The sequence below is a fragment of the Tetrao urogallus genome (assembly GCF_951394365.1).
Source record: "Tetrao urogallus genome assembly, chromosome: 3".
NCBI classification, from domain to species: Eukaryota; Metazoa; Chordata; class Aves; order Galliformes; family Phasianidae; genus Tetrao; species Tetrao urogallus.
This window is the reverse complement of record NC_136815.1, coordinates 27722531-27866709: the sequence shown is the minus strand read 5'-3', so window position 1 is coordinate 27866709 and position 144179 is coordinate 27722531. Positions and strand designations below refer to the sequence as shown.

At 42.9% G+C, this 144179-nt stretch overlaps 2 protein-coding genes across 3 annotated transcripts; both read right to left on the bottom strand.

The window, feature by feature from the left end:
* Positions 1-25771: 25771 nt before the first annotated feature.
* LOC306945146 (uncharacterized protein) lies at positions 25772-99566 on the bottom strand (the record flags this gene model as incomplete). Its single annotated transcript, XM_079533851.1, is given in 5 exon segments — positions 25772-26022; positions 85713-85894; positions 98886-99080; positions 99082-99320; positions 99485-99566. Coding segments are annotated over 5 exon segments (852 nt in total). The 3' UTR covers positions 25772-25868.
* A 1015-nt stretch (positions 99567-100581) lies between these two features.
* LOC306944962 (tumor protein D52-like) lies at positions 100582-115534 on the bottom strand (the record flags this gene model as incomplete). 2 transcript variants are annotated; one of them, XM_079533640.1, is made up of 8 exons in its annotated part: positions 100582-100698; positions 101682-101730; positions 103000-103041; positions 107221-107247; positions 108271-108372; positions 109148-109296; positions 110792-110907; positions 115399-115534. In XM_079533640.1, the coding sequence occupies 8 exons, from the start codon at positions 115520-115522 to the stop codon at positions 100582-100584; spliced, it is 726 nt and encodes a 241-aa protein (XP_079389766.1). The 2 variants fall into 2 exon arrangements, with proteins under 2 accessions (XP_079389766.1, XP_079389765.1); XM_079533639.1 differs by lacking the exons at positions 103000-103041; positions 107221-107247 and having other exon boundaries at positions 115399-115522.
* Positions 115535-144179: the final 28645 nt, after the last annotated feature.

Here is a 144179-nt window from a genome sequence, read left to right as displayed (position 1 = left end):
TGATTTTGGGTAGCCAAAAGTTGGACACAGTGATCCTTGTGGGCCCCTTCCAATCTCGGATACTCTGTGATTCTGTGATGCCACGGGAGCTGAGGCTGATTGGGCAGACCAGGAGTCACAGCTTGAGGCAGCTCTGGCTTTGGAGTCAGTCTTGGGAAAAAAAAGATCCTCCTGGAAGGTAAGAGTTAACACTGAGAGCATGTTTGTGATTCTGGAAACTGAAAACACGTTATGAATAGTCAGAAAAGCTAAATACACAAAGACAGAGGAGATCCATGAAGAGAAAGAAATTAATTGTAGCGAAGTGGAGACAGGCATGAGAGCAGTAAGTTCAATGTTGCTGAGTAAAGATGTAAGAGATTAGGATGAGCAATAAGCAGAAGGCCTCCCAGCTATAAACAGGCTGGGAAATGAGGATGCTGGGAAAGCTGTACAAATAAGCAGAAGGGACTTAAAAAGATATTTGGAGGAGCAAAAATAAACCCTGAGTGCAGCCTGACAGAGTGCTTTTCAGCAGCCCCGTGACGTGGCACTGGCACTTAGGGAAGGGCCAGGAGCATGCTCCTCATGGCCCAGCTGGATGATGAGCAGGATGTAGCCCAGCATCCATGTAGAGCAGGCTGAGCTCTGAGCTCTGCAGGTGCTGCAGGTTCTGCAGGAGGTCACGTGAGCTCTGAAGGACTGCATTTGGCTAAAAGGGGATATCACAGGAGAGAGGTGTTTCATAAGCAGTCAGGTTTTGATTTCATCTGAATGAAAGACCAATAGTGGAATAACGAGAATAATAACGATACAAAGATTAAATCAGATTTACTCTCTATTTTATTAAGATTTGGAAATGATATTCTGACTGAGTAGAAGTGCAGGTTAATAGGACACAATCTAGGGTATGAAACTTTTATCTGTCAGCTAACAGTGTTCCGCAGACAACTTTTCAGTCCCCTCAGACATGACATTTTCTGCATTTACATAAAAAAACACAAAGCAGAAAATGCTATGATAATTTTAATCTTCTTCTAGCTTGAATTGCTGTAGAGAAAAAAAGAGAAATTTGCTTTTTCATTATTTCCTTTCGGAAGAAGATCAGATACCACATGGTCTTAAAGACCTGAATTAAGAGAGATAACAAAGTCCTCTTTCCCAAAGAGCTTACACTGTGGAGATGGGAAAAACAGTGGCTTTGTGTGCAGAGGGGATAAATGGTCTTTTCATTTCCAGAAATGCTTTATTTTCATATGAGTCATAGCTGGTTTAAGTCCTTCTAAACGGCTCACATTTCGGCACAGGCACGGAAAGCCTCTGTCAGAAGTCCAGTTCCTTCAAGTCATTCTAAGGACGTGCATGAACTAGGGAAACTTGCAGCCCTTCCACTGCCACAGTCTGTGTGCCAGTGTCACAGTGCTGGAGACATCGCAGCCATGCCACCACAGCTTTTAACATTTGCACATGAGCCTTGCTTGCATCGCACTGAAGGGACACAGCTTTCCAATGTCAGCAGGGACACAAAACCCCAGCCAGGGAGGGGGAGATTATCTGGTGCTAGCAGCAGGTTTTGGGGTAGTTTACTTTTGTCATGTTGTGTTTTCATCTAGAACACATCCCTGGGGATGGAGAGGGTGGCTCCTTTTGGGGAAGTCCTTTGTGCTAGCATTTAAACAGGATCTGTTCAGGATACTCACACTTAATTCATACCGTTCCACGTTTTCAGAGTCTTTTTCAGTCCTTTTACCTAAGCCTGAAAACTTTCAATTGTTTCCTCAACATTTCAAGATCGGAATCAGCTCGTGTCTCTGGGTGGAGATATCCTCTGGGCCACGGTATTGTTGCCCTGTCCCCCTGTGCTTGCTGGGACACCCAGCAGGCCTCCCAGAGCTGCACAAGTGCTGCCAGAGCCGCCACGGGTGTACGTGGACAACTGCATCCTGAGGGATTTGGGGGCATGAAAGAAAGCTAAAGCAATGGGAGGCTTTGTAGCCTTCTTGGCTTGTTTTCCACCAGTCAAAAACACTTCCTCATCCATCCCTCTGAGGGAGGTGTGAGAAAGACAGGGGAAAAGCCTCTAAGAGCTCCAAAATCTGCCACAGCTCTTGCTAAAGGGTTTCTGGATCATTTCACGTGTTTCTCTCATCACTAGGAGCCGCACCTGAGAAACAGAGAAGTCCACAAACAAAATCTCATCTGACTGTTTTCTCTGCACTTATCAGAGTTGCTCTGTGTTATTTTGGGAAGAAATGGGAATTTTCAACCAGAGGCTTTGGATTATGAAAATAATTTCCTTACCTGCTAGAAAAGCTTTGCACCTCCTCTTTGGCCTGTGTGGCTTCTGCCAGGGCTGAATAAGAGTCATTAAAACTCCCAGCACTTTTTGCTACTAACTGGATCTGATGTGGAAGCAATGCCATCCCTGAGGATCTTATTGAACCTGACGAAAAAATGAACATTACAGTCAGTACGATAGTTCTGCTTTGCCTGTTTTATATTAAGATCAGCTTTGTCCCACCTGTTCACCTTCCAGCACACTTTGAATGCATCTAATGACAGATTTCCACCACTGGAGCTATCAGGAGAGGCCATCCTGCCCTTCTTCCTTTGTAGCCACCAGTCTATGGCTTGATTTGTTCCTGACACATTGGTCATACATCTGTCACATCCATATCTTCTGATACAAGTCCATCTTTACAATTTCTTTTAAAGGAAGAAATTTCCCTTTTAAAGGAAATTTTGAAAAAGATTTTCAGTGCAGTTGGATCAGCTCTACTCTGGAAATTTAGCAGTTTCAAGCAGTCTCAGCTGCAACCTATAAAAACTGTAGTCCTTCTCTCAGGAATATGCTGGATTTCCTAAAGCAGGAACACCACTGTGGCTCTTGTTTAACTCCACTGACTGGATATAATTTCCTTCCAAGGATATGTATCCTTCACCGAGAAAAAGGCACAACCCTTTTCCCAAGAACAATGTGTTCTTCACACGTACACATTTATATTGCCTCAGTCTGCATGTGGGCACAGCTGTAAGAAAGCCCTGGAGGGAGAGGAAGAGCCGGGAGGCAAGGGAAGGCAAGACTAAAAGGATTCATCCTCCTGTAGCATCACCTTATCTGACTCCAATATCATCTGTCTTACCTGCCCAAGCAGCAATGTGTCTCTCCACCTCTACACGCTCACTGTGAATCAGGAAAGAGAGCATCAGCCAACCATGGAGCAGTGCTTGGCACTGGGGAAGGATGCTGTTGGGGAGAATTTCAGTCTTGTAGAAGTATCACGGGCTATCTTAAATAGCAGCTTGAAGCATGGTGCCTTGTTGAAAGGAAAAAGGTGATGAATGTCCTATCAGGTCGCATCTTGCTCCTCACCTCTGCCCTCATCTGGCATACCAACCCTCTCCCATCCCTTAGAAGTTTCTTATGGTCCAAAGGCCAGAAAACATTATTGAAGGGAAAGAAATCCCCAAAGTCCTGCAGGCTCGCATGGAAAAGCTGTGTGTGGGCTTCAGGTCCTTCTGGGCTATTGTACCTGCGGTGATGGTGATGGTGGCCATGCTGCTGGGTTTCCTGAGTGTGGTCACTGTGCGAGCCAGGGTGCTCTGGTGGGAACAGCAGGGCTGGTGCAAATGCCAAAGCTGAAGCCAAGAAGGGTGACAGGTAGTAAAACAATCAGCAAAGCCACTAGGAGCACAGTTCTGCCCTGTCATGTCAAGAGGTGAGAACAGAAGTTGTTCTGGTACCAGAGGCTGGGAGAAGAGAAAGGCAGCTAGGTGCAAAGAGAGTCAGCCACATCAAGAGCCAGGAAGGACAAAGACTCTCCGGCTGAGCCAAGAGGAATGCTGGCTTTCTCCCAGTTCCTGGGCTCAGCCTAAAGGGAACCCTTTCCAGACTATGCAAGCTGATGTACTGATCAAGCTCGTTTCCATCCATGCATAATTGGAAAGAAATTTCAAAAAGACGTGGTTAAATTTGATGTAAACCAGAGTTGTGTTTTCCTCAAACCTTCCACAAAGCCCTTCAATTCTAACCCAAACTTAACACTTCTATCTCTCCTGAGATTTACTTGATGTCTTGTGATAACAGGTGTTTTCCCACAAGCCCCAGCTCCTGAATGGAAATAATTACATTCCCACTGGGTGGAAAATATTGGTGATAGGTAGATGTTTGGAGTAGATGAGCTTAGAGGTCCTTTCCAATCTTGGTGATTCTTTGATTCTATGATCCTATGAATCTCAGCTTTCATAAAAAAGTAAATTTCTGTATCTCAGGGTCATGAAAGCAAGCTCAAAATTGTGAATCAAGCAAGTCATCCTGGCTTAGAAAACAGAAGACAGAAAGAAGTCTGCACTAATTACTGTGTCCACAGCTCAGTATCATTCAAGGTTCAGGACGTCTGGAGCCATCAGTGTGGTTCCTCAGGACGTCTGGAGCCATCAGTGTGGTTCCTGAAGGACCATGATTCCATTCTTGGGTGAACTGCCTCATGCCAGCAAGAACTGCAAAATTGTATAAACTCTTGGTTGGTGGTTGTTGGACACCTTCATTTTATTGCATTTTGATGTGTGTAGAGGCTGAAACTATTTCATCAGTGTAGATCAGATGACCCCCAGAAGTCCCTTCCAACCTAACCCATTCTCTAGGCACTTGCACAGACACAGAGACACATACCCAAGTCAGATGTCAGGGTTGCTGGTGTAGATAAATCCATTGTTTCATCAATGCAAAACTTGAATTTGTCAGCCCCCCAGTGCAGATTCTGTTCACTTGCAGTGAGGCTGCAATAATAAGATTCAAAGATTTTCAGCTTTCTGCTCACAATAATGGGAAGAAATGTTTCACAGGAAAAAAAAATGACAAGTGGTTACACATTGCTTCCTGACTTTTATAAACACTGAACTCTTCCAAGTACAAAAAACGAGGTACAAAGAAAAAACCTCAATCTTCACCCTAAAGAGGCAGGAAGAACAGGACCTACATCTTTTGCTTGGCATCTCCGTCATTTGTTTTACAAACAGATTTCATTTCGGTGCACATTTAAACTGTTATATTTTATTTCTCAAAACACAAATACCTTATTTTCAGTACAGAAAGAACTGATTGTTCCCAGTCACGATCATTGGCCCTTCTGCTGGTGAAGGACAGTGTTTTCAGAGCAAGCACATCGCTGGCTTTGCTGCCCTTATGCAGCGAAACGCAAAGTAGGTGCTGCATTCCTGCATCGCTACTGTTTTCTCCTGGACTGAAGGCAGCTGCTACAGGAAAGAAGCAGAAACAGAGAGTTTGAATTGATCCAAAGGGCAAAATGTTTCGTGACCTTTGAAACAACACTGCAGAAATGCACCCGTACGCCTGTAACAGGCACAGCATCATTAACGAGGTTTGCATCGAACGGATCGGTCCGAAAGTTCGTTTGGAGAATGTGCTGCGTGAGAGGCTTTTAAAAACTCGCATGCACACCCTGCTAAGCAAAATATATTCTGAGCCTTTTCCCTTAACACTTCTTATTTTCCAACTAAGATAATTGAATGACTCAGTGAACATGGCTGGCATTAAAATCTTGGGGGAGGGAAAGGCAGAGGTAGCGAGCTCTAAATCCTCTGCCAAATCCCCTTTTCATAATTTATAGTCTGTCACCAGTTTATCACAGAGAGCTGCCCCTCTTTTTCTCACTCTGCAGGCTCCTTTCCCAGTGGACAGTCCATGCCAGCTGTCTCGGCAGCAGGAACGTCCTTTTTTTCCCAAGCCTCGACCTGTGGGAAAATCTTCATTGGCCAGTAATTGATTCCACCCTGCCAGCTCCATTACTTTAGCCTACAGTCAAACTGCCAGCAATCTGGAGACAGGCAGCCGCAGCCCTCCCTGCTCCCACCATTGAAGCCCGCTCCTACCCGCGCCGTTAGCTACCGGGCTGCGAGCTGATGTGTCAGCCCGCCCTGCAATTAGCACTAATCTGAAAATTGGCCTTTGCGAGCAAAGCCAAGCACCTGACAGCTAATTGTTTATGTCAGATTGATGTGCATTTAATATGGAAAGGTTATTTATCAAAGGGTACTTTTTTCTGTTTGTCTTGGTTCAGAGCGGGGAGAATTGCCACAGGCGCTTACAGCCCACAGCCCAATAAAGATCTTATACTTCATTTAACTTAAGGAGCCTTCTAAATACCCTTTTTAAACTCGCAGGGTAGTGCGGCGCAGTACTCATCTATTCACATTGTTTATAAAGAAACTGCAGTTATTGTTTTCAGTCTCTTTTTTGGGAATCAAAATATTGAGGGGTGAAGAGAGGTTGATGGCAGAACAGCAGCTGCCCGTCAGCCCTGGAATTAAAAATGAATTGAGATTTGACTCATCCCCAAACTCTTTCTTTACACCGGGTCACTTTGTATTTACAGTATTACCTACGCTTTCCCTTGCTGCGAGCATCATAGAAAAGACGCAGGGGAAACCATTGCTTCCAGTGATTGTAATGCAGGTTTTGCCACTCTTTGCAACTGAGCTGGGATTTCAGTGGTGATTTTGCAGAGACAGAAGGACCATCTCATTTGGCTCCTGACCCTGCGATCGGATGGCAGAAGGCAGAGGCTTGTGTGTGCAGATAAGCAGAAAACCCACTGATGACGATGAATTTGGCTAGCGTTGGTCCAGGGCGAAACAGGGTCACTTGCTATCAGAAGCCTTATCTCAGAGTTTTCCAAGAGCAAATGCAATCATGAGACTGAGAAACAGGGAGCCTGCTGCAATTGGAAGCATCTTGCTGATGTTGCACAGGTCTCCATTTAGCAGTGCTGCGAATGGCTTAAGGAAGCAGACCCAGGAGGTATTTAAATGGGAGACATTTATTTGGGTTGGACATTTCACATTGTGTGAAAGTCCCACTATAAACAATGTGTTTTTGCAATTTCTCTGAGGAAATGAATGCATCCTGCAGAGTCCATGAGGTCAGCAAAGACACTGGTGGTACGCAGCAGAGCTGCAGTAAGAAAGAATGCCAATGGAAAAGACAGTCTCCAGTATGGAAAACAAGTATGAAAAGTAGTAAATCAGATAGGATACAAACACAACAACTGTTTCATACAAATCATATTCTGACAGGGAAAAGCACCAGTGCACTCTGTATGAAGCAATTGTTCCCATTCATTCCACAGGTGGAAGAAAGCTTTCTCCGTGTATATCAAGTGTATCTCCTTTGTAAATGAAGCTGGTCAAAGGTTTCACGAAGTCTCTGTCCTCTAAATACTGTGTTTCAAAACACAAAAATATGTGATTTTTTATTCCTCCATTAACTTTGCAAAAGTTTTAGTCCAACTGCACAGTATTTTTGCACAGAAGAGATATTTCAAAAAAAAAAAAAAAATTAATTCAAATCTCATAATTGACTGAGCTTGCCTAAATAATAACATCTGTGCATTAATTAAATATTAAGTGCTGCAACCACACAGGTCAAGGGAGCTGATTGTGCCCCCATTCTCTGCTCTCATGAGATCTCACCCGGAGTACTGCATCCTGTTCTGAATCTCCCAACACAAGGACATGAAGCTGTTGGAGCAGGTCCTGAGGCACGAATATGATCAGAGGGCTGGAGCACCTCCCTTGTGACGACAGGATGGGAGAGCTGGGGCCCTTCAGCCTGCAGAAGAAAAGGCTTTGAGGAGACCATATAAGCGGCCAAGTCTGCTGCACGCCTGTGCATCCCAGTGGTGCCCATAAGGGTAGCTGATGGGCAAAATATTCAGCAACACACAGGGTGCTACTTTGCCAGGCCCACCAGAAATCATGGCACTTGCTCTGATGCATCCTGGGCACACTACTTTTTTTAGGTGCAAACTGCAGGTGTTTTAGGAAGAGGAGCACCGGGCAGAGCAGAGACAGTGTGAGGCATGCCAGCACTGAGAAGCATGGTCAGCCTGTGCCCCTATGCTCATGGCTTTGTGTCCCAGGCACCACACTGTGCAGTGTGACAGGCCATCAGCAACACCTCTGCGTGCCCCATGGGTGTCCAGCACGGCACGTCTTCCCACTGCAAGAGCACCAGGCCTGCGCATGGAACTCCACTCTTGGCAGCTTTGCAGGGAGCATTTACACAAGCAAACGCTTTGTTTTAAATATGTGCTCGGCCCCCCTGGGTTGGTCTTTGACTGGGATTTAGAGATGTGTTGGAAAGTTTTGGCAGCGCTGGTTTCAACTTGGCCAGCGAGGAGATGCTGAAAGCTGCATTACTGCAGCCACACTGGAGTTTTGAAATGTGTTAATTAAGACATTCTGTTACCAGCCCTTTCCTTCCTACACAAGACAAAACCCACCAGTTTTTAAACACATCTGAAATGATTCGTATGGTTTAATGCTTTCCTGAATATGGATCAATTTTAACACTTTTTATAACACTCGTATCCCAGCCAAGACAAAGCCAGTGACTTCAGCCTGATGCAAGCCGTTTAAGGCCCTCCATGGAACAGGTCTCAGAGCAGATGGGAGTTCAAGAAGTCATCTCCCATGCTCCCCTTCTTGGAGCAGGGGAGCAGAGGGGCGGATGTTGATTTGTGGTAATGAAGGCTTCACAAATTCCCTTGGGTAATCTGTCCTACTCATTCAGTTTCCTCACTGATAGAAATCATTTTTGAAGTCTAATACATCTCTTCCTTACTTCAGTTCAAACCATTACTGGTTTTCCCATCTTCCATAGACATGGAGGTTGCTGTTCCCAGCAGCTGATGTGTAGGTATTTGATGCCCTCCCTGTTCTCATTAGTCCAAACACCATCACGGGTATTTCAGTATTTCCTCAGAAATGCACTGCATGCTCCTGGGCACCATTTTCTTTTGCTTTCTGGTCTGGCTCACATCCTTTTTCAATGTACTGCACCCAAGACTGGCACTGGCACTGCAGGAGGCCACAGCAGTGTGAGCAAGGTGGGAGGTTGAGCCCTGCCAGGCTGTTCTCCTGTTACACGTCCCAGTAGGACACTGGCTTTTTCTGTCATAATGTGACAATACTGAATTGTTACCCACTGCCATGCTTGTTCTGCAGAACTGCCCTTGATCACATCACCGGGAGGGAGAGCTGCTGGGATCAGGTGCTTCCCCACAAACCCTGTGTAGCACTGGGGATTTAGGCCAAATTCCTTCAAACCATCTGCTTCCAAGGGGCAGCCTCTTGTCTCTCCACATGGTCTTACATCCTGGGGACCTCCCTCTGTCCCACAAAAATGAATTCTCACCCAGCCCAATCCCAACCTCTCTGCAGAACCCTTCTGGTACTCTCCAGGCCGGCACTGCAGGATACGTTTGGTGCAAAAGACACAGATTGCATGAGACAGGCGTCCCTGACCCCATGGACGGAGGGACTGTTTGGGAAGAGATAACTTAGTGAGACCAACACAGGATCTCTCCATTAATGGCAGGTCTTGGAGAACACAGAATTGTAGAATCACAGAATCATTTGCATGGGAAGGGACACTCAAAGGCCATCTAGTCTGACTCTCCTGCAATGAACAGGGACACACACAGCTTGATCAGGTGTTCAGAACTCCATCCAGCCTGACCTTCAATGTCTCCAAGGATGTTATACTGGAAATGACAAAAAAATGGAATCGTAGAATGGTTTGGGTTGGAAAGGACCTTTAAGACTTGAGAACTGAGGTGCACAAGCAAGGACAGATGCTGGAGGCTGATAGCATTCCCTTCTCCTTTGTACAAGGAAGCTGAGAGCTCTGCTCTCTGCTCTCCCCAACATCAGTCATCACCTTGGGGCAGCCGCAGGTGAGCATCTTCCAAATGCCTCCATCACAAAACCCAAAATATTGCTCTGGTGTCCTGTGTCCTTCTCATCTGAAATTTACACAAATAAAGACTTTGGATATCCTGCTATGTGCAGGGTCACCAACCAGCAGACCAGGCTGCCCAGAGCCACATCCAGCCTGGCCTTGAATGCCTCCAGGGATGGGGCATCCACAACCTCCTTGGGCAACCTGTTCCAGTGCGTCACCACCCTCTGTGTGAGAAACTTCCTCCAAAGAGGAGGAATTCCCATGCATCATCCATCCATCCTCACGCATCCTGGCCTGCATACAACAGCTGCTAGTTCAGCCAGTGTTCCAGGAAAAAGAAGGGGGGTGGGGAAGAGAGAATTTTCCATTATATAAATTTTCTCTTACTTAGGTATTAATATCACTAGATAATACGTATCCCTGTAATCTAGAACAAGGGTTTACATCTTAGGATGTAAAAGCCCATCTCTATCAGATTGGAACACGCATGCCTTGTTTAGTTTGTATCTTGGGTTACTGCAAAAAGAAGAAAAAATATATGACCATTGCATCAGCTGAAACAAGGAAAGGATCTAAGCATGTCCAACCAAAACAATGACCTGATGCAAGACTCAAGTTTATCAGGTAATGCTCAAGGGAATGTTTTAAATAAGGAAGAAAGAGTGGAAGTTAAAAAAAAAAATAAAAAATCATCATTGTATTATTATTCAGTAATGTTCCTCTACTAGCATTAGCAGCTTATCTTGCCATCAAAGCACTTTTAGATAACAGGCTCAGTTTTATGTTGAGTACAGGCTGTACCAAGTCACTAAAACCCCACTATTGTTAAAGATTATGTAAAATGGTCAATCAAAGTGTCACTCCTTCCCGCCCAGCCCCCAGGCTGTTATGCTGCACAGTTCCTTATAAAAGCTGAGCACAAAGAGGGATGCTGGGAGCAAGGTGTTGAACTGTAGAAAATGGCACGATGCAGAGCTGGTCGGAATGAGCTACTTTCCAGAGCCTGTGCTGAGTGGCTGCCTAAGGGAAGGAGGCAAAATATCCCATTTAATCTTGCTCAACGATTTGCCCCCATAGGCAGCAGGGCACCTGCAGAGCTGCTGAGGACCTCCCTGATCCCGGGGCCATCCAGCAGCTCCCAGCACTGCACAGGAGGAGATGCAATGCTGGAATGGGCTTGAGCCAGGTGTTTTCATGCAGCTCCTCTGGACCACAGAAATCATGCAGACCCCAAGGAGCATCAGGAGTTTAGGGATGACGTTCTTTAGCAGTGCGGGCAAAGCAATTACCTCAGCCAGGGAAATACCAGGAGACTTCAGCACGGCTTTGACTGAGGAAAAAATTGTTCTCCCAGAGCCATGATGCCACATTCAGTATGTTGCAGTCTTTAGCTTTTGGTTTAAAAAGGTGTACATTCTACTTCATAAGCCAGCAGAAGCAAAGTGAACTTTCAGGCATACCTCTGTCCCTAGGTCAGACACAGGTAGGCACCAGCCAGCATGCAGTGCTCCTGGAGTGGCTGCAGAGGACTGGTGGGGTTGGGTGGATGCTGAGGACTGAGCCCAGCATTAGCCAGCTGCTGGTTGATGCACACACACATTGGATGTGGACACCTCATCTGAGAGCAGACCTCCATTTGGGGTCAGTGATAGCAACAAGAACAGCTGTACAGAGTCAGACTGGCATCTGTAGAGGCTCTGAGCCTGCCCCTTGCTGGCTGCCCCTGCTCCTTGTTCTAGACTAACCAATCCCCACTACACAGCAATGCCACAGACCTCTGACACACCTGCCCTTGACCTCTTTTTCTCAGCAACCAGTGGGCACAAACTGCTGCACCTCACTGCTCACATGGCTGGGAAAACTGAATGGGCAGGAGAGCAACATATGTACGTGCAGGGTTTGCATGAGCTTTTCACATGGATTTCCTTAACACTTGCACATTTCGAGACAGAGGAATAGAGTTATAGAATCACAGAACTGTAAAGTTTGAAAAAGACCAGTAGGACCATCCTAGCCAGTGCAACTGCTGACCCATCCCCACCATGCCCACATGTCCCTCAGTGCCACATCCTCATGTTTGTCAAACACCTTCAGGGCACTGACATCACCACCTCCCTGGGCACTCTGTTCCAGTGCATTGCCACTCTTCCTGAGAGGAATTTTTTCCTAATATTCATTCTGAACCTCCTCTGGTGCAATTAAAGGCCATCAAGGCAATCAATCAAGCGTACTGGAAGGAAAGCTTTTCAGAAATTTTCACCTAGATTCAACCACATACTCCAAGTACATGAATAGACAGGGAGGGGAGATAGGAAAGAAGATTTGTGCTGCTCACAATTTGTGCTGGAGAGTAAATAAGAGTAGGAACAAGGAAAATGATTCCTGCTTCTCAGATGTCCAAGAGGTGTCCAAGTCTAAATACCACTTGTAGCTATAGGAGCAGAAAACATCCAGCACATCTTGCTTTCCTCTGATACACATGGGGTCCTGGCAGTAATAGATGTAAAAGAAACGTGTGTAGCATTGCACCAGGATACATGTTCCCTTCTGTGCAGCAGCATGCACACACAGGCATAGCTGTATCATGTGTTAGCAAGTAACAGAGAAGTTTAGCAAACATACCAGAAATAGCTCACATACTCAGAGATGCCAAAGAGGCTCACTGCACCGTTTCCAGAGGGTTGTATTTACTTTTCCTCAGCCATTCTAAGGGCAGGTGCTCATTTGAGTTTGCAGCCTGCAGTAGCCACCACTGAATAGAAGATGACTTTAAAAATCATCGTTTGTCTGTCACTGCATCCAACACCACCCCTCTCTACAGAGATCCCCCTTGTGCCCAGCTCTGGTGAGGAGCTTCCCTCAGCCCCAATTTGCTTCCTCCTCTTCCTTCTCCTCCTCCTTCCCCCATGGACTTTATCTGTTTGGCAGAGAAATCTGAAGGTTTTACAGAGGGTACCTGGGCAATTGTGCACGATGACCCAGCCAAGGGTAGGGATGTTAAACTGGAAATGACAAAAAAATGGAATCGTAGAATGGTTTGGGTTGGAAAGGACCTTTAAGATCTCCTAGCTTCAATCCCCTGCTATAGGCAGGAATACCTCCCACTAGACCAGGTTGCTCAAAACCCCATCCAGTCTGACCTTGAATGCTTCCAGCTAAGGGGCACCCACAACCTTGCTGGGCAACCCGTTCCAGTTTGGCTTCGTTGCTTAGCCTCCTGGCAAATAAATCTGTGAGGTGAGAGGAGGTGTGAGACCAGAAGAGGTGTGGAATACTTGTCTGTAATTGTTTAAACCTGGACTAAGGAGAGATGCTGGGACTGCAGAGACAGGGAGGAGACCCCAGAGGACAGCCAGCGCTGGTGGCCCTCATCCCTGCAGCGTGCCCTGTGCTGGGGAACCCCTTCCTCCACAAACATGTGGTGCCTATCTTCAGACCCTGCCTACAAAACCCCTCCCGCTCCAATGACCCCAAGGCGTGTGGCCTCTGCTGGGTTTTCAGGGAGGAACAGCATATGGGAGTCACTCCATTCAGCCTTGCAGTTCAATTAAACAATAAAATAAAGCCCTATTCCCCACACAGGGCAGAGGGGAGGGGAACAGCCTCCGGTAGCTGCCTAATCACTCACAGAGCGACAACCCCACTCCTGTCAGCACAAACCAGCAATTACAATTAATGGGCTGTGGCAATCGGACGCCGGCACTAGCGGAGACGGCCGGTCCCACCATTTGCATGCAGTAAATTATTCAGGCTGTCAGCTGCTAGGGCGGCACCGGTCTGAGCCGCGGTTACCGGTTAACCGGTGCTGTGGTTAAACGCCCGCCACATGGCTCATTTGAGGAGCATCCAACCGGTCTAGTACCACTACTCATCAGCCCTGTGCCGGGATGGCCGGTCACAGCTGCGCCAACCGCATGAAGTGACAGCGCCCGCTGTGCTCACAGCTCATCTGTGCTATCCTTTGAGCAAAAAAGCCCCAGGAAAACCTGCAAAACCCACTAGCATCTCATAAAGGTAAAATTCATGGAATCACAGAATGGCCTAGGTTGAAAAGGACCACAATGATCATGTAGTTTCAACACCCCTGCTATAAGCAGGTCGCCAACCACCAGACCAGGCTGCCCAGAGCCACATCCAGCCTGGCCTTGAATGCTTTCAGAGATGGGGCATCCACAACCTCCTCGGTCCAAGAGGCTGTGCACTTGAGAGAGAGGAAAAGTGGGATGCTGGTGAGCAAACCCAAAGTCTTGCTGCACATGGTCACTGCTACCTTCACATGTGGTCATGAGCAGATGCTTCACCATAGGAAAATGCACATTCTGATCAGAAATCATATTCCTATACTAACGATGTAGCATCACATTGTAGACTCAGGGTTTGTCAACTAAATCAGAACTTCAAAGAGCCAAAAGCAGGGCTCCACAAGCTTCTTCATATAGTTTTGTGTCTTTCTGCAGAATGCGGATGGATGTGAATAAATATCTGGGACAGCTTTGTGTTCCCCTGGTCTTGTGATGAGTGGAGGTCAGTGCCCATAGCTTGGGGAAGGCTGATCTCATGGGCACCAGCTGTGTCCCAACCCACTCATGCCCCTCAGCAGCATTTGCTGCCTCATGCTGCACCTTGCCACAGAGACAATAAGACAGCAATGCTTATACTCTTCAACCCAACAGTTCCTCAGGCTCAAGCAGGCACAAATATCAGTCCTGAAGAACATGTGATGATACAATGGACACCATAAGCTCCCCAAAGGTGAGAATGCAGCAGGTCCCTGGATGAGTGACGACAGACTGGTTTGGGTGAAGGCGATGTGCAGAGCCAAAACCCCATCTGTCCATCTGCAAGAGACATATTTTAATGTTCCCACCCACATACAAAACGTAATTATTTCATAATAGTCCCTGAGGATGAGGATGCAGAAAAGAGAGCAGAGAGCTGTGAACTCTCCCAAGCTAAGATACTGTGTTTCTGAAGCACAGCACAAAGAGCAGTAAATGTGAGGCAGAAGGAAGAGAGCAATTTGAAAAGTGCTGGGAAAAAAATACCATGAGCTATGCACACATTCATCCAGTTCTTCATTCCTATTTCCCTAGGAGGAGAGGGGAGAGTGATGGCTCTGACACAAGCAAAAATAGGCAGTGTGTTTTCCTGGTCTCAATGACCAAGCTGTTTCTTCACTAGCACCTCAGTGTGGACAACTGCAGCAAAGCCCATTCTTTTTAATTCAAATCAGACTTGCTTTACACTGAAGTCAACATATTTTCATTGGTACACAGCCTGAGGGTGAATGTATTTCATGTCAGGATCTTCAAATGGTTTAGAGCTGTCCCATGTGGCTCAATATGGCTCTCCCAGCAACACGATGGACTGCAGCACTGGCAGCTTTCTTGTGAGTACTCGGGACTTTCAAATACTAAGGGTTTTAGTAGAAAGGAAAAATCTGACTTAGAAATATAAGAAGTGACATGCATATGAAATAGTGGCAAACACAGCTCCATCCTCAGACATGGAGAGTTTGACATGAAAAATAAGGAGAAATAAAAGGGGAATGGCAAAAACAGCAAAACTCAAGCTTAAGGGTAGTTTGTCACTTTGCTTAGGAGTTACCTGCCTCTGAACATACAGGCAGATGAAGGTGCCTGTGTCAGTCCAATTTCCTCAGCACTGAGATCACACCTATTTGAAAACGTCTGGGTATATCTCATTCGGGCTGCCTGTATTTAGGACAAGCAATTAAGAGAGTGTGATTGTCAGCAGGTCAAGCTATTTCGGATCTACAAAGACTTAAAATCCATTCAGCTGCTCAAATGCATGCACTGAATAGTCCCATCACGACCAAAGGGCCATGTAGCAGCATGGAAATTCAGACAGCGCTATGGGTTTTCGCACATCAGAGCCATATTTTTATCCTCATTGAGTCCCAAAGTACTTATGCATATATACACTAGCAGTAAAACAACAGAGTGATCCTTTATGACAGTATGACCATAATCCAACCTGACAAATGCAATTGTCAGCATCCCTTAAAGTAAATTATAACTATGCCCCCTTGGCTAAATCCTGAGCTCTTTCAAATAACAAAACAAACTGCTCTCTCCCAAGAATTGTGTTCTCTGCATTGTATTTTCTGACATGCTTTCCCACCACCAACCTTTCATCCTGTTGAACTAATTTCCATTGTGAGCCACAGAAGGCAGGGAGGATAACGCCTTTCATCGGCGGGTGAAGCATGGGGCTGCCCTGAGGACAAGCAGTAGAGAGACACATCTTTGCTGGGCCCAGCAGTGAAGTCCTGTCTCAAGGAGACCAAATGGAATAATTTGTATGTACAACTGTGCGTTTCAGTGCATAACACGCAATGGCAGCTGGGGCTGACAGCTAGGTAAGGTGTTCCCCAGCTGCCCCTCTGCAGAGCTCATCAGCAGAGCATCACGGTGCTTCGGTGTATCTCTTTCCAGCCTGGTGCCTCACTGCAACCAGCAAATGAGGCACCTCCAGAATAAGGTCAGAGGCTTTGCAACCGGCCTTCTGAGAGGAGGGACTCAACTAAGCTCTGGATCTTACTGTGTTGGAAGGAGACACAGAGAGGTGCTGCCAGAGGCACTGCTGCGGCTCTGCCAGCTGCACACTTTCCTCTGTCTGTGTAAATGGAAGAAATATACCTTTTACATCCTATCATCTGCACACAATAACCATGCATGTTTGTACTATATACTGTGCACTATATATCTGGGTTGCACAAGGGACCATGCTCTTGTCCCATCCACTTTTGTGCACCTCAAACCCAATCTTGCTGCAGGAAGATCACATGGCCTTTCAAATCCACTTCAAAAAGGTGAAATGATAATGAAATTTCTTTCTCCTGAACACTTTGCATGTAGGCCTGGCTTTGCCCTTAGCTGGGGTGGGAGGGCAGTGATGCTGTCAGGGACGTGTGCATGCTTTATCACAGGGACACTTCCCATGCCTCCTATCTTACATGCACAGTGCAACACTGCACCTGCAGGGAAGGAGAATGAAGAGTGAGTTAAGCAGGTTTGTTTCCTGTGTTTTCACTTTGTTATCTGTATTTTCTTTACCATCAACTTTTGAGTTCCGCCTGTAAAACTCCAACCTTTGCTTCCTTTCTGATTTTAGGGCCAGTCACAGAAATGTGCAAAGCTGTACTGACGTGATTTTAATTTGCAGAAAATTAAGTTTCAGGCCTGAGCCAAGGCTGCCCATATCACAGCTCAGATGAATAGGATATAGTTCAAGGAAAATCAGTCTAGGAATTAGTGGTGTCAATTCATCTGGTGAATCATTCTTTCTATGCCAGAGCTGGATCTCTACCCCAGCTTCCGAATGATGATATCACGGGAAGATGAAGACTGAGGGCCCTGCTCCCACTTACTCTGTGCTCCATCAAAAGAAGGGCTGAACCTGCCAAGTCCTGACCTCGGGGCTGCACTCTGCCCCTGTACCCGATGGCCTCACCCATCGTCGTCTTAGATATAATCCTCTCCTGCACACGTGCTTCACGTGCAAGCTTTCAGCAGCAGCACAAAGATTCAGAAGACTAACAGGTTTATCAAGTCATGCACAAGTCCCTGCTGTAAATGTCTGCCACTCCTACTGCTGCAAGCGGCACAGCAAGAGGGTTCGGCAGCATGCCCAGCCCTGAGTACAGCTTGCTTCCAGGGCATATGGCAGGAGCAACGAGTGCATCCTGCTGGGTGTCTCCTTGTGTCCTCACCCAGCTGCTAATAGCACACAGAGGCAAAGAAAGAATCAGCTTAAAGCCCTTCTCCTTGGCCCAAGATAATCAGAGAGTGATGGTGTGTTCAGCCACTGCTGCCACCAACCTTTGGAGGTCCCAGAGGACAGCATCCCAGTACTGAGCTGAAGACCTACAGCACTTCATTATGTGATCTAAACAGAGTTTGAGAAGGAGACCTCAAAGATGCAGGCTACAGCTGGATGAAAGTAATTAAGACCAAGGTTGAACTGCTTGGGAGGACTCAGCCACCAGTCCAGTCACAGAAGCATAGAATCACAGAATGACTTGAGTTGGAAAGGACCTCAACCTCCCTGCCACAGGCAGGGCTGCCAGCCGCTAGGTCCTTGATCAGGCTGCCAGGGCCCCATCCAGCCTGGTTTTAAGCACCTCCAGGGACAAGACATCCGTAGCCTCTCTGGGCAGCCTGTGCCAGCACCACACCACTCTCTCTGTAAAGAACTTCCCCCCTTTCCCACAGGAGCCACCTCGGTGACCTGGCATCAGCAGCGCCTGACACAAGAGGCCATGCAGGAGTGCCTGTCTGCTGCTTCCAGAGCAGCCAAGCAGGAAGGAAGCAGGCAGGGCATCGAGCTCTGAGACAAGTTTGTAACACGTGTAAGCAGCAGCACTCAGCTTGCCAGGTGCAGCCAAAGGAGGAAAAGTGCCAGGAAAGCGATGGGGGCTTGCATGGATGCAGGAGCGATCATGCATGTGATACCCAGCGATACACCTTCACACACAGAAATCAAGGATCTAGACAAAATGGAAGATTCAAGCTTTCCTCTTTTTTTTTTTTTCCTCCTTTATTTTTTAATAAAGATTTCCATTCAGCCATTTACAATGGTTGAAACCATTTATAAGAAAACTTAAAAAAAAAAAAAAAAAAAAAAAAGGCTCTGGGAAGTTATTGGTGTGAACTTTCAGAGCTCTAAATTAAGGCCAGCCCAATTTTCCAATTAGGCAGCTTGATAGGCAAGATGACAAGTGCCGAGCAGCAGGGCAGGCTCTGAAGCGCGTTTTTATGGCCATTTCTCATGAGTACAGCAGCCTTTCTATACCCAACAGCTGAGGAGTGCACTTTCCCATGCCGTCAGGGGTGAGGAGGTTACGACTTCAGCATTGTGCCGGTTGTTTTTCACACAAGAACCCAGCGCGCTGCCGCTCGCTTGAAAGAGGCCAGCGGCCATGAAAGAGGGGCTCCCGGCCTCCCCGGCCTCCCGGCCTTCCGTGCCTGCCGCTCCAGCTTGCTTTAACCCACCGCTCTGCTGGGTGACCGGCGGGGCTAATTGGGAACAGAGACCTTTTTCAGAGCTGTTTAGGCTGTGAATGAAGCTCCAGCTCCCCGGAGGTGCAGCACACAGAGGGCCGCAGCCTGAGGTGCAAAGGGCGGGCAGGGAGGGCTTGGGGCCGTGCTGCTCTTTCACAGCTCCTGCTCTTGCCTCCTGGCTGCTCGCCTGGCCAAGGGAATGTTCAGCCCTCACCGTGCCCCACGATGGGCCTCAGGCAGCATGGCCCTGCCCGGCTGTCCCTGGACACCGGGATGAACACAGCAGAGGGGCCAGTCAGGACAAAGTGAAGCCATAGAATCGTGGAATCACAGAATCACAGAATGGCCTGGGCTGAAAAGAACCACAATGATCACTCAGTTCCAACCCCCTGCTGTGTGCAGGGTTGCCAACCAGCAGACCAGGCTGCCCAGAGCCACATCCAGCCTGGCCTTGAATGCCTCCAGGGATGGGGCATCCACAACCTCCTTGGGCAACCTGTTCCAGTGCTTCACCACCCTCTGGGTGAAAAACTTCCTCCTAATATTCAACGTAAACCTCCCCTGTGATAGTTGCAAATAATTCCCCCTTGTCCTATCACCAATGAGCCCCTCAGCCACAGGCAGCGGCATCTAACTTGCCACACAATGACATCACACACCAACACCTGCTAGGCATTTCTGTGACTCTCAGCAAACACACCAGGCCCAATTAAATGTCTTTTTGGAGGTCACTTGAAGGAATTTAACTGCTAGGTCAATGCTGGCTTGCAACAAGTCATGGGAACTCATGCAGGGGCTTTGGTGGAGACGCAGGCAACTGGTGAAGGCAAGAGGTAGCGGGAAGCAACAGGAGAGGACACCTGAAATATGAGCCCTTGGGCTGCTGTCGCTCTATCAAAACATCTCTGCAGCACAGCTGTGCCGGCTGCCAGAAGGTAGTGGCAAAACACTGACACAACTGCACTTTGACACAGCGCGACTAAATCAAACTCCAAGTTGATGCACACCCTCACCACAGCATACGGGAGTCCAAATATGAGGAAATCTGTTTGGCTGAACCTGTTCTCAGCTTGCACATATATGTAACAGGATTAAACCTGGAGGAACAGTAACTGTAGTGAAAGAGGAGGACAGCAGTAGCCATATTTGCACTGTCACTGCAGGACAAGTGAAGGCCATGATGAACAAAGAGCAAGTCAGCCTCCAGCATACACAGGAGGTACCAATTTCCACTTTAGCAGCCAGAAAACCCTGATTCCCTGCAGCCCTTTAGCAACCAAACCCCAAAGAGACAACCATACCTATCCAGCTCAGGAGCTGAACATCTCCACATCAGCAAAAATAGAAGCTCTAATTTTTAAAAACTTCGACAAAGAAAAAGCAGCAGTGTTCAGAAAGAGTGGCAACAGAAATAGAATGCCAACTTATCACAGGATGACTGAGATTGGCAGGGACCTTTGGAGGTCATCTGGGGGAACCTCCTGTGTTCCAGTTTGTGCCCACTGCCCCTTGTCCTGGCGTGGACACCACCGAATTGAGCCTGGCCCCATATTCTTTGCAACCTGCTCAGGGATTTATGGATATTGATGAGATCCTCCTGAGCCTCCTGTTTTCCAGGTTGAGCTGCCCCAGCTCTCTCAGCCTCTCCTCGTAGGAGATGCTTCAGTCCATTCATCATCTTAGTGGTCCTTTGCTGGACTCTCTCTCTCCAGCGTGTCCATGTCTCTCCTGGGGAGCGCAGAACTGGACACTGCTCTTCAGGCTCATCAGTGCTGAAGAGATGAAAAGATCATCTCCCTCAGTCTGCTTTCAATACTTGGCCTAATGCAGCACAAGGGTGCCATCAGCCTTCTCAGCAGCAAAGGGCACACTGCTCACGTTCAACATAGCATCCATCAGAGCCCCAAGGTCCTTTTCCATAAAGCTGTTTTCCAGCCAGTTGGCCTACACCATGTACAGGTGCACAGGTTCTTTTGGGCCCTTTCTGAAGACAGGAGTGACATTTTCTTTCCTCCAGTCCTCAGGAACTTCAGGTTGTCACAGTTATTCAAATGTGTTCAACACAATGTCCACATACTCATCTGCAAGGTAGGTCAGGCTGCATCCTGAACTTTATTCTCTGATGTCCCTGGTTGTACGTTTTGGTAATTGGCACATTAAATGTTGGCCTTCAATTTCAGTTAGTACTATATCTTATTTGTATTCAGTTGAATCATTATGAAGAAAAGATGATTGCTCCTCTGCCTGGTAACAAAAGTCTTAGGGCCTTTAATTCTATTTTCTATGCTGCTGCACAGGGACCTTGAGACAGCACAAGTTCCTGTGTGTGCCATGTCTTAAACCATGTCTAAGGCTGAGGAGAAAAGCAAAATGCCAACCACCAACAGTATCAAATGAGATTTACAATATTAGCTGAGCTCTGTAACAAAAAATTATTTCTTACACTTAAAAAAAAAAAAAAAAATCCACAACAAATTTGCTTTGTAAATCAAACCCTTAACATTTCTCATTTGGCATCTTAACACCTTATCACTGTATCCCACCAGCAAAAGTCATTTCTTCTAACTTCTAAGCAAGCAAAAAGATGTCCAAAGTAATTTAAGTATCTTGCCATTTTCAGAAGTTTGCCCAAAGTTGCCAGGCCGCTATAGCAACTACCCAATAGGCTGAGGATGGCTTGGATCCACTTGCCCATAGGAAAGCAGCTCTCAGCTGCATGTCTCACCCAGTGTAGCAAATGGGCTGAAATGCCAATAAATGGGCAATTTCCTCATCAGAGCTGCAGCACAGTGCACAAGCCTACTTCATTCTGATCAAACAGGACACAAGCCAGGAGGAAACAAGAACACTTGGGAGTATTTAAGGACTTACTGATGTTAGTCTAATGCAGTCACGGGAGGGATAATATTTGTTTTGGGTTATGGCCAGATGACAATGTAATGGTCTCATCTGGGTAGTCTAGACCCTTCATACGTGATAAACACTTCCCCAGAATGCATAATTTACTAAAAAGCACATGTAAAGTACATGCTTGCACCCAGCAGAAATGCTCTCCAGACAGAGCACAGACTGGAAAGCTTTCCTAGCACAAGGGAATAATGATGCCAGAGAAAAAGTTGAACAATGATTTGCCTCAGTTAGAAATGGGACAGTGAGAAATGAGGAGGAGCCCCAGCTTTACAAAATGCTCCAAAGAAAACGTAAAGTATTCTTCAGAAACAAGTTCAGTGGCAAAACTTTGGTGGGAAGATGCTAATTTGCTCTCAGTAGCAGGCCTGATTTTTTCAGCATTTCTCTTTTTCCCCATCTCATCACCTTAAGGCCTCAAATATGAAAGGGCAGACAGGCCCCAGGGATTTACCAGGTCCTGTCATGGCACATCAGTCATCAAAAGAGCATTTCACTATTTTCATTTTTCTTCCAAATCTACACCATGAGAAAGCTATTCTGTTTTCCAAGTGCATGCAAGCTGTTTTGATGTTTAATTCCTAAAATAAAAGGAAAAAAAAAAATCAGAAAAAAATTACTATGTCCTCCCAAATAACACAGTGTTTCTTCAGCTAAAATCCAGACTGGCTGTGGTTCCGTTTTTATGGAAGCTAATACTGCTCATACATACATCTGTAAGAGCAATGCAAGTGTTCAGGTGTCGTACATCCGTGGAACAAGAAGTGAACGTGGAGTAGAGAGAAGTTCATGGGCACTTCAGTTCATGGGCAGGCCTAGAAAGTGACCTCATGGCAAAATGCATGGCAACATCTGGAGCTGCGTACCAGTGAAGCTTGGTACCCAACGCAGCTGCTTGCTGCTGAGCCACACTGCACACCAATGTCCGTATGAATGTAGGGCAGCGGGTGGGGTGGGACCTGGAGGCTGAGGAGGCGGCCATCTCTCCTCTGCTGAGGATGAGTCCCATGCTGTTCTCTCATCAGTTAGTACTGCATCGGAGCGTAACTTTTCCACTGCACCAAGGATGAATTACAACTACTTGAAGTGGATCTATCATGGTTATCCACATTTGTCATTTTAGAGATGTGGGTGTGACACAAAGCGGTACTTGATGGGAGTGGAATGGAGGACAGATTATCACTTTACTGTGGGGTCTGTGTTGCTACCCAAGAATTTTCCAAGGAGAAACAAACCTTGAACACTTCCAAAAGTCAAGACTCTTCCAGGAAAGAAGCCTCTGAAAAACACATCAAAGAGCTAACATCAAATGTCTTCTCAGCTGCAGAATCCAAAAGATGAATTTTAGTAGCTATCTTTCAACCCATCTGATCGGTGCTTCAGAATAAGTCAAAATGAAAAAACGTAAAAGAAACACAAAATGCTCTGTAGAGAAATTCCTGATTTTGCAGTCCTATGAACCTAGTCAGATGGGATAAGACCTTCACTTATGCTGGCCTAAGAATTCTCAGCAAATGGTGCACTTCTACTTACAACTAAGTGCACGTCCTTATGTCCCACTGTCTCACTACATTGCATCAGCAGCATTCATGCTGATAACACGCTTAGTAAACTTGAGAAGAGTATTCTAAGCAGTGCTGGGACCCAGGCACGATGTCACAGCACCTGGTGGGATAGCTCTTGCCCTTCCTTTCTGTTGGTAGAAATGAGTTTTCTCAAGTATGAAATAATGTCCTCCAAATAAAACTGATACACGCAAAAGGTCTATGCAAAGCCATTCAGGAATCCGTAACATGTGGATAAGGAGACGGCTGTGCATTGTTCTGTGGGAACGGGTTGTATGAATACTTGTGTGCGTTCAGAAGCAGAAAAAGTAAAAAAGGTGCAAAAAGATGGTGGGAAAAGAGGGAACACCTGGGGCTAGGTGGGCAACTAGCAGAAAAGGGGGCTGCATCTGATGTCATTCCGCGGGGATGGCACTACAGGTATCTGATTGCGTTGTCCATCTCTGCTCTGCTACGAGAGTTGAGTAAAAGCTGAGAATATCATGGCTGTTCTGTCATGACCAACATTGGTGACACCTTAGTTTGCACTAAGGACACGCAGCCTATGCATGTTCTTGGTGTGTGTAGGTATTCCAGAACAAAACAAACAGCCCACAACAAAGACGTTTCAGGATTCCCTACTCTATCATTGAAATTCTTTATGTGGGAGCTGTACAAAACCAAGGCAGTGTGTAATGGGCATAGGCTACCCCAAGCAGAGGCTCATGTAAAAAGCCTCATTTTCTCATTTTGAAAAAGCAAATTATACATTTAGCAACCACTACAGTGTTTAAACATCATCCTTTTTGATACCCTGTTGTAAAGCCAGCTTTAACTTCATAGGATGTCCCCAGAAAGTGAACACATGTATCTCCTAAATTTCCTTGTTGAAAGTTGATCAAGTACGTAAGGGTGTTACTGGAAAGGATTTCTCTTTGCTATTTTAAATCCTTTCTGGCTCCTTAAAAAGGCCTTCTTTCCCTACTTCAGTGGTATCTGGAGGCTAACACCCAACCACAGAATCATAGAATATACAATGATTCATGTTCAAACTCCCCTCTGTAGGTTCATTGAGATGAGTGAGCAAATTAAGGCAACAAAAGCAGCTCGTACTGCTTGCTTCCTCTTTTACTTGGACCCCTGCTTATTTCAGAAATACAACTTCAGTTTGCAAAACTATAAAAATGACCTGTAAAAACAAATCCATCCCCTTCAGAACTATCACGCATTTTCCATGTGATTCCTCACAGTAATTTGAGCAAATAAATACCTTATATTACAGCATTCTTCTTGACAGATCATGCATGAGAAGTGCTTTAGAGACTTTCAGTAGCCTGCACTTAAAACTCTTTTCTCATTACAAATAGGCACAGGTAGGAACGGAATTTTGTTTCTTCTGTAAAATTTTTCTTCTGGGTAGAGGAATCAGGAAGAATCAAACTACTTGGCAACTGAGGCTGTGGAACTAGATACAAAAAGCTTTGCTTTCCCTTCTCCATTCATATGCTATTAAATGAAAGAAGAAACGAAAACAACCTTTAAAGAAAATACAATGCTTTTGGAAAAGATTTCTAAACAGATTACAGCCTTTGTGTCCTGAATCTTCTTGGACCACGAGAACAATTCTGGAGTTTGGGAGGCAAAGCTGACCACCAGGCCAGCTACAATTTAACTGAATGACTCCCAGCCTCTGCTTTCTGATGCCATCTCATCCAAGTTTCCCTCAGATCTCGACAATGAAAGACGTACCTTTCATTGCAGTTGCAGCAGCACACTGCTGGCTCTCTGCTATTCTGCTTGTTTGGGGACCCTTTCTCTTTCCTGATGTGACTGAAATAAAATTCAGTGGTTATGTTGTAAAACTGACCTGACCTCAGCACATCTGCTAGGATCTACACGCATCTATACACATCTATACAGATTGCAAATGACTGTGCAGAATTCAGACCTAAGTACACCAGAAATCAAAAATGGTCTGATACCAAAACCATAGCATGCTTCTTTCTTTGTGCATTCAAATTCTCATTATATTTACCTTAAATATACTTGCAGAAATCTAAGGCATTCGGCCTACTATGTTGAAACGTTGTTTGGCCTTTTTATTTTTTTTAGTTTACATTAACAACCAGAGAAAATTTACTAACATGCCTTGGAAATGAGAAAACAAATGAGCAATGAGAAAACAAATTAAAGCAATGAATAACCTCTATTCCTTAATGCAAATGGAGATAAAATAACGATGTAATATAACAAAGACAAAGACTAATATCTGCAGTAAATATCCTATACTGTAACTTGGAAATGAGGAACCCTTAACACTGTTCTGCACGAAGCACCAGGAAGGAGCTCAGCAACAGGAAGCACGATGCCTCAGATCAACATCCATTTGGGATGAGAAGACTAACATTCAACTAATATTACCTGAAGAGATTTAGTTAATGTTCCACATTTAAATGCAAAGGCAAATAGCTAGAAAGATGAGTGAATAAAAAATGAGCAAGAATCGGGTACAATGTGCTCATTGTCTTTTATTGATCTCACTATTTACATAACCAACCGGAAAGAAACTTTTTGTTCCTCTCCCAAGGGTACATTTCATTTGTATAATTTGCTCTAAAGCACAAAGTAGATTTATTTACATGAAGTTTACTCCTTTTGCTTTGTTTGCTTGCTTTCCACGAGCCCTAAAAGCACCGCGTCAGCTTCCAACAAAGTCGTATCAGTCGTTGCACCCAGGAACCGAGATGTGAGTTCAAGATCCAGCAGTCTCAGGCGCACTCGGGATCCTCTCTGATACTTGCTGCAAAGAAAAGGGAGAAGATGAAAAAGCTAAATTTTGTTAAGTAAGGGTCTTTATCTCCTTACAGCTGCTCTCCTGCCCGCAGACTGAAGTAGCAGCCCCATAGCAAACACTATGTTGTAATGGAACTGAAGTCCGAAATGCATCAGCACTAAAAGACTGAATTTCTGGTGTAAAGATAAACTAAACACGGAGTTTCTCAAAAACATCGGTGTTTAGTTGTATGTCTCTTTTCCTTTCATGCATACAGTCTTTGTCAAGGCTCACCTGCCACTGAAACTGTTTTCACCAAGAGGAAAGACAAATAGTAGATGGAAAAGCTTTATATACTCAGTGATTGAAAAATTAAGTTGATACACAATAATAACTCTGTGCAGGAATCTGCTGGGACTTACTTGGTAACATTGCAGAGTCTCTATTCCTCGACGTAATCCTGCCCAAGGAAGAGAAGACACTACCAAATCCGACTGAAGAGCAGTTATTGTAGAGGAAATTGTGTTTTCTATCAGGTATTTCACTTTACTATCTGGTATCATGCATACAATTATCTGCAGGGCAACACATCATTGAAGGGGAGGACAAGTCATCATTAGGTCAGTGGTGACACTGCTATTATCAGCTAATTTTTCTAACTTTGGACCTCAGGCAAGAAAATTTCTCGTCACAGTCTCTCTTCTAAAGCTGAACCCCACAACTATTGCCCTGCCTACACAGTTGTGTTTTCTTTTTCTTTTTTTTCTCTTTTTGTTTGCCCTTTAAGTCACGGAATTATAGAATGCACTGTGTTGGAAGGGACCCACAAGGATCACAGAGTCCAACTGCTGGCTCCACACAGCACCACTCAAAAATCAAACCCTATATATGAGAGCAGTGTCCAAACGCTCCCTGAACTCCGGCACTCAATGCCGTGCCCACTGCCCTGTGCAGCCCGTTCCATGCCCACCACCCCCCGGTGCAGCCCCTGTCCCTGACCGCCACCCTCCCTCCCCTGACGCAGCTCCATGCCGTTCCCTGGGGCCCTGTCGCTGTCACACAGAGCAGAGCTCAGCGCTGCCCCTGCATTCCACCCAACACACTTGAAACACCACCTACTTTCTTAAAAAAACCCATAAAATTGAAGACATTTATTTGCCCAAAATGTGAGTAAAAACTGCCATGGTGAAGATATGGCACAGCTACCAAAGCCAGAGAACGTTTTATGAGGGGTTTGATCAATTCTATCCCTTTGTCTGTTTCCATTTCAAAAGAGAACAGTTTCACAAGTGATTGTAATAATCCATGAAAGCTAACGTGACATTTAAGAATCATAATACAGAGGCAAATCAAAAAAAGACAATGCGTAAGACCCATAAGGATGGAAAGTACCTGCCAGGATTTGCTGGGCTCATTTAAAAGAGAATGTTCCCCAAAGACGTCAGGATGTTTTGCGATAAGGTGGAGGAAGAGAAAAGATTCTCAATACTTCCTGCAGCCAATGTCCAAAGAGCCTTAAATGAAGATAACTGCTGGCTAGTGATTTGTACTATTTGGAAAAATGGGCAAAATCTGTAGAAAATTCTCTAGTATTAATCCAAACTCTACCTTTGACAGCTGCTGGCTAGATGGGGTGCCTTAACATCCAACTGTCAGGCTACCCTGGTCCCTAATACTATCTTTGGCACAGATAACCACACCTGTCTGCCTTCATCACTGAGTGTGAGTAGTGGATGAAGCATGAGAGAAGGCAAACAGCCTAGAAATGAAGGAGACTGTATGTAAAGACAATACGAGATTCACTGAAAAGTAGATGGTACATGAAATTATTAAAGCTTGAGTGACACTACATAGAGGGCCATGAACTACAGCATTCTGAGCTGTTTTTGGAAGATAAGGATATGCTTCCAACCAACTGAAACAATACTAGAAGTAGTGGGCTTGTGACAAATGTTAAGAGACCAGTAATCCCTCTGCCTTTTGCCTTCTCCCTTCTACAGGGAAAGCAGCTCACCAACAGTGTAAAGTAGATGCAGCTGTGAAACTGTTCAGAGTCCAACACTTTTCTAAGCAATATTGAACTGAATGAGGCTTAGAATGGAATTGGACATCCTCACTATATTTGGCAGTGCAAAGCAAGGAAGATACTGAGTTACGTATCTCTAACTGGAATACAAAATATTACTTTCATCATTCAACAGCTCCTTTTGGTCTGTTTGCTAGTCTATAGGAGTGCTTCACGGAAGATGGAATTATTTTATTCTTATCAAAACTTTAAAAGTGCTATTCAGAAACAGAAAAGCCAATGAAGGAAAGCTGTGCAGAAACTGTGCTTCTCAGAATTCATAAATAAATTAGATTTAATAAAACATATTAAGCACAACACCCCCATTTTAGTATTACAAAAATTTTGTTGTACAGTTTATACAGGACTCTCCTCAAGTTTTCAGACATGACTTCTGCATATATCTGTAAGGAAAATCCAAGCAACTCTACTTTTGTAAAAAACACTACAATCCAGATAACTTTAATCATGCTAAACTCATCTATTAAAGAACATTTTCCAGTCACAGCACATCTGATTACAGAGATCCTGAAGAACATCACTTTAAGAAGCTGACACAGTTGCCAATTTGTGTGAATATAAACATTTAGGTTTATGACAGATGTCCCCTAGAGCTAAAGCGCTTTAGAATAAACAAGAAGCTGTAGATAAATAGAAGAGTGATACAACTTGCAGTGGTGGTCTATCCACCACATTTAGGACAAGATGAAATGATAGGCTGCTCTATGCTAAGTAATCATATTCTATCCACGAAGGTATTTATCCTAAAACAGATAAAACTAGGCTACATTTAAAGCAGATGCTTTAAGCAGGACCCAGAAACAACAGCAGGCATTTCATTATTTTCAGAAACTGCATCCTAGTAGACACAGAACACCAACGTAAAAGGAAAGAAGCTGTCTACTCCATTCTGCAAAAGGACTTGCTTTGTTCTTGAGTAACAGTGCTGGCATTCAAGACCATCCTATCTCATGACCATGGGCAGGAACCACTGACCATCGCCCAATCCCCACGTGTGGAGCTTGTCAAGGATGCACATGTTTTTCCTCTACTACTTCACAGAGGCAGGTGAAAGCATTAAATTCACTTTGAAGCAAAGAAAATTTGCTTGCATATATATGTATATGCAGGGTATGGTAATATGCTAAAAAATTCTTTTTCAAGTAGTCAAATCTTTCTCTACTTCCATATGTCTTTTTTATAAAACAGTCATCAGAAGAGAATGACGGAACTCAATTCATGGAGATAAAGCACATGGGACAGGTATTTCATTCGGACCCTTATATCCTACAACACTTCTACACGTAACATGCATCCACATGAGAAAGCATTTCTTTTCTCTGCTTCCTCCTAAATGGCACTGTCCCAGAGCACAGCTGTTCTCTGACTCCCCTCGCTATCAATCATACTTTATCAACTCCTAACCACCTAGGAGCAGCTTCTTTTTAAAAACAATACCCAATTTTCTTGCACAGACATACTCCAAAATATAAACAGACACTGAGAGCTGAAAGCCAACCTATTCTTTTCCACTAATAACCCTTTCCTCACAAGAGCTATCATCTTTAACTCTTTGAGAACAGCTTTTGAGTCAGTTGTGGCTGGAGATACTCCAGCTAGCACCCAGCCTGAGGTAGGAATTCACCATGGCTGGTACCAAGCCACGATCCCGACCCAGGCCAGCAGTGGTAGTGATGTGGGCACCCATTTGAAATACTCACCAGAAACCTTCACCTGAAATTAAGCCATGGATCAAAGCGTTCCAAAAAGCTTTCTGTAGTTTGAACAAGTACACGCAGGCTTCTCTCCATCTGTTCTGGAGTGGGCAAAATGCTGGGAATAAAGGCACACCTCTCCTCAAGTGTTCATTTACAGAATATGACTTAAGTTGGAGGTCACTCAAATAATTGTTTCAGTGCTTTTTCTTTAGACTGTCATGGAGAAGAAATTTGAGAACCGAGTAGAAAAATCTTCTTTGAACAATAAGTCTATGCAACCATACATCACTGGCGTATTAAATATGTAGGAGCGGTGACAAAATGCACAGTGGAGCTTTGACAGCACTGCTTACACTCCTTAAAGACACTTTAAAAGCAAATTAAAAAATAAACATTTATGGCCTTTTATTCCACTGAAAGTAGCGTGTTTTTTTTTTTCCTCTGACAGTGCAGAAGTAGCACAGTGTGTGTTTTCAAACCCAGGCAACATGGCAGCTTCCTTGTGACTAACTACAGCTCTTTTATGGCCACCTGGCCCTTACCCTAATCCTTTCCTCTTTCCACTGAAGCTTTACATCTCTTAAAATGTTAATAAATTAAAGGAAACATCCCCCAAGCCCCAGGACTCTTCAGTCAAGACTTTCAGCTTATAATTTTCACAAACTAAGTCATTTTAATATGTCCCCTTAAAACGTATTTATAAACTACCATGACAAGAAATAAAAAGATGTATCTTTACACTGTGAGATTGAAGGGGGAGGGTATGGCATGGCTTATTTCAGCTCTTGCTAACTTTCAAGAAGCCTGGGGAAGGAAATGTTATTTTTTAATATCAAAGTCATTTCTAGCTACAGCAAAGGAGTTAACTTAGAAAGCAATGAGCATGTGAAAATAAGGAGACTGTAACTGAAAAATGTTTTTTATCATAATTATACCGTTTGCTACCAGGAAAATGGGAGAGCAGCTTTGCAGGTATGCAGTTTCACGTTGAGGAAGCATCCTCATTACTAAACAGCATCAAGAATTTTATTCACACACTAAATTATAGGTGCAAACATTAAAGTGTTTTGTTGAACTATCCAATATTTAATATTGTGTGTGATCTCAAATTAGCAAGCAGTCCTTTTTCCATTAAAACTACTCAAGTTATTATTTTAAAGTTCAAAGCAACAAACGTTTTGTTCTGGAGAAAGGTGCTTCACAAAGAATACAGTTACAGCAATGACTGAACCCACGGGGTCTTCCCTACTATTTCTCATTTTAAAAATTCACTCACAGGTATCCTCTGTTCCATGTCATGAAAATGCAGGGCTGCAATTTTGAAACACAAACAGAGGATTTTAGCTTACATTCCTTCTATTTTACTGCTGTTTTTCAATTTCCATCGCTTTCTTTTGGAACGGTAAGTGGAATTCAAAGCTAAATGAAATATTTAGGGTGTACTACAACCATTTTTGCCCACCATCCATTCTTCCACATCACCCACCCCACTTCATAAGCCTGCCTGTCTGAAGGGAACAGGAAAACAGCTATTAAACCTGCCCTATACTGAAGGCATTGATTTTTGTTTGTTTTTAACATTTCTTAATATTTTTGTTTGTTTTTAACATTTCCTGATACATTCTAGCTTTCCAAAAGTGAAATCAAAAGAATTACCTTCCTTGTAAAATGTATTTTAAAATGCACTTCATATCACGTCAGAGATGAATGCCACAACCTTTTCTCTATGGCAAGTGAGGCAAGTTTTGACAAAAGAAACTTGCAAAAGGTGGCTGCTGTCATCTGAGAATGTGTATCATGTACAGTTATGGTTTCATGAAATAATTTATGCCATGTTTCTTTGTCAGTCTGTAACATGAAATGAATCTTTTAACTTGAGAGGAAACATCACTCCGAAAGAATAGAACTAAAGAAATCTGAGTCTTTCACTCAGATGGTTACATTTTTTCTCCTGTTTAAACTATGTAATGAACTATTTTGATTTTTAAAAAAAAAATCATAACTTATAAAACGCTAAAAAATAAAGATTATTGTACGCTTTGGTGTAATAAATATACTAAGTTAGACTACAAAATATTAAAAAGCATAGCTCTTCATGCTTCTAGGCACCAGAAGTTCAGCAAACTGCTTAGAAGATGAAAGAAGGAATCCAGGAAAAAGATTCCATGAAGCATGCTTTAGCAGGCACTCTTCTGTTCATCTTTCTGCAACTGATCCCCATCACAGTTTCTGTCCCTTTCCTCCCCCATGCTGGACTACTCTTCATATTCTAAGTCTTCAGCCCTCCAAATCACAACCAGTTTCCACAAGTCTGATTTTTGTTCTCTCCATCTGTGCAATCTTGATCTTTCTCTTTTCCTACACTCACTCACTGTTTCCCTAACCACGTCCTCATCTGATCCTGTCTCCCTAGGATCCCTGACCAAGTGTTCTTCTGTCCTGAGAAGAACTATGAGGCATTTTCTCCGGTCCTCTCTTACTTTGCATCCTCTTCTTCTTTTTCTTACAATGCTTCTCAGTTTTCTCAGCCAATTCCAGTCCCATTGCACCAGCAATCCCGAAAGGTCTCTCATAAGGGATTAAAAACAGTGGGTTTTGATGAACCAGACAGACACTGTTTTTTGAAAATTCAAATCAGGCTGTTTTTCCCCCTCTTTCTGGGTAATGACACAAGCTATGGGAACAATGGCACTGCATTTAAAAACTTGCTCAACCTTTGCTCAACCCTCAAGGTTTGTACAGCATGGAGAAGCTGACACACAGGAAAAACATCGGCAAGCCAGGGTAAATCTTGTACTGTCAGCAGGTTTTTGCAGACACATCTTCTAATGCTGCTCCCATCTGAGCTGATAGTAACTCCCACACCCTTTCTTTGTCTTTAAAGTCCACTGTCGCTATAAACCAGACCGACTTTCTCCTGGGAGAAGCCTGATGCAAAAGATGGGTGAAGAAGTTAGAATGGCCTACTGGTGGCAGAGCGCTCACATAGAAAATGGAGTTGCTGAACAGTTGAAAGAGATACCTGAATCTCCAGTTGCATGTGAATCCAACTTTATAGATGGGAGAGGGGCTAAAGAAGGGGGAAGTTTGGGCACTAACGATTTTGAGGCCTCTATGAAGGGAAAATACTCAGAGAAATACTGGGAGGTGGGAGTGGTGTCTGGAGGAGGTGCAAGCTGAGGAACACAACTTTGGAGAATGAGAGCGATGTCTTCGGAGAATACTGGGTTAGTAAGAACTGCTGTGTCTGAGAGAAAGCAGAGAGGAATGGATGGAGCTACCACTTGGTTCTCCTTCCTCAAGCAGCTATGGCCACATGCTGAGGACTGCTCTTTGCCAAAGGACTGCTGGAAAGTACCAGCCTCTTTCGTGAAGCTCCCTATTCCCATGTCTTGCCCAGCTCTCTCTTTGGCTGTCGGGACCTACATAATAGCACCATCCATAACAACTACCCTCTGGCTTGCTCAGTCCCTTTTACCGTGACTTACACACTTACACAACAGCTGGTCTGTAAGAGGCAGACTGCACAGACGTACCCGAGTCACTCAAAAAAGAAGGAACAGAAGATTTTAGCTATGAATATCTGACAGCATTAACGTTGTGGTAAAAGTCTGAGAAAGCTGACAATAGGAAAATGGGATCATGAAGGGAGAAAGTACTGCTCTAACAACAGACTATAAGCCTCACAATTTTCACTGCACACGAATTATCCTGAAGCATCACGGAGTGTGCAGGTCTTGAATGCATACCTGCATTTAAATACAAGAGAACACTACTCACATTTAAACACACTAAGTAACACTTTCTAAAGTTTCAATTACTTGTTAGTGTCCCTTTAATCCGAATGTCTCAAGAACAATCTCGGCTACTTAGATTATGAATAAACAATACAAATACAGAACAGATTTTCTGATGAAAAAGAGGTCATGATGCTCCTGTAAAAGGGACATTTTCAGATTCTGTCAGGAACATTTCTTTGCATGCTAACACTTGCATTATTCATTCAAATGCTTTCACAGTTAATAAAAGCCTATTCAGAGACAACATGAAAATCTTACTGGGGAGTGGCACCTTATAAATACGAATGCTTTGACACTGTCAGTTCAATTTTCAAGAACTGGCAAGGAAGAGTGCGAAGCATGGGGTAAAAATACTTATAAAAACCAGCAGAATGCCATGCAGCTGTCTCAGAAAACCCAGTATTTGATGGCTTCTCTTTCTGCTGAAAACAACTACTATAAGAGAAATAGAGACGGAGAGGGGCAGTTTTGCAAAAGGTATGTTTCAGATTTAAAAAAAAAATGTATTTCACAAAGCACAGTACAAGCAAACATAAAAATATCTGTGAAGAGCACTGTGGGTCCAAACAGGACTATTATGATGCTGGCAAGAGTGAGCACTGACTGCTAGGGCAGCTTCTAGAAATACTAAAAGGAGGAAAAACTTTAAGAAACAGTGGGAAACAAGGTATGGCTAGACATAATTAAAACATTAGAAATAACAAAGATCATCATAAAGCTATGATGTCTGAGGCTAAGGACATACAGATCACACCACTGAGTGTAACTATCAAAGGAAACTAAGAAGGTACAGCAGATAGTTAGTTTTGAAGGCAATAAAGAAGTGGACAGCTGGATATGTCAAAAGAAATATCAAGAGACATGGAGGGACAATTGGAAGTTGCAAACTGGAAGCACACAAGGAGAAACTTCCAGGAAAGAAACTGTCACTAGGTCCACCACCAAGATGTGCACTGGGTTCCTGAAACAGAAAGGAGCAGAACAATGCTAAGGGGAAGAAAAAAATATCTTCCCTCTCTACCTGATCTATGTGATCTCAAAGAATATGACTTGGTAAAAACCAGTCAGGAGTATGTACTTCCAGCTGTTTAAGGCATTACTGGATGCTATCCTCTGGGAAGCTTAGGGACAAAGGAATGGAGCAGAGCATTTATCATGGTCTCTTATGACTTCATTATCTCAAAATTGGAAAAATATGGATTTGAAGGGTGGACTACTCAGTGAATAAGCTAGGGGGTTGTGGTCAATGGCTCTATGCTCAGGTGGAGGCTGGTTGATGAGCAGTGTCCCCCAGGGGTCCATGCTGGGACAGGTGCTCTTCAAAATCAGTGACACAGACAATGGCATCAAGTGCACCCTTAGCAGGTTTGCTGATGACATCAAGCTGAGCAGTGCAGTTGATACAAGAGAAGGAATGGATGCCATCCAGATGGACTTGGACACGCTTGAAAAATGGGGCAATGTGAACCTAATGAGTTCAATAAGGCCAAGTGCAAGGTGCTTCGTCAGGGCAATCCCAGATACAAGTACAGACTGGGAGAAGAATTCATTGAGAGCAGACCTGCAAATAAGGCCTTGGGGGTCCTGACGGATGAAAAGTTGAACATAAGCCAGCAGTGTGCTCTTTCAGCCCAGAAGCCAACTGTATCCTGGACTGCATCAAAAGAGGGGTGGTCAGGAAGGCGAGGGAGGTGATTGTCTCTCTCTGCCTTGTGAGCTCCCACCTGGAACAATGCATTCAGGCTGGGGGCTCCCAGTATGAGAAAGACACAAAGGTGTTGGAGCAAGTCCAGAGGAGGCCCCAAGAAAGGCTAAGGGGACTGGGCTTGTTCATCCTGACTCTGGGGAGACTTCATTGCAGCCTTTCAGTGTTTAAAAGGAGCTTATAAACAAGATGTAGACTGACTTTTACACGTTCTGATAGTGACAGGACAAGGAAGTTTTAAACTAAGAGGAGAGATTCAGATGAGATATTAGGAAGTTATTTTTTACTGAGAGGGTGGTGAGGCACAGGAACAGGCTGCTCAGAGAACCTATGGATGTCCCTCCTTGGAGGCATTCAAGACCAGGTTAGATGGGGCCCTGGGCAGCCTGATCTAGCAGTTAGCAACCCTGTCCATGGAGGAGGGGGGGGCTAGAACTTGATGGTCTTTAGTGTCACTTCAACCAACACCGATTTATGATTCTATGACTCTACGATATTTTGATACTATGATACTTTATGTGTCTTCTGATCAACAAAGAAACACTGATAAATTCTCATTAAGGCGATATACAAAGACAAACCGAGAAAACAAGTAACTAATGAGGTTTTGGGTTTTTGTTGTTTTTGTTTTTTAATAGCCGTGAAACAATTAAAGCTCCATAGGAAAAAAATGAATCATTTCATCTTTTTCAACAGTGAAGAATCCAAAGATAGATAGTTAAAAATATCTGGGTAAAAAGGAAAAAATAGCTTCTGTTGTTAGAGGAACAAATTGAGAAGCAAAATTAGTACAGGTCTTTGCAGAGTCAGATAACCTTATCCGCCATAGCCCTGTCTCCAAACTCTCTTGGGAAGCAGCTTCCTCAAGGATTTTGAACAGTTCTGAAGTGGAGACAAATGTAATTTTCTCCATCCACCTCATCCGTGTGATCTTTCAACTGGAGCTGCGTAAGCCTACATTTCAAACCAAAACGTATTTACTGTATTTAGAACTGCCAGCCAGAACAGAAAAAGTCATGACAAATCTGTGCATATTTCAGCAACTCCCAAAGAACGGGGTTCTCTGACAGGCTGTAGCGAAAGAAACGATTTGAAATATTTCCTTTTCTATGAAAACTAAGGCAAACACTTAATGTTATTTGTTTCTTATTTTAAGACATTTTCTCAGAACTGTTGTATGGAAGACCCTGAATAGATGTCCTAAAAACAGTTTCAGAGAAGGCACATATAGTTTCAGCTCTTTGTACAATTAAACAATTAAGACCTGAAAGTACATCAGCTATACCTGCAGAGTCAGACCGTTTTTGTCAGTTCATCAAATTAGGCTGTTAAAACAACTACTCAATGCACCAGCATTGCTGCACATGCTTGGGACAAACTCGTGACCATCCAAACCATGCCAACCATACCTTGTGAGCCTGCTTGCCAAGGAGAGAGTGTTATTAGCCAGGCTTGGCTCAAACAATTCACTGCCCACAAAGCTACTTTAATGTACTGTCTCTACTGGGAAAAAAAAACACAGTAATCCAACAATACATTACGATACTTTCCCATCACTGCAGCAGTTCCCACCACAGGCAACACTTTGTCTCCAACAAAGAAGCCTCACATTCTGCGTCTGCAAAAAAACCTATCCATACTGTAGGGATGCCAAGAGGAACATCTGTGTGCTCAGAACTACACAAAACTGGCTTTTTGTGTGCGTGTGCCCGTGTGAAAGAGCCGGGGGTGGGAGCGCGCAGACAATAGCTCGTGTGACTGCCTGGTAAGGAAATGCTCTTTCATTCCCTTCCTCCCTCCTTTAATTTATTTTTTAATCTGAACAAGGGAGTCAAACAGCCACTGCAGCTATCAACTACTTCTCCAAGCCTAAGGAAAAGGGTTAAGTTTTTCCCACATTACTGGTTTTAGCTTGGGCTTACTTTCACCATAAAGGATTTCTTTACATGCTAAGCATATAATCTGAGGATTCTGGGTCTAATTTTCCATTTAGCACTAATTATTACAGCTGTACTTATTAAATGCTCAAGTACAGACAGTAAAATGTCTCCCACAGTATCTCTGTCTCCCGTAACATCCTTGTAGGTAAGCTTAGGAAGGAGTCTGGGATAAATGAGTGGAAAGTGAGGTGGACTGAGAACTGGCTGACTGGCAAAACTCAAAGGGCACAGGTCTGGTAGGAGGCCTGTAACTAGCAGGCCAGGGGGTGGTACCAGATCCAGTCTTGTTCAACACCTTCATCAATGACATGGATAGAGGGATAGAGTCCACCCTCAGAAAGTTTGCTAAGGATATGAAGCTGGGAGGAATGTCTGATATTCAGCAACACCTGATCAGGCTGGAGAGTTGGGCAGAGAGGAAGTTAATGAGGTACAAGGGCACGTGCATAGTCCTACATCTGGGGAAGAATAACCACATGCATCAGTACAAGTTAGGGGATGACCTACTGGAGAGGAGCTCTTCAGAGGACCTGGGTGTCCTGGTGGACATCAGGTTGGCCATGAGCAGCAGTGTGCCCTTGTGACCAAGAGGGCCAGTGATATGCTGCAGTGCAATAAAAACAGACCAGTAGGCTGAGGGAGGTGATCCTGCCCCTCTACTCTGCCCTGGTGAGGGTGTGTCTGGAGTACTGTGTCAAGTCCTAGGCTCCTCAGTTCAAAATAGGGAAATTCTAAGGAGTCCAGCAGAGAGCCACAAAGATGACTAGGGCCTGGAGCATCTCCCTTATGAGGAAAAGCTGAGAGACCTGGGACTGCTCAGCCTGGAGAAGACTGAGGGAGGATCCTTGCCAATGCTTATGAATATCTAATAGGTGGGGGTCAAGTGGATGGGGCCAGGCTCTACAGTGGTGCCCATTAACAGAACAAGGGGCAATGGGCACAAAATGGAACACACAAGGTTCCACACAAACTTGAAGAAAAACTTCTTTACTGTGAGGGTGAGAGAGCACGGGAAACAAGCTGCTCAGAGAGGTTATGGAGTCTCCTCTGGAGACAGCCAAAACTCACCTGAATGCTTTCCTGTGCTTTTATTGTAGGGAACCTGCTTTAGCAGAGGAGCTGAACTAGAAGAACTCCAGACTTCCAATCCATACATTTCTGTGATTCAGTAATATGGATGCCTTTGATGGCTTTGATCATGAATATAAACAGTGAAATTTAGAAAGAAGAAATAATGAAAGACAACAAAACATATAAATAGTGTTGCCTTTCTGAATGGCGAGGATCAGTCATTTGGGAGCAGTGCTAGAGAATGTGAGCTAGGAAACGACTCTATCAAGAAATTAAAAGTAGTAAAGCAATGAAAAGCCCAGTGCAAAAACCAACGCTTACAAGAGAGCATCTCTATTTTGTTTCAGTACAGATCTACTTCACCAGCCATTTAAATAACCCAACAATTATTTGCTGATGGACGGAAATATACTGTTTTGTTCCTCATTTAAAAGCATCCCCCAGTGGTGTGGACTTTTGAAGCAGTGACATTTAAAGATGTTCAAATTCCAGGCTACATATGAAAACGAGAAGGAACTCAAAGTTTCTCTGGAGCTACGGTTACTAATGCCATATCCTCCTCTGCTTCCTGCCTGTGTGGCGCAATCCCAGAGCTCAACAGATATCAGTAACTCTGCCTGTTTCATGCCTCACCTTTAATGCCAGCATTGTCTCCGAAACCGGGAGCAAGTGGCCCAGGGAATCAATTAGCAGTGACTTATCTGTTTCCCTAAATATTTGTAACTCTTTAACCAAGGGTCTGAAATTACATCTCTCCCTTTGGGGAAAACGGAGACAGGAGATGTAAATCTGGAGCGGTGCTCAGCCTTTCAGTCAGCCCCCAAAGTGGCTCACCTGGCAGGGAACGTGCTCAGGCCTGAAACCAGTGCATGTGTGATGGGGGCCCAGTGACAGTGTGGAACCACGCAGGTGTTCCCTGTGCACAGTCTCCAGCAGATGTGAGATTCTGTGGGTTGGAAAAAAACGCGTATCTCCATTGCAAACACCTTGTAAAAGAGGTGAGTGCAAAGAAGGAAGTGCAAACTAAGGGCTTGTTTAGATAAACACAATTGACTGTGTGAATGCCCCATCCATGTTGTGGATGCCTCATGCCTGGTTGCATTCAAGGCCAGGCTGGATGTGGCTCTGGGCAGCCTGGTCTGGTGGTTGGTGACCCTGCACATAGCAGGGGGGTTGGAACTCCATGATCATTGTGGTCCTTTTCAACCCAGGCCATTCTATGATTCTGTGATAAAGCCAGAGCATTTACTTATTCCCACTACTGTGCAAAAGAAAAATGTTTGACCTCTTCCATGCATGAATACGTATTGCCAGAGAAAAATACAAATAATTTAGTACGATCTCTGCAGATATACAGTGGATTTTAATTCCCACTTTGCAGTTTTGAGAGAAACTAATTGATTAAAATAGTCACGAGAACAAGGTAAAAGTGGTTGAAGTTAGTCAAATATGAGGAATACACACCCTTTCTAGGGAATTTCCCACTTTTTCTCATTGTTATTGCCATACCTCCAACTCAATTTGAGAGTGTGACTGTGCTGGGTTTTGAGCAAGTATGCACATAAAAACACCAAATCCTACAGTATTTCCCCCTAGCAGCCCCCCCGGCCCATATCCTGACCTACTGGAGTGGAAAAATACCCTGCTAAATGCTGTCTCATTTCTCTCTCTGTACATTTTGCAGCCAGTCCTTGATAATACACAACAAATATTCAAACCTTGTATCACTATCTTAATTCATTGCTGCAGTTCCTCTGTAGTGCCCTCAATTCCTGACTGTAAGCCCTATTGCCAAGCTGTCTGCTATCTAAGGAAGTGAAAATCCACATCTTTGTATGCAGCAGTTCTGCAAGGTCTGCACTTGGTCCATCAGAAATTATTTTCACTGCATCTCTGAAAGCTTTCCCCAGATCATGTACGAAATCACAGGAATAGACTTAAAGCCTCTCACTAATTTCTCTTTTCTCTATCAAACATCCACACTTCTCAAAGACGTCGAAAAGACACTACAATAGTTTCACTTGCTTTTCTAAAAAAAGAAAACGTTCTGCAGCAAACAGAAACGGAATGCTTCATTTCGTATTTTCACCTTAAGTTTACAACAAACGAGTTTTGTCTTTCAATCAGTTTTGAAGCTTTTCAGGAATAGAGAGCTAGAAAAATCCTGCTAGCGAATTACTGCAGATTTAGAGCAGAGGCACACATGAACAGAGCAGAATATTGGAAATATTTGCAAAGAGGCTCAAGCACGTTCACCCGTTACCCTTCCACACACTGCTCTAGGTCACACAACCCTTTGTTTTCCAATCTAATCTTTCAGTCTCTTTCTTTATCCAACTTGCCCTGAAAACCTGCTTATCACCCCGGCACTCCCAGGTGTTGCTCTGCAGAGAGCTGCCGTGGAGGCTGCGCACTGGCTTTGCAGTGGGGCATTACCCAACCGCACCGAAGGAGAGTTGCGTACACTTGTAGTCTGATTTTTGTTCTGCTCTGGAAGAAATGGGGATCTTGAAGCCTATGAAGCCTGGACTGCCTCAGTGTACTTATCCAGCATAAATCCGAGCTGCCAGATCTGACCCTTCTCCCAGCTGCTCCTGAGGCCATCCCCATGACACTACAAGCTCTCTGACTGTCAAGCGGGTCAGGGAACTGGATCCCTGTGAAAACTAACCACAGCAAAAAAATAAGGTCAGTTTCCTTCTGCACCAGCTCCTGACAGCTCTGAATGCAGCTGCACAAGGGAGGTGGCAGTGCCAGCAGCTGAGGATGATGCCAGCAGCATCCTACCTGCTTCTGCTCACAACTGGAGACAGCGCCATAAAAGGGCTGGAGACTCCTCTGCCTCCCTTTCCGCTACTGAAGAAAACCAAGAAGAATCAGATGGAGAATAGGGGAAAGGACAACACGCTGTGCTGGTCTATTGTATTAGCAGGATTCTTTAAAGCAAATGAAATCAATAGAGAATTCACAATTTAGAAGCCTAGAATAAAAAGGATACCTGAAATGTTAGAAACCAGCCTTGCAGTAAAGATGGCTTTTGGTTTAAATGCCAACTTTTTCCTCAAGATTCAGTAATATTAACAAAACAAAGAATTGTTTTGTCTCAATCGATGTTCAAATGAACTTGGTCATTGAAAATGGAGCTGCTTATCACTTTGACCTATCCAAGAATTCAGAGCTTGTGCTTGTATTTGCTAGCAAAAGTAGCAGAGATCTCAAGATTGCTGCTGTACCTTTTACTTCTTAATCTCTTCTTTCTTGTCCAAGAATTTCAGCTCCTACTATTGCTTACATTCTCCTGGAATATGGTAAGACACAATTAATCACGATAACAAAATCCTATCTAACTTGTGAGTAAAACTAATTGTGGTACAGTATTTCTTTTCTATCATCTTATAAGGTGCCTTGCAACTTTCCCACAGTATCGAGTTCCCAGTATAAGCACACACACACAGAGTGCCTAGGTGACAACTCATTCCAACCTAAACCACTTTTTCAAACAAACTTCTCCAAACAATGTATTATCTACATTTTAAGTGGGGGGTGAAACTCTACCACTCTCTCCATAAAAAGGACAGGGAGGCTCATTGTGCTCAACAAAAGATTTAAGGGAAGTATTGACCGTACCAGCAGTCTGCAATACTCTAGGGTGGAAAGAATCGCGCTAGAAATTTTCTCACACTGAGAAAAGAAAAAAACTACCCATAAGCGATTTTGTCTATTAACGAGCCAAACCTATTGCAATACTTTAGTAACTCCAAATAAAAGCATCTACATACTCATTTTAATTGTGCCTGCAGTAAAAAAGCTTCTGAGGCTCATGGTGTTAGTTCTAACAAGAAGGAATAACCATGCACAGACAAAAATAGGCATTCAGTCAGCTATCCGTATTCAAAGAGGTCAAATTAATTTTCACTTATGCTTGGGAATAAACTCAGATTACCCAGGTGATAATACACCCACGTAAACCAGAGCATGCTTTAGCAGCAGGAAAGCAGGAACAGGCTGATATTGTTACAGGATAGATGTTCAGTATCTGCCCAGCAGTTTAGCACCTGTAGATCCTGAATGTTGTCAATCCAAAGGCTTCTTTAAGCCCACTGGACTCATACCCCTGTGCATTCTGCCTTACACACCTCCCACATTTCTCCACTCTACCACTGCCCATACCTGGGGAGTTAAACCAAGCATCAGAAGAAACCCAGGCAAAAGTGGGTTGCTTGAGTGAAAGCTATTTAACCTCAGTACTGATGGATGTGTACAACTAACACATAAAGAAAGTTATTTCGGTTCAAAAGCCAGTACTTATTCTGCTCCTTATTCTGCTCAGTAAGTCTTCAATGGACATACATATATATTTTAATTAATGTTCCTTGCACAACATATGATCAATTTGTTTAGCTTTTCACCTACAGGAAGAACAGTTACATTGTTTAAATAACTGGTCAAGACAAATCACCCCGGTAATACAATGTGACAAAACACTTAGGTGTAATTAACTAAGCCTTACAGTTTCACTTTTTTGCTCAGTAATCATTTTAATACGTGAAAAGTCAAGCTGTTTATTTAGCTTACAGGAGTTTATCAACATACCATATTTACCAGTAACACAGCAAAAAATTGCAAGAATGATGGCTTTGCTTTATTGACTACACTGTCAGACAGCAGTTCAGCTAGAACTACACTTAGTGCTAGATATTTGGAAATCCTTAGCAGGGGACTCAGACTGTCTGTGCCTTGGGCTTGCTCAAATAAGAGCAACGTTTGAAGACAACAGAATCACAGAATCACAGAATCACAGAATCACAGAATCACAGAATCACAGAATCACAGAATCACAGAATCACAGAATCACAGGGGCTGGAACGCACCTCAAGAGATCAAGTCCAACCCCACTGCTAAAGGAGGTTCCCTACAATAGGTCGCACAGGTAGGCATCCAGATGGGTCTTGAATATCTCCATAGAAGGCGACTCTACAACCTCTCTGGGCAACTACAAAGCTGTTAACTTGTATATTCATTTTGCAATGAACAAACTCTTTTCCTCAAAGCATGTACGAGGGAATCAAGAAATTAGGAGGAGAGAAGCAGAGAAGACACATCATGAGGTTATTTGTTGTCAGAGCAAGAGCATGGTGAGCCAGAAAATGTGAATTTTCTCAAGCTACAGCTTAGAAAGCTTGTTACTAAGTTGTTTTGGAGATAAGATGATTTGATTGATCGCCTCAGATTTTTCCAGTGATTACCTAGCAAATGGAAAGGAATGAGAGCCAAGAAAACACAAATGAAGCTGAGGGAAAAGAATCAATTCTGGGTTATATCAATATTTCACTCAAATGCTTCCCATCTTGCTCCTAATTATTTCATAGTCATTTACAAAAGAAGTTGAGCAGATTATTTTGAAATTGAGCTAATGAACACTTCTCAGCTATCTGGGTCACTTAGAAGGAAACACAAATTCTTGGGAAAAAAGATGGTATGTTATATCCTGTAAATACTATTTACCCTGTACAACCATTTGTTTGGGGAATTTTGAGTGATTACTGGCACCTATTCTACTGGAAAGCTGGATTTTCTGCTTTCTTTAAAGCGTCTCAAAATGAAGGAGATCTCCAGTCCCATCTTTCACACTAAAGAAGGTCACCCCAGACAAATATTTACCTACCTTGTTTTTAAGAAACTTCGATGAAGGAAAGGGTGTTTTAAACAGCCCCAAGGTAAGCCCTCTCAGAGTTTCACCATCGTAACAGTTGAGTTTGTTTACTTAACATCTAAGATAATTGTCTAAGCAAATTGCCTAAACCAAGCCAACTTTTTTTTCTTCTTCCTCCAATGAAGATCAACAGATATGATGAACCTTCTATGTACTGGAAACATCTCAAATACACACATTAAATACTGCTGTCTTGAAATCTTTTTGATAAATACAAATATCTTAGATATCAACACTTCCTTTAATATTTGGTTAATTCTGATATTTATGACATGAAGGAAAGCTGCACGAAAGCTAAGGTGGCAAAAACAAACTTTCAAAAGCAAAAGATGAAATTTAAGGTTCTCCAACATTGCCAATTCCGTTCCTTTGAAATACCCAGGAGTTGGACCTAACATTGTTGGTTTTACTGCTACAGCAACCATATCACTGAGCAGAAAACAAACCAACTTTTCTCAATCCCAGTTCAGTTTCTAATCCCCTTCTTCCCCTGAGGAAAGCAGCAATATTACTAGCTGGTACTCCTGGCTCCAGCAGAAACCACCCTGTGCAAACTCTGTTATCCAACACAGAAATTGTATTTGTTTCCCTCAGAATAAGATTGATGACTGACACATTGATAAAGAGACTGTGAAATGCAGATCATTCTTATTCAGTCTAGGAGAAATAAAACAAAAAAAAAGTCTAGAAATCACTATTTCTTCCTGACTTGCTATCCATCCTCCTGCCCCGGGCTGTAGGACAAGCATTTCTGCTCAGCTCGCATTCGGTCTGGGAGAACCACTGCAGAGACCAAGGGGCACTGAAAGTACTGGGCATTCTTGGGGATGAGCAGTGCTAAGAAAAGCTGATGCATTTAAAGATCCTGGCATGAAGGACCCAACAAATCCCCGTGTGTGTCCAATCACCATTTCAGCCCAGCCTAAGGGGCTTATCAAGGATTGGTATCAGACACCTCCTTAACTTTTCAGATTTCAAGGTTTTGCCCTGAAGCAGGGCAGGATAACAACTCCCCCAACAAAACTCAAGGCCTTGTATTTCTGGGAACATTTGAAATATTTCTACAGTACAGAAAGTAGAACAAATAAATAGCAGAGTCAAGAAAAAACGATGATGGATAATTCAATTCCAAGCATTCAGAATCTGACGGAACTTTGACAGACCAGAAACAGCGGGTAGAACATAAAGCATAAGGCAGGCTAACTTGGGCAACATCACCATCAATTCTGCCTACATGATACACACAGATGTATTTATTTAATAATTGCTTGCTAATAATGAACTTCACTGAAGAATCGCTTTGCTATGGGAACAACTGCCTCACATCAAAAGAACCTAATTTGTACATCAAAGTAGAAATTATGTTCAATCATAATGCCAGATGATGTTTCTTTGAATTGCCACCTAAAAAGAGCCTAGGACAAACTTAACTTTTGGCCTGAAGACTTTTGAAAGGAGAATAAATCTTCATTACAGTCAAAGAAATGAAAGAACGCACTTTCACTCCGCATATTACAAATACCATCAGAAAGAGGGGAAACTAATTTTAACCATGCAGTGTGAGGAGGTGGGCGTGAAAAAGACAACTCCTTCTTATACATACTCCAAAGCTTCTCAGCAAGATCAAAGGAAGGCATGCCACATTTTCCAAGAGGTGTTTGCTTACATTCCTGAAGCAGCTTATGGTGCACGGGCCTCCTGGGCTCACAGAGAGACGCACTTCCATCAACAGTGGGATTCTGTCAGGCTCTCCTGTGTACTCCTCAAATATCTTCTCTATTCCACAAGCCTTATGTTGACACTTGTGGTAAACTCAAGATGTCCACATTATTGTACCACTGAAGTCTGATCTGCCTGCTCAAAACGGAATACTGACTTCTTGCTCGCCTTTTCTCTGCTGCTTTCCTCTTTCAAGAACAACTTTGGTGTTTCTCTGATGAATTCTTCTACTTCATTCAGCACTGGCCACGAGTTCTAGTGGTGGGCCCTGTGTAATTTACTGACGATGACATGGCTTTATGTCACACACAGCACTTCCAGGCTTTCCCTTAATCCCCATTCTTCTTCCGAGCATTTCTTTTTGTGCAACTTCAGAATTTGACAGGATAAAGTTCCATACGGACAAGACCTTCCAAAAATTATGTCCTAGTAGTGACCAGAGCAAATACAGAAGAATGCACAAACCATAATGCAAGCTTTCATTCTTTTTCTGTAAATAAAGGCAGAAGAGAAAGCTCCAAGATCAAATCCATTTAGGTCATTAAAGCCTGCAGACCTGTATTTAACAAACAGCCAAGCTACAAGCACAGGTGGCAATGACGTACTTTCCATTTTATCTTTACATGTATGCAAACTCCAAAAGAAGTTAAACCTTTCGTGAACAGATTCGAATTGTAAAGTGAAAAAATAATGTTATAAGACCTTAAATTCACTAGAAATCTTCAATTCAACTGGTTAAAATTAAGCAACAAAACCATTTCTGCTTATAAAAAAAATCAAGTCACACAGTCACTTTATCAACAATGCAAACTCATAAAGTGCAGAGGTAGAGAACTTCAATGTACTCAATTACTTCCATTAATTGTTTATACTTCCTAATGAAATCAAACAGTTTTGCAGCCTGAAACAATTTAGCTGAAAGATGAAAAAGCAGGCTGTACCCTCCTTGCTTCGAAGTCCCTCTGCTCTTATTAGCTGCTGCTCATAGGAAACACCCTTCCTCCAGCTGTAAGGACAGTTGAGCAGCTGCCTTCACAACCAATGCCAACTTCACATATTCATACATAAAAGCAGCTGCCTGCCTGCCCATACAGCTGAAGGAGAAGTGCTGGAGGCACAAGCCAGTGTCTAATGCTGGCACTAATTGCAAAGGCAGCTGCTTGATTCATACAGCTGCAGGAAGAGAGCTGGGTATCAAAGTGAGAGGAGAAATGTAGGATGGAATGGCTGAAGCTATGTAATCCTAATTCCCAGAATTTATAAGAGATGCTTGCATCCTTAATCTGTGATCCTTGGCTGCACATTTGTGAACTGAGGATAAATATGCCTATCCTAAAAAATGAATTCATTTGTGACTGTGAAGCATATCAGGATAACGATATCATACTGATACCAAGAAGAAACAGGGAATTCTATCTTCGCAAACTATCCAAAGAACAGGAAAATATAATGAGCAATTAGGGGGATAAATGTTACGGCATAGCTGTTCATTACAAAAATACCATTCATTCTATGCACTGAACAGCATTAATGACTTAATAAATTCAAGATGAAAATAGAGCATGGAGCATAAGCACTTTCAACTTCTGAGTGCTAGGTAGATTTTGAAAACAGTTGTAACAAATGACAGGGATCTTTCCTGTGGTTCCACAGGATCCAATCCTGTGGTTGATTTCAGGAACATGTGCACGAGAAAGGAGTGCACATATACACAGCATGTACATAGCAGAGAAACGTACCTTCGTTTCTCTTTTGTGGCTCAGAGGACATTATGTAGTAGTCTATACTTCCCTGCAGGCAGTTCTTCATTTCCGTTTTGGAAAAAGCCACCTCCACAGATACTCTGCAGCTGATGACAAACACTGAACAAGCTACATCCTCTTAAACTGGTAAAGAAATTGCACAAAATTCATAACACCAGGGGCTTTCATATCCCATTCATTGCTGAAAGGGCAACTACAAGGCCAAGGGAACAGACAGAACTCTACAGCTGGAAGTGATGAATAAATGGTAAAAGATGCACAGAACTAAAAGAGTTGGAGATATCTCAGAATCACAGGAGCTTCATTGGAGAGGACTTCAAGAAAGGGACAAAGCACAAGACAAAGCATTGTCTTGTGCAAATTCAGGGGCAAATTCAGGGGCAAAAGGAGCGAGGAGCTTTGTGAAGCTCTTCCAGCACAGTGCCACCTGGTAACTTTGGGTGTCATTTCCAGAGTGAGTCCAGAGGGCTCCTCCCAGCTACGTGAGGCAGGGACTCAAACGTGGGAATCTCCAGTGCATGTGGGAGCCAGCACCACACTGGTAGGTCCTCATGCAGTTGGGCACTTCTACGTCAGGATCACAGCGTGCTCTTCAATGCAACACTGTGATCCACTATTCTCCATCCAGCACACCTCAACTCAGGGTGAGATGTCCCACCTTCCTGCCATTTTGCCTTACCTTCTGAACAAGTATCCGAGGAAAAAAGAACAACCTCTGCCACTCAGAAATCAACGTCTCCTTTCTCAACTTGTCGTATACAATTATTGGCTATGAAATGACATAAATGCAATTTAATACCTCTGCTATAGCTGCTGGGAGAGTTTAGTAATAGATAGCACTCATACACTGACTCATCAGAAACAATGCTTTTCACAATCCCCCTTAAGAAAGATTGATCTGATACACAATGGAAACCATCTACCTTGAAGCCTTCAGAAATGTTCTATATCTTCCTGTATTATTCCTTATAGCACTATTAAGAAAAAGTAAATTGAGTAAAAAGCGTAATAGAAAAAGTCTGTGTTTTTAGTCAAGCACACTGCTAAAGGCAAGCAGAAGGATAATATAAAGAGCATGAAATCTGACATTTTTATAGATTTCTTACATTTGTTTTAAAATGTCTCTAGGGTTTTGGTGATGTTTAAAGATCAAATATTAAAAATGCTTTAATAAGAGAGTGACTTGGGAAACTCTGTGTCCCAGACTTGGTCATCTTTTCAACATTCTTTCTCAACTTCACTATGAAGTCATCATAAGCAAGCAAGCCCTGTAGGGTGGGCTGCAGACAACCTTGGTGGCACAAGTCTTAAACAGAAAAATACCACCAAACAATTGCAGTCAAACAATGGACAATAAATATTGTGAATTTAGCAAAGTCTATAGCTTTTAAAACCATGCAATTCTCACCACCTTTATCCAAAATATAGAAAACCATCTGTTTTCTGGACCATATACAACATTGCTACCTTAGCATTCAGCAATGCTTTTTATATAGGCAAAGAGACAGTGAACACATGACTGAGGCATGACAAGGTAACCACATTTATACAAATGCTGTTTGTACTAACTTACCAGAATTTATTCTCACAAATCTCAAGTAAGCAAAACACAAATTTAAATACTAATGAAAATGTCAAGCATTAAGGTCATGAGAAGAACCCTGACCACATCATTACTGCACAGCTCTGCAAAACCAAACAAGCAGAGAGGATGCTGCAGTGGCTCAATGTCACTCTTATCTGACTGCAGGAAACCAGGCCTGGAAACCTTAGGAACACTTCACCACTTGGTGAGGTGCTGTAACACGTGGCCCAGAGAAGTTGCGGATGCTCCATTCCTGGAGGTGCTCAAGGCCAGGTTGGATGGGGCAGTGGGCAACCTGACTCAGTGCCTGATTTAGCAGTAGGCAACCCTGCTCATGGCAGGAGGGTTGGAACTACATGATCTTGAGGTCCCTTCCAACTCGAGCTATTCAGTAATTCTGTAATGTTAAAGAATACCAAGATGGACCCCTGGGGGGACACCACTTGCCACCAGTATGATCTTCGAGGTCCCTTCCAACCTGGGCCATTCTGTGATTCTGTAATGTTGAGAAAAGTTTCATTAATATATATAACATTCCTCTTGAGGGTTTCCAACTCAGAAACAGAATTTACTCAACTCTGAGTTTACACAGAGTTTACTGCAACTTATGCACAGAAATATGTCTTACTGATGGCTATCCACACAAACTCAGGTATGTACGTTTAACAGACTGTTTTCCTCATAATGTTATCAACTCTTCATGTGCAAGGAAAGGCACTGTGTCACATGAATGCAACAAACAGGCAAGAAGAGAAGCCTATAAACTCATTTTTGATGAAAGAGTAACTGATTTTAAAACAGCAGGATGGAAGAAGGAGAGATGAAGACCAACCTGCATGTGGACAAAGGACTTCACAGCCTTGGAGTCTGCCCTGCCCTGTGCTTATTATAATTAAGTGGATTGATGGAAGGAAGAAGATGGGACTGAAGTCCTTATAAGCAACTCCTCCTCTCTTACTGAATACATGCCTCAGTGACAGAAATAAGCAGGGCAGGTCAGATGCAGATAATTTTGTACTCTTCAGTGCACTTCTCCATATTTTTGTCAAATACTTGAAATCAAAGCCTGTCCTCAAAATTAATGGTTTTTGCTGGGTTTCGGTAATGTGGATCTATGAAGAAAGTGACATTTCCAACATAACAAAAGGTGAAAAAGTAAATAAAGGCATTTATGTGATGCTTGGAATGGAAGCACCAAGGCAATATATACATTAAAAGAAGAAGAACATTTAAAAATAGTCCCAAATATATTTTGCTTTTAAAAGACTATTTTGTTTCTATAGCTCCCAGGAAAGCTCTGGAGTCACTGTCCCTGGAGGTGTTCAAGAAATGTAGAGCTGTGGCACTGAGGGACATGGTTAGTGGACATAGTGGTGATGGGCTGAAGTTGGGCCAGATGGCCTTAGTGGTCTTTTACAACCTAAATTATACAATTCTGTGAAACGCTATGAAAGTCTATAATGTCACTAAGGACAAAATGTGAAAAAATACAGATCTTGATCAGTCAGAACTATTTTAAACAAAATATAGAGTACAGCTCACTGTAGGAATTACGCATACCATGAAGAGGTTGCAATCAAAATGGTATAAAAAAGCCCACAAACATTGTTGTGAAGGACAGCCAGAAAAAGAAAGGTAGAAAAAACATCAGAGAGACAAGGATATAAACACCAAGACAATGCGTGCACAGCCAGGGCTGCAGGGCATACGCCTGAAGGGTTCCTATAACTGTGCACAGTATCACACACTCCTATACTGCTCCTGCACACTCTATACCGATGTGACCTAAATACCCACCAACCCTAGCAGCAGGCCAGTCAGCACTCCTCAGCCTCCTCGTCTGGCCTCCTGCTGGGAAATGCTTTTGGCAAGGAGCAGCAGGGTCTGCAAGAAGCCACACGTAACCACGCATGGGACGCAGTCCCTGCAACCCACCCACCCAGCCCTGCTCCCACCACACACCAACAGCCCTGTGTTTAAGTGGGTGAAAAGGTTTTTATGCTTCAAACGCAGTTTGTTTTCTTCCAGCAAGCTCGCAAACAAAGGAGGGGATGTCTATACATTTTGTGCAGCTTTCAAAGCCATTCAGAAAGTAAAGGGGTTTTCAGGAACTATTTCAGGGCGCAGCGAGTCACGATGTTCAGTGAGATGCTGCCAATCCCAGAGGAAGAGAGGGGAGAGCTAATGCCTTTATCTGCAATGCAGTCGCCGGACTTGGCGGGGCGAGCAGTGGGACGGGGCAGGCTGCCCTCCCGCGCACAACGGCACTTGTGTCTCTGAGGCTCCTTGAGCTCCTACCAGTCCTGTTCTGCTGCAGGGAACAAGGGCGCGTTTGTTCGCTTAAGCATACTTCTTCATTAAAGAAGAAATTTTGATTTGGGTGGCTGTCTCAGAAATGATTATAGGAAACAAAAGCATCTCTTTAGTTTGGGATTACTACCTAGGAAAACTTTAAATTATTCTTCCATATGCCCAAACCACGCACAATGGGATAGCACCACATGCACCGCCTGGAGTACCATTCGAAACGTCAAAATTAAACCGCAGACTTGAGTTAGCTGAGATTTAAAAAAAAGACAAGAAGTACTAAAACAGGCAAGCACGAGATCAGAATCAGTGCGCATCATCACATGTAAGAAATTATTCATATTTCGGATGCCACCCTTCACTGCCCCCCTAATGCACCTTCTCCAATTCCAACATATGTCTGCGTCTCTGCCTGAGATAATTTCTGATAGCGGGCGAACTAATTAAACATTCCTCAGAAGCCACGGAGCTGAAGTCAGCACGCAGTGACTCAGTGCTGCAGCTGTCAAGAGAAGGTTCCCATCCTAATCCCACCCTGACCTCAGAGCTGAGCATGAGAACCTGTCAGAAAGGTGCTCTCACAGCACAGACAGCGAGCAGCAGCTGCGAGTGCTCAGCAGGCTGCAGACACAATTTTTTTTTTCCTTTAGCTCTTTTTGTCCTTTTTCTTTCCTAAACTGTCACTCGGTGCTTATGCAGCACAATGCTCACGCCTGCACATCCTTGCTCTTGTTGAGTGGGAGCTGCCAATAGCTCTTCACCAGCCCTACAGCTGCTCAGATGAAAGAATCACAGAATGACTCGGGTTGGAAGGGACCTTAAGGATCATAATGTTCCAACCCCCCTGCCACATGCAGGGCCACCAACCTCCCCATTTAATACCAGACCAGGCTGCCCAGGGCCCCATCCAACCTGGCCTTGAACACCTCCAGGGATGGATGGGGCATCCACAATCTCTCTGGGCAGCCTGTTCCAGCACCTCACCACTCTCATAGTAAAGATTTCCCTGACATCCAACCTAAATCTCCCCTCCCTCAATTTAAAACCATTTCCCCTTGTCCTGCTGTTATCTACCCTTTCTAAGAGTTGATTCCCCTCCTGTTTGTAGGCTCCTTTAGGTACTGAAAGGCTGCAATGCGGTCACACTGCAGCCTTCTCTTCTCCAGGCCGAACAAGCCCCCAGCTTCCTCAGCCTGTCTTCATAAGGGAAAGCAATGTGTGCCTCCACTCCGAGCCCAGGCAGAATGCTTACATCCTCCTTGCATAAAGCCTAAAAATCAAGGGCAGTATTTAAAGATATTTCCAAACCCAATTATATGTAGGTATTTGACACTGTTCATTCTTTTATTTAATTAACAAAATCATTAAGCTTCTTTTTCTTGAAAACGAAATCAGCAAAGTACACCAGTAATGAAAGAAAGCAGGAAAACACTTATTTACTTGTGCTAAATGAGCCATTAGAACAGAACTGTAGAAGAACTGAAGAAGCCATGTGTAACAGAGTGACTGGGACATTTTTTTTTTAGATATTCTAACTGCAATGTAATGCATACCTAAATATAATAGTAACTCATAGCAGAAGTGATCCATCAGAGTGGGAAATCCTGAAACTTGCCTTTGCATTTGGCATTCATTCAGACAAACCAATCCCAGCACTTCAGGTAGGCATGGCTTGTCCACAGCTTTCTAGATATACTGAAGGACAGCAATATTCTGCCTGCAGACCAACAGTGGCTGTGGTTTATCACCCTATGGTCACCACACTGGTTCCCAGTGAGCTCCTTGCGGCATCTGAGACAAGCCTGATTTTCTAAGAGAGGAACAACAAGGAACACAAATGTGATCACTGTTCGTGGAAGGCTAATTCTGAGGGAAAAAGATATGTTTTAGGGTTGTTTTTTTTTGCTTGAGTTACTGAATTTAAAGAATTGCTCAGCATACAAAACTGCTTTCTCAGCCTTGCTTATCACCCAGAGCAGGACCTAGCACCACACTCTACAAAGACCTATCCTCAGCACATGTACCCTAAAACTGCCTTTCATAACATGATCCCACCTTCTGCCACCAATTAAACAAGTTGTCGAGTTTCCATCTGTTCAATACTTGCATATGCAAGAAAATACATAATCCTAAGGAGATTTCAGTCCAACTTTGCTGATTTGACCCAGATTTTTCCCTGATTTTGTACAAATGAGGCACTTCCCAATTGGAAGAGCTGGTATTTATTTCAGTGAAGAAAAAAGTCTTCATTACAGGTACAAAAGTCACATCTGCACTAAGGTCTCACACAACATTTAAAAGAATACACACTGATACCTAGGACTATTTAAAAAAAAAAAAAAAGGCTTGACTGATACATAACCACATCTTCAATAAATTAGACAGTAGGATTACAGACTTCTGAGTCATTTTCAGACACACAGCTTTCTTATGTTTGTCAAAGGTACTATTGTTTAGCTGACAGAAAGGTTAGATTCACTCTAAGGGGTGGGAATTGAGGATAACACGTGAATTCCACCTTTTCTCTCCCACCCAGGAACAGCCTTTTCCATCTCATTTCTGGGACTGCATCCAACCAGCCAAAGACTCAAGTTCCATCTTTCAGAGTAATAGGAGAGAGGTAGGCTTCAGGCTCTTGGACAACACTGTCATCTTTTTCTCTGGCCATCAGGCTACTCTTGGGGAAACAACAGCCACATAACTTTTTGATCAGCACACTAACTTAGAAAGCATGGCACTGTACTGCACAATCTTTGTCCCTTGGACAAAACTTGCATATGCAAAAGATCTAGGGAGCAAATTTAAATCATCTAAAGGTATTTTTGCAGCTGAAACATATGGAGTTATTTACTCACAAACAAAATCTAAGGCTTGCAGACACAGACTGCTTCCTGAGGCTGCTCCGTACACATGACTAGAGATCCTCCTCAAGCAAGCACACTGAGGCACTCTTTAATTTCCAGTACTAGCTGTGTTGCTTTAGCCAGGGCTTCCTCTATGAAGCAAACTTCACAAATGAGATATGAGATATGAATTTAAATCTGTAAAAAAACAATTTTATATGAAATATTACCCCTAGGAAAAGGAAACAGAGACAAAGGAAGAATTGCATGTGACAGATGTTAGTCATGCCTCTTACTGTATTGCTACAATGCACATAAGTATGCGGTGATGGGTGCAAGAGATGGGATCTAACAGGAAAAAATTCCACTGTCCCTAACTTATAGGAGCAAACAGAAAACTTTGCTTTTAATATTCAGATTGCAGTTTGGATCATCATGCCATCTTACTTAGCCAATATTCAGAATGACTCAAACCTCAGCCGAATAGGTTTGTGAACTGTATGAAGCTGAGCTTGAATACAGTGACCATACAACTTGAGGCTCTGCTATGAACAGAACATAAAATATTGACCATAACTCTGTGTAAAAAGTTTTTGGCTTGGGAACAAGAGCACGCACAGATGAGCTCTGTTAAATGAAGAATTATTCTTGCCATAAATGAGAATTCCGAGTTAAACATGCAGACTATTTGTTTCCAATCAGAGATCTTTAACAGCCCATTATTAACTAAATTACAAGATGCTTTTTTCTTTATGTACCAAAATGTTGTCTCTATTTTGTTTCTTCTTATCCTAGAAATTACTTGATTTATTGACATGAATACCATGAAAAATACTTAATTAATTAACTTTATATTTTTTTATTATAATTAATAACTTTAATACTTTTGCCAGTACATGCTACTTAGTTCACTCTAGAATTTATAATTAATACTTTCTTCTGGGATTAAATTTAGTTACGAAACAAACTTCAGTGAAATCAGAGGTTCTACTTCAAGCTTCAGAAAGAAAAAATACTATAATGAGAGATACTTTGTTAGGGAAATAATGGTAGACTGATAATGTTGTATGTGCTGCCAACCAGCCCAGGTGTCTGTCTTTGGTAAGAGGCCACATCACTGCTCAGATAAATGCAACCATTTGTCAGTTTGTAGCTGACACGTGTCAATTCCAATTCCCATAAAAACAAAAGTATTCTTACCTGTTTCTTACCAGAAATTGCTCTATCAGCTGCAGAGTGCAAAAAGTTGAAATAAAGTACTCAGGCAGATGTTAGCCACACCGTTAGATTGCATGTTACATGCACTAACTGCCCATTTGTTCAGTCAGAAACCTTTGAGTATATTTAATATTTTAAGGGGAGAACAAGCGACTTTTCTGGGAACAGGCTTTGGAGAGGCGTGCTTACTTTGCATGCTTTTCTTTACAGAGTTTAACCTTCCAAAACCTGACTTTCTATTCACTGTACTGACTGGCTAATTACATTTTTGTCTCTCTTCCTTGAAAACAACAGTGACTTTTTATTTCGTGTTCACACAGAGGCAGAGTAGTGTTCTTGTTCTCCATCTGCTGGCACTGCAGCAGCAGCTGACGATGATTTCCACAATGCTCACAGTGCTGATAAGGCAGCAAGAAGAACAAGGAAATAGACATAAAGGTTTTATCCTACAGCCATTACTATTAATATTTGATGAAGTTGTGTCTGTAATGAAGTGAAAGCAGACATAATAGAACCAGAAATAATCCCAAAACTAATCAGACAGAAAATACGAAGGTGATGACCTGAGCTTTACAACAGCAATGAATTTGCTGGTTTAATCATACTTTTTCTGAGTAAATTTACTTCAGAATGGAAATCTGTTAGCAATGCTATTGATTTTTATTTATTACATCATTACTTTGAGCACTTTTGAATTATATCATTGATATCACATTACTGATCTCATAACTTATATTGTGTCATATCCTGTGGTCCTTCTATTTGACCCAAGCTTTAATTTAACTTCAAATTAGTCCCCCACACAGACTAGAGTGGGTTTCTAACAAAACGTACAGGAAGATTAAATTAGTTTTAAAATCAAATCCCAAATTAAAAGTTATAGATGTGTTCTGCACCCTTGCATGTCCAGCACTTGAAAGAGCTGCTTCACTTGTTAGTGATCTAGAATGTGCAGCATGACTAAACTTCCAGTGGAGTCAAAAGGCCAAATCCTAAGAAAGAGTTCCTCCAGCTTCCCCTCACTGTACTCTGTCACACAGTTATTGCTCAAACTCTGGAAAAGGATAACCTAGTTGGCAAGAAAAAAAATTGCTTTTAAAGAACAGTAATAGTGATTGCCACCATCCTTCAAATTCTTCATGTATCTCATTCCACACTCACTGGATTTAACCCAAATCTTGATTTCCTTTCCCCCTTCCTGAGGTTCTGCATACAAGAGGAGAGAGACACAGATGTTTCAGATGGTGCACTGACATCCCCTCCAGCCTCTCTTCACAGCAAGAAAGCTAAGAGAGATAATCTAACTGGATCACATGGCTTGTTGCGAGGATGAAAGGCACAACATTATAGACCTCTGGCTGGGACAAAGCTGGGACTAAGTGTCTTTACAGAGTGCCATGAAAATGAGCTCTTCAGCATTTGTTATGAACAGCAGCACAGGAGTATTTCAGGCTCAACATCCTTGCATAACCTTGCAACACTCACTTGCTGGAGATCATGGTGTGGTCATTATCCCTCTCTAGCTAGATGTGGCCACTGTACAACTGCCTGATGGCTGCCTAATGGCTGCCTCTCCTGTGCCAAGCAGGCCACTCACCCTGTTGTGATAGGAGCCACCGCCAACGATCTGCCCACTGTGACAAGGACACTGCATTGCCAGCATGGTGCCAGGAGCTGGTGGCTGCCTGCAGTGACATGGCCATGGCATCACCAGGGCTAAAGCGTCACTGTGACAGAGCTATTATCTCTCACCATTTGAGCAAGAAGAAATGCTTACATAATGAAATAAGTAAATAGGGAAGAAAAGTAGGTAACTGTAGCAGCAATTTAAAGAATGGCAGCTTAAAAAAGGTTAAACGAAATTTAAAAGAAGCAAGTCCTATTCACTTCCCAACTGTTAAGCCTTGTGTTGCTGCGTGATGCTGAGAAATGTGGCTTGAATGCTAAGTTCTGGAAGAAAAATGCTTCTTGTGCTGGCTGTAGGTAAAATTTCACACTAGGGTATTAAAGATGTGCATAAGGATGTCTCAGCATGAATGGTCCCTGTATGAATGGCTGTCCTCCTCCTGCTACCTGGATCCCAGTCACCAACCAGAAGGACTGAGAATGGTAGTTAAGCTTCTACCCCTTGTAGGACTTAAGACAAAACTGTTAGTCTGCCTGTTTCAGTGTACAACACCACACATCAATTTCTCTCTTCATTTTCACAATACTACATCTGCCTGGTGATTTCCTAATGTAACCTGGCTACCTACTTGAGAAGTTCATTGAGCTAGGCACACTAGCACCTACCTTCTGCCCTCAGAGACATCAGAGGGAAACATTTTTATTTAAAGCTACCCTTCTACATAAACTTCAGTATATGCAAACCAGGAAATCCCATCACTTGCCTGAAAGTAAAATGTACTCAACATAAAGGAAAACACAGATGCTCTTGATGGAAACTCTCTGTTGTACAGACAAGTATGAAAAGTTTTTAAAAACCATTAGTTTAAAAAATATGACCCAAAAAATAAGTCTGAATCTAAACTGAAGATAATTCAGCAAAGTTACTCCTTCCTCTTTCCAGGAATGCAATCTTGCTTTAATTTGGTTGAAGATTTTTCATCTAGTTTTTGCCTGTATAGCCTCTTTCACTTGAGGTAATAATAAACTAAGCAGTGACTGAAAATTGTGTGCCTAATGAATGTATAAACAGGAAGGGGAATGACTGCTTACGAGGGTGGACAGTGATAGGACGAGGGGAAATGATTTTAATGGTTTTTACCATTCATGTATTTATATGTACTAAAATGCAAGCAACTATCTCAGCTCTTTGTTTTAACATAATTTAATCAAAACGAATATTCCACAATAAAAATGCATTTTCTGTCACCAGATAGCTGTAGGAAAGAGCTTTTCCAGAGCCAATCCTTTTATGCTGAGGGCAGTCCTCAATAACAATCACTGAAAATGCACTGCAGTATGGTGACTGACTTTCATCTGACATAAGAAGAGGTCATGCTAAGTATAGGTATCTCACAGAACTAAAACCACACTTGCTGAACAGCCTGAAAGGCCACAGAAGTTTCTTTAGACCAGTGATTGATCTGCAGGAACCACAGGACATCACAGGTACTCTAAGGCGATGGTAGCAACTGTAGCCTATAAAGATGAAGGCAGGCCATGGCAGCACTCCCAGCCCAGCACATTTTATGATGCCCAAGGCATCTTGGTTGGTCTCATCTGCTGGCCTGCAAAACCCTCTCTGGTTTCTAAGGGGACTGGAAATGGACAGGAATAACAGAAAGAAGGGAGCTCCATGAATCATCAGCAGACAAAGGGTGTGGAAGAAAAAGCCAACATGGTCCAAAAAGTCCACGGTTTCTTATGAGAAGGCCACTAAGAAGGCAGAAAACACTGACATCAAGCTTATGACACATAAGCTTCTCTCCTGTCCACAAAGCCTGTTAAACAACCCCTCATTTATTTTTTGTTTTAAAGAACGTGAAACTCATTTAACAGAATTTTTAATAGATCCACAGAGGCTGTTCCTTATCTTACAAGTTTTTGTAAGATATAATAATAAGGAAATGATTTAATTTCCTAAAACAAAAACAAATTCCAGTTATCACGTGCTAAGTGGTGAAATGGAAATAGTTTTAAATGGTTTTAAGTTGAGGGAAGGAAGATTTAGGTTGGACATCAGGGGGAAGTTCTTTACTATGAGAGTGGTGAGGTGCTGGAACAGGCTGCCCAGAGAGCTTGTGGATGCCCTGTCCTTGGAGCTGTTCAAGGCCAGATTGGATGGGGCCCTGGGCAGCCTGGTCTAGTACTAAATGTGGAGGTTGGTGGCCCTGCATGTGGCAGGGCGATTGGAGATTCATGATCCTTGAGGTCCCTTCCAACCCTGGCCATTTTGTGATCCTGTGATTCTGTGAAATGACATCATAGAATCACAGAATCATAGAATCACAGAATGGCCTGGGTTGAAAAGGATCACAATGATCATCCAGTTTCAACCCCTGCTGTGTGCAGGGTCATCAACCACCAGACCGGGCTGCCCAGAGCCACATCCAGCCTGGCCTTGAATGCCTCCAGGGATGGGGCATCCACAGCCTCCTTGGGCAACCTGTTCCAGTGTGTCACTACTCTCTGTGTGAAAAACTTCCTCCTAATATCTAATCTAAATTTCCCCCGTCTCAGTTTAAAACCATTCCCCCTTGTCCTATCACTATCCACCCTCGTAAACAGTCATTCCCCCTCCTATTTATATGCTCCCTTCAAGTACTGGAATGACAAAATTAGGTCTCCCCGGAGCCTTCACTTCTCCAAGCTAAACAAGTCCAATTCCCTCAACCTTTCCTCAGAGGTGCTCCAGCCCTCTGATCATCTTACTGGTCCTTCTCTGGACCCGCTCCAAGAGCTCCACATCCTTCCTGTACTGGGGGCCTGGATGCAGTACTGCAGATGGGGTCTCTCAAGAGCTGAGTAGAGGGGGACAACCACCTGCTGGCCACCCCTTTTTTCATGCAGCTCAGAACACAGTTGGCCTTCCGGGCTGCAAGCACACACTGCTGGCTCATGTCCAGCTTCTCATCCATCAAGACCCCCAAGTCCTTCTCCGCAGGGCTGCTCTCAAGGAGATCTTCCCCCAGCTTGTATAAATACCTGGGATTGCCCCGACCCAAGCATAGCACCCTTCACTTGCCCTTATTGAACCTCATTAGGCTTTCATGGCCCCACTTCTCCAGCCTGTCCAGGTCCCTCTGGATGGCTTCCCTTCCTTCCAATGTATCGACTGCACCGCTCAGCTTGGTGTCATCCGCAAGCCTGCTGAGCGTGCACTCGATGCCATCATCTATGTCATTGACGAAGATGTTGAAGAGCACCGGTCCCAAGACCGACCCCTGAGGAACACCACTTGTGACCAGCCTCCACCTGACACAGAACCACTGATCACAACCCTTTGGCTGCAACCAGCCACCAAGTTCCTAATCCATCAAACAGTCCACCCTTCAAATCCACACCTCTCCAATTTAGAGAGAATTATGTGGTGAGGGTCCATGTCAAAGGCTTGCAGAAGTCCAGGCAGATGACATCCACTGCCCTCCCCCATCCACCAAAGCCGTCACTCCATCATAGAAGGCCACCAGATTGGTCAGGCAAGATCTGCCCTTGGTGAAGCCATTTGGCTGTCTTGAATCACCTCTTTATCTTATATGTGCCTTAACATAGCTTCTAGGAGGATCTGCTCCATGATCTTCCCAGGCAGGTTCACTGGCCTGTCATTTCCCAAGTCTTCCTTTCTCCCTTTCTTAAAAATGGGAGTAATGTTTCCCTTTTTCCAATCACCAGACAGCCATGATTTTTCAAATATGATGAGAGCGGCTCGACAACCACATCAGCCATCTTTCAGAGCCCTAGGATGGATATCATCTGGCCCCATGGACTTATACACATTCAATTTCATGAGGAAGACTTGGACTCGTTCCACCATTACAGTGGGACAGAAACCACACCACACACCCTCACCTAAAGGCTCATGGTCCTGGCAGACATGGGAAGCCTGACCACACGTGAAGACTGAGGCACAGCACTCATTGAGAACCTCAGCTTTTTCTATGGCTGAGGAAGCCAGCTCCACACTACCTTCCATCAGAGGGGGAACACTCTCCTTGGCCTGTCTCTTCTTGCCTATGTACCCGTAGAATCCCTTCTTGCTATCCTTCACATCCCTTGCCAAGTTCAGCTTCATCTGCGCCTTGGCTTTCCTAATCCTATCTCTACACACACAGACCACAGCTCTCACAGGATACACAACCTGCTTCCATTTTCTGTACATTTCCCCCTTTTCTCTCAGTTTAAGCTGCAGGTCCTTGCACAGCCTTCCTCCCCTGCTTGATTTCTTCTGCTTTAGAATGGAGAGCTGTTGGATGGAGAGAAGGGTGTCCTTAAAGAGCTGTCAGCTTTGTTCTGTGCCCATGCCCTTAAGGACAGTTTCCATGGGGATCCCACTCAGCAGTTCCTTGAGCAGACAGAGGTTTTCTCTCCTAAAGCACAGGGTCCCAGCTTTGCTTTTTGCCAGGCCTGCATTCTTCAAGATCACAAACTCCACCAAGGCATGGTCACTACAGCCCAGGCTGCCTCCAATCTTAACCTCTCTAATGCTCTCCTCTGCATTAGTGAGCACAGATCCAGTAAGGCTTCACCTCGGGTTGGTCCATCTACTGCCTGGACCAGGAAGTTGTCCTTGACAGACTCCAGGAATCTCCTGGATTGTCTGCCACCCACCATACAGCTATCCCAGCAGATATCCAGTGGTTGAAATCCTGCATCAGGACAAGAGCCCACGAGAGTGACACCTCCTGCAGCTGAAGCAAGAAGGTCTCATCAACAGCCTCCTCCTGATCAGGTGGCCTGTAGCAGACCCCAACCACTAGATGCCCTTTGCTGGACCGATCCTTCATTTTTACCCACAAGCTCTCGACCTGATCGTGGCTGCTCCTCAGACACAGCTCTTTGCAATCTATCCACTTCCTAACACAGAGGGCAACTCTGCCACCCCTTCTATCCTGTCTATCCCTTCTGAAAAGTCTGTAGTCCTCAATCAGGGTATTCCAATCATGGGATTCATCCCACCATGTTTCCATGATAGCAATTAGGTCATACTTTCCCAACTGTGCCACAGTTTCTAACTCTTCCTGTTTATTTCCCATGCTGCACGCACTGGTACAGAGGCATTTCAGCTTAGCTACTGGCCTCATTGCCAGTAGCCCACCCTGGTACCTCCAGGACAAGTCTAGGGTTTTCCCTTACCACCTCCCAAGGTGACAGAGTTCCCACACTCTTCTCTGTCACTTAGTACATCCCCTTCCCCCATCATATCTAGTTTAAAGCCCTGCTAACCAGCCCAGCCAGCTTGCTCCCAAGAATATTGTAGCTCCAGAACTTCACTGTAACCAATGACTGCCTGGCTGAGTTTCTGCTCTATTTAAAAATGAATTAGACTAAATATAGATGGATTTGTTTGTCCTTTCAAACTTCGGCCCTTGTAATTTCGTTTTCCTTGCTTCAGTATCCGATTTTAAAGAGAAAATACCCTGAACAGGGAGGAATTTGCTTTCTTTGTGCACAGAAGCCTGCAGCAAAAGTGCTATATAAAATACCACACAATTATACAACAATACCAAAGATCAAGTGTTGTATTTTCTACCTTTGAATTCACTTCCCCTTAACTGAAGGGGAAGTCACCCGAATATAATACTGCTACACAAAGCATAGATCTGTGTGAGGGCCAAATTTGCCAACCTTTATATGCTACGAAGCCTCACTGAAGTTAAAATGGCACTACACCATTTACATCACAGTACAAAGATAGTGTCCGTAAGAGTTTCAAGTACTTGAGTTTGGTCTAAAATGGCGCCACGCTCATTCACACCTCTAGACATACACGTTCACTTTGTATTGAGCCACATATAACACATTACACACACAGGAACCACCACGCTTGGTCTCTGGTTATAAAATACAAAAGCGCATTGCAGAAAATATGCCGGCTCTTTCCCCACAACACGTGCTGATCCTGAACACCCACACTGCACACGAAGGTATGAGGAGTTGGTGGTAGATGCGTTTCTCACTCACCATTAACTTTTACAAACCCATATCACTACTGCTCCACAAAACAAGAAATATGAAGAAGTGCAACATTCATTACAATTTCATAGTTTAACTGATTTGTAGTTGGCAACAGTTTGGCTGTCACTCTCCTCTGTTCAGCTAAACTGGAAATAAAATATTGTGCAGGCACTGTAAGTGCTATGGGAACAGGCCTTGTTTTGCTCTACAGTGTGAACTTTCTCTGATGGAACGTTCCACTGGGTTCCCATGAAACAATGCATAACCCCAGGTAAAGAGACAAACTCGTGAGCAGGAGATATAAGACATATACAACAGGAAATAATCTTTATAGGGTCATTACCAACTTCCAAGAGTTTTCACCAGAGCACACCACAGACGGTAATTCACATCTGACTTTTTAAGACTTCCCTTCATACAACCAGAACCTACTTGAATAGTGCAGAACAGGCCCACGGGGCACCCGCCAGACTGGCAGAGGCAAGGCATTTCTCTGCAGTTCCTCCATGGGGAATTGCACAGTTGAAAACCTGAGAAACACTCCAGTGAGATGTGACTGGAGCAGGTGACTGTTGGCAGGGATTAAATGACAGTTCAGCACCTAACTAATTAGATGGGCTTCTATTGCTGTGACTTGCAGCAACTACTGACACAGTCTACCACGTTAGAGTCCCTGAGGTGATGATGCTCCATGTAGAGACTCAAAGATACACACAAGCATGTTTTTTATTCAATCTTGTTATTTATTATTAAACATTAACTAGTAAGGATTATTTTTAGCTCTAAGGCTCAGTAGAGTCAGACTACAATGTGCAATATAAAATGCTGTCATACCTCAAGAGGAGATGATGTTCAGGCTTTCAGACTGGTACAGGCACTGAATTTCCACTGAAATTCAGTGAGAGGTGAAAGAACTTCATTACTGTTTGCAACTTTGGAAACTCTCTCAACATATTTTTCCTCTTTTCAAATAGAAGCATGAGGCAAGTCAACCCACACTGACATAGACCCCAAGGTACAGTCTTACAATATCTGTTTGCTAAAAAAAGGTGAAATATGTGCCTTACTGTGCATTCTACAGACATACCAACTTGAGGAGTTGTACATGTCCTGCTGCCTCTCTGAGTATGTGCCTATACATGCTCAGTGTTATTGGCTCACTCCTATCACAAGTCTCCATCTCTGTACTTCTCAATGTAAGATTCAGCAAGCAAGTTCAGAAAGTATACACAGTTTTATTGTTTGGTTTTTAAATTACAAGTTTGGTGTTTATTTAACCAGTATCATCCAGCTGCCCATCTTTTGACAATATATGCTTACCTGGACCAGCTGACACTTTATTTTTCCCTCCAATTGTTGTTGTTAGACTATAAGTAGACTACAATCTTGGGAAACCAGTATGAATTAATAATTCCTATAAATAAATCATCAATATTCTTTTAAAAATGCAGTAATTGCCAATCTTAAAAGTATCATCACAGTATTTTAAAACCTTCTCAAACTCCTCAGTTCTCCCATTTTCACACAAATATTCTTCTCAGTTTGCAAGAAGAGATTTGCTCTGCGGTTTTAACTAGCTCCTCCTTTAACTGCAGGCTGCTATGTACAGCAAACTGCTGAAAAGCTTTTACTGACAGGTATCTCCCCTGCTCTCCGCAACCCTGCATCCCTTCTTTCTAAAGATACAATGGCAAAGCTGGGTGGGAAAGTGCTGGTCGGTTTTGTTTCAGGTCTGGACAGCATCTTGCTTTCCCACAACAGGTAGACACAAGCACAGAGTGCTCCTGAATGCATGAGACCTTGCCAGAGGCTCCAGCTACCAGTGACTGCCGCTGTCTCAGGCACAAGCATTTTCTACTGCCTGTGGCTCTTTGCCAAGCCTTAATTAAGACACTTCAGCGTGTCATTGTTAACCCTCTAGTGCACCTACTTCTTCTCTAGAAGAAAAGACGACGTAAACATCTTCCTAGAAACAGCAGTGGAGCTTTCACAATGCCAATACTGTGAGGGCTCCAAACTTCCACACTTTCACACTGACAGTTCTATAAGTGAAGAGGAATTAACCAGATAGTTGGCAGCATTGTTTTTAATTTAGCATTTCTAAAATTGAATGGGCAAATGAGCATTCCTTCTGCGTAAGTTTGGTATGCAGAGTTTATTCTCTTTCTAAGAGTATCAAATCGTCAAAAAGTTGTAATTTCTTTAACAAAATAAAGAAAGAATAGACTGCTGGCACTTAACCCCCAAGTAGTAATTTGCTGCATTTCTGAACGCCGTACAACAGCAATCTTTTCATTACAGAATTGAGTGGTATTTCTGTATTACCAGAGATGAAATGTAAAAACGGTATTTGCTATCTATCAGTATCATCTATTGGTTGCATGCAAAGAACAACAACCTCCAGCTGAATGGGGGGAAGCTGTGACAATAGCCAGAGGGAGTTAAAGGAAGCTCGTGTCAAGGCTGACTTACACCGATTGTAATCTACATTTTCACGTTCCAAAAGCCTGTTTAGCCACTGCATCCTGCCTATATACAGAAACCTTCCCTAATGAAAAGCAGTGCAAATCACAATGTGTTCATTCTAATAACTGGGAAAAAATAGCTTAACTTGAATGTGAGAAATGTCTGCATGCAGTAAAACCAATACTGACAAGCAAACTGTTTGAATGTTTTTAGACTTATTAAAACATAGAAAAGTTAGTTAACTAGCCAACTACCCCTCATTTTACCCCTCATTCATTAGTATCACAAGACATCTGAAGCTGGCTTTAATCACTTTGGATTTTACACAGTCCAAATGAGGTAATTTATAATCCAACTCCACTTCTTTGCTCTTACTATGCATTAGCTCCCAGGTTAAGAAAAACAAACCATACTCATCTGATCAAAGTTTCCCTTTTTTGAAGTAAATTCTCTGCCTTAGACAGTATGTTAACAACAAAAATGCCTGATCCTCCCCCTATCCGTTTTTCTGTAAATCAGACATCTGAGCTCTTCAATTCAACATATCCAGAACTGGACGCATTACATCAATGTGCTCAAAGCTTTTCTCATCATTACATTACATTGCTAGTTTCATAAACTAAAACAAATAAGCTACCCAGTGGATTCATCTGCGCTTTGAGTTCACAGCACCACCAATCATTTTCTATAGGCTGTACAAAGACAACTCTTAGAAAGACCACTGACAACACACTGGCCTTAATCTATCGGTATTTCCATTCTTGCTACCAGACCTTTACCGCTGTGATCCACAGGAGCTATGTACTGGAAAAGGGCTGTCCCACACCGTACGCTATTTGCAGAACTCACAAGGAATGACCTCTAATATATTTTTAGAATGGTTATTTCAGTTTCCATGAAGTTATTCTGAACTCACAGGTGCGATGTGTGTGCCAAGGAACTGCTGTTTTTACACACAGGTTACAATATCCTGGGGCCCTTTGTAGAAACAAGCCAACTAATTTATGTTAGAAACATTTTTTTTCCCCCTTTTTTCCTGCTTTGATTCACACTTTATTTTCTTTCTAAGAAAGACATATAAACCATGCCCATTTAGTTTCTGGCTACGTACACATCATATATAAATGGTACATACATATGCATCATATTTTGGGTTGACTTTAACAGAAGGTATACTAGTCTCAGAAAGAATATCATTCATTTTCACTTCCAGTGTGCAAAGAAAGATACTGATAGACAGTCTGCTATGTAGCATTATGATTGAAAGCTCACACAGGCAAACTCAAAGTAAAATTAAAAAAAGATATGTTAAAATTTCATTTTTATCTATTCCACTATACTAACAACTTGAAAAAAAAACGAGCAGAATTCTTCATACAAGGCACATTAAATTTTTATTGGCTTTTCATTTGATACATGCTACTGCCATGAAATGCAAAGGAAAAGCTGCCAAGTGGTGATCAGAGAAATGTTGTTTCCCATTTAACAGTAAATACTTCAAGCATTATCATCTCCAAGAAAAAAAGAATCGTAACTAACTCCAACTGAAATTCGTTACGCCTATTTGTCTGTTTTTAATTTTGTAAGCTACCACTGCTCCAAGAAAATGAATTAGATCAATGAAGTTACCAAGGATTATTCATCTGGGGAAAACTTAAAGAGCCCATACTGAGGTTGTTGTCTAAGATAAGGGGCCAGGAGGTTACATTAGCACACTGCATGTAATCAGGAAACCTGTTCGTTTCTGATTCTCAACCAAGCAATCAGTCTTTAGCAAGTATGCGAGAAGTCTGCACTCTCTGCTGTCTAGAACTGTAAGAAGTCTGTCTATAATGCCTTGTTTGTTGAAGCAGGAAACTACACTACCATGATTACTTACATATTACTGCCTCAGTGCTCCAAACCATTGAGCACAGTTATTTCTACTCTCCTTTTTCAACCCTCCTTTCACTATATGAACCTTTCAAAGGTATAAGAATCCCACTGTGATTAACATGAATTTGTTGATGAGTCCAAGGAAACATCTGAAAACAAGAAATTGTCTTCACCTCTTTGAAAAACACAGTTTGTAACTCAGAATACCTGAGATGTCACAGGATGCACGTGCCATCCAAATTTGAGTACCAAAGTTAAAACTGCTGAAATTCTGCATAAAAGGCAAATGAGGGAAACATACAAACAAACCAAAATTAACCACAAAGCTTTTACCCTTTCTTGGGAATTTTCAAATGCTTCTTGGCATTTTACATTTCGAGTGAAACAGGTGGGTTTTTTTAGACATGAAGTATTTTAAAGAGTGGAAGACATTTACGTACTTAGGACTAATCCTCAGTATCATATATGTCCTCTACAGAGTTGAGGAGAACACTGTTTTAGACACACTGAGTCCATTAAATAAATATTCTTTGGTCTCTCCTCACAGGAGGAAAAAAAAAAAAACAAAAAAACAACAGTAGATGCTGAAAAAGAAAGGCTCTATTTTGAATATTTTCTTTCTTTAACTAAAGAAATGGGTGAGTGGTTCAGGAGACAGCTACAAAGATGGGGAAAAACAACTTACTGTCTAGTATTTTTACAACATTATAAACCTATGTGAAAACAGATAAATAAAAACAAGAAAAAAAGAGAATATAAGTAGACCAGATACATCATAGAAAGGTCTACAGGGAAGCTTATGCCTTTCTACAGGAATGAACTGCCTCAGAGTATTGTAATGGTGATGATTCAAGAGTAACCAGCAATATCTCTTGCTTGTAGATGGATTTGCTCTTTCCTTATTCTAAGATGCAAAGGCTAATCTATTTTGGATGCATTTTGGCTTTTTCACCATTGCTTCTTCCCTGTGAATGAAGAGCCAGTCTGCCACTCAGGACCAGCAAACTCACCTTTGCAGGAGCAAGTTTCACACTTTGAGTGATTGCAGACCTCCTACAGAGATGAAGGACTATATACTTTTGCCATAGTGCTGAATTGAAGTATCTGCTCTCCCTGTTGCATTACACTCCAGGTTGCAACAGCTCTTCTAAATAATTAGATGCTAAGGACCAGCACTAGGACACAAATGCAAACAGAAGCAAACCAGTGATTCCTGCAAGAGATGGCTGGAAATGGGGGCTTATTGACTGCCCTGCTGTCAGGGCACTGCAGCTCGCAGCTCTGTTGTGTCACGGAGGTCACCTATATGGAGAGCATTTCCCACCCCCATATTTTCTGCAGTGGTTGTCATCTATCCTACCACAGAAAGTGGCATGGTGTTCTTATAATTATGTATGTTGTGCTGGGAGCTTTTCCTTTTCTTCCAGCAGAAGAGGACAGGGGGAGGAAAGGATGTGTCAGACCAATTTACATGCAAATCCTGCGCCTCCGCTCCAAAGCACTTTAAAAGCACAGTTGTCCAAAAATAATATATGGCCAGCAATGTTTTATTGCCTTTGTACACTTTTGAGATGTTGGCTAGTGATGATAAAAGTTTGTTAACTGCAAATCCTGGCAGCATGGCCTCTAATGACCACAGCTATTGTGAGCAACTTGATAAGAAGAAATCAGTTAGTTACTGTGAGTGACGTTTGCAGAGATGTACTACACAGGCATTCTGAAGGACATGACTACAGAAGCATTTTACACTCTTCTGGTGTGAAACAACTAGATAATAGCTGCATGGGGAGCCCAGCCATGCTACGTGGACAACCACAGGTGGAAGGCAGCAGAAACATACTAGCAACTGTGAGTGGCCTTCTGTCGGCCTGCATGAGTAAATATCCACCTTGCTGCTCTGCCACTCTTGTTAAACCACCCCGTTTCCAGGTAATACCGAAGCTCAGCACTGGGAGCACACAGCACATTGCTCCAAGGCAGCACCCCAATGCCAGCAGCTGCAGCCGTGACTGGGGAAGCACCTGAGCCAACAACACGGCGGCCCAGTGGGGCGGGAGGTGCAAGCTGCCAAACAACAGCTCACCCAGCACCATGGCTGTACGGCACCGCGGTGAGGCCTCCCACCGCCCCGCTGCACTTCAACTCCTTGACAAACAAAATCACAGCACCACTGTTGTATATGCTACTCTGTATTAACTATCTACAGCAGAGAAAAAGCAACTCTTTTTTTTTTTTTTAAGCGTTTTAAGTTAAACAAATCCTTGAACTTCCATGAATGGAACACCAAGAACTTTGCTCATTCTGGCATCAACAGCCAAGAAGACAGTGCAAGTTTTCTTTCTACTGTTCTTTCAACTTCATTTTTAAGCTCGTAATACTGTAATCTTGTTAGCATCCAATAAGAATAAATAGTTAGTCACAGAAGAAAGGCCTAAAATATTAAAAACATGATGTCTTTAAAGCTGGGAAAAAAAATCAAATGCCATACACTGAAATTTTCATTATGTGTGAGCTAGTCAAAAGGATTTTTTGGAGTCTGAAGCCATGACTTTCACTCTTGGCAAACGAGTTTGAGTGAGTAACCTGAAAGATATGTGAAGACAATCACTGTATTTTAAAATATTCTATTTTAAAAGCGCACAGGAACTTATACATTTTATATTGATGTGTGGCTTTATTTAAATAAAGCAGACATGACTGCTTTGAACACTAGCTGTGAGACATATGGCTGCACTTGAGTATACAGGCACTGAGTATGTAAAGCAGGCAAATGTTTGTACAAGTGTCAAAGTACGCCGTGATCCTACTGAGAACCTGACTGATCACAATCCTGAATGGCCCATTTTTAGTTCAAGGAGAAGAATCCTCACCTTTCAACTACTATCAGGGTTACTGCATGCCCCAGCACAGATGAACTCATAGATCTAAAGCCTGATAAACAGGAATATTTAGCACCATTCTTACAACGAACTCAAAACTCTAAGCAAAGACAGACCTTCAAATCCAAATTTGGCCTATGGTGCGAGAAGATAAAAAAATGGAGAAATAACCTGCTGCATTGATTCTTTTAAAAGAGTGATTCCAAATGTTTTTTTTCTTTAGCTTAAATGACAGCAATGCATGTTAAATGTACACTAACCTACTCCAGTCTTACATTAGTCCTTCCCAGTGGCTTACCATAACCCACAGGTTTAGCTAAATGCACCACTGATAATTGACATGCACATCAGACCAAAGCCTAGCACAGTCTTAATACATCTTGCAGAAGCAAAGGAATATTTCAAGAACCTTCATCTTATAGCAATGTGTAATTCAAGTAAGGGAAAGACTGAAAAGGGGATATTGTGCGTTCTGCTACACATCACTGCTGCTTTGTGTCCCCACAACGCTGGCAGCCACGGGCAGGCGATGCACTGCCAAGCAGAGGCTCACCACTTGTTTGCAGAGCTCTGTCTGGAGGAAGCAGGCAGCGTTTCATTCCCATCTCCAGCAGACCTTTCAAGGCAGCTGCCAAGAACAGTCTCGAAAGGCTTCAGAGAGAGAGCAAACTCCAGTATTTATTCACTGAAGAGACTGGTGTGGTGCTGGGCACTCTGAAGAGGAGTGAGAGGGAGTAAGTACTACCCTATTCAAAGGGTTAAAATGTTCTCACGGAATTTCAAATGTACAAAGTCATAGGAAAATGTCCATGAATTCAAAGTGAAGGACAGATTAGCAATCAACATATAATTACCCTTCAGATCATGATCTCTACACAAATATTTGACACAAATGAGTACAAATTACAAATAAATTAAACTTGTATGCCGTATTTCCATATGATATATGGAAAAGTCCTAAATGTTTGGTTGGGATTTAGTGCTGTAGAGGGTTACATTTTAAATGCTTAAATTTTTAAAACAAATACTCCATTAGTTCCAGAGGGTTTCAGAACTGTTAAACAAGCACACCGTATGCTTCGATACAGCCATGCTCCATGTAGATCCATACCAGCTGTGAAACTGGTTCATGAGATCCCATTATCTTTGGAAGAGCCCACGAGCTAATATGAAAAAAAAGACTAGAACAAGAGGTTTCAGAGAAAACTAATAAGCAATCCTTCCTTCCTTCTTATAAAATCATTAATAGAAGTAAAATTGCTTAAGCTCTTTTTCACTTAAACTACCACTGTGAAGTCACCAACACTGATAAGTGAGATACAAGCTTCATTGTATGGTTACTTCTCTACCTTTAGAGTCGTACTTCAGTTTCTCAGTTCAGTGGCTATGTGCTCATGCACTGTGACCACATTATGTGCACTTCCCTGTGTCATCGGCGGGTGCCAAGTCCCAAAGCAGTTCAGTAAAAAAAAATCTCCACTATTTTTTCAGAACAATTCCTTCAGGATTTGGAGGACTTGGGAGGTGGGGCATTTTCACTAACCCATGCAGGGTAGCTGGATATGCAGTTCTTAAGATAAAAATAACAAATAGTTGTGAAATGCTAAAAAAAGGAAAACACAAAATTTGCATCCTGACAACTAGCACAAAAGTGAGAGGTGAAAAGCTTTGTTTTGCTAGAAAAAGAGTCCCATGATTGACTATCACCATACTTGATATGTCAGTGTTAACAAAGCACAGAAACTTGCAGCACTGCTTGGCTGCTGCCATTCCCAAATTGCTGACACAGCCCCAGCAGCAATGACCACACAGACTCCACAATCTATTAGGGCAAGTTTTAACAGCTACTGAGTACTCTCAGAATAGCAGTACTCCTTTCTTTTTAATAAATGAGTCTTTATGTATTCCGCATTTCCTCCAGCACAGCAGCAATACCTGCTAAAGATTTTTAATTTAATTTTGACTATTTGGGAAACACAGGCAAGGAAAAACAACAGCAGGGGCTGTGCTGTCAGCAGCTCTTTACACAGTATGGATAATTGCTTACAACGAGGTGTTGCTGCAGTGCTTCTATTATCTCTGCTTAATCCACGAGAACATTTGATACAAAAATTATATTCAATTTCTATTCCCGTTCTAGTCCCACACAAATGCATGTAAAAATAAAGGCAGCAACAACTGTGTTACTTTGTTAGCATATTAGTGAGCAGAAAAGGAAAGAAAATGACTCTCAAGTAACGAGCATGTAATAGAATTCCTTTTTTATCTATAAATAACATTTTTTTATTCAGATCTGCAGAACTGTCTAATATTAGCAAAGAAGCTGAATCCCCTACACAGGTTGGAAACACTCAGCATTGCAAGATTTACCCCTCCTACTGGAATTTACCTGCCTTTGTGCTCATGTTGGGTAACGGCAGGTGAATAGGCTGACAAGGTGTTACAGAAAGTGACAGTGGAAGAAAAGCACCTTTCAGGCATTCAGTGTGTAGGAGTAACTGACAGAGTTAATTTTATCAGTCTTTCTGGCTTATTCCAAATGGCAGTCAACACCCACAGCTCTCACTGCTGAAACAGCCCCCTCCGTACAGCTGGCTGCAAATACAAATGCACGACTGAAGCATCAGTGGCACGCTTGCTCATAGACAGACAGATTTCTATCAAGTTGTTATCTTAGAACTGCAGAACAGTTCATGTTGGAAGATATCTCTGAAAATAGTCTGGCCCAATCCCTGCTCAACCAGACCATGCTGCCCAGGACCATGTCCAGGTGTTTTCTGGAGATCTCCAAGGAGACTCCTAAACCTCTCTGGGTAACCAGCGCTCTAGCAGCCACAGCACAGAACTGATCCCTGTGTTCAGAGTCAGTGTGTGCCAGTGTGTGCCCACGGTCTGTGCCTCTTGTCCTGGCGCTGAACACCACTGAACAAAGCCTGGCCCCATCCTCTCAGTACCCTGCTTTCCAGTATTGATGGACACTCATGAGATTCCTGAGCCTTCTCTTCTCCATGCTGAGCAGTGCCGGCTCACTCAGCCTCACCTCATGTTAGAGGTGCTCCAAGCTCTTCATCATTTTCACAGCCTTTCTCTGTACTCCCTCCCTCCAGTAGCTCCTTGAAAAACACAGTACGAAGCCAAAAAACCTAAAGAATTCAAAAAGAAACTGGAATAAAATCAGAAACAAAATAACAAAAAAGCCCAACTTTAATATTATGATCTGTGGGAGGCTTGACTCATGGTTTTTGAACGTGACGCTGATCTATCACCTTCAGAACACTCCCCTGGCTGTGTTAATCCCCTTCTCAGACTCTCTGACTGTATCTATTCTAGAGGGATGAATAATGACCGCTCCTCGGCTTAGTGTTATATGATAGCATTAATTTTCCTGAGTAGGATTTACATTACATGAAGACTTATAATTCGCATTTGGTCCTAGAAGTAATTAATTCAATTTCTCAACCTATAAACTAAATAGCTTGTGTCTCTGGGCAAGCCTACACCTCTCCATGGGTTGCAATGCAGAGATCACGAGCCAGATGAGGTAAAGATGGCTGCCAAAATGCAAGGAAAGGCCACAGAAGCACAGTGCTGCAGCTGAGCCTGCTGTGCTAACAGGAGGGCTTAGAGCACAAGCACATACACCCTAATACAGCAGGTAGGCTGCTTCTGTAAGCTGGGTTGTTATTCCTTCTCTCCTTCACCTGCACTACAGGAATGAAGACACTGATCAGGATTTAAGCCAGGAACACATGAACATTGATCTGTTGTGTGCTGAGTAAAGCACAGCTCTCTGTGCCCCAGGAGTACACAGCACCCACCAGCACTGCCAGAGTCCCTCATGCTGGGGAGGATGGGGTTTTCAGCAGGAACCACAACCTCCTGCATCTGGAGCAGTTGAGATTCCTACAGCCTTACCAGGCTACTGAGGAAATTAATTGTACCTCACTCAAAGTATTTCAGGAAGAGACTCACTCCCCTAATGCAAGGTTATCTAATAGCACTGAAAGACAATAATTTCCAAATAGGTTCCATAAAGAGATTTAAGCCACTTATTCTCATAGATTTCAGAATGAAATACTAGAAACAATTTTAATTCTTCTGCCAAATGATGAGTTTGTAATTCTAGTTTCTATAGTTTCTGACATCCGATACGTGAATTAGGGCAAAAGAGAGAGTTAACCCACCTCACGTTCTACAGACAACACTCAGGCGTTCCAAAGCAGAAGTCCATTTCCCAAGCTTTATTTTCTATCGTGTGTGTGTGTGTGCACGTCCACATATGAGAAAATGTGTGGCTTAATGAGTATTTACAGCTTTGACACAGCCAGAAAAGCCCCAGGCCTCCTATGAACTGCTTTGTTCTCCCAAGACATTTTATACAGCATATTCCATCTCCCATTTATCACGGTGCCCTGGGAAGACAGAACTGGCACGTTTTCACCAGTGAATGCTGGAGCTTTTTTGGGTTTGGGTTTTGGGGCTTTTTGTTTGCCTGTTTGCTTGCTTTGTTTTCAGTTTGTTCCTCCAGAGACCATCAAATCTCATAACTCTCTGCTACTTCAAACTAATGTAAGAATTACTGTCAGAAAACAAAGACAGAAAGTGATTTGCAAGACAGCTTGTGGAAGTAATCCTGGGTCCACGCTGAACTGCTCTTTTCGTAAGCAACACCTGTCTCATGCTATTATTACATTAACCAAAGCCAAAAGTATCTATCTGTGATGAAAAATCTGCAGTCCAAAAAGAAGTTTACAGACAGCGGGCTCCAGGAACTCTGGCAGCAGTCTTGTGTATTACAGAACCACACAAAGCCAGCACCTCAATTTGGGGTTGACTACAACCACCAAAGAAGGATCTGCAGTGGGTGGCAAGAACAGTCACAATTGTAAAGTAACCAAGCAAATAATAAGCTGTGTCCATAGGGGACAGAAATGCTATAATTTCAGAATTGCACGCTGCCATAAATAAGTGCGAGGTTATTTACTGAAGCACACAGACTAGGTTTGCAATCACATGGCTATTCTGTGAGCATGCTTTTGAAAAGAAAGCTGAAATTGTTCGACAGCAGACACAGCGGCACCGCACGCATTGTTTGGGCGAGTAGCAACGGTGCATTGCTATACGGTAGCTCTGCAGAAAAGGGAGTTCGTGCCACCTCCTCGAGTTTAGCTGCCTTAAGTATAAACAATAAGGCTTCCTTTTCAAGTTGAAGTATTGGTATGTGGGAACAGGACAACAAGATCAGTCCTGCTTACCATTTCTCCCTGGAATTTGGGCAGAGTTTGTGACCGAGGGCTGGCAAGAGTGCCAAAAGCTAATTTTGCTGATGAGTAGTGCCAACCACCTCGGTCCTCAGAGGATTTCAACATGGCATTTTGGTACTTTTAATCACAGCAAGAGACTGGTTTTCACAGAGTGGAGACTGGCTGTCTGATGATGTTTTTTGTAAAAGATACAACTTGGAAAAGTTTCAGGAAAGCATGTGTGAACTTCATTTTATACTTCAGCAAGTTTGACCGGGTCATGATTATTCAACAAGTCAAGAATAAGCTGGTCTACGTTCATCCCTTAAAATGCAGAGGAATTTGGGCCTCCAGTAAGTGCGTGCTTACTTGGATGGGTAGGACAACTTTCAAGCTGAAGAGGCTGAGGGGCGAGCAGGCAAGTCTGAAGAATGCTCTAATTACAGGGAGGTAATTGGTACTGCAAATTTATCAGCGACACGGCTCTGATGGACTGATGAACTTAAACCACTTAAAATTATAGAAGCACAAAAGAGATCACTGTTACACAAGGTTACCGAATTGTCCCACACTGTTTACTTATGTCACAACACATATTTGTTGTTCTGGTTTGGGTTGTCTTGCTTTTGTTTTGTTTTTCTTTTTAAATAGACAAAAATACTTAAAACGAAAAAGAAAACAACAAAAAAAGATTTGATGATGAAAGTACAGAGAAAACTCTAACTCAGCCAGCTCTTGCTGATTACTTAAGATGATGTTAACATCTACGTTAGCAAATTATGCAATTTCTGCTGCAGTTATTTATCAAGGGGAAAAAATGGATATCTCATAATTCCCTACAGCATGATTGGTACATACTCCTACAATACAGGCACTTTTAAGACATGCTAGCTGCTTAAAATCACACAGTAAATCTACAAACTCTACCAATTTATTTGGAAAACTCACTGATTAAGAAATGAGCGGTAATATGTAAACTAAAAAAGTTTACTAGCTTCTATAACACTGAACAGATATAATAATATTAAAATAATTATAAATGTGGTTGCACTGTATATTTTAATATATTAGAAATCATAATTGGGAAAAAAAAAAGAATACAGAACAGCACAAATAAAAGCAAGATCATGTGAGCAAGGCAATGACATTGAATGGTTAAGGAAGGAAGAGCAACAATTCATTCCATGTAACAGAGTGGCTGCACCTTTACTTCATTTTGTTATCATTCTTCTACAGAGATGAACAAGAGCTACGCTCTTAAAAATCTGCATGGTCATCTGGAACGTGGCTTCTTTTTGACATCCCTGTCACCACGGCAGAAATGCACCATCCAGCACCTCACTGTGCTCACACACACTGTCTGATCTCCATAAACATTTCACAAGTGTCAGTGGGTGCAAATTTTTCTGCATGGAGGAATTCGATGCCACACCTTTGCTTTACGCACACTTCCATGTCAGCCACCATTGTGTCACAGTGCCCCTCTGCTGCCATCTGTCACACGGCAACAACATGGAAAGGAACGTCAGTGGGAAGGTTCAACCTCTGCTGCCATCCCACCAACATCCACCTCTGATGGCATGCAGTAATAATGAAAAAAAATCCCAACGCTACATTTCTATGGGCTTTCAGCCCTTGCTTTTTGGCATCTGCAGGAATTCAGTAATGGTACCTGCAAATCCATCACTCGTATTGTAACTCTCATACAGCTTGTTAGCAATTTCCTTCTTTCCCCTCGAGAATTACACACCATGCATAGATGCTATTTTGCTGGCAACAGACACTAAAAAGGAAATAGAATCCCATAAAAACAAACGTGTAAAGCTAAAATCAGCACTGTTGCAGCAAAAAATGTTTCCTTTATACATCACATCATTACTTTCTTGTTTAAAGCAGTAGTAGTAGCTCCACCAGTATTAGGAGTTTGATACGAAAGCTGTAGGATGTTCTGGGCTACCAGAGCATTGCGACTTTCCTGGGTTTCTTTCACTGACTCCAATCACACTCTGCCTTCCTCTTCCTCCAGAGCACACCTCTGGGCATCACCTTCACTCACCTTCTTAGATAGCTATCTAAGCAAGGGTTTCACTGGACACTTCCCAACTCACATTTTTCTTCCTGTTCCCCATTTCTTTTTCTGGGATATTTTCAGCTTCTCTCTGCCCTATCCACCGAGCACCGTTATGAACATGAACTTATGATTCCCAACAAGTTTAGTCCTCCTCTCATGTTGAAGGCTACCTCGTCTCCTCTCTGCCCCCACTGCAAAGGTCTGAAGTAGAACCTTTCTCCTTTCATCTTTCCTTAGGATTTGTGCCTCTCAGACAGAAAACAGGGAAGTCTAACAGCAGTGCTTTAAAGAAGAAACATGCTTCATCATGCATGTTCTGTGAGGTGGGAACCTCATCACAAGGGGCACAGAAAAGGCTCAGGCATCCAATGCTTTATTTTGTCGAGGTTTTCAGGCAAAGGTCTGCTCTCAAGCCTCTCCGCCATGTGCAGAATGTGGAGGAGCAAAATATCATTTGCAGTAGAGGAGGAGAGAGCTAGAAATCATTAAAACCAATTAAATTCAGACAAGTCTGTGGAACTAGCAGGGACACATCCAAGGGAGCTGGTTAATATCAGTGCAAAGCCTTCTATCCAGATGGCAATGATGACTGAGCGAAAGCCTTCTCATCACTGGAAAAAGGTAACTAGCTGTTCCTTCTACTGCTGTTACCTGTGAGAGGTTTCCACGGTATGCTTCCAGATATGCCCCGCTGGAGAACAGTTTTTCAGTGGCAGATGTTGCTTAGTTTGCAGGTGTCACAAACAGCACAACAAAGAGCCAACTGATGAACGTTAGCGACCTCTGCTCTTGTACACGGAACACGGGGACAGCAGTCAAGTGCTGGAGGATCCTGACGACTCCCCCTGTGCTCGTCCTGCCTAACTGGCCCAAAAGACAAAACCTGCTTGACAGCATCAGCAAGTGTAAAAACTGTAAAGCATTTCATGTGCACAGCACTATCAGAATTAAAATGAACACAAAGTAAAAGACTGTGGCACTTAAAAAGGACAAGCATCATCAAAATGCTTTATTTAATGTTTAACACAGTAATCCAGACAACTGAAACAAACCTTTATTTTTCTAAAAATCTCTCTGCTTCTCGGCCTAAATGCATGCTGGCTTATTTTTATAAGGAAACCAATGAATCGAGCAGCTAGCACTGATCAGAAGCAATTTTTTTAATTAAAAAAAAAAAAAAAAAAGCCACAAAAAAAAAAAAAAAAGCCATAAAGCATCACATGGATTACTGGAATTATGTCCACAGGAGTATCTACGGAAGAGCCACTGATGTCATCTGTCCGGACTTCAGTAAGGCCTTTGACAAAGTACCCCACAACATCCTTCTGTCTACATTGGAAATGTACAGATTTGGTGGGCGGAGCATTCAATGAACAAAGAACAGGCTGCAGGATCGAGTCCACAGAGTGGGGCAGGTCAATGGCTCAATGTCTGGATGGAGATCAGTGATGAGAGGTGTCCCATACGGGTCACTGCTGGGAATGATACTCTTCCAGTATCTTCATCAATGACATTGACAGAGGTTGAGTGCACCCTCAGCAAATTTGCTGATGACACCAAGCTGTGGGGTGCAGTCAACACATCAGAGAGATGGGATGCCATCCAGAGGGACCTAGACAGGCTTGAGCAGTGGGCCCAGGAGAACCTCATGAGGTTCAACAAATCCGAGTGCAAGATCTCACACCTGGGTCAAAGCAACCCTCACTACCAATACAAGCTGGAGGATGAAAGGATTGAGCACAGCCCTGCTGAAAAAGGCCTGGCGGTACCGGTGGATGTTAGCCAGCAGTGTGCTCTCACAGCCCAGAAAGCCAACCATATCTCAGGCTGCATCAAAAAAAGTGTGGCCAGCACGTCCTGCCCCTCTACTCTGAACTGAAGGCCTCACCTGGAGTACTACATCCAGATGTGGAGTCCTCAGTATAGGAGAGATGTGGACCTGTTGGAGTGAGTCTAGAGGAGGGCCACAAAAATTAACCAAGGGATGGAACACCTCTCCTACAAGGACAGACTGAGAGAGCTGGGGCTGTTCAGCCTGAAAAAAGAGAAGGTTGCAAAGTGACCTGATAGGAGCCTTTCAGTATCTCAGGGGACCTACAGGAAAGAAGGGGACAGACTCTCTAGCAGAGTCTGCGGCGAGAGAACAAGGGGAAATGGCTTCAAACTCAAAGAGGGGAGATTTAAGTTGGACTTAAGGAAAATGTCCTTTATAGTGAGGGTGGTGAGGCACTGGAATGCCTAGCGACATGGTTGATGCCCTGTCCCTGGAGACCTTGAAGGCAAGGTGGATCAAACCCTGAGCAACGTATTTTAGCTGTGCATGTCCCTGTTCATTGCAAGGAAGTTGGACCAGATGACCTTTAAAGGTCCCTTCCAACTCCAAGGATTTTACAATTCTATGATCTATTAGAAACTTAAATATGAAAAGGCTTAGCCCTGGCAGTGGTCTGGTCTTTTTGATTTTTAAAGAAAAGAGTTGGAGAGGTTATGTGTTCACCACTATTGCTCTAAACCTTGCCAGAGCCAACCTGGACCACAATACACTCAACAGCAAGGGAAACGAGGCTTCAGCAAGCAAAGGGTGAAATCTGCCATACAGCAGCACCTTTCCTTGTGCAGTTAGCTGTCAAACACTGACTGTGAGGCAGACTGCTTTGTGCTCTGCTGTAGGAAAGATTGTTGGTTCTGGCTGGAAGAAGCACTACTTGCTCGAGAAGCGCATTCCCATGGAATGACTTTGGAGTAGGTGACTCCAAACTCACCCCTAGCTCAACACACAGTAACTGCTAATACACCATCTCAAACTGGAACTAAATCTAATGCTGTCATACTGAAATCCTTCCACCTTTCTCATGGACTTTTTTGGGGACACTGGTATTTTTTTTTCATTTTGTGAGATTATTTAATGTGTCACCTATCACAATAAACTTCAACTTAAAACAGCCTTAATAAATTAATTCGCTAGAAAACAGTCAGCATTGTTCACACCACCCAGCCTAAAAAGACATGCTGTTTCTAAGTGGATTTCACACCATCCCTATCTATAAAATATTTTAACAATAGAACAAAAAGAGAAGAATTTGAAATGTTTCCCAAATAAAATTCACCCTGGCAACCATTCAAACAGCATAAACATTTTGATACAACTTACAGAAACAACATTAGGTAATGTTTTATGATGCTCATTAAGCTGTCATGTTCTAAATCACAGCCAACATCAAGTGATTTCTTCCACTCCTGTACTATTTAAGTCTGGCAAATATGCACTGTATATGAAAGGTGTCAAGTAAAATTGCCACAGGATATACTGGAAATCCCTGCACCAGCTGCATACTCCAACAGAAAGAAAATGTCTTTTGATTCTATAGCCTGATAAGTTGCTGGAATTGCTGGAAGGCTACAGCAATCTCTGAAAATAAAGCTTCATTACACCTGCACGGAAAGGTGCATTCAGTCCATTTTGGAAGCTGATCCTACAATCCTACATTTCAGAAAATTGCTGAAAGCCATTGTGATTTCAGTGGGAATTGGTCATTAACAGCACAGGTGCAGATCATGCAACAGGCAGTGTCAGCATAACACCTTCCCACATTTTCTGGTTCTTAAGAATTCCATCTGATAATGGCAGAAGCAGGTTGTAACAGCAACTTTTTTGCCATAGATCAAAGCGCTGCTCATTTGGAGACATAATAGAGACACGTTCCTCTTTAGGACTTCATTTCCTCTGTGTGTTAAAAGAAAGGAGCAAAAAAATATCAACTTCTTCCTATAGCTGAAAAGTTATTTTACACTGGCTTTCCTACAGACCCTTTCAGCCAATTGCAAAGTCTCTGCAGTCTTTGCTGAATTCCTATATTGTTGGCATAAAAGTCCAATTTAATACAGCATTCACATCAATGTGTACCAGGAAAATATATATTTATTAGTTACAGTGTATATTAAATAAGTAAAGCACATATTAAATAAGATCCTGTAATCATAACAAGTATTCCTGTTACGTGAAGTAAATCCCACATAGCAACCCACCATTGGTATTTATAACCAAATGCATCCTTGCCTGACCCTGGTGACATTTCACCAGCAGTACCTTTGGTCTCCAAGCTGATACATGCTTCCAATCTCAAAACAACCAAGACTGATAAAATATGCTTTTTCAAACCCAAGAAAGGACTTTTCCAAAGAAGATGGAAAGAGGGAGAACAGCCAATGAAAAAGAAAATTCAAATGGGCTCAATTCAATTTAGATTTTGTATTACTACTCTTTGAAGATTTATTTTACTTAGTAGTTTATTATGGGATGGAGTATTCTGTTGTTGGTTTTGCTTCTTTTTGTTTTACTTTGTGTGTGGCGGGGTGGTTTTTGTTTTTGTTTTTAAGGATGAAGAAGAACTGACAGAAAAATATATTCAGGTTGCTACTCCAAATTTGCCAAGCTAAGGATATCATCTTTTCCCTTCACCAAGGACAGTCTTGAGGATGAAATCCCTTGCCATGTGTCAGTAGAACTGCAATCTTTCACTTGCACATCCCTAGAAATCCTAACCGTAAGGCTGAGGACTGAACAGGTTAAGAGCAGTAGTTTTTCAGAGAATCATGATGTTAGAAAAACCCACTGAGATCATGAACCAGAATGAGGAGAATCTCACAAGGAATTTCACACGGTTTCAGTTTCTCAGTAACTTCTAGCACTTTCAAAAATCAAAGGACATTACATAAGTAAGCACATAGTACCAAAGAAAACAAAGAATGAAACAACCAAGAACGCACCAAAAGCAGGTCCTCACTAAGACACCTCCTTACGTAAATGGCAAGAGAAAGGGGTTTCCCCCATAAGAATTCTAAAGAGCTGCTACATACCATAAGAATTCTAAAGATACATTTTGGCAGAGCTGCTAAATACTAAAAAGCCAATACTCAGAAGTACCAGAAGAGCCATGCTCACGAAACAGACGTCATAAAACCAGGATTATGAAATTCCACATTTGAATACTAAGTTTGATTCTCTTGTGTTAAATAGCTGGCCTTCAAGAAATTATCTATCTGTAGATTAGTATGTACTTCCTTCTCCTTGGCACAAACAGTAAACATTTTGGTAACAAATCAGTAAATATTCTTACTGATAACATGCCCATAAGATACCGAGAGAAAGTCATTTTCATCAGCAAAGGCATTAACAGAAATAACAGCAACAAAGCCTTAAGGCAGCCACCAAGGTAAATAATCACATCACTAAATACAGACCTCAAATTCTACTGGGTTCCTTTCAACTTTTGGAAGAAGGTACTGTAATACTGTTTTGACCCTTTTTCTGGTGATCAAAAACAGTTATTCCCTTCCAAAGGGAACAGCTTCTCATTTTAAGGTGCATAAGCAGCAAAAGAAATTAAGCATTTGCACTTAGAGGCCAGTGTACGAAAAGATCATATTTGTTTTGTTAAGGTAAACTTTACACAGTAAATCAATGAGCCACTGCCTTTACTAATTACACAGATGGAAACAATAGTGCAAGATATTTGTTTGCATATTTTTTCTACTACATTTTAATAAGCAATGAGATCCAAAGTCAGCAACATCTCAATAGCATTGATGGTACACACAGTTGACCTAGACAGCAATTTGCTGGGTTTATTTCTCATTCCAAACTACCTTTGCAAATTTCACATTACAAACCCACTCAGAAATAGACTGGAACAACTATGTTATATGACACAGCACCTTACGACAAGTTAACGACAAACTACAGAAGACTGCCTGCAATTGAGTTCTTTGATAAACCTCAATAAATTTTTTTAAGTTCCAATTACAGAAATATAATCAACTTCACAAAGGTGGTAAGATTTATTTAAATTATTTCTTTTCTGATGCAAATATTTCTACTTATAGGATTTGGTCCATACAGCATTTAAACGCTTATGAAAGCATCAACAAATTCAGGTTCTGGGACTGAAAGCGATGTGAATAGGCCTCCTACATCTCAAATGAAAGCTGGGGACGTAAGGGTGTACTTGGATTAACACTGCTACTCCACTGACACCACATTCTTGGTGCTGGGGATGCTGCCTGTATTACTAGGTGAAGAACTGCCTTCAGTTCCAAAATGCGCAGACTCTACTGCCACTCCAAGGCAGGGGGAGGCACAACAGTTTGTAGGTCTACCTGCTTTGATCACTACAACAGACAGGCAAAATTATTATTAGCCTAGATCCTCTCAATGCCAGGTTTACACTCCTAGTGCTGAGCACCAGCATGCGCCAACAGGAAAGAAATCCAACATCAAGAGCAAGATGAAAGCAGTAAGAAACATCAGACCAAACACTTGCCCACCTGGGAGATTTTTTTAGAAAGATGTATCTCACTGAAATACATTTGTATCCACACACTGTCTCGTCATCTCAGTAGTACAGAGCACCACTACAAAACAAGATGCTAACAACACATGAGGAAGCATGTGACAGAACACTGGTTAGTGACTTAAAGTCGACACAAGAAGTTCACTATCACAAACTGGTGCACAAAGATGTCATTATTTCTGATAAGTTTTTCTTAAAAAAACAAATCATTTTAGAGCTGTTTGTCACAGGAAACGTACTTAATGTTTTAGACACAGTGGTCTTGCAGACTAATAGAGATGCTTCTCCTCTCTCAAGGAAAAAATGAGGAAAAGAGATGGATCTAAATGCTTTAATGTTATAAATTTTAAAAAATGGTACTTTGCTTCCATATTAAAATCAAAGCGATAAAGCATCCTGGAAACAAACAGGCAAGATATCTTTAAATAATGCATAATCATAAGGTGTTAAGAAAGCTTATAAATGTGACTTCCACAGATCCAACAGAATCTGTTGCTCACCTACCTTTCCAGTTTAACTACTGCCTTCCCAAGTGTACTTGTTACAGTTCAGGACAGCACACTGACTCTGATAATCTATTAAGAACTGCAATATCACAAGTAAATAACGTACAAGCTCCCCCGTGTATCATCTCACGTACATATATTTAGAAAAGTCAGTTCCTGACGGTTGCTTTCACTTGATACAGCATGAAAATTCCATATTCAGTAAATGGAGAAGCATGTCCATAAATAATGCTTATTTTAAGTACTCAGATAGTAACGACTTCCCTGTTTCTCAGTGACTAAAGCCCCACTGGCCAAAAGGTGAAGCCAACTGCATGAGTGGGAATGGGACAATGAGAAGACTCCCTTCAGGGAGATTTGAAACAACAAAAAAAGGGAGTTTCTCAACTGCAGCTGATGCAAAGTGACACAGAATTGTTCACTGCAGGGGAGCAGGACTAGATATCCTTCAGTGGTCCCTTCCAACTCTAAATATTCAATTGCTCTAACTGAGGAGAACAAGACTCAATCAGTCTGCATTCTGTTCACATGTGCTATGCTTTCTCCTTAAAAATCACAGAGAGCAGAGGTTTCTCAAACACATGCAGAAATACTGTTTATTTTACAAAAGCAATGGATTAGGCTTAAGGCCTTCACGATGAAAAGCTGACGTTTCTTTTTACAGTACCACCTTCTTAAACTGACAAGATTTCCTTATCTGTAACTGAAGCACTGCTGTAACTAAGTTGTTCTGTGGCTTGATCAGAAATCGCAAGGATCTGTTATTTTCAAGAAACAAACTGAAGAGCACATTAACCGTGTTGAATCAAGCAGGAACAAAAGCAAAATCACACACAAACACAATGCCATTTTATCACAAAACTTATCAGTCCATTATCAATTTTCTGCCAGCATGCATTTCAGTTGAAGAAAAATTCTGTTACCTTGAATATGCAAGTTATCACAAAATGTTAACGGCAATGTTAACAAATCACTCTAGAGCTGTAATCAGGGTTCTGCAAACAACCTACACCTTAAAGAAAACCAACTTCCTTTGGTCTTCATAAACAACGTAGATATCAGTAAAGCAAATTTACAAAAAATATATGAATACAACAGAACGACTCGTGAGCTACACAAATATTAATTCTGCACGAGGATTAAACTTGCCTAGTTTTAACCACATAATTCATACAAACCATGAAAGTCTAAGATCAAATCCAATTACCTACCAGTTTGATATTCACCAATCTTAATCGCTTACCATAATTTATTACTTACTTTCCATCTATTTCCGGTCTTTTGCAGACACAGTGAAACTTGCCACCAAAATCTATATAAAGGTCATCTTCTACAACATGGAATATTTGACCAATGGCGATTTTATCTTTGGCAGGTCCCATCTGAATCAAAGGGGAGCGTCTCAACATGGCTGCAAAGGATTCCGATTTCTCTGAAGAAACCTACAGATAAAGACAAGTATCATTTCACAAAAGATACCATCTCCAGGAGGAAATAAATCGAACTCATAGAATAGAAAAAGGCTTCACTCACTAAATTACAAGTAAAGATTTCATGCCTCTGGTGCATCTTTATTAAGACACCTCGGGAGGCATCAGTTACATTTCTCCAACCCAAAATATTTCACATACTGAAGACTAAGTCTAAGATTACAACATATTCTACTACTAGTTGGGCAAGTTAACTCTAAAATGCATTCACAAAATTAGCCCTGCAAAGAACACAGCCCATATCTTTGTTACCTCCTTTGTGAAAACCAAAGCAGAGTTAGTACTCTGCAATCATTCATGCAACTATTTTTTAATGAACAGTACTTAAATCTTCATTTTAAAGAACAAAACCATTTTGACAAAACAGCAAAATTAGAAAGCATACACAGGACTGATCTAAGATGTTAAAAAAATGAACCATCCCTTTTCTTATTTTTTATTCTACAATAGCAAATAATATTTTGATTCAGTGACTAAATAAATATAATGCCAGTTATTTCCCACAGAGCTTTAGGAAAATGTGAGAACATATACCCTCCTGCTCTTCTACACTTCTGTTCTGCAGTCTGAGACTGATGGTCACGTGCTTCCCATGTCATGCTAGGCACACATACCCAGCTACATCGGAGTGAGATCCTTCTCATATATTATTCATCTGATGTACTAAACACGACTACTGCTTAAGATTACTACCACTGAAAGGGAACACACATTGTGGAAGCAATCTGTATCTGAAATCCAGAAGGTGGATCAAAGGAAATCATTTTATTGGAGAGAAGAAATACTGCTGAACATTCCCATAGTGAGTTACTATTTCCAGTAAGATACTACAGTGACTAAAGATGTTCAGAACAGCTTATGAATGTGACAGGGATACATGGGCATATTCAGAATTTGTGGCCACTCAAAGCTCTGCTCAGTGCAGAGGAACTTGGGCCTGCAATTGCCCCAAAAGGTTGGATACTAGGAAAAATCTCTTCTCTGAAAGAGCGGTAATGAAATGCAACAAGCCGCTGCCCAGGGGGTTGGTGGGGTCACCAACCTGGATGTGTTCAAGAAACATGTGGAGATGTGGCATCGAGGGACGTGGTTAGTGGGCATGGTGGTGATGGGTTGACAGTTGGACTACATGATCTTAGAGGTCTTTTCCAACCTCAGTGATTCTATGAATTCAGGACATTAAGTTTAACTAAATCACACCCCTCTCACCAGTGAGAAAAAAAGAGTAATCTAGAATTTGTAAACAAAGCATCATAATCTCTCTTTTACAGTTACTAAGCCCTGAGAACAGAGGCTAACCCTGACTGCTTCTCCCTGGCTTTCCATGGCACTGTAGTACAGAGCAGTGGGAAACAATCACAACATAGCATGTAACACAACAGCAAAGGTAATGCACATCAGGAATTTTCTTCCTTCGTCACAGAATCACAGAATGGCTTGGGTTGGAAGGGACCTTAAAGATCACCTAGTTCCAAGCGCCTGCCATGGGCAGCGTTACCAACCACCACCATCAGGCTGCAAGTTATTTAAATCACAGAATCAAAACCATGCCTTCCTGGAGCACAGACAAAACACACCTTGCATCTGCAAACGTGTTATTTACCAAACATGACAGAACTGGGGGGTGGGGGAGGAGCAGGGATACTTTCCTCTGGCTGCTTCAAGCAAACACAAGAAAAGTCATCTACATTTCCTATGAACAGAGAAGAATGCCATCATTTTCAATTTACACATTTGGAAACTTTTACTCTCAAGGAAGTCAAAACAAGCAACAGTTTGGAATTCCAGTTTTCCTGGAATGCACAGTGTGCGCTGCTCAGACGCGATACAACCTCAGGAATTAAAGGCTAGAAATCTGACACCCCGCTCAGTTTGCTGCTTCAGAACATGGAACAGCTTAAATGTAGCATCCCGAGGACAAGGATCAAAGAACGTGCCTTCTAACACACACATGCACACAGACAGAAACCAAGCTGCTGGTGATAGTAATCCACCAGCAGAGAAACTGCTGGTGATAGTAATCCACCAGCAGAGAAGTAGGATTTCATAGAAGGAGTGCTACTATCATGTACGGTTTCAAGCATACGAATTTACAATGTAATCTAAAACCAAATACATAAAAATTGACTGCATAGGACACATTTGTAAGTGCTGCAAGAATAAATGCAAAACAGAGGAATCGATAAGAGAAAGTACTTACATGAGATGTATCATACAAATTGATGGAGCAGTGGTAACAATCAACATGCAACTTAATTCAACATAGAAGCCATAATCTTGCATTCCAAGTGATCACCCCTTCAAAATGACTCCATTTGGGCAAGAGATTACACATCAATCCTCATATAGAAATTAGGAAATCTGCTTTAAGGGAAACTGTGGTACCAAAAAGTGCAAAATTCAGGTTTTCCCCTGATATTCTCATTATAAAATCACTATAGAGTTTCAAAAATCGCTCACTTGCCTTGGAATCCAACCGATTGCCCCTCTGAAGTCACATAGTGATAAACCCTTCTCTATCGTCTATTATCATTTGGGATCACAAATATTGTTTTCAAAGATGATGAATCACATCTTAGTTGTAGCTTGCCACTCAGCACCAAGCAATGCCAGCCAAGTACAACAAAACTCCCTGGTTAACTACTTTGTCCATTGCCTGTGGCTCTTTTGCTGATTGTTTTAACCCCTCCTTTCCCAACCAGTACTACTCCATTTCTCACTCTGTGCTCCTGAGTTCAGGGAAAATTATACCAGAAATGCTCACAGCAAAGGATTTTTTCTGGACATCCAGAAAGAGCAGCTAAGTGCCACACAGAAAAACAACTTTTCCAAGCAAAAATTAACAAAAACAAACAAAAATTAAGTCAAGAGGTAATGTATAGAATCTTAGAATATTATGGGTGGAAGGGATCCACAAGGATCATCAAGTCCAACTATTGGGAATCCTGTGTGCAGGGACTCAAAAATACATATAATTTAAATCCAGAATGGCAGTATACCTAATATTGAAGACAGAGACACAAACTCAGGACCATGAGCTAGTAGAGATGCCAGCTCTTCAGAAGAATGTGTTTTCAGACAGATCATAGTCCCACATACTTCACCTGCTCTGAGACTAAACGTTTTACAAAAATCTCTCTAGGGTCCTTCAGAAATTCCTGTAAGTCTTAGTAATTTACAATAGAGCTCTTTTCCAAGCTGAGCAGTTCCAGCTCTCTCAGCCTTTCCTGTTTTAGGCTCTCTTGAGAACATCTGTGTCTCTCCTGCACTGGGGAGCCCAGAACTGGACCCAGTACTCTGGGTGCAGCCTCACCAGTGCTGCAGAAAGGATCACATCCCCCCACCTGCTGGCAAACACTTAGCCCAATGCAGCCAGGCTACTACATGCCTTCCTGACAGCAATGGCACACAGCTGACTCATGTTCAACTCGGTGTCCACCGAGACCCCCAGTACCTTTTCTGCCAGTACTGACCCCTGGCATACACTGCTACATACTGACCTGCAACTAGGCTTGTGTCACTGATAAATTGCATTCACATCATTGCTGCTCCTTTCACACAATGGCACACTGTATGCAGTATCACAAAATCATAGGGGTTGGAAGGGATCTCTGGAGATCATGCAGTCCAACCCCCCTGCTAAAGCAGGTTCCCTACATTAGGTTGCACAAGAAAGCATCCAAGCAAGTTCTGAATATCTCCAGAGGAGATTCTAGCTAATAACATCGTTCTATCTTCCTGCCAGGAAAAAACAGACCCAAAGCTCTATTCCCCCATGCAAACTCGCCTGGGAAATAATCTCTGTACACAACACACAAGTGCTGTCTTTATGCACTGATAGATGTACTGGTTCCTTCCTAGAACATAAAGTCAGAGAGACCCGATTTAGCTCGTACCAAGAATTCAGTTGTCATTCTTCACTGTGGAGTTTTCCAAGAAAATAATGCAATCTACTTCAATGGTATCACTGATCTACAAATGCACAGTTTTCTTCATCCTGCTCCCCAGAGAGGAACTTCTCAGGAGCATGAAGATCTAATTCCAGTATACAGGAATCATGGAAAGACTCCATTGAATCATCCCATCACGAATATGGCTGGGAACTGCCTACAGACAGAGAACAAGCTAAAATACAGCATTTATTCCCAGTTCTTTGCATAATCTAAAGGAGCTTTCATTAGGAAGGAACTTGCCTCAAATTTTTGAAGAGATTTAATGGCATTTTGAGTAGTACCTTCCTCCATGATTTCTAAATCTCCTTACCTGCAATCCCCACAACGGGGCTACAAAAAAACAGTGAGACAGTAAAACAGTGCTCTTCTCTGATTCTTACTGAGCATTACCCCTACAGCTGGGGTACATACAATGAATTGATCACTCATCTAGTTACAAAAGTTGGAGACCACGAAAAAGTCAGAAGCACAAAACAAAACATTCTTTCCAAGAACCTGAAGTGCAAAGACTTTTTTCCCCTTAAGAGCCTGTTTGATTTTTGCCTTTTCCTAGCCTATTTGATTTGTCTTTTAATTTTCTAGGTTTGAAAGTTATTCATAAATATTTGGATGCCTTCCACTCTCTTTGTACATAGTTTAATAATAATAATAATAATAATGCAGCTCTTTCAATAACAAGGTATTCTGCAAGGTTATAAATACTAGCCGGAAAGCTTAAGAAGTCAGTAGATTTAAAGTAGATTTAAACCCCAATAAGGTCCAAATGAAAGGAGTTTCTCCAATGGAGGAAAGTAGCATACAGATTCTGGAACAAAGCCTATGACCACACAAGCAGGGTGGTCCTATCCCACCCACTGCACAAGACATCTTTCAAACTCCAGCTACGTGTTTTGTGTCTGCTTGCAAAGACAAGCAGCCTGCACGTTGGAATGCTAGAGATATGGATGAAACATGGAGAAGTGAGATGGGAGATTGGTAACCAGAGGGCTACAGCTAGGGGGGTGAAGACAGCAGCAGCAAGCAGCATGCAAAGATTGCAATCCTCTACTTAACTGTGAAATCTGTCTCCTCAGCACTGCCACCCATAGCTAGAAAGGTTTTTACATCCCAGCTTAGTTACATAAAGTAATAAAATGAAAAAACTGATGTGGAATAACAAGTTGGTACAATGCCACACAGCTAAAGGAAAATGGCTGTGAGATGCCCAAACCTGACTGGAAAAGGTCCTGAGTGATCTGACCCAAGGTTGTGTTGGTTGGAGCTATGGGTCTGAACCAAAGACCCTGTTCAACATGTATTATTTTATTTAATGAATAGAGAAGACTGAGATCCTGCTATAAAGAATATTAAAATTCATTAAGCCTTAGCCTGACCATATACATACATTGATAAGGCACTTATTTCAACCAGCAACCTAAAAAGACTCATGGCTCTCTACTGGCCTACCAGACTTCTCCACACACTGTAACTACTAAGAGTGTGCAGTGTTAATTGGATGTAAGCCTAAATACTAGGAGTTTTTAAAAAGTTGTTGTAGCCTCAGTAAGGTAACAGCTCCCAGTGATTCACAGCTTGTTTTTTAATTCCTCTCCAGTGCTCTTTGACTATTTTTAAATCTAATTCCACTTTTTGCTAAAACATCCTTTTGAAATCAATTCTACGCTGTAAGCAAGGTGCAACTAAAAACTCATCGAAAAACTGAAAAATTTAATAAGGCAAATATTTAAATGTTACCCAGTATTTTTAAAAACTTGATGGACAAAGCAGATGGGAAACTATGCACAATATAAAAAAAAAAATTATTCTTCACACAGCTCTGCACAAAGCAAATTAGGTCACAAGTGTGAGCTGTAAGCGTGCAAGTAATTTTATACAACTGCCAGCAAAATTCAGCTAATAAAGTTCATGAGCAGCTGAATGGGATTCAAAGCTCAACGAAATCCCATCGATAGCATACAGTAATAATCAAAGACAGCACAAACTCAAGAGTTTACTCTTTGTGTTTTGCAACACAGTGTTTTTTGCAACGTTCCCACTGTAACAGAGCTGTTTTCCTCCTTATTGATGGCCAGAGGTTTTGTCCTATCTAAGAAAACAAAACTTAAAAAACTGAAACAACTGAAGTTCAGACTGCTTGCCAACAGATTGAACTCACAGTCCAAATTGGACCACCACAAAGACAAGGAAGATCTCTTCAGTTTCCCTACAATGAGAGACTTTTCCATTTTATTCCATGAAAACAGATAATGGTGAGAAGCTAGCATATCATTCTTGCTAATAAAGGGTTCTGAAAATTAACTACCATAGAAAAACTGAAACAAAAACAAGATTTGTGTTATTTAATAAAGCTACTGAAGGAAAACGGTCCAAAGAGAAAGCATAAAAGAAGGACCCGTGATTCAAAGCAGAAATAAAAGCTGTGATTCAGGGAAAAATCTATGATTAATGACTGTAAAGTCACAAAGGACGGCTCTAAAAGCAATCAAGGAGAAAACTGGAAACTTCCCTGGTAGAAAGCAAGAAGACATTAACAATAAGATTCATACAATTTCCTTTCCTTGCAAAGACTTTCTATGCCCAGACTCTGTAAACACAAGAGTTGTACACCATCTCACACCATGATGAACTGAAATCTTCAGGGGAAGCATTTTAGCTGCAGGGAATGCAATGTATTCTAGCATTCATCATCTCAAATCTGCAGCCCAGCACAAGAAATAACAGAAAGCTCTATCTGGGATCACAATGGAGCAGATGCCAAACATTTATCTTCCCAGCTTTAAAGTCTCCTTTGCTCTTCTGCACATCATGTTCTGAAGACAAAGGGATTTGGACATTGAGGGAACAGCAGCATTTCTAAAGGCACAAACAAACAAAAGCAGAGAAAATCCAGCAGTAACACATCCATAAATTTCTATCCAAACCTGAGTAATGATGCAAATTTCAACCTCAGTGATAGCCAAAAAAACAAACCATCCAGCTCTAGATCCAATATAAATAGTGTCTACAGCCATGTCTTCAAAGGAAATTTGGGGGAAAAAAAAAAAAAGAGAAGGGAGAAGAAAATACCTTTTTTTCATTAACAGAAGGTGATATATCAACAATAGAACCATGGAGTGGTTTGCATCAGAATTGATGACTGAAAAAGGCAAAAAGCTCTTTTACCTAGAATAGGATAAAGGAAATTGACTGCTATGCTTCCATTCTTATCTTTATTAAATCTTTATTAACATTCAAAAACTCACATATTTATTTTAACTGTCCAGAGGTATTTCCCATCAGAACCTTAAAATTAAACGCATCCCCAAAGAATCACCAAAAAGCAAAACACACTTTTTCACTCGTTCCAACCAAAAGAGGAACATCCATACATTTTCCCCAGTACAAAGTAGAAATGGGGTTTCAGTTTAGAAAGCAAAATAAACAAACCTCTTTAGCCAAAAAGGCTGGAAGTAAAACTGAAATTAAACACTTCGGCATCCCTTGTGAGAAGCAGTGACTAAGTGTGCTGGCAAAGCATCATTTACATTTCACTGAAGATATTAGAATTTTTGGCAACTAATTCACTGTGCAAGCCCAATGATTTGTAAGGCACTCTCCTGAAAATCTTGGCCCCTTGTTTTTTTTTTCAGTAGTGCAGATGGAGTGTCAAGCAGCACAGCTATGGCCCAGGTATCTGCATAACCTCCAGGACCACGAAGGTAAATTCTGGCAGTGACTCGCCAATGCACCACAAGTGCCAACACTCCCATGGGGCCTGCAGCACAGGAACTGAAGTGCCTGAGGAAAAGACCCCCACCCTGAGGGCACTCTGAGAAAGCAACGCCTCTCTGTACCACTTGTGGGCAGCTTGGGCAAAACCTTCCCACACTGTTTTAAACCTCTGTTGTAAGCCAGGGGACTCAACTCTGCTTTCACTGATCCATCGGCAGTTGGCTCAGCTATGGGCTCTGGAAAGTGAAGTGTATCTTATTTTTCCAATTAATACTTTTAAAAGCCCTGTTAGAAATCCCACACGGATATCTACTTTACGTGGATATCCAACACCAAAAGAAACACTGGAACAGAATCTCTGATGTTGCCTTCTTACATGCATGTTTTATGGTTGACAACTTGAAGGGAAAAAAAAAGTCTAAGATTCTATGGCTGAAAATGCAGTACTTTATGTGAAGGTCAGACTAGACAGCTACAGCGACCCTCTGCAGCCTAAAACTCAGTTGTTTAATCTTCAGTTATCTAAGTACCTATACAGTGTCAGTAACACAGATACCATTTTTCCCTATGCTGTATGCAAGCAGTGACATTTCCAGACACGTAACTCCAAGGAAGATCTGTAAGAGCTGAGCCAATTCACTGACTTCCACCTGGGAAGAGTTGGTACTAAGAAGGAGGCCAGTACACAACAGAATCCACAAAGCTAATGTGAACTGCACGCTGTAACTGATTTTCACTGAAAAATCTTCATTTTGTGCCCATTTTGTAAGAACCAAACCTCAGTTACATTAAGAATAGGACTTCCATATTTTGCAATAATATCCTAAAGGAACTAAAAAAGGTCACAAATGTTGTAAGAGACGAGAATGACTGCTGTCATACTTGCCATGAGGCACTGAAAAATGATGCTTAAAACTTATTAAACACACATTTTCCAAGCCAACTCCTACACTGGTTAAACTCTTTTTTTTTTTAAGTGTTTTTAAATTATATATTGGGTAGCAATTGAGAAAGGATTAGTCTTGTATTTTAAAAATAATGAAAGATTCACCGTACAGTATTTGAAAGCGAATGACGTTCATACTTCAAGTTCAGTCTCTGCCTTGCTCTTAACTTTCCACCAAGCTCCGTATTTTGGCACTTGTTACAGTGCTGACTGAAGAATGGCATTTTATTTCTGCATGCAGAATAACTTCTAATTAGAATTGTTTCAGCTGTGCAGACAGCATTATATTTGTATGTTGCAATTGTATATATATAGTCCTCACAATAATGAGCAACATAATACTGTGAAGTAAGCGTGTTCTAAAGAGATGCAAGTAACACTTAAGCAAATACACGTAGCACTTAACCACTACAGCATCGTGGTGGAAACTACCCTTCCATGTCTTCTAATTACATTTTTCAGGTAGGATCAAGCAGAACTTAAAAAAAAATAAAATAAAAAAGATCACAGGAATATTATTTGTAAGCTGTGCGGAGTTCAGGTTTTCCTGAATTGCACTTTAAATATCACAACCTCTGAGCTGTACAGAAAACTGTTCACAGCGCTGTTAAGGCTTTCCAAAGCTTCTACCTGTTTCTACATATTTCTACAACTCATCATCTAGATGCAGGATGAGAACAGTTCTTTAAACTTACAAAAGAGCATGTATTTTGGAAGATGACTTGTCACCAACGCCTTACTACACACAGCTAAATCACAGGATCACAGAATGGCCAGGGTTGGAAGGGACCTCAAGGATCATGAATCTCCAACCCCCCACCACATGCAGGGCCACCAACCTCCCCATTTAATACCAGACCAGGCTGCCCAGGGCCCCATCCAACCTGCCCTTGAACATCTCCAGGGACAGGGCATCCACAGCCTCTCTGGGCAGCCTGTTCCAGCACCTCACCACTCTCATAGTAAAGAACTTCCCCCTGATATCCAACCTAAATCTTCCCTCCCACAACTTAAAACCATTTCCCCTTGTCCTTCTAATATCTGTTCTGTCAAAGAGTTGATTTCCTTGTTTGTAGGTTCCTTTAGGTACTGAAAGGCTGCAATGAGGTCACTCCACAGCCTTCTCTTCTCCACAATCAACATCAAATGTAGGAACAAATGTAGGAAATCAAACCAAATGTAGGAATGCAGTTCATACAACAAATGTAATTTGTTTTTCTTTCGGAATTTACAGACTGCCCCTGCATGCCTTATAACACACACTGCACTACCTTAGTAAATCTAAAACCAGGTGAATTCTGACTCAGCTACACGTAAATCTGCCCCTTACTAACGTTATATAAACTATACTCTGTTTTGTTGGAGTTTGGATTTTATGTTATATAAATTGTCTCTGTATCTCTTTTCTTCTGTGACTTTAAGCAGCCATGGTTAGGATGATCAGCACAGAACCACAGAGTACATCTGGAGCGGGGAAAACTCCAGCTGTGTCACAAGGAATTAAGCACCTGTAGCTGTTTCTGGCCCCTTTCTGAAACTTCTTGTGATGTAAATCCAATGTCCATTTGAAGCTGAGAGCGGTGAGGTTACATTGCTAATACATTTGAATGCTACCAAAATCACTAAGGGTTACCCTCGCCCTCCCCCCCCCCAGATCCTATACGTTTGCAACCTGCTGCACTGGCTGACTCAATACCAACTTTCGTTGTCATAAAATGAAGGTTCTCAAGGTATTTTCAAATCTTCATTAGATACACTTGGCAGAAACTGGAAAATAAGAATTGTTTAAAATGCAACTCTTACTACTTTTTGAGATACGTGAAAAGAGATGGGGAAAAAAAAAAAAAGAACCAGGAGTTGCAAAGAGTTCCTAAACAAGATCAGCTCTCAAAAGTGGGATTTCCAACCCACCTGCATGCTGAGCACAACGGGACTCACAGCAGGCATGATACCCCAAACATTCAGCTCTTCAGTTTAGTTCTGAAATCATCTCATCTCTACACCAGGGCAATCTCTAGCCCAGGGTGAGCCTAGTCCTTGGATCCATGGATCCCCAAAAGGGAACCATCCCTGCTGATTGCTGGGAAGGATTTCAATTCCTGCCTAACCCTCAAGCTATCTAAAACTATTTGTTAAGACTGAAAGTGACCTCCAGCCACAAAGAGGTTATAGGTGCCCCATGAAACACTACAATTAAGTGAAAAATGCACTACATATTCTAGTTCTCAAGTAACTGCAACCTCAGTAGAACCATCTTCTGACTGATATCCCAGGTAGAAAGACAGATCAAGAAAACCATTCCATATTGATCATTACACTATAAATTACGTTGATTATTATTCAAAACATTCAGTGTTACACATTAGTTTTAATCCAGATGCTGCTTAAGCAACACAGATATGTATTCTTCATGAAGAATATATAAGTACCTTGGTAACAGAGTGATACACTCCTTCAAAACTACTGCTTTTGTATCTTGGTTTTTAACCTCTCCCCTGAAATACAAGCACCTATGACAGTTCTTTCTATCACCTACTAAAACACTTTTTATCATCCTTCTTCTCTTTATGACCAATGATACTTCATTTCTGAAGACAGTAACAAAAATTTAAGTACCTGAAATTCCTGAACATGTGACTTGCAAAACAAATGTGAAACTAGAAGGGTTGCTCGGAAAGTAATGCTTCCTATTTTATTCTGTTGGCCCAACACTGCAGAGGTGGATGTTGGTGGTATGGCAGCAGAGGTTGAACCTTCCCAACAATATTCCATTACATGCTGTTACTGTGCAATAGATGGCAGCACAGGGGCACTCTAACACAATGGTGTCTGACATGGAAATGAGTATGAAACAAAGAGATGTCATTTAACTCCCTCACATGGAAAAAAATGGCATCCATTTACATTCATGATGCTTGCTGAATGGTTATGGAGACCAAACACTAGCTGTGAGCACAGTGAAGCAGCAGGTGCTGCATTTCAACACTAACGCAGATTTTTATGAGTGCAGAATGCAAGCTCTTCTTCATCACTAGTGAAAACACACAGCTAATGGTGGTGACTGTGTTGAAAAAGAGTGCTATGTAGCTGAGGATTTCCTCTATCACATAGTCATTATCATGCTCTTTGTATCTATTGTAGGTTAAATGGAAGTAAAAAGGAAGCATTACTTTCAGAACTACCTACAGATATACATTTTTGAAGGAATAATTCTGATATATTCAGGAAATCATCTGTGATTACTGAGTGATACCAACCCACTGAAAAGTCACCACTTTGTAGATCTCTGTTACTTTCCTTTTGCAGAGATGGAAAATCACTATGAAATTTATTCTGTGGTCTGTAGACCAAACTACATATTTTTCACACAACTGCAAGTTCTTAGGCATACACATTATTAAATATGATAGCCCCTAAGGTTACAAAGTGAACATTATGATCACTGAAGTGAAATTCGAATTATAACACCTTCACAACAAGGATCATAGAATGGCCTGGGCTGAAAAGAACCACAGCGATCATCTAGTTTCAACCCCCCTGCTACGTGCGGGGTCACCAACCACCAGACCAGGCTGCCCAGAGCCACATCCAGCCTGGCCTTGAATGCCTCCAGGGATGGGGCATCCACAAGCTCCTTGGGCAACCTGCTCCAGTGTGTCACCACTCTTAATATACCCAGGATACAGTTGGTTCTCTTTAATATCCACGTAACGAATTTAACTACAAAGAAAAGACACGACGGACATGCTAAGCTGCTGCATGAGAGCTGTGGTTTTGAGAAGCGCTATGCCGAGGTGAAGGCAACCACAATAAAGACTGAACGCTGAGAGGTAGAAATTCAGAAAGGCAGGGCAGTCTCTGAGCAAAGCCCGTCTCTTCAAGGCGAGCTTTAAAAAAAAAAAAAGAACAAACGGCAAAACCTGGCCACATTCGCCGCTAACGAAGGCGCTCCCCACACAGCCGGCGCTGCACGCAGCCCCCGGGCGGCTCCACAGCTCCGCGCAGCGCGGCCCCCCCCTGCCGGCAGCACCGCCCGCCCGGCCCGCGCTGGGTGGGGATGGGTTAACGGCGGGTTAACGGTTGCACTGGATGATCTCTGAGGTCTTCCCAACCTCAATGATTCTGCGGCTCAGTAGCTACACGCGTAAACCCTGTTCTGAGAAAATGCCGGCAGGGACGCAGAGAGCCTTACAGCTGCGGAGCAAACGGCGCCGCCGCTACGGAAGGGGACCGAGCGGGCCTGCGTGGAGAAGGGCGGCGTCAGCGCAGCACAGGCGGCAGCAGAACCCCGCCCCGCCATCGGGAGCCCCGCCTCGCCCCACCGCGCCCTCACCTGTCGGGGTTCCGTCGCCGCGGTGCCCCCCGGCCCCTTTCGCGGCTGCTGCCGAAGCGACGCGGCGGCCGACGGCTCCTTAGGCGGGAGACCGCTGCACCGCCTCGCTGCCGTCTGCAGCCGCCATCGGGCGACCGTCCGCGCGGCGGCCCGGCTGCAGCCCGGCGCCGCCATGTTGTCCTGCGTGGTGGGCGGGGCGCGAACTCTGACCCCGCCGGGCGCATGCGCGCGGGACCCGACTGAGGCGGGCAGCCCGCCATCTTAGCAGGGAAGGAGAGATGGGACTGCACGGCCCGGCCGGCCGCGGCGCTCGCGCCCGCCGAGGAGAATCCGGGGCGGTCCGCACAGCCCCCGGGCCTGCTCCGCACCACGCGTGGCGGGCCTGGCCGAGGAGGGATCCAGCGGCCCCTGCCGGACGCGGCGCTTCGAGCTCCGCTGCTCAGAGGAGCAGACTTGTGACACAGCCTGAGAACACCGCGCTGCACAGACACTGCATGGCTCACACATTGGTTTTATTGAATTTCGGACATGTAATTGAGCATATATACACTGCAGCTGACGTGCTAATAAAGGCGTGGGGAACCTTTTTTCTTCTATACATCTGCAGCAGTTGAAGGAGCACAGATCACACACCACCGTTTCAAAGCTTGGTTCCAGTTCTAAGTGTGGCGATAAAAACATTCGCCAATAATTGTGATCTTACCCACATCTTGTGTCAGAAACAGAAAACAGAATCTGAAGAGAACAACGGCATAAAGCAACAGGCAGGAGAGCAGCCCTGGAAGGAGAGCTGTGCTGCAGCACAACACTGGGCACTGCTTTTAGGTGTTAACAAGAGCAGGACGCTACAGGTCCTTCACAGTTACAGAAAAACAGACAAACAAAACAGATTTTATCAATGGCTGGGCTACAGGGAAAACAACATTAGCACTTGAAAACAATTTGATGCCTAACAGAACAACTTTCACCCCAAGCTCATCCTCACATTTTTGTAGGTATAAATGGGAGACCACTCTGTGAATTAAGATGATTCACAACTGATCAAAAGGTCAGAGCAGTACATCTTCCCCATTATTTAGGACAAAATGCAATGTTGACAGCATCATCATAGCTGAACTAAACCAGCACTAATAGGCAACTTGCTTCTAATAGTCAGAGCCTTCCTAGTTGGATAACTCACGGACAAATCTTAAGCCTGCTGAAGGCCTTTCTTTAAGCTGGGAGTGCCCCTCTAAGTCCGGTGTCCCATGCAGGCAACACTTAACTGAAATAATGACAAGGGAGTGAAGTAGCAAGGTTCAGTTTGGCAGCAGCATAGATTCAAAATGGCTAAATTGAACAGTAGTTACAGATTCAGAAAGAATTATGTATCCACATGTATGTACAGTATAATTAACTTCTTCAAATAGTTTTTCATTGCTATATTTTTTAAGGTTGCCTTCAAATAAGGGATAAGTCCTTTAAATGCTTGAAAGGCATAAAAATTCCCCTCCCCACACAAAACCCCAAACAACCAACATATTTTAGTTTCAAAAATAATCTGAACCCACAACAAGCTTGTTATCAGTTAATCTGGTAAAACAACTACGTGCTAAATAAAAGCACATCTGGTGGAAAGAGCACAAAGAATGTTACAAGTGTGCTTGGTTCTTGCTTGCAGCAACTGGCAGTGGGGAGCAGGATAGAGGCAGGAATCTCAGTGGGTCTCCTCCTGTGTCTCTTCTGCAATCGTTTCTGTGGCACTGGCATTGGCAGCTGAGTTCAGAACTTCTCCAAAGTCTCCGCTGGCAGGTTTGCTTCCTCCAACTTTAGACTGAAGCATAATAAAGACCCTCAATGTAAAACTGCAGTTATTTGGCATGCCAGTTAGCTGCACCTCTGCACAAAGCAGTTTAATAACGCTCCTCAGCTCAGCTTTTCCAGAACTGAGCTACATCCAAATAATCTTCAGATTATTTAGACAACACCTTAAGAATCATAAGCATGCTTCAAGATACAAAAAGCATGAAACAGCCCAAATTCCAAGGAATCCAAGCATGCAGCCTTTCAGGCCATTTATGTTTTAAAAGATTCAGAGATGAAACTAGTTGCTGTATACTCTGTAAGGATCTCGAATGGTTTTCAGTTGAGGCTGAGAGCACATCTTGAGTTCCACAGTGAAACCTGGCAGCTATGATGCTTTCACAAGGCAACACGTTTACCTCTTTATTTCTCTCTGCAGTATATATTGTGTGCTATTGTGCGAGTACTAGCAACACTCAGCTTGCTAGACAGTCATCAGAGCTGCATGCTATTGTTTGCATGCTTCTCATCTAACCCAGTGTGCCCAAAAAAAGTCAAATCTAATTACTGGTACTAATTATTTTTAAAAGCTGAGTTTGCTTTTTTGTTTCTTTGTTTAATTTGAAGAAGCTACTAATAGCCAAGTCGATTTATTTTTACAAATGCTGTCTGCAAATTTAAGATACAAACATCTTGCACATTTTATGTCAGAATCAAGACAAGCATCCCAAGCTGTACTATATGTTTTCAATATGTAATACTAGGTATGTTATACTAGCTGTTTGTGGAGGTTAGATACGTGTTAAACAATCTAGTTAAGGCATTTTCCTGGTCTGTTTTCTTCTCCTCAAATCATTAGGCCGAGAAACTATTTCCACTGTACTTAAAAAGACATCACCTAAGCACCTTTGACAATTTACCAGTACCTTTAAAATTGGAACAAAAAAGTTACCCAGAGCTCACAAAGGTCTTTTCTCCACATTCACAGCTCCACAATCACCAAGTAATGCTTACCTTTAAGGTTTCAACTTTTTCCTCAAAAGATTTGAAAGTAGGAGAATTTCTAGGAGACAAAAAGGAACCACAGAATTAAGAACATATCTAGTCAACGTATAAGTATCAGAAAACAAGCAAACAGTGGCTTTTTCCAATGTCAACATGCATTTTGTTTAGGGCTTTTTCCTTGTTTTTAAGAAAAGCCCAAAATACCTACTTACACTACAAAACTGAAATTCAACAACACTCAAGCAGTGCTCATTTATATCTTTTGCAATTAACAATTGCCAGTCTCAACACTAGGTTCTTTTATCACAACATGGAAGGGAAAACAAGCAATTTTTCAGATTTAGCTTATTTATTTTATTTAGCTTATTTTTAGCTTATTTTTCCCAGTGAATTTCAGCAGTTTTCTGGCTTATGGGTTAGAAGACTTTGCCATCCTAAATAAAGATTGGCTGTCAATTTTTTTTTTTTTTTGCTTGTTCTAGGAAAATAACTTTAATTTAACAGGCTGTGTGTTTAATTAACAGACCAGTTCACAACAGCATTTTCTGCTAATGTAAATTTATGGGAGACTCCTCTTGCCTTTTAATTGCTAGAGACAGCTTGATTCTAAATGCACAAGAAGAGCAGGACAGCTTATGATGTTCAATATAGAGGTTCAGTGTACTGTTATTACTAGGATCAAAGGAGTGCCTTAATACTCCAATTAGCTGTCAGTGCTGCTTGCAGATTTGTACAATAGCTTGCACAGCTTTCTGCCTCGTGCAGAGTGGAAAATGCTTGCCTTCACTGGACCAAGACTAAAAACTGGAAGCAGACAAAATAAAGTTAAAAATGAAAAAAACTTCCAAAGAGAAGCTTCCCTTTACCCCCTTTGCTTGGTGGCTGTGTATGCCAGCCATGCCTGGATGCACTCTGTCATTTGGGAAAGTGCACACATGTATTCATAAATGGATTCTCTCAGGAGATGAAGGAACAGTGTGAAGCAACAATAGGCAAGCACTGAAGTGAGCTAGACACTTTTTGTGAAACATTATTTTCTACTCACTGTCACAGACAGTTCTAAAACAGACACCAAGCAACTGTCTTTTAAACTTGCACAATATTACACGTCTAACAAGAAGGTGAAAGTTGTTATAGCTCTCCAAACAGCAGGAAAGCACAGTTAGTCACATTCCAGGTGTGCAATACCATCACTGTTAAGCAGAAATAAAAACAAATTTCATCCTACACATTAGTATACAAAATCCAGTATTTTATCTGTTAAATTCCATTTTGATTCCACGCTTGACAATAAATAAACCCAGCAGCTGTTTTATGCATACATTACCTCATAATAGGCATGCTAATTGAATGTTGTATGGAGCGTATACTAAATTGCCAGCATTAAGGAAAAAAAGAAAGCAAGAAGTTAGTTGAAATGACAGAGGAAAAACTGGCTTAGAAAGATGACTTTCTGGACACCACCTTTGGTAAACAGTCCATCACATCAAATGTTTGGTTTTGCTTTTTTAAGTTGCTTAGCCATGCACGCACACACACACAAGTACAAAAGAGCAAAAGCTGCAACAATTCTTTCCTTTCTGAAAATATTCAAGTGCCATGCTTGTTAGTAAGTATGTGTTCTTTTTTTTTTTAGCTGCAGTCTGTCTACCTGTTAAGTCTTCAAGCAATGAGACATGCTGCATTTACAGTTCTGATGATATCAAATACAAAGCAAACACTCAACAGCTATCAGTCAAGTCCTCCTGCTCCAAGGATTAGTCTGACAGTCAGAGTTCCCACTTTACTACAACACAGAAGTTTCATACTCATCAATATAAAAACAGCTATTAGGAGAGAGCAGTTCCATCCATCTATACTCAAGATCAGCTTCTGGGTAGGGACAAGGGGAAAGTCCTAGCTCCAATGCTGTTCTGAAACTCATGAAAATTCCTGTAAGCTGCCCACATTGCCATTCTGTAACTGTTTGCCTACTGACAACATGTACCTATTCCTATAAAATGACTGCAGTTATATTAAGGAGCTCCCAGGTAACTTCTAAGACCAACAGTTTCACGCGCTGAAAAATCAGTATTTACTCTTCAGACAAACTAGCTTTACACATTAAATGTTTGTCAAATATCACAACAGCAAGTCAGAAAAACCTGTTTTTCATAGCAATTCAGGATGTTGAATCTTGGCTGGGCTTTATGGCATCTTTCAAGAGAATCTGTTTCAAGCAATTGCCAGGGTGCGGTGCAGCAACAAAAATCTTCACGTGATTCACCTTCAGAAGCCAAATTAGTATCGCAGCACAATGGGAAGTACATTCACAGATGCCAAAGGGCTCCATGTTCATTGCACAGGAAGGTATCAGAGGCTCATTAAAACAACAGTGATAGAAAGAAAAAACACATGCCAACAAATTGCCTTAAGGTTGAGATCCCTTAAGGCAGATGCACATCTGAAGGATTTTGTGGGTGCAGAGTACTGGGAAACAGATTCACAGAGGCCGGATGCTGTCCCACCACATCAGCCATGTGAGCTATGTTTCATCCCCTTACCCTAAAGCCCTTTTCTGCTGTTTTTCATCTTCACTGGTGTTTTGAGTTGAGCCAAGTTTTTTTAGAGCGCACAAAGATGACAAGCTTCACGAGCACCATCTGCATTCTTTGCTCTTTGACACAGATTACTAGACATTCTGGTTTTGCTGCTCTTGCCAAGTTTCAGCATAGAAGTAGGTTGATGTTACCTAAATCTTCATGCAGTCACACTGAGCCACTTCCACTTACCCTGCAAGAAGTGCCTCTCTAATTGAGAAGTTAAAGACTGAAGAGGGTGAAAATTACCTCTGTTTCTCCACATTTACAATCTGCTTGCACAGAAAAGCAGCAAGCTGTGTTATACTGCGTATCTTTTAAAGGCTACCTAGAGAACTTTAGCTCAGTCCCGCAGAGATCATTTAATGGAAGAACTATTCACATCCCGAAAAGTTAACTTGTTATGCAATATATTTCACAAAACATCTTAAATATGTGTAAAGTATAACCAGAATAGATGGTTTTAGCACAGAATCATCTGGTTTGCAAGAGAACTGGATTAGATAAGTGAAGTTTATCCTTAACATCAAATCATTTATTCAACTAGTGCAAAGAAGCAAGATAAAATATTGAAAAACTTTACAAAGACAAGTCATTTTTTCTTTTCACAAGTGACAGAGTACCACAAAGCACTCAACCAGTCCAAGAAGTAGGATGGTTTGAAGACTAGAAGCCCTTTTTATAACACCCACCATCAAGTCCCTATAGTAACAAAAAAGGTATAGTAAGTTGATCTCTAATTTTCCATACACTTTGTACCGCACTGAAAGATTTCTCTTATTTTAGAAATGATTATTTTTACAGTCACTACACTGTACACTACATTTTGAAAATGCACAGGGAGATGTGTCAGTGTCCCTCCCTAGAAAACAAAAGCACTGGTTATTTCCTTTGTTAATAGTTAGGTTTCCAATTGATATGCTGATAAATTGCGACATTTAGAAGTCCATGATCATATACTGTTCCCAAAGCAAGCAAAGGAAATTATTCTAAGACCTGCAAACAGGGTAAAGATGAGTATTTCTGCTCCACAGTATGGACGCAGCAGAGTTATGATTGCTCAGGAAGCTTGCTAGGACCTGCAATCCTGATACTACTGCTATTTTGCCCATAATGCTCATGCTGCCTTTACAAGATGTCCAGTTAATCAAAATACTTATATCAAGAAGAATAAAGGTATTAAGAAAAACCTAAGAAGGTACAGAGTTTTCAATTCCAACAAAAACCAGAAGACAGACAATGAAAGCAATAGTGACCTGAATTCACACTACCAGCTATTTCCATACTTTTCAAGTTCACCTCAGCTCCATTAGCTAGGAGCCCCCTTGCTTCCATGTACAACTCTTTCCAAAGTCAGTTTGTAAGAATGAGGAGCTGCATGGAATACGTAGAAGTAGTCCAGCATGGAAGGAATCACACTATTACAGCTGAGCAGTCACTAAGCTAAAACAGTGCAAGAAACAAAGTCACAAGGAAAGAAAATGATTTAAGAAAATGCACCTGAATGTTCAGTACTTATTCAAGTATCAGGCCCATCACTTCTCAGTTCCAGGACAAGACTTTGACATCTATATGCTTCTAAAGTTCAGAGCTGTACTACCTTTGTAGTAGGCACTGCTTCAGTAGTCACGTTACAACCTGACCTGAATTCACTGTTTGCACCCCGGTAGAATTTGGTCCTTATGAAAGCAAAACACCCTAAGTGTTTTTAATCTCTTGTTTAAGTGCAGTTAAGACCTAGAAGAGCACTATTTTTATTTATTTAAAATCCACCTGAATTTATATTCACACTTTGAATTTCCACTGCTGTGATTTCTCCCAAGAAATGCAAGAAAAGTGTTACTTCTTAGGCTCCGTCACACCCCTTCCCAGTGGCACAGTTTCTGATAGTAGCTATGTTGACATTGAGTACTCCAACTTGAGCAGGTGGTTGCATATTGGGGTATTAAATTCTTCAGGCCAGAAGAAAGCTCTGAGTCTGTGCTCGTCCTCATCAAACGAGCAGACCAATACAAGCACGGGAACACCACAGCCTTAAGGAAGAAAGCTGAACCCTGACAAGTGAGCAGCTAAGCCTTGCATCTGAGAGACAGACACCTCCCAGTCTCCCTCTGTCTTACTGATGACAAAGATGAGATTTAAGATGGGCTGCTATTCTTCTGCTTGAACAAACTCGACTTCCCAGGCACTACAGACAGGGCTAGAACTCCTCACTAGTATTCTAGGAGCCAGATACCTACACCTCTTAATACTGTCTGTGGCTATTTAATGAGAGTCAAAAAGATGAAGTCAGACACTGAAGTGCACAGAGGACAGAATATAAGATAAGAAGTTGCTATATAGTCAAGTTAACTACTGAAAAGTTCACACTCAGTATTTGCTTACAAATAAGCAGATGAAACATGCTGCAGGCAAGGTAATTAAAATATCCTGTGTCTGGAGCTGATAAAGTAATCAGCTGAAAGATAAAGACTGTTTCATCAGACAAACTGTGACCAATGAATTCATCAACTATTTTAGACTTAGACTCCATTGATTTGAGTAAAACCACAACACTAAACAACTCTTGTCATACACACCAAAAAGGGAAAATTTCTACTCTCAGAGCACAAACACTGCACAGACAAAGGAGGAATTCTGCACGCCATTGACCTCAAAGACAAATTTCATCTCAAAAAAAAAAAAATTCAGACTCATTTTAACAGATTCCCTTTTTTTTTTTTTTTTTTTTTTAAATAAGAAATAGAGACTAATTGATTATTACGTATCATCACTATTTCATGTTCTGGGACAGTTACCAGGTGAACATGAAGAAGGATCTTCCCTGACATCAGATGAATTGCAGTTCTACAGTAACACTGGAGAAAAAAAGAAGTTACCTTTTACAGATAAAACTCATTAAAAGCTTTTAATGGAGGCAGTCTGACTACATGCTTAGTTTCAGAAAAAATTCTTGCGTCCCACCTTACCTAAAGGAATGTGAAAATGCCTGTAGTCTGCACAATGCCAGAGTAAGCATTAAAGAGAGAAAGGAAGTTCTGATAAATCTGAAGCAAAATATTGAACTAAGTTGCTCCACCTCAAAGTTTCTCTCTGAACTTCAAGAAGCAAGAAGGAGGTTAATGGCAGCACTTGAAAACCAATGGCTGATTTTATTACACTGTTGTCCACCAATGCAGCAATATTCTGTTAGATTGTGATTTTTCTTACTTGCTCAGTAATTGAAAAGTAAGTTTGATCCACTATTCACAGTAAATTAGAAACTGAGATGAGTAATTATGTGTTCCTGTTGTAGAAATTATATAATCACAGAATTCTAAGTTAAGCACATGAGTAGTTTGCATCCAGGAAGAATCCCCATGCAGCTAACAGCGCATTTAATGCTAAAAATTACCACCAAACTTACCTAATTTGCATGACAGGACTTGGTCATTTGACACAGTCAAAATATACTGCTGTATACCAATATTTAGGAATTAACAAGTATCAGTAGTCTATTAAAAGGTAATAAAATCAAGCCACTGTGGTAAGGTGGAACAGCTTACAAAGAAGTAAGACACCTTAAAAGGAATCCACACACACCCAAGACAACACAAGACAAAAAAAAAAACAAAACAGGAAAGGACAGATAAAGACATTGGTTGTTTAAAGGTGGTGTTCCACAAGCTGAGAAAAAACAGAGAAGTGATGATGTCATGTGCACTGGGCACACAGAAGCAGGCAGAAATGCTGCCATCAGCAATCCCATCAGAAAAATCAGAGCAGCAGTGTAGATAAGAGCTTTTGTTGATTTTCTCACATATATGAAATACACACCACATAACTCTTCCGCATCAGTGAAGAGATTCATCCGCATACAAGCAGATTTTGCAGCAAATCAATCAGCATTCCTAAGACATGCTGAAGGTTCGTGACAGATTAATTTTTTGAAGTGCTAGGTACGTTAACAGCACAACATTCAGCAGCCATCTGTTTCAATAAAGAAGTGCAACTGCTTGTTAAAAGTTAAAGAAACATACTTGACATCTTCAAACTTCTTCGTTATGACTGAACCAACAGAGGAAAATGCAGCAGAAGCCTTCTGACCTGCCTGAGACAGCGTTTCTGATGTTTTCTTGTACCTGTGTTAAAAGAAAATTAAATTTGTAATTTTAATATGACATAAGGAACTTTCCAGTATACACTAAGTTTGTTTCAAACCCAGAATTATATTTCAACTTTTAGGTGGAGTAAACAAGCCACTTGAGAAGCTATTTTGAATTCCTGCAGTCCTTTCTGGCAATGGCGTCTCTGCAACCTCAGATTTCCAATCAGGTTCACCAAGATGCATCTGCCACCCCACACACGTCATTTTCTGCTATTGTGGGGACTTTCAAAACAGAAAAACCACCACACAAACACAAAGAACGGCAGATGTTACTTTTGGTGCCAAGCATCTAAAATTCACACCAAATGGCTTTGTGAAAAACAATTTTCACCAGAAAAGATCATGTAGTAAGATATACTCTGAACTATAAGGTAAAAGTTTTGTTTTGCTGGAATATAGTGACATTGTATTCTTCCTACATGAACTACGTTTACATTTTCTCAGGTCAGAAAAGAATTCTGCTGGACTTGGGATATCTCAGCAGTCGCATCTCAGTTCTTTTAGTCAAATATATTAGAACTGCCCAAATTACAGGCAATAATTTTTCATGAGATGATACGGCCTGTAGGGTTAGCTATGGCCTTCTTGGAAGAAACCTATGACAACTTCCACAGGTTCACCTTAGTACAGCTTAGCACTGTTTTATCTACACTCAGCTTGTTTCACAAGAGTCGAGTATTTAGATGTATGAGTTGCATAGTTTTCACTTCAACAGCTGGGACAGACTATCATCAGGAAGCAGTACATACGCTGCAGTTGATGTAACATCTTGCCAGCTTTTGGTGATATTCTGCTTTAGTTCCTGTAATGAGTTAATTCCCAGCTTTCTCTTGATTTCTGCTAGATGCTTCTCTTTGGCAGCTAGCACTTGTGAGAGTGTTTGGATTTCCTCTTCCACCTGTTGCAGCAGAGATAAGAGAATTGAGTTAATAAGTGATCTACATTGTTGTAAAACTATGCATTCATGAAAACATCTACTAGACATTAGTTATGGAAAGGATAATGTGTTTTTAGCATTGCCTCATCATTGTTTCCGACTACTAAAATGGAGTTTGTTAGTCAGAAAGCAGTCTACTTGCAGCTAGCTCTATCAGTTCAGTGCACACTAGGAAGCAGGTAGCACTGAGAGACCGTATGGTTAGAAATCAGTACCTTCTGACAGCATTGGCCTACGTGGAGCATGAAGATTAGTCAAACCTGGGACAGCTGCCAAGCCTATATGCTCCAGGAAGCTCAGAGTATCTGCTCCACACAAGTTTATCTCCTTGCTTGACAGAACTTGGGGAGGAAGTGGGGGAGGAGGGAATGGAAACAGTGGCAGACTGAGCAATTTGAAAAAAAAAAAAAAAAAAAGCAGCCCATACACCATACCAAAACTTGCTTGGTAACTAGAAGAAACCGTTGTGTGTGCACTTTCTCATTTACATAAATTGCCAAATGAGTCTCTCAGAAACACAGCCAGAGCATGGTTACACACGTCACAGTTTTACAGCGCTAATCCATAGGCTGTACAGGTGTGACAAAAGCCAAAGGCAAGCATCTATCCCTACCACACTGGACCACACTACTGCAGGACATGAGGCTGCTCACTCATTTAGGTGCCCCTGAAGGAATCTCATTACCTCAATGTACCTCCTTTTGGATACCTCTGAAAATCAGCATGATACACCCTGCTAGGACTGGATTTCCCCCACAGTCTTCAAGTGATTCTTCCCGCATGAAATAATACTCAGAACTACCAAACACAAGGCTGTACTGAATACAGCTGTACATTTATTTCACAGCTAATGTTGGTACGCCAAACTTAAGCTTAAGTTTGCAGGGAGCTACAAAGGGGAAGAAATAAAATAAAAAAAAAACAGCCACTCAATGAATCTTGACTTTGACAACATTTTACATGTAATTAGTAGGCTTGAATATTTGGCTGTTCCTCAACAAGTGCTATTTCTATTGCTTTTAATTTTTCTGCTACTACAAATTCTGGACAAAAATAGTTACATGATTAGCCATCATCAAAGCAGTGTACACAGAGCATCCTTCATGAAAATAACAGTTTTAAATCACACCACATCAGTTTGGACTATATTTGGTTTTGGCTTCAAATAATTTTCTCTTTGACAGCCTTGTTTATTTGCTTCTCACCTAAGGGGAAAAACATTACACACTTACAGATTCTGTTTTAAGCACTGTATGCTAATTACTTCTAGCTTAATTCCTCATAGACTAAACTATGATACCTTCCTTTTCTCATCACTCTCCATGCTACAATACAGAAGAATCCCATACCCAGATTTAGAGGGAATACAAAGAGCACTGACTGTGCATTCACAGACATTGTTACAGCAGATTTTTGTTCTCAAAACCAGTTGAAGAACTACTTGCAAGAGATTTACCTTGGCAAGCTCCTTTCTCAGCTCATTCTGTTCTTCTTCAGAGAGAGTTTCTGACATGCCAACTGTAGCAGCAGCATCCTCTCCAACCTCAGGTATAGAATCAGTTCTCAGCAGCCCTAGTGGTAAATAAAATGTTAAAAGCCAAATCAAAACATGCTGCCCAGACAGCAGATGGATGTACAGCAGTTGATGTACAGCCCCTTTATGGCAGTGCATAATATAATAAAGACTAATGAGAGGACATCAGTCACATTCCCCAAGCATTATCATCATTGAATGGTTTGGGTTGGAAGAGACCTCTCAGATCACCAAGTTCCAACTCCCTGCTATAGTCGGGGACACCTCCCTCCAGACCAGGTTGCTCACAGTCCCAATCTTCAATGAAGACCTTCAAAGGTCTTCAATGTTTCCAGGGAGGGGGCATCTATAACCTTGCCAGGCAATCTGTTCCAGTTTCTCACCATCCTCACAGTAAAGAATTTCTTCCTGATATCTAGTCTAAATCTACCCTCTTCCAGTTTAAAACCATTTCCCCTTGTCCTGTTGCTATATGCCCTTCTAAAAAGTCTCTCCCCTCTCTTCTCACCAAAACAAGATCTGCCATAGACAAAAGCAAGTTCAGCAGCAGCGAGAAAAGGATTACACCTCAAGTAGGAACTCTTCCCTTGGATCTTGCGCAACCTTCTGTCCTTAGCGTGTGCCTTTTCCTTCTCCCCTTCCAAATCCAGAAACCAAAACTCCACCAGTTCCTTCTGTATGAAACACCCCTGTGGTCCTTCACAGCTTCTGGCAAAGGAAGGAGAACAATCTCCTTTTCATCACTCAGTTCACAATTTGTTTCCTACTCTTAGTTAGACGCTTTCTTACAGCAATTACAGCATCACAGAAGTTCCCACACTGGAAGTGACCTGCAGAGACCATTGAGTCCAACCATCTCCTATATCTGAGATTGTTGTCCAAACGCTTCTTGAATTGTGACAGCTCGGGCCCTGTCGCTGTCACACAGAGCAGAGCTCAGCGCTGCCCCTCCGCTCCCTGTGAGGAGCTGCAGCCGCCATCAGGCCTCCCCTCAGCTCCTCTGCTCTGCGCTGAGCACGCAGTGAACAACAAAAGATTTCCCATTTTGTAGCTTTGCCGTCAATACTTAAACACACAGCTCACCACAGCGAAGTAATCCTACGCTCATTTGCAAAAGACCAATCTGCAGAAAAATGGCATCCCAGAACTACCACTCAAGTTCTAAAATACAACAAATTAAACTAAGGGGAATATTTTGTTTGTAGGGACAGAGAGGTGTGCATGTGTGTGTGAGAGCAGTAAATCAGGCCTGGAGCAGTTAGGCATGGCTCCCCCCAGCCAGCCGTTCTGCTCGAAGCAGCCTGGCGCTGCAGCGCCACGGGTAACCTGAGAACAATTGGCTTCTCTATCCTTTCATAGAGTTCAAAGCATACATTCATCCAGACTAGCTGAGGACACATTATTTAACATTCCCTTACTAATCACTACAGTAATTAACCAGATGCAATTCCACTCTCATTTCAGCAGCTTTTGATGGCATTACACGACACTATTTGGCTTGGGAATCCAGCAACTCATTAACGAGCAATGAGACCATTCCTCTGATTTCCTTGTAAGACTTGGTGTCAAATAGATATATCACAATCAAGTCAAAAAGTCTGTTAAAAAAAAAAAAAAAGATTCTACAAGGTTGTACATCTACAAAATACTCACAGCAGATAGCAGTTGTAAAGCCTATAAAATAACAAGTAAAGCTCAACTTCCACAGATTATTTCCCGTATGTTTTCTACCTGTATTTGTACAAAGAATAACTCTGCTCTCTGCTACATGGGCAGACGTTTCTAAGAGGCAAGACAGCTGCAGAGTTACTGATGGGGGAGCACAAAATCAGTATCACGTTTTCCCAGAGATTTACGTCTGCCTTACACAAACATAACTGCCTACAGGTTTCCCAATTATTTTCTGGCAGAAGCTTAAGGAAAGGAAAAAAAGGATTTAAGTTCAATGTCTAAATCAAAGCACAGCACTACAACCCTGAACACAAATGACTACGGCTCTTCTACAAATAAATTATCTGGTTGTGGGACATTGAACATTTCCTTAGCATCAAGCTGTTAAGAATGCCGTAGCTTTTTATCTGATTGTTATCTATGCTATTAATTACATACGTTCAACTGAAGGAAGAAATTCAAATTGCACTTTTTCCCCTATGTTGGCCTTTGACTGTCAGCTTACCCTAAGGGCGCAGTCCTTTCAGGGGCTACAGAGCTCGCCCTTTCAAAACCAAACAGCAGAAGCTTTTCAGGCGCTAAAGAGCACACTGACTATGGAGCATTAGCACATCCCGCTGAGAGGTTGTTCAATCTCATTATGAAAAGTCATCTGGATTAACTCACCAAAAATAGATCAAGTGAATTCAGCAGCAGCAAAACGTGCTGGATCATCTCCTGCATCAACAGCTTGTTTTGGGCATACACCCTTCCTTTGGAGAACTGGTATATTAATGCAGTTCATGCTGCTTGTTGCAGCACATCACCAAACTTGAGATTCAACACTGAGAAGGAAAACGTTAAGGAGCAGGAAGAGACCTCTATATGCACGGATTCTTTAGGAAGACAGGAATCAACTGCTACTGAGACTCCTCCACACCTCACCCAGTTCATCTCATCACACCTTCCCCTTCTTGCTCTCTGCCGCCCTCCCATTTAACATGTCTATCCAGCCACCTGTGCTCTCATTACCAATCACCTCTACACTTGTTTTATTCCCATTCCTCACTTCAATACTTGTAGGACACAGTGCATCTGCACTACTGGAAGGCAATGCTTTATTTTTATTTGACAGTTCTTTACTTTGGAGTTGAAAAAACAACGCATTTGACACTCTGCTACAATCAAGTTTAGTATGATCTTGCCTAGTCTCTTAAGCAAAGGGAAAATTCTGCAGAGATAACCCAACAGTTGGAAACACTTATCCTGTACTGGGAAAACCTACATCATTTTAAGGTCAGTATTTAGGAGTCCGTATTTCTAAGACTGACATATAGTCACAAAAGTTTACTAAATCTAGTTAAATTAATCAAATAGAGCCACTGAGAATTTAATTGGTTGAGTCTTATAGAAATCATGAGCAGTCAGGAAAACAGAATCTAAGCCCACATTATTCTTCCAGAGTAGACAAAACATGAAGCTTTCACTCAGGTTCTGCTCTGGGGTTTGCTTTGTTTATCTTCAGAGCAAGTTTGTTACTTATCCTGACCTAAAGTACCACCACTTCTTGGCCTGAATTTGGAGATAAGCCCTAGACACAAGCCATTTAAGGAACCACTGGTCACTTAGATGAGCAGCAGCCTCTGGGGTGGGGAAGGGTTAGCCTTTCCAAAGCCTACCTTCAGGCAGACAGGCTGTGCTAACATCCTCAAGATAAGTCCCTTCTGATCACTACACAGCTGACAAAAGGTACTTGTTAGAGCTCAGAAGAACAAGCTGTTGGAATGATCCTAAATTTCTAAGACTTGAATAGTGTGACTAACAGAGTATATTTATTCACAATACATAAGATCAAATTTGAAGTACAACCCATTTGTCTGAGTGAAAGTAGCAGTCAGGTTTTCTTTTGCCAGCTTGGGCTTCTCCTAAGCAAAGATCAAAGTGAATGAATATGAAAGCAGCAAAGGTTGGTGCTTACTGCCATACATCAGCAGTCCACACAGAGGACAGCTGCTGCCCCCCTAGAGGATGGGTGAGATGCAGAGCTGACTGCTGCTCTTCAGCACTCTGTGGTTCATCTAAGTCATGCAGAAGTTTGGTTTTATTCAAGCAGAGCCTTCTCAGAGGACACACTTTAAAATTTTAAAGAGCAAGACTACGAGGAAGGAAAAAAAAAAAAGAAAAAGCTAAGCTTTCTGTATTTATAATTACCCCAGAGAGCCAGGAACTGGAAAATAATATGCAACAGCATGGAAGAAAGATGGCAAAAAGCAGACGAGGCTGCACCAAGAGGCATGGTGCTGGCTATGTGCACACCAGGTTACCAGCTGGAAGCAGGCTGGAATTAGCACCAAGCTCCTGCAGCACAGCATGCAACAGCCACTGCCAAGTACACCAAGTGCATGCATGGGTAAAATATATGGCGTTTCAAATGCTAGGTGGAACAGAACCCATGTTTTAGAAAGTATTTCTGGCAGTCCATGGGTTTTTTTTTATACCAAGGTGGCAGCAATGAAGTAACTTCAGAGCTCTAGACAGCTTAAGTATGCAATTCCTGCATTTTCCTCTTCACTAAATAAGTAAATAAATAAAAATCTAACAGTCAAAATAGTCTGGCTACAATATCTTGCAGATATTGCCCTTCTGTTCCTAATTTTATTGCTTACTTTGTTTTCCCCTAGGATTGCCTTTCTACAGAGTTGAAAAAATTAGCCGAAGCTGGTAAATGAGACATGACCTGCATGACATACCAAAGCTAACAGATCACCACAGTTACCAGCAGGACTTTGATCTTCATTTAATCTATCTTTCAGCCAAATCACCTTTCTACAGATCTCAGCCACCGAGCTTCCCACATGAAGTTGTTAAAAAGAAGTTACCAGACTTGGTCAGCGTAGGTGACTCAGGTGGAGTAAGGTTTATGCCAGGTGACAGGTAAAGGTAGTTTCTGTCCACTCCTGTATTGAAATCAAAGGGTGACTTGTAATCCTCGTTCAGATCCATGCCAGGAAGCTCAGAGAGCACCACCACCCTCTGCTTCTACTGAAGGAGGCATCTTCTCTTTGGGCAGCCGCACCAGAGCACAGGGCTTTCTTCGCCCCCTGTTTCTTCACCCGGCTCTCGCTGTACCTCATCAAATTCAGCCAACACCTCTCTTAAATTCGATGCAGCAGTCCAACAAGTAATTTCTTAACCATGTCGTAGCTTCTGCTGTTTACACAGCACAAAACTGAGTTCTTGTCAATTTATAACCAGAGCCGGACTCAAACAGACCGTGCCTTTAACAAACACCCACGGTGCGCTGCTCCCAGGCTGCTGGAAAAGCCTTCCTCCTTCCTGCAGGATCGCATCATGAATTTCCAATCATTTAAATAAAAAAAGGTCAGCTGACAGCGGCTACACTAGGATCTCCTTAATCTTCTAGGACACAAAAGGATTACCCGCAGTAATCTATCCTATATACCATCTGTGTAGGACTTTTTCCTCTGATTAATGGAAAATTCTGCCCGCTTAGCTCTGCTTCCCCAGCAGTCCCCAGCGGTGCAGCAACCAGTGGCCAAATTCAATCCCACTGCCCAGCATCACTCTGCAGGGTGAGTCTGAAGGTAACAGCAATCACCTCCAACGGCTGCACCGATATCTGCCTGGCTTATTTTTTTTTAGGAAGGTGCTGATGTGCATTATGGTATTTGCCCAAGAGGCTAAACATACCCACGTACGAGATGTGTTTGGCCTGGTTTTTTTTTCTTTTCTTAAAATAAATGAGAGCACACTGCCCTGTGCCCTTAGAGCTGCAGTCACTCATAGCAGCCAGCTTTAAGCCAGGAACCGGTAACACCGGAACACATGGCCATGACAAAATCTATTTGTTTTGACACGTATACTATGAAGAAAGACCAGCGCGCGCAAACCATCTGACTTCGTGCTGTAAATTTAAAGATCCAGCTCTGGGAAGCAGAAGTTCTTACTTAAAAGAGGCACTTAGCCCAGTTTTGCAGCTCTTTGCTACTTTTTCCCAAACACAGCTTCACTAACAAGAGAGCACCTTCACAGCTAAGCAGTTTCCTTCACTGAGCTCTCCCAGCTCCATGTTTTGTGCCTCGGCTGTGAACTGCAGCCTGAACACACAGGAGTACAATCAGATGTAAGCTAATCTTCTTCCCCTCCACCCCCCAAAAGTGACACTGTAGGGCAGATCTGACCAGAGCCATTCCACCACTCTCTGCACAGCCATAAAAAGCAAAGGAGTGCTGCCACATACTCAAGTCAGTGTGATCCCGAGGGATACCAGAAGAAAGCACACCACTTTAGCTTTAACTCCTCCTTTCCACCTCAGGAGCAGACCTCCAGGCTAATTAAAGAGCAGTCCTTTAGCTGCAGACCTAAGCTGGTTTCTGGAGCAGGCAACCTGCAGGCTCCTAACAATGAGAGTACAGCAGCCCGAAATACAGATCCCCGCTATTTCCCAAATCCACTCAAAAGACAAGAATATGATGTCCCTCTGCATTGCTGACATGTGACTTGATCACCACGCAGATTTTTTATTTTTATATATTACAGTATTACAATATTACTAAATTTATCTAACAAAGGTCAAACCTCTGGTCACAGGTATTGCTTTAAGCATCCAGAAAAGGAAGAGAAGAGTACCATAGCTGCAGCAGTCATAGGCTGCTAACCAAACACATCAACATGAAGAGCTACCGACACTGTTTTGCAGCCTTTCTTCATGCTATCCTGCACAAAAGCTCACGCAGGAGCTGCACTAACTGGATTAGACAAATGAAAAGTTATTAGATGTGGCAAGGTGGAAAAGCAGGATGTAATCAGCTGTCATTCTCCTGACACAGAAAGCACAAAGGTGAGTTTAACCACCCCAGAGAATCATTCTTTGTAAACTAATCAATGCTAGCACATTATGACTGTTAGAAATAGCGACTGCAGGAAAAAGAACCTCTAATGGAGATTCATTCACTAACACTAACAGCTAGGAATACCATTTCCTGGCCAAGGGCATTTAGTTAGAGTCTATACTTACATTCTTGTCACTTACAGGAAACTCCCTGCATCGCTTTTTAATGAACGGTATGAGGATAAACAATCTGGCACTGGCACTCTTCCTGTATCTTCACTGCACCAAAGTTGGTTTCAGATCCCTACTGACATCCAGATCGACAGCCTGAGAGCTCTGATCCGGACACCAGTTACACCACAATGGAAGTGTGTATGAGCCAAACTCTGCTATTCACCAGCACCGTAAACCAAGATGAGTCCAAGGCATTGCTCATCACTCCACTGTCACTTCAGGTGTCAGGGAAAGTTTGACACATTACATATCTAAGCTTCCAGGTTAAAGACTGAATTCTTCCACCCTGGCTAATGCGCAGTCTCTTTGCTCAGATTAAGCTAGGTTGCCATAGAGCTAGGTTGCTACAGCAGCACCCAAACAAGCCACCTATATTTCCCATCAGCCTCCCACTGGACTTGCTCAAAAAGTGGGCACATGAGAATCTAATGAGGTTTAACAATGCCAAGTGCAAGGTGATGCACTTCTATGATTCAGTTGAGGCAATCTCCTCTGAAGACTGGCAGAAGAACTCACTGAGAGCAGCCATGCTGAGAGAGGGTCCTGACGGACAAAAAGCTGGACTCAAGGCAGCAGTATGCTCTTGTAGCCCCAAAGGCAAACTGTATCCTGGGCTGCATTCCCAACTCCCCACTCCAGGGAAGACAGATACTTCCCTGTCAGCCACAGGAGCCTGCTTGATCCTCCACTCCTTCCCCAGTGCAGCCAGGAATGCGGAGCAAAGCAAGACTGCTTGCAGAGCTGGGCCCTGCTAGCTCTCATCTTGGGTGCCCTTTGATGTACAGCATGAAGCTTTTGGACAAGGTTACTGACTCACCACACTCTACGCACTGCTAGACAGTGGCAGACTCCCCTCATTCTGCAGCCATTCTAAAGTGTCCTTCCATGACCACAACATCCCATTGCACAGCCTTCCTCCCCCTCACTCCTCAAGGTAATTCACAGCGCATTGAGATAGCTCAAGATGAATTAAGACCACACAGACCACCAGACCTCCTGGTGCAATCATATACGTTTCGGAGCTGTAAGAGGCTAAGTATAGACATATGTTGTGAGGCTTAGAGCAGTTATTCTGCACGCTCAAGTATCTTTGCTGTCTGCCTTGCACATCAAATCCACTTCTTACAGTTGTACCTAGATATTACTGCAACTATCAGCTGCAAGCCCATACCTGAGGAGTGCAAGAGACCTGCACCAAAGACAGGAAACAGTGGGGTTTTGCTCACTACACAAGAAATCAGAACTGAAAATTTTGCTGTGGGTACTTCTGCTGCTTCATAACTTACACTTCTTTGTCCTTAACAAGACAGGATAAGGAAGCAGGCATCCGCACCATGTTAGAAGCTGACTTTCAGAAGACTGGCACTAAGGTAGATTACTTCTGTCAAGGACACTTGAATCAATTACTGACAAATTCCACTGAATGTTACAAAGTGGCTCCAAAAGGCTCAGCAAGGCATTGCCACAGGCTTCCCACCATTAACCATATTGTAATCTGCTCTTCCAAGGTTCCAGTGCATGTGAAGGTTTCTCATGTAACTACTGAGCACCAATTTAGCAGATCGTACAGGTCATTAATCATGTGGGAGGGGAGGAAACTTTCTGCACAGCTAGAAGAGCTGTTAAGACTGAGTAAACACTACTAGCTGGCTGTATGCCTGCTTTTTGTCAGCACAGTTCCTTCTGATACCACTGGCTACCCAGTTATACAGCCTAGCTTCCCAAGGCTCAGCCCAAGGCCACCCAGCAACAAGTAAAGCAAAGCAATAACGTTAAAGCATTTTAACTTGGTGATGACTAAGTAAGGCTAAGACATTATAGTAGTCCTGCAGATAAACTGCTTTCACATGTTTAAGCCTTGAAGGAAAATAATTTATTTACATATGGAAAAAGTTACATTCTCCCTTCCCTGAAAAAAACAAATCCTGCACTGTGTGGGCACCTGCAGCATCCCAATTCCTTGATGACTTCAACACTTGGGTCTGCAAGCAAAGGAGTGTGGGGTGGAGGGGGAAAGAGCATCATCAGAGAAGGGAAAGATGAGCTGGCTTTATGGGGAGCAGAGCAAGAGAGATTTTATCTCCTGTTTCAAGAATGACTGCTTACTCAGCTTGCAGCTGGTTTGAATTCACACCTCCTGCACTGTGCAGACAGGCAAAACTGCAAAGAGACTTTTTAGTACCAGCAACCAGGGTAAAGACTTCCAATAAGATCTTCCCTTGCCTCCACCTCTCCCAGGCAGGTCTCAATGAGGCAGCAAATAAGGCTTCTGTCCCCACTTTAGATGAGTTTTGCAGGGCCTAAGCCATTTTTAAGAGCTAAAAAGTCACTTAATCCTAAGCCAATCTAGGCTCTAAACTATGAATTTGATCTTCAAAGCCTCGCCAGTTTATAGACAAGTAAAGCCTTACAGCACCTGATCCAAGGCTTAAAACTGCTCTAGGATACAAAAATGCTGTGAAGCAGTACGACCAAGCCAAATAGTAAGCAAGCATTCAGTTAGTACATTTATGCCCAGGTTGGACATTAGGAAAGATGTCTTTTCCAAAATGCTGGCCAGGTATTGGAACAGGCTGCCCAGGGAGGTGGTGGGATCACCATCCCTGGGGGTATTCAAGAAACACTTAAATGCTGTACGTGGTTTAGCAGAGAAATACTGGTGCCAGGTGAATGGTTGAACAGGATGATCTTCTTGGAGGTCTTTTCCAACCTTGGTGATTCTATGATCCTGATTTGTACACTTTGCTCTCTCGCCTTCATTTAAAGGTCAGTTCATGGCACAGATGGGGTTGCAGAGCTATAGCAGCTGTTTGAATACTAACAGTCCAGGCTTCTACAGCCCTACTGGTAGAGGCCAGCAGATTGATTTAGAAGTTTAGGGATTTGCAGTCTTCTAGCGGAGTCCAACTCACCACCACACCAATTTCCTGCCCCCAAAGACTTTCTCTGGACCAGATCTTCATGCAATAGCACTGTCTAACGGGGTCCTTCTTAAAGAAACATCTCCAATATTTTCCTAGGAGTAAACTATCTTCATTCACTCATATTAGAAACAAAGAAAAAAAAAAAAAAAAAAAAAAAAAAACCAACCACATTAGGATGATCAGTATCCTCCCAAGATATACCATCCTGAAACACGGACACTGGCGAGCTCAGTATCACTGGGTTGCTGGTAGTGTTCTTTTCTTAAAGCAGAGTTTCAGCCTATGTCATTTCCAACAGCTGAGGCATGTCTTGCAGCTGCAGCACTTCTCATTTCTCTTCCTCCCAATCCAATTACAAACTCAGACTAATTTCCGGAGATGCTGTGAAAGAGTAGATCCACATTTCAGCATATTTTGCAGCCAGACAATCAAATACCACAGTAAGATCCATAGCCTTTTTGAATCAGATAGAAGGCTTTGCATTCTCAAAGCTTCTCCACGACCTTTTGAAGCCACCTCCTCCAAGATCTGTAAGGTTTTTATTAGGGAGAAATCCCTGCCTCATCGCAAAGCTACATCTCAAGCAGAGGTCAGAACTAACCCACTTGCCCACTCCAGCAATAAAAGGTGAGAAGCATTTCCAATCTACAGGAATAGTCCAGGCCTGCAGCAGCAGCACCCCCAGATCAGCCATCAGGTAGGGCACTGCATCACCTTTGGAGACATGAAGCCAAATTGAAAGCAGAGAGAAACATTTCCAAACAAGATCAAGTCAGAATACTGCCAGGAGGAATTTGCATTTAGTTGACTTTAGCTGGTGATTCCAGTTCTGTGGCCATTCTCCAGAGACTCCAATCCATGTGTAGAGACTGAAACAGGAAAAAACTTCAGGAAGATACTGTTGAGCTGCAGCTAGATGACAGTTAAGTGATTAGAAAGAACAGAGGCCATGGTACAGAACAGGACTGTTTTAAACAAAGTTTAAGTCTGTTATTTCTCAATCTAATTAAAAGCTTTACTAAAGTGAGTTTGATTGGAATGATTCCCAGCTCCCTCAGAAGACAGCTCTGATCTCCTGTGCTCTTAAGCCCTCTTCCAGCTACACACCAATGCTTCTGCCTCCAAAAAGAACTCCAAAAAAGCTCAGTGCCAACCTCACAGTATTATGTCTGACCACAGAACAGTTACAAGTGAAGCTGAATCATGTACTAAGAAAGTTGAAATCACCAGGGAAGCACCATCTGCAGTGTTGCTTTTAGTAGCACTAGCAAACACCTTCTCAATGCTTGGAGTATGGACTAACTCCCACTATGGATTTACCAAGCTCGCACCTGGATTTTGTACAGTGAAGAGAAGTAAACTCCACAGTAAAAAGGACAGAAGCACAACAGGTGACAGTACCCAAAGCACCTGTACAACCAAGCAGTACACAAGTGTATGCAAACAACAAGGCTTAGGAGAAGTAGTCTAGCAAGTGTACTTTGGCAAGCATAGCAACAAGTGAGTATATTGGTTCTGAGCTTCGTATTCGAAGCAGAGAGACTCCAAATCCACAGCTCAGACCCAGGCACGGAGATCTGGCTTGGTGGGATCCCACAGCTTCTAGCGCATCATTTCAGTATTCCTCACAGGGAGCAGCAGAGGGGTGCTTTGTCAGGAGGTCTGTGAGAACATGCCACACAAATTTGAGATCCGTGCGAGCAGCCAGGCAGCTCAGTGCATTTGCGAGTGCGTGCTGTACTGTGGCAGGCAGCTCTGTGCTGGGAGGTGTTATCATCCTGATGAAGATGATGGCTGTACAAAAAGTCACAGCCTATGAGAAAGGATGGGAGCATTGGTCCCAGTGCCACGCACTGGGGGAAGCAAAGGCCTCCAACTTGTCAAGTGGATTTGCAAATACCCATCAGTTGACAGAATTAAGTGCAATTTTCTTCTGTATTTTCTAAACAGAGGCACGGACAGGAATTTCTGAGAACACCTGGGACTTCCACATCTCCCCAGTGTTCAGGAAAGTGATGTGACTGCTAAGTACGGGACATGTACAACAGCAGACTGCTTTGATTTCAGTTTGGAGTCCGTAGGCAAAAGGCACCTGACCAGTCTAGTTCAGCCAGGTTCTGGAAGCAGCAGCCTGTATTTACATAAAGGGCCTGACTTACATTTTGTTCATAAGACGAATGAAGGCATGAGCAACTTCTTACAAATATACGATATGTGGCATCAGACCTTTAACTCTTGCTAAAAGTTTTCCAAAGCCATTCACTTCTCCCCAACCCTGTCCTCCAGAAGGCAAGTGAATGTATGACTCTTTGTCTCAGTGAACTTTTTCCATGAAAGAAAAGCTTGAAGATAACAAATTTGCTGTCAGTGTCACTACACTGAAACTACTACACGTGCTGTTTAAAACAGAAGCCTCTCCTTCAATCCACTGATTTAAAAGTGCATATGAAAACTGAAGTTGACTCCAAATTCCCATGTTGACTCATCAGTTTATTCCCCACCTGCCCCACTGCAGCTTCCCTTATTTATCCAGCAGCATCCCCCAGTTCTTGCTGTCACAGTCTCCTAGCAAACATCCTTGGTCCAGACAAAAGCTGCTATGAGAACATTCAGTAGGAGACGCGGTAGGCAACGTTTAGGTATCCTCATCCCTTGCAACCTCACTGCACGTTTGATGAGTCTTAATAGAAGCATCACTTGAATGCTACTGTTACACACAGAGCTCAGTGGCACCATGACAGAGCTTCTACCAGGTTTTTTTGATACCTTACATCTAGTCTGTCTAATCCCCTCATTGCGTTACCCTTCCTCCAGAGCTGGCTTAAAACACATGACGATGTATCACAGTACAGCTGACAGTACTTGACATAAAACAAAACAAATAAGGGCAATCACCAAGTTAACATATTTACCTGTTTTCTACTCCTTTCAGAGGGTTTGCCTAACCAAACTTAAGATTTAAACTTCTGAAATTCAGCAAGTGAAATCCAGTTATTTTTACTGCATAAAGCTTCAAGTTTAATGTCTATAATGCAAGTAACCACAAGGAATAAGCTGTATAGAAACTCTATTAACATTTCTGCTATTGTTTTGTCTGAGGCGAGAGCGTTAAGTGCCCATGAAATACTAAAACCCTCCTAAAACCCTCCTAGCCAGCAGCTGAAGTACATATATATGTTTTAGACATGCCCCAGAATCTCTCAGAATGTAAGAACACACACCAGATCTAATGATCACCTTCACCAAACGCTCAAATCACATCTTCAGCCCTGTAATGTTTGCTGCCACAAACCCTCCAGGAACCAGCCTTTCCACTATGTACATAGGGGCAGGCAACAGACACAGAGCCAGTTACATAGCATGGTCAAGCTAAAGAGCCTATACAGAAGACAAGCCCATATTGTTTATTTACACTTCTCACCTGGCACAGAGCACTGGTGAGCCCACCACCAAGATGCAAGAGGTTAACACAGAAACACTAGCATTGCACCAAAAGATTGCCCGCACTGCCTCTGTGCTTTTGCACAGCCATTCACTATCACTGGATATAACTGAATAATCCTCATTAGGGAGCACTAATTTGTGCTGTTCTCTCTGCAACAAGTACAGGATTTTACAAGCTACCCATGCAAACATGGATTGCTTGGAGTGCCCCACTCCCGCAAGGCTTTGGCTGCTGCCTGCCCATAGAGTACACAGCACACCCAGCCAGGCAGCACAAATTCCTGTAGTGCTTCCAGCCTGCTTTGGAGCAACAGAGCAACAGTTTTTACTTGCAAAGAGTCAGAGAATCACCAAGGTTGAAAAAGACCTCCAAGATCACCCAAGTCCAACTGTCCACCTATCACCAATATTTCCCACTAAATATGTCCCTCAGTACAACAACTAAATGTTTCTTGAATGCCTCTACGGTCAGTGACTCCCAGACCTCCATTGGCAGCCCATTCCAACATCTGACCACTCTTTCCAAGAATGGGAAGGCCGACCCCTCACTTCACCACAATCTCCCTTCAGGTAGTTGTAGAGAATTCTGCCCCAAGCCCATAGCATTGCTTGGGGTTGTTGTGGCCAAAGTGCAGGACCCAGCACTTGTTCTTTTGAACTTCACCTCACTGGCCTCTCAGTCCAGCTATCCAGCCTGTCCAGATCCCTCTGTAGAGCCTTCCTACCCCCAGGCAGACCAACACCGGTGTCATCTGCAAACTTAATGAGGGTGCACTCAATGCTGTCATCCAGGTCATCAACATAGATACTGGACAAGAGACAGGCCCTGATACCAACCCCTGCGGAACACCACGCATGACTGATCACCCGCTGGATTTAATTCCATTCACCACCACTCTCTGGCCAGGCCCACCAGCCAGTTCCTCACCCAGCCAAGAGTGTACTGTCCAAGCCAAAAGCTGCCAGCTTCTGCAGGAGAATACTGCAGGAGACAGTGTCAAAGGCTTTGCTGAAATCTAGGTAGACTACATCAACAGCCCTTCCTCATCCAGGCAGGTCACTAGATCACAGAAGGAGACCAGGGTGGTAAACAGGACCAGACTTCCACAAACCCTTGCTGGCTAGGCCTGATCTTCTGGTTGTCCCACACACACTGTGTGATCTCCCTCAAGATGATCTGCTCCACAACCCTTGCTGGAACCGAGGTCAGACTGCCAGGCCTGTAGTTCCCCAAATCCTCCTTATGACCCTTCTCGTAGATGGAAGTCACATTGGCAAGACTTTAATCCTTTGGGACCTCTCCAGTTGACTAGGAACACGGAAAGATGGGAAGTGGCTTGGTAATCACCTCCACCAGTTCCCTCAGCACCCTTGGGTGGATTCCATCCAACACCATGGACTTGTGGCAGTCCAGGTGGAGTAGCAGGTCTCCAACTGTTTCCACTTGAATTGTGGGGGATTTATTCTGCTCCCTATCCAAGACTTCCAGGTCAGGTAGACAGAGTACCCCATGTCCTTGTCATGGATTCTGTCATTGCTGCAAATTGGTTATGCCTAAAATAGGGCACTTGAATATTTCTGCGCTACTCTTAATCTTGTTAAGGAAACAAGAAAGAATCCCATAACTGTGCATACAATAAGCCATGAAGAATTCAGTCACAAAATCAGCAAGTCTATGCAGGGTTTTCTTTGGCTTTGCTTTTTCATTGTTATTTTAAATATAATGCAGTTAATGCATCTACCTTTGAAGTAATATTACCACTGAAGTTTCCATTACATTAATAAGTGCTCTGAGATTTTATGATTGATACCTCCTTGAATGACTTTTAATGCTGTTCGAGCTGAGTAAATTCTGTTAAGAGACATTTGCTCTTACTTCAAGTCAGACTCGGACAATCAATTAAATGAAATGGCTAGCTGACAGAGATATTACTGTCACATGAATCAGACAGCCATAAAAAAGTGATTGCTCCAACAGCAGAGGACAAAGAGAAGGGTCAAGAAAGTTGTCTGGAGATGATTTCACATTGAGTGGGAAAGCTTTTAAGGATTTCTATGTCCTAGAAGAGCTCGAGTATCCCTTTTCTGACACCTGGCTCCGGACAGAAGATGCAACTTTTCACCTCTGGGTGACATTACTGGCAATTTATATTTGCTTTTTCACAACCTACACAGGAAACGCCTTCAGATTACTGATCTCAAGCCTCAAGATTTCCAAGCAGTGTTCTTGTATTTATGCATGACATAATTCCGTCCCCATCTACTCCACAAAAAAAAAAAAAAAATCCTAAATATCAGTGTACTTGGATAAGGTGATCTCTAGGCTCCTTATATTCCTACAGAGCATTAAGTAGAACAAGCTAAACCATTGATTTTATTGACACATGAAAGCCTCGCAGTATTTCAGCTTGACCTGAACATCACTAAAAACCCTAAAATATAGCTTTTCACAACTAACTGAGGCTTTGTGTCACTTCCTACCACACAAGCTCACCCATCACACGCCCCATTTCACAGCAGTAAATTTAAAAAAAAAAAAAAAAAAAAAAAAAAAACCACCACCCTACTCTCACTCACTCGAGATACAGCCATGCTACAGTCTGAGCGATCAATTTTCTGCTTAATAGATTAGTCTAGTAAACTTTTCAACCCTAATGCTTCAGGGATGGTCTAACTGATACTCAGTAGAAAAGCTTCCAGAATGACAAGAACACAGAAGAGATTCATGCTGCACAGGCAGTGGGGCGGTCCCAGGGGAAGAGGAAGACAAGGGCTCACTGCAGGTCACATCAGGGCCAGCCACACTGCAGGCACAACACCCAGACCGTCACACAGCTCACAGGAGACATCTCGACACTCCAGCCTTAGCTGGAACCCTCACCACCTTGCTCAAGGCTCCCAGTGTTGTCCAAAGCAATCTACACAAGTTTGAAATCAAGCTGCCACTGCACTGGGAGGCAGGGAAGAAAATGAGCTAAAATAAGAAGGAGCTTGGCCACAGTAGTGCTGTTTGCCAATACGTTCCCACACACTACCATCTTGGGACCAGTATTACAGAGCTGGAGGCAATAGAACCTGAAGGAAATACAAAAAGCATCTGTACTGCACAATGCATGTAAGATAGCAAGCTTGTGACAGAGTCCCCACTTTCCTTCCAGAGAATAAGCTTTAAAGTTTAGATCAAGGATCTACCCTTTTTCTTGACATCAAATCCTCTCTAAAACAAAGTTGTGGAGCACAGAACACGAAATCACAAGTGGCTTTTGAGAAGATGCAGGACAGGTGCTTTAAAACCTCAATGCTCAAAGCTAAGCACACTGCAGTAAAACAGCTTGTCTGTCTTCTGCCAAGAGGGTGACATCTGGCAGCAGGAAAGTCAATATTTAATTGAGTCTCCTTTCCCAGCGCTGTGAAATAGGCTGGGGATGCTCCACATCTCTGGCAGCACTCCAGCTGCTCAGAGCTGATCTTCAGGGACCACCTCAGCCAGGTCCAGCAGTGCTATGGAGATGGCAGGCAGCAGTTCCCAATCTGCTCCTGCGCACTGCAGCCTGTCAAAGCTGAGACATAAAGCTCAGCTTTGTGAACAGTAATCAGAGTGCTAGGAAGAATCAGCGGGTTGGCTTACAACAATGATTAGCTTCAGGCAGGAGATCTGCTGCTTCTCAATACTCAGGAGTCCTTAAAACACTTGCAAAATGTGTGAAGTGTGCTGAAATACATCAAGTTTATCAAACCTTTCAAATGCCAGGATGCAATATGTGCAGCCTAAGACCAGCTGAAGAGAGAGCTAAGTAGGATTGTTCTCTGCTCAGCTTCAGATTCCTATTAGCTTAAAGTACTTTAGAAAAAAAAAAAAAGCAAATTGGATGTGAACAACAACCCTCATACACATAGGGAAAACACGCTGATTCACCATGCTAAGTTACGATGACAAAACATTACCTAGAAAGATTCTCCTTCAAAGTTTTTTCTCTTCACCTGGGATCAGTGCCAAGCACACAGACACCTGACTGAAAACACCAACATCAGCCCAAGACACTTCCCTTGGTGCATCATTCAACTGCATCCTAAGCTTATGGGTCTCCAACAACGCTCGACCCCCCTCCAGCTGCTACAGAAGGGAAAGCAAAACAGAATTCTGCCTTTCTGACGCTTCTAACCTCTCCCACCACCCACGGCAAGCTGCTCCCCAGCCTTTGCAATCCTGTAACATAATATTGCCATTGCTTGAGACTGGAGATTCCGTGGCTCAAAGTCTGTCATCACTGGAGATCTGCAGCTGGACCAAACTAGATTTCAGTAGTAACAAATGTGGCAAAAAAATTATAACTAATTCAACTAATTATAACTAACATATAAAGGCACTGCATCCTGTAAATTTAGATGTAACAGAGTGTTATTATTACTGGTACTTCATCTGCATAAGTAGTCTTTCTGTAGTAATAATCAGATCTAAACCAATAGTTATTCTTGAATTAAAGTTTCAATTACAGTAACAATTAATTACTGGTGCATACATAATGTACACACACAACGTGTGCTTCCTCTTTGCCTAGGAAGGTTTAAAGCACAATGCACGTTTCCTATGCTGCTGGCAGGCCAGACACACAGATAGTTCACTCTGCTTCTGTCTGTGGCACAGCATCTTATTGCAAAAGACCTCAGCTGTGCACTCTCAGCTCAGCCCAGCCAGTCAGCACCCCAGGATGCTTCCTGCTTGCCCTCAGACTCTGCAATAGAGAAGTCAACTTGTGCAACAGGAAAGTTGCAACCTTCAGTGACAGTACTCACACCACAATAGCACTGGTTTCTCATGAGTCAGCATTTGCCTACCTCTTTCTGCTAGGGTAAGAAATAGCACAACACGCCTTTTTCCACACACCAGCATTTGCTGGTAGCCGGTGTGCTCTCCCTTGTATTTTCCCTCTCCAAAGGGCAACAGACTGCATATTTCAATTGCCACCATTTGTAATAGCAGCTGAGAAATTCATATAGCTGCCTACACCTCTGGCAGAGGAGTTGTGTTTTCATAGCAGGGCAACCACAGTCAACACCTGCGACAGCTCATGCTGTCACTCTTTGCTGCTGAAAGTGCTGCACACCCACTCAGCCCCCTTAACCACAGGGAAAGAGGAACGAAGAACGGGAGGAAGAAGTGGCAGGAGCAACACCAAACCTTTAGGAGAGAAACAGACTAGAAAGCTATGGGTAGCCTGTATGCTACAATTGACATTCATATGAAAAGGTCTGAGCTTGGAAGTCTAGCCTCTAGCATAAGGTTTTTGGAACAAAAGCTCACACCCTCTCTGGCTAATACAAATTCAGACATGAGGGACTCTGAAGACACCCACTACCTTTAGCAGGAGAAGAAATACTCCCTCTGGAGTCTTAAATTGAAGCTGACAGACACAGTAACAATTTTGGCTGAACAACAGCGTTTCAGTTTTGTGCTTAATCTCACTTAATGCTTGTTTTCCTTTTCAGTCATCCTTTGTTTGACATTTTTCTGCTTACTCACTGCAGGATATTAAAAGGACAAGGGTAAAAACATCCTCTCCTCCAATGTAAGATTCTCTATATAGCCCATGCTACAAGGACTCCAGCAGAGGTAACAGGGAGCATCAGCAGTCTATCTAGAGGTGACATTCCCTTAAAAACAACAACAAAAAAACCCTTAAAGCCAAATGTATGCTTGTTTGTTGTGATGGGCTCAACAACCACCACCTCTGTTTTTTCCCTGTAAAATGAATGGAGCTTCTTTCCCTTCCTTGTGAAAGCTGGTCAACAAAATGTTGGCTTTCAATAAGACTCCCTGCACTGTTTCTGCTGCCATGGAAACATCATTTTTTGAAGAGCTATAGCTGATATCCTCCTTTACCTGGAGTAGCATCCACCACCACCACCACAAATCAGCAATCTACAAACAACTCACTGATGGTATGTGGCATGATTAGCCCCTCATCTTCAGGCTAAACTTCTCTGCATGAGATGGGGAACACCTTCCCCATGAAAGTCATCTGTACCTCTTCCTGCTGAAGGAACAAATGCTAGTAAAGGAAGGGGTCACAGAGCTGAAATCAGGCTCATGAAGTACAAGAGTCATGGGAAGATGCAAGGAAGTCCAGTTCAACTCACCGACAGTGCACTTGCTCAAGAGGCACCTGATGAAGGTCTGAAGCAAGATCATTTGACCACTACATACATAACGGAGTGGGGGTGGAACTGAAGGGAAGTAAGACAACCATGACTAAGGCTTTCTGCTCCCTCCCATGGAGTTTAAGAGGCACCCGACTGCGTAAGAGTCAGCTGTGCCCATTCTACCCAGATCAAGCAGAGCAAGGCACTGATCTCATTCACACTGTTACAGGTCTGGTGCAGGCTTTTGTTTTGAATTGACAAGGCTAGGCTGAGATTTCAAGGTTTCTTGGCTGTGCATTCGTAGAGGGAGAAAGGGGAACCCAAAGGCCTTTTCTGAGAGCTTTGAAGCATGAGAAACTGCAGAAGAGATGGCTTGCATTAATTTAACACTGCTGGGATTTTAAAAGCTCAAACAGTTACAGCTTGGCCTTGTAGAGCCTATAGAAAGCCAGTCCTTAAGCTAAGTTTCACTACCCCGAATGGTCTGAGAGCAGTTTTTCTCCAGCTGGGTGGAAGATTTTCCTGATAGGATACCTGCAAGCCACAGCATTTGCAACAGGGAAGAAGGACAGAGGATCTGTGCACACCACAAGCAAAAGCCTCTTTCAGGCCTTGTCACCATCCCACCTGCTCCCCGTCCTCCTGAAAAGGGTGTGACAGCTTGCAGTCACCCTCCAACTCCCCAGCCTTTGACCTAGCAAAAACAGCTGATGCTGTTCCAGCCACCCACACTGTGCCAAAGCATAGGCACACGTGGCAGCTATTGGAGTGCCCCTCCAACACAGCATGCTGATCCCAGCAACTCAGCCACTGCACTCACCCACACACCAGCTGAGGAGGGAAGCTCAGCCATGTCATCAAGTAACTCCTCTAACAGCACTGTTGAGCCAGGACCCCCAATGTGGATCAGAACAAAAACTTTCCCCCTCTAGAAGATTTCAAGCAGACCTGGCTCTGTTCAGTGGACCTACTGATGTAATGGGCCTTCCATTCTTCAACTCGCTGCTGCAGACGCCCAGTTCAGTGAAATAATTCCTCCTTTACAGTTCAAACTGTCCTCTGTTCTCTTTCATTTACTTATCAAGTGTTTGGTTTTATAACAGCACAGCAAAAATAATTCTTTCCTCCAGCGCTACACTTAGTGATAAAGAAAACAAACAAAGCAGAAGAAAAAGGTGTTCCTTTGTTCATTAGGACAATGAGGGAAGTTCTGTCCTACTGCCAGCAGACAGTTCCTTCTGAAAAAAAAGAACGTTAAAGTACACTTTATCAGCCCCAAACATGTAAAACAAGGCTTTACAAAAGGAAAGGCTTATATGCTGTCTTATGGATCACATAGGAACTCTGAGAACAAGAGATTTTGAAAGACATCAGTTTACATAACTAAAGAAGTGCAGAAATATAAGAGGAACCACCTTATCACCAACTGAGATTCCACACTAATAGGCAGCAGTTTTGCTCTGTGTTTGTTAGGCTTCCAGCAGTACAGCCTAATCACTCAGAGCACAGCAGCACACTGTGTCAGTACTGTCGGTGCTGCTTTATCCTCATTTTCCATTGGCGTATGGAACCAGCACAAACAGGAGCGCAGAGATGCTCTTCTGCAAACAAAACCATGTTCACTTTAAAGATGGAAGAAATCATACAACTTCAGTTACTAGCCCATGCAGAGAAAGATGGGATTTCTATTCATGGCATCTTAACACACAGCAATACAAGATAGGTGTCCTCATCTCAGGAGAATACTACAACCCTTCAGCCTGAACTAGCAGCACTGTTTCAGTGCTTATAATCACAAATCAAGAGACTCCAAGTGCTTGGAGCCCCAGTTTTCCCAGAGGGGCTGGCAAAGGAACATACACTAGGCACCATTTAGAGGAACACAGCCAGCCCAAACATTCCTTTGCTGAAAATGAAGCCTCTGCAAGCCAAAGATCATAGGCTAGTACCTTCCCTTCCACTCTCCCCTGACATGAGGACTCCGTGCACAAGTCAAGCAGAGACTGCTTCTTCACACATACAGGAGGTGGGAGGAGTAAGGAAACCACCAAAGCATTCTGCAACTGTGGTGTCCAGCTCAGCCACCAGCTTGTTTTGGAACTCTACTACATATAACTGTGCAGCAAACTTAATTTCACATAGGCAGCTGCTGGCCCTAAACCTCACTGTATCAGCAATCCTATACTCCCAGAATATCACCTCAGAAGTATACACATTAATAGCTGTTTAAGCATTGCCGCCTTGACTACACTCAATAAAAGAAGTGGAAGACTTGAATACATTGCACACCTAGAGGATTAACCTTGTCTAAGGCTTTCTTGGCCACACTCCCTACGTGGAGACTTTCATCTCCAAACTCCTGCTAGCTAAGAAAGCTGTCTTCATATCAACCTAAATGATTTCACGATTCTCAGTCCTATAGTAATACCATGCAAATAATAAGTCACACGCAACCTCTGACTCTAAGTTTTAAACTCATTCCTGGCTACTAGAAGCAACACAGGGTGCTCACAGCAGCCCTGGGGACAGGACTAGGCAGCCTGGGTTTCTGCAAAGTGCATGTCATTGGTGAGTAATACCGTATCATCAGGCAGGATTTCCAGCACAAGCACTCCAGTTTGCCAGAGAGGAGTCTTTGAGGGCTGGCCAGCTGAGCACAAGCCATTAACTGACTGAGCACAAGCACGTTGTCTTTTTCTAGATTTTCTCCATGTACCTACAGATCTTCACCTCACCAGAATGAGAAGCACAGTCCCCCAAAATGAAAGCAGCAGAGGAGGGTGTTATGCTATGTTTGCTCCATAGCAATCTTATTTCACAGCAGATATACTGCTTTGATGTACAGCCTGGGGTGCAGCACTCTCTTTATTCAGAGCCATATTTAAACCAAAAATGAGTCCAGTACCAAAACACGCCTCTAGGAAGAGAAGCATTATCAATAAAGCTCTTGAGAGCCCAGTAGTTAACCCTTTTTTCACTAGAAGCTGGCCAAGACCCTAAAACTAGTACAACCAATCCTGAGAGAACTTCAGGACACATACCAAGGCATGCATTAACATACTGCAGTTGGAATCAAATTCAGAACGAGCCAACAGCTGGCAGAACAGTCCCATTCGCCAATCCCCACGGCTTCAAGGTTTAAGCACACACTGAAGATAGACACAAGACTTGGGAAGACTTGGGCAGCGCACCCGGCCGTGGATGCTCGCAGAACCCGCAACCATCCCTAGGGCAGGGCCGCCGCCCCGGCACACACACCGCTCAGCCGAGGCCGCCTCCTCCCCCGTCCAGGGAAAGCGGCCGCGTGCTTCGGCACCGCGCAGGCGTCCTGCGGCTCCGTGCGCACCTCCGGGGTAGCTGTTAGACCGACAGATCCTGCTCTACCTGCACCCAGACCGGCGTCAGGCGAGACCCCAGCCGGCCCTTCGGGCAGCACTGCCACGTTCGCTTTGCTTTTTAAAAATAAGCCGAAAAGAAAACTGTACATATATATATATATATGTGTATATATATAGCGAAGCCCGGAGCCGCGCCGCCGCTCGCGGCACCGGCTGGACGCGAGCCATCCGGCTCACGCCGCGCAAGTTCCCGTCCCGCTTCTCCGCTCCCGCCCGGCCGCCCCGCTCCTTCGGGAGCCCCGCGCTGCCGGACCTCCGCCCGCGGGACGCGGCCACAACACGGCAGCCCCGCCCCGGTTTCGCGCCTCCGCACCGGGAGGCCTCTTCCCGAGACACCCCGGGACCTCCCGGCCAGGCCGACCCAACCGACGGCCGCGACAGCCACGAGAAGCCGCGGTCCCTCCGCAGCCCAACCCAGATCAACGCTGGGCGAAGCGCGGGGTGCGCGCAGCCACCGCCGGGAGGGCCGTGCCGGGCGGCTCCGGCAGCCCGTCGCCCCGCCGTACACGGAGCCCTACCAGGCTCCCCGTGAGGCTCCATGACGGCCCCGGCTCCTCCGCCGTCTCCCCGCCGCGGGGCACCGCTCTCCCGCCGCCGCCTTCCCCCTCGGCCGCCGCTGCTGCCGGCGGAGGCGCCGCCCGCCCTGGCGAGGCGGGGCGCGATCGCGTCACTCAGGCGGCCCTCCTGCCCGGCCCGGTCCCGCCAGGTGAGGGCGGCCCCGGCGGTGGTTCAGAGCGCTCAGCCGCCCGCTGGAGGGCTGTGAGGGGAGTGTGAGCGCCGCCAGGGGATAAGACGTCGAGACTGAAGTTTAAACGCTGAAAAATAAGATTTGAACACCAGCTGCTTTCGGCCGTGCCGGAGGAGGCCCGACGTCTGCCTGTCCACCTGGCTTGGGATTACTCACTGACCGACTGCCCCAGGAGCCACGGCCCTGAGGTGCCCGTGCCTGATGGGCCACCCTCGGGCAGCTGAAGCACAGCCCCTGCCTCACAGAATTATCAAGGTTGGTCTAAGATCAGTAAATCCAGCCATCAGCCCATCCCCTCCTTGCCCACTATTGATGCTGTATCTCCATGTTTCTTGTACATCTCCAGGGATGATGGCTTCACCACCTCCCTGGGCAGCCCATTCCAGCACCTGACCACAGTTTCCAAGAGTAAATTCTTCCTAACATCCAACCTGAACATCCCCAGCACAACTTAATGGCATCACCCCTCATCCTATCCCTGTTACCTAGGAGAAGTGGCTGACCCCCACCCCACTACAGCATCTTTTCACAGATTTAAAGAGAGTAATAATATCTCCTCTCAGCCTCCTCCACAATAAACAGCCCCAGCTCCTTCAGCTGCTCTTGGTAAGGCCTGTGCTCCACATCCTTCACAGTTCATTGCCTTTCTCTGGAAACACTCCAAGGCTTCAATGTCTTTCTTGTAGTGAGGGGTCCAAAACTGAGCACAGTACTTGAGGTGCAGCCTCACCAGTGCTGAGCACAGAGAGACAATCACTTCCCTGCTTCTTCTGACTATGCTGTGTCTGATAGAAACAAACCAGGATGCTGTTGGCCTTCTCAACCAGCTGGGCACACCGCTGGCTCACGTTCAGCCAAGCATCAAACAATGCACTCAGGTCCATTTCCTCTACACAGTCTTCCAGCCACTCTGCCCCAAGCCTGTAGCATTTTGTAGGATTGTTGTGACCAAAGTGTTATGACCCAGCACTTAGTGTTGTTAAAGTTCATACAATTAGCCTCACTCCATCAACACCTCTGTGGGGCCTTCCTACCCTCAAGCAGATCAGCATTTCTTTCCCCACTTGGTGACATCTGCAGACTTAGTGAGTGTACTCAGTCCCCTCATCCAAATTATATCCCTGCCTCTTCTCACACAAAGCACAACCTAGCCAGCTCCCATCTCGAAAAGATACTAAAGGTGGCATTATTAACTTGTAGTGGATAAGTTCTGTGTATCTTTTGGCCACAGCACTGTTAATCCAACATTAGGAGTCCTAAGGCTGGATTTATTGGCTTGTCAACCCAAGGCCAAGCTCCTCCAGCTGTGGTTCTTTTTCTTCCTTCAAGTCCTTATCTAGTGTTTTTCTCTCCAGTGTTGTGCGTCTGTACAGTGCTTGCACACCTCAAGTGGTATGCGCATCATGCAGCACTGGGTTGTCTGCTTATTGGAGCAACCCACACAGGCTGAGTAAGGAGACAGGAAAATCTCCTTCTGCTTAACAGTGTGAGCAGTTACACAGGTACAGCATCTGCAGCAACCTTTTATGTTATGCTGCAAGCTGCCTTCAGTGGTTCCACCTTCTAGTTATTATGCATTTGCTGCCAAAGCATAGGTGCACTCACAAATTGCACCAAGTTGCTGAAATTAAACCACAATTTTATTTTAGCTTCCGAGATTCATTCCCCTGTGGGGCTTGCTAGCACAACAGGCAAACCTGAGCCCCATGGCTGCGTTACGGAGAATCAAATAGCTGAAAACAGACCATGAAGTGCCTGTCCTACCTACAGCCTGTGTTCTTCCTGTGAAAATAACACCAACCACAGAGAATTTTTCATTATGTAGTTTGAAAAGCAGCAGACTATCAGGAACATTAAGCTACCAAACATATCTTTTGCTCCATCCTTTTCAAATCCCCGGGCCTTGATATCTATCATTGTTTGTTTGAAAGGTCGATGTGCACACAGAACCAGCAGCAGCAAGGCATGCCTGGCATGGCTCTTTGTGAATAGCCAGATTGTCCCTGACATGTAGCATGCAGTCACATGGGGAAGCAGAGTACAATGGAGAGTCAGGAGGTGCCAATTCAGGATGTCCTTGCTTCAGATAACAAACAGCATCAAATCCAGGTACTTTTTAGTGCACAAGGCAGTTAAAGACTTAAGCTTTTGCTAGAATAAAGGCACACTTGCTTATGTCCTAGCATATACACAGTCACAGCAGGAGGCCAGTAGTGCCATAAAAATAGCAAGTAGATAAAACAAGGTATAAATACACAGGGATATACTTTTATCTCATAGCACAGCAAGTAATTTAAGCATGGTTCTCACCAGAGAAAGCTCATCCTGCATATCTGTTATGACTGTTAAAAAAAAATACTTTTTTCAAATATCTGTACAAGTAATCTTTTCTTAAAATATTTTTTCCCCATGGCATGCCACTTGACGCCCCAGGCTTCCCCACTGAGCAGCTGCTATTTCCTACAGGATCTATTTCACAGAGGAAGCCATCAAGAGCATTACAATTTGCATCCCTTCACTTTGCAGCTGCTTCACCCTAGCAGCACCAAATGCCTGCCAGGAGCCAACCTGCATAGCAGGGAAGCTGTCAGCATCCGTTCACTGCTTGAGGGTCTAGGAATACTTAGCCAACATATCCAAAAAAGCATGAGCTAGCAAGTGAGGACATACATGCTATCCTGAGAGCTGGGCACAGCTGATAGAAGTCTGGCACTGAGCAAACAGCAGTGCTTCACCCACAGCCGCCCCACTTAGGAGTGTCCTCTTCAGCCTAGGTGCAACCTACAAGTGCACCAATTTTTGCTGAATTACAAGTTTAGCAATTCTCCAATTCACCCAGCAGTTGGGTTTCCTCAGCACCTGCAGCCTATTCAAAGGGCAGAAATGGCTACCTGCAGATCTCAGCCAGTTCACATCCCTAGTTGTCTTTTCCAGAAAGGCTTTAGATGCAAGAAGGACACTCAAAGCCATCTCCAAATATGATAACATAGTTCCTTTTTACACAGTCCTGTGTACATAGAGATGGAATTGTTTTAACAAGTATCTGTAACCGGTGCCTATTAAAAATAGTACGAATGTTGCCTAAGGCTCCAATTATGACCCCAGATTATAAACAAACTCAAAAGTCTGAGCCTTCCCTGAAGGCATTATTGTCTTTACAAAGGAGAAGTGTGAAGGGCAATGGGCCCAGCAGTGTACCGAGCTACTATGCTTTGTGCCTTGACTTCTTGTTTCCTCCAGGCAGTTAGATCCCATGCAGGTGCCACTTGTGCAGGAGCATATGAGCAGCAGCAAAGCCAAAAGCAGCTCCTGGGGCAGCTGTACACCAGGCTTCATTGCACAGCCATGGGGCTGCAGTCAGGCTGCATCTCCTGCTGTAGAGTCAGCTCCTGGTTTTAATATTCACAGTAACATCTGATCTAGGGCAAGTATAACAAGAAAAGCAGTCAGAAGTGCCAAAAAGTCAAGGTTTCAGAGAATTAATACACGTAAGTTCACTCAATCCGGATTTAAGACAACCAATTATTTTCCAAAGATGCTGCTGTATTTTTTTTTGTCTCTTCAGCTCCATCACGGATGTGATTACCTCCAAATAAGTCATCCTGTGTACAAAGAGCTGAGTCCAATGACGAGCTGCACTATTTTAAGGTAGCTGTTATGCTGATGCACTGCCATGAACAAGCATGGTTGTGCAACCAAGCTACCAAGAGGGCTGAGTCCTAGCATATTTCTGACCTGCATCTGTAGACATACTTTGGCAATGCAGCACAGAGTTGTGTGCTGCAGCTTGCAGAATTCACATGGTCCCTTCAGTTGCCAGATCAAGAATCAGGTACAAATGAACGAAACCCACAGAGCCTCAACATCTAAGCAATACAGAATGCTAAAGAAATCTGTCCTGAATGCCTTCCCTTTCTGAAGCTCTAGTACTTCACTTGGCACCAAACAAGCCCTCCTTTCATTCAGAGCCTTGAGTCATCTTCTGGAAGAAATCTGTCTTAAGGAACACATCCAAGTTTTTATTTCAAAACGCGGCAAAAGAGCACAGTCAGCTTGTCTCCTTCATAAGGCAGTGCCTAGAGGGATTTAATTACCCAAACAGAAGGATTTCGTTAACATAATCTTAAATGGAAGATGAGTGCATACTGAACTATAAGTATTATGGGCAAATAAAAGCTACAGATACTCAGTGAAACTGTACTTGCCATATCCTAAGTGATTATGACTTGGGTATTAGGGGAAGAAAACCAGACAAGCAAGCAGTTTCTCTCCTACTACATTCTTGCCCAGATATCTCACCAATCACACCCCAAAAGCACTTACTAGATCAAAGTCATCATCGACAGAGGAGCATAGATCAAGTCAGAAATCCTTTGCAGTTTGTCCCATCTCAGGTAGTTTTAGAATTCCATCTGCCCAATTGACTTTATTGTCAAGAACAGACACTTCACACGTGAGTGCCTTTTTAAAGTCTATACTGTTTTTAAAAAAATCTTATTTACATCCTGCCAAAAGCCTTTGGTGGAAAATAAACCTCTCAAACCTCATAGCATCTACAGGTCAACTTCAGGATCCTCTATACATAACTGGGGTGGATAAATTCCTGGTGGAATTCTACAAATGCCATAAGCTCCATCTCACCAGAAGTGCTGTAACTTGCTGAAAATAGCTGCAGATGCCTTTCCATTTCTTTAAAAGAACAAATGTCTTTTTAGTCCAAGGTCACTTTTGCAAACAGGAGTTAAACTGAATTGCTCAGATACTTGAGAAGAAAGTTACCCTGTGGTCCTGGTCGTTGGCTATCAGCACAGCCAGGGCAGGGCTGGTAGCTGAAGACTTCCATGTTCTTTTGGAGGCATCTCTGAAAGCCAGTCAGAGTGGAGCGCTGCACCACACCCCCAGTATTATGCAATAGTTACTTTGATGTAGCATAGTTCTGGAACAAATCCTTGGAGGAACCCAGCCTTCCATCAACAGACTGTGCTTCATGACACCCATCTGCTTGAAACCCGTTTCCTGTAACTGATCCAACCGGGTGCATGCAAAAAACCATTAGCTGAGAACTCAAACCTCCCCCCCGTAGTAGCGTTTGACACCCACTCTATGCAGCAGCCAGCAAGCATGCAATAAATAGACACGAGGGAAGGGAAGAAGAGCAAAGATAAATAAATGCTATTAAAAATAAATAACGCTTGCGTTAAATGAGCGGCAGTGTCGCTAGAGGGAGCGCCTGAGCCTCTGCGGGTGCAGGAATTCAGCCACCAGATGATTTGTGGTCTCCTGGTTAAGGAATGGTACAGGCGCGCCTAATTTATTTAACAGCCCAAAACCACTAACAGGGCTTATTTCACATGCAAAACAGATTGGCATAGATATACACACAGATACGAGAATGCTACGACCTTTATCACGTGAAAGAATAATATAATCCAATTAAGTTGATGCTAATATCACTATCTGCTTTGCCAGTTACCAAAACTCACACTGCCTTTAAGTCCAAGGTCACTTTTGCAAACGGGAATTAAATTGAATTGCTCAGATACTCGAGAAGAAAGTTACCCTGTGGTCCCGGTCGTTGGCTATCAGCACAGCCAGGGCAGGGCTGGTAGCTGAAGACCTCCATGTTTTTTTGAAAGCATCTCTGAAAGCCAGTCAGAGTGGAGCACTGCACCACACCCCCAGTATTATGCAATAGTTACTTTGATGTAGCATAGTTCTGGAACAAATCCTTACAGGAGCCCAGCCTTCCATCAACAGAGGTGCTTCATGACACCCACCTGCACTTTGCACTGCTTTGGTATCACAGCTTCCTTTAATAATATTTGCCCCTGAGCTATTTCCAGATGTGATGAGTATCTTGCTCGTAGAAACACAGTACTTTCTTTGCACACGTATTACCATCTGCAACAAGCACCTTTATTGCTGTAGTAAATATATTGTAGCCTAAGCTTTTGTTAAACTACATCTCTGTCAGCTAACTGCTGGCAGTCATAAGTATGACATTCCAGAACAGGAGCTAACTGCAACATTTCCAACTTCTAAAAACTGATACAAGGAACAAAAGGAGGTCATGTCTTCAGTAGCTCATTATTAGACTATTGTTAAGGCTGCAGTGCTGCACAATTACAATGGTAATTAAGAGCCAGAGGATCTAGGGTCGTTTTTCCAAATGTAGTCAATTTCCAGCATATTCCTATGAGATAGCCAGGTATTGCCAGGTCTATTTTACTGCTGGTAAATCAAGACTAAAAAGCTTGTTTGTAATTTGCTAAAAGCAGACAAGAAACAGAAAATAATACATTGGAATTCAAGTAAAAGCTTACAAGGACAGGAAAATAATGATTAAAAAGGCCCAATTAACAAGAACTACTGCAAAATGTTTATGAATGTTATAAGGAGAAAAAGACTATAGCAGGAGCCTGCTCACTAGCATAATGCAAGCCATAGAAATTCAGTCTTTACGCTCCTTCAGTAAATGTTTTTTCCTTCCTTATTTTGTAAATAAACAGCATTTAGTCTTTTTAAGAGAGACGATTTTCACTTTGAGATTCTAAGCACTTTGCTGTTGTCATTGTTAAGGCTAGCCAACACTATATGAAAATACAAGCAACAAATCAGGCTGTAAACACTAAGATTAAAGATTCATTTACCTCATAAATGTTTTACCAGCAGCACTGCTGCTTCCTGCCACCAGCACCGGGCAGGAGACACTTCCATCACAGTCTCTCTTAGAAATATGCTTCCAACATGAGATACACAAATACCTATGGTTTGTCTCACCCAGTTTTTCCTACAGATTGCTGGAAAAGGAGCTCTGCTAGGTCTCCTGATGGTGATGGTACCTTGTAGCTCCTACCTGCTCTCACAAAGCTCATTTTGAAATTCCTTGCAAAATCCAGTCTCAAAACTTCTCCATCACAAATAGACTTCAGGAAGAACAAAACACAACAAGCAAACCTCCTCCCTTCCTTTTCTACCATTTATCTATTTGTTCAAAAGCAGCGTGGAGATCACGTGATATCTCAACAAACCCAAACTTCTGTGAGAATGTCTCAGAAAATGGGTCACCCACTTCCCTGTTCAAAAGCAAATGAAACACAGCTTGATTATGCAAAGTGAACCACCTGGCATTCCTGCCTGAATAGCTGTCATTTTTTTCCTCATCAGAGAAAATCCCAGCAGTTGTTTTGTTTGAAGAGCCTGTCTATTTCTGCCTGAGTGGTACATGTGCTAAATGCAAACATGACGGCGTTCTTATCTGCCCTTGTGACTGTGGAGGCTTCGTGCATGGTAACACTGCTGGCTGCATACCTGCAGTTACCTGCCTGGCAGCCCAAAGCAGCGCTGAACCCCACTTACAGAGGCACTCTGCCCCCTGCAGCACCAGCTGGGCCACCTATGGATGTGTAACATCTCCATTCCGAATTTGCATCTCTCAATTATTCCTTTCAGTTCCACATGTGATTGCTTCACGCTTTGATAACCCTATAAAATCAGTCCTCTCCACAGCAGCAGCTCTCTGGATCCACAAATAAGCACCAACTGGGAAAATATCTGAGAAACCCGTGTGTCTCAATCTCCCCCTACTCACCTGGAACTGTATTTCTAACAATTTACGTTTTTCATTTCCGTTACTTTACTAAATAAACAATCTGTGTTTCTGGTATAAATCCAGTTGACAGACTTGATGCTCACTAATGATCCTGTTCCCTTTATGACTGTAAAAGTCACTGAGCATGCTGCCAACAAGGTGGCTTTCTTATGCAGTTCTGAGAGAGAGGCACTTCATGATGTTAGTGTAACCTCACTACAGGATATTGTTTGGAAGTGCTGGAAGATAAATAATGCAGAGCTCCTTGCAAAGCTCCTGGAGCTTAGTGCAGCAGGGGATGGAGCTACATGCTGGGTTTGTTCAACTTTTGCTTTCCTGTGTAATCCAGCCCTTCATATTCACATCCAGTCTCGGCGTGCACACTTGTTTGCCCCCTCTTCTGCACTTCCATGGCAGGACCAAGCACTGCTGGGTTAGACCATGTAAGTATATGTGGGCTCAGAGTGGAATGAACTGAGGGCCAATGTTTATTTGTTCTGCAAAGTCCTAGTGGCTTTGATTATGATGTTTGGTTATAGGATCTCTGTTTATTTAATCAAGGTCTTTGCTGCAGGTTTACAAAGAATATTTTGGTTTTCCTCTGGAGGAGAAAAACATCTAAACAGTGTTGTTGCTCGGGCTGTAGCCATTACTTTCCTACCATGGTGAAGAACTGATATTTGCAGCTGTTCTTTCTGAACAGTAAAATCTATGTTTTTATTTCCCTTATTGTGACAGCACACACTAGTGTCTCTAGTGTGCTTTCCACTTCATATATTATCTACTAATGTCAACGTGAAACAGTCTAGAGCAAAGTCAGTGGTTTCTTTTCAGCTCTTATATATTTTATTCTCTGAGGTTTATATATAAAACAAATTAGGAATGTGTTGCTGTCTCTCTTGCTAATTTCAGCATAAAGAGAAAATATCACAGATAACACAAATAACTCCTGTTGTCTATGCCATGATAAAGTCAGAGTCAGCTGGCTGGTCTGAAGCTTTTACTGCTATCAATACAGAAAATGGGAGAGGAATCAGACTGCCCATTTAACATGTGCCTTGAAGAACTTGAAGACATGTTGTGTATTGTTTCACCTTACCAAAAGAGTAGTAATAAAGAGGTTTATTTAATTGTGAAAAAGCAATTAACTTCTGAGGTTGAGTTTCCTTCTGCTGTGAAGAAGCTTGGCTGTATACAGCATATCTTTTTCAAACTACAGTCTCCAAGTGCCTTGCAGTATTAAATATGCCAGCTAAAGCCCTAAATAATAAATAAGGTGTGGGGAAGATGGACCTTTTAGCAAAGCATCTTCTGTCTTTAAGTAGTCATTTATTTCATATTAAATAGAATGTATATTTCTCTTCCCCACTCCCCAAAAAGAATAATCATAAAAAAGAAGATCTCAGCTGATAAATACTCCATCTATTTACATGCTCCTCCTGCCTGCAGTGGGGAATGCAACCGGAGGAGGTGTACATGCTTATGAAGACCACTTATGCACAGTTCCCTCAGCTTTTACTTGTCTAATTGCTTGGCTTTTCAGACACTCTGCTTATGCAGCAATGACAGAGTCACAGGGGAAGTGGGCAGCCCTTAAAAGGGCTACGCATACATTCATCAGCACTCAGGAGCATGTTGGCACCTCCCAGGTGGTGTTCTCAGCCTTTCCCCAGGAGCACATCCAGGCACTGGGCAATGGATGCTTAACAGGTCAGTGGCAGCAGGTTCCCATCTCACTGCTCCATATTCCTGGCTTGCAGCCTGCCTTACCGTGTGCAGACCACATGGATTTAATTGCAGAGCAGAGCAGGAGGAAATGACAACAAATCAGTGAACATTACATTTCTTTATTTGCCTTTTCTTCTTCAGGACTAAAAATACTGAAAGGAATTGGGAAGAATGTACCCTACTGCAGCCTTAGTATAACTATATGTGCTCAAGAAGTGGACAGTGCAGAGAGGCCAAGCCCACATGCTTACCCTAAACAGCCTCTTTCTTATTGCTACCACTGAAGACAAGAGAAAACCTTCGAAATCACAAAAATGGCTGGGAAATGGTGTTTGGTAGCATTCTGATTCTTTTCAGTTTCTTTTCAGATCCAGAAGCTTGAGGGAACGTTCTGACCATCTCCTTAGACACAACTCTGCCTCCTGACTAATTTTAGCAACACTGTGCTATCCCCATCTAGATTGTACATAGTAAAGCCAAAACTGATTAATTGACTCTACCCCATAAAGAAAAGGAAAAAAAGAAAAGAGTTAAGTAGCATATGTGAGCAAAAATAAGGAGCAAGTAGGATTTAGTGGGACTCCTGCTCCCATTGCTGAA